General features: G+C 41.2%; 5 protein-coding genes across 9 annotated transcripts in view; 2 read left to right on the plus strand and 3 right to left on the minus strand.

Moving 5' to 3' along the window:
- The first annotated feature begins 7,244 nt into the window (after positions 1-7,244).
- Positions 7,245-20,561, plus strand: TP53INP2 (tumor protein p53 inducible nuclear protein 2). 3 transcript variants are annotated; one of them, XM_075177563.1, is made up of 4 exons: positions 7,245-7,400; positions 15,105-15,371; positions 17,691-18,000; positions 18,632-20,561. In XM_075177563.1, the coding sequence occupies exons 2-4, from the start codon at positions 15,254-15,256 to the stop codon at positions 18,879-18,881; spliced, it is 678 nt and encodes a 225-aa protein (XP_075033664.1). In that variant the 5' UTR covers positions 7,245-7,400; positions 15,105-15,253; the 3' UTR covers positions 18,882-20,561. The 3 variants fall into 3 exon arrangements, with proteins under 3 accessions (XP_075033664.1, XP_075033665.1, XP_075033666.1); XM_075177564.1 differs by having other exon boundaries at positions 7,245-7,395; XM_075177565.1 differs by lacking the exon at positions 7,245-7,400 and adding an exon at positions 7,719-7,874.
- Positions 20,562-39,645: 19,084 nt separating this feature from the next.
- NCOA6 (nuclear receptor coactivator 6) lies at positions 39,646-73,893 on the minus strand. Of its 2 annotated transcripts, XM_075177566.1 has the most exons (15): positions 73,743-73,893; positions 71,749-71,866; positions 71,403-71,657; positions 70,983-71,138; positions 59,018-59,140; positions 55,682-55,813; positions 54,109-54,900; positions 53,484-53,630; positions 51,264-52,323; positions 49,437-49,546; positions 45,805-48,570; positions 44,353-44,421; positions 44,189-44,216; positions 43,064-43,200; positions 39,646-41,408 (listed from the first exon to the last, which is right to left on the minus strand). In XM_075177566.1, the coding sequence occupies exons 3-15, from the start codon at positions 71,620-71,622 to the stop codon at positions 41,362-41,364; spliced, it is 5,787 nt and encodes a 1,928-aa protein (XP_075033667.1). In that variant the 5' UTR covers positions 71,623-71,657; positions 71,749-71,866; positions 73,743-73,893; the 3' UTR covers positions 39,646-41,361. The 2 variants fall into 2 exon arrangements, with proteins under 2 accessions (XP_075033667.1, XP_075033669.1); XM_075177568.1 differs by lacking the exon at positions 44,353-44,421.
- A 6,132-nt stretch (positions 73,894-80,025) lies between these two features.
- On the minus strand, positions 80,026-119,733 carry GGT7 (gamma-glutamyltransferase 7). Its single transcript, XM_075177569.1, has 15 exons — positions 119,423-119,733; positions 111,176-111,402; positions 108,719-108,870; positions 106,972-107,086; positions 103,486-103,553; positions 102,854-102,927; positions 98,147-98,340; positions 95,584-95,671; positions 90,731-90,858; positions 88,538-88,626; positions 86,778-86,930; positions 86,577-86,694; positions 85,383-85,520; positions 84,669-84,768; positions 80,026-82,740 (listed from the first exon to the last, which is right to left on the minus strand). Exons 1-15 carry the CDS (start codon positions 119,577-119,579, stop codon positions 82,577-82,579), a joined length of 1,965 nt encoding a protein of 654 aa, XP_075033670.1. The 5' UTR covers positions 119,580-119,733; the 3' UTR covers positions 80,026-82,576.
- A 5,505-nt stretch (positions 119,734-125,238) lies between these two features.
- Positions 125,239-137,428, plus strand: LOC142094931 (ubiquitin carboxyl-terminal hydrolase CYLD-like). 2 transcript variants are annotated; one of them, XM_075177571.1, is made up of 13 exons: positions 125,295-125,338; positions 127,962-128,063; positions 128,618-129,048; positions 129,801-129,927; positions 130,800-130,929; positions 131,197-131,304; positions 131,979-132,058; positions 132,169-132,235; positions 133,864-133,996; positions 134,435-134,543; positions 135,073-135,191; positions 135,527-135,719; positions 136,705-137,428. In XM_075177571.1, exons 3-13 carry the CDS (start codon positions 128,626-128,628, stop codon positions 136,890-136,892), a joined length of 1,677 nt encoding a protein of 558 aa, XP_075033672.1. In that variant the 5' UTR covers positions 125,295-125,338; positions 127,962-128,063; positions 128,618-128,625; the 3' UTR covers positions 136,893-137,428. The 2 variants fall into 2 exon arrangements, with proteins under 2 accessions (XP_075033671.1, XP_075033672.1); XM_075177570.1 differs by lacking the exon at positions 127,962-128,063 and having other exon boundaries at positions 125,239-125,338.
- A 2,393-nt stretch (positions 137,429-139,821) lies between these two features.
- The window catches only part of RAB5IF (RAB5 interacting factor), a 5,647-nt gene continuing 1,289 nt past the window's right edge, over positions 139,822-144,179 (minus strand). The window contains exons 3-4 of the mRNA XM_075177572.1: positions 141,854-141,983; positions 139,822-140,652 (exon numbers count right to left, since the gene is read on the minus strand). Coding sequence (XP_075033673.1) covers positions 140,611-140,652; positions 141,854-141,983 — 172 coding nt within the window. The 3' untranslated portion in view covers positions 139,822-140,610. The remainder of the gene's footprint in view (positions 140,653-141,853; positions 141,984-144,179) is intronic.

The raw sequence follows: 144,179 nt of genomic DNA on the forward strand, positions 1-144,179 counted from the left end.
TTTCTTTTGAGGCCACATCCAGGGAGGTTGGCTACTGTGCGGTGGGCTTCGTAATAACATTACGCACTTCCTAATAACATCATAGACAAGAACATCAAAATCTCTAGAGGTTGCTTTGTAAGCTTAATATTGTTCATTCTTGGCTTTCTTTTCTCCATGCTCATTGTAGTACAAACAGTGACACAAACCAGGAGAATGAGACTTTTCCTCTCATTTAATGAGTGATTTTTATATTGCAGGCACCTGTTACTCACCACCAATAAGTTGTTTTGCAAAGTGAAGGAGAATCACATGCTTGAAATATAATTATTTGTAACTCCTAAAAGGGGCCAATCATTTTGTCTGGCCCATAAAATGAATTCTGTGTGGAATAAACTACAACTTAGTCTTTTCTGCTTTTTGTGTTTTATTTCACAGCAAACCAAATAAATACACATGTAGATTCTAAAATACTTTAACATTTCTATAATTTTCTGGAAGAAATGGTGCAGTATTAGAAAAAACTTCAAGGGTGCCAATATTTTCAGTCACGACTGTACATGTTTACACAGGCAGTGATAGAAAGTGGAGAGAAGTTTAAACATGTTCTATATGCACAGAACATATGTGTTGCCATAGAGATATTATTTTCTTTATGTGTGTTTCAATCAGAATGCAACTGAGGGAAAATGTAAAAAAGCACATGAATAAAGCTTGAGCTTGAAGGACTACGCTATTTTGGTGATTTTTAGTCACACAATCTATAGAGATTAATTCCATAAGCGAGAGAGCGCTAAATTTGTAGCTTATAGTTTGTTTCCTATGTACTCTGCTACACAAGTGATTTTTTAATTGCTTTTTTTGATCTTATTGAAACGGGCAATGCTGCAATTTTATATCACATGACCTTTATGCTATTAATCTGCTCCATAGACTTTTATGGAAGGGATAGGGTACGTTTTTTTACTTCAGGAGATTTTAGGCACTTCTGAGCAGGAAATGGACATTGAAATACAAAGGTTTTTTTTCTCTAGGTGATTAATGGCATGAGATTAGCCATATGAAATTGTGTAAAGTCGTATTCTGTTTGATTAAAATTCACCCTGTGTGACTATAGTGAGAGGTGTTTAGGAAACTTACATCAGCATAACACAGACTCTTGTTCAGATGCATGTAGAAACCATTGTGCAGTACTGATTCTGTTGTCTAAGCATTGCCAAAAATGCCATTTGAAGTGATTAACCACTCACTGACCTGGCAATTACAAAAATGGATGTCTTAGACCTACTGGAAAATTAGTTAATTAAAATCTACCTTTTAATTAGCTCTTCAAAACATATCCTGTCACATGTTCAAATGCTAAATACCTGATGTATCCATGTGATAAAAAGTGGGTTTATGACCCCATGTAGAGACGTTTGGTGTTTTAAAGTCGCATATAGTAAATGAGTATATGTGTACCTTTGATTTCAGTTTTGAGTTAATTTGTGGAATTCCTTTGGTTGTTAATGCCCAATGGCAGTCAGTGTTATGACCTTGTAGGGTGGGCTTTAAATAGCCAATAGCCATATTAGGTAGAAGGACATTGTGGCTGGATCATTTCTAAATAACTTACTGTATAAATATATTTAAAATTATTAGAGCCCTGTGCCAATGTATATCATTGCAAATGTACTTATCTTTCTATATTGGTATGTGTTTAGTATGGAAATTGAATTCGGAGACAGATGTCATGTTTGGGTCTTGCAACTTTCTGGAGACAGGTAATCTCATGTTAATTAAGTCTTTTAATCAGTGAAGTGACCAACACCTTTGTCTAGCCTGAAAGAACAGGAGGGGATCATTAGACTTGCTGATAGACTATCTAGGTTTGTAAGACTCAGGATGGAAGGAATCACAAATGAATGTGAATTTTGCAAGTTAAATTGTGTTAAAAGCAAGATTTTAGAAATGCTATATCCTGGTGGTAAACATTCAATATTTCATTTGATTTATTTGGAACTGAAGTCTGACATAACCAGCATGGCAACCACAGGGTTCTGCAGCCACAGGCCACCCCATCTGGTTTGTGCTAATTAGGGCCCTCATTTTGATTCCAACAGGACAATGACCCACAACACAACTCCAGGCCATGTAAGAACTATTTGACAAAGAAGGAGAGTGGTGGAATTCTGCATCAGGTGAATTGGCCTCCACTTTTACCAGATCCAAGGGTGTAGGAACCAGGGGGGCAGTTGTCCCCCCCATGATTTCTGTTGGGTGGGCAAAGACTGTGTCCCCCCAGCCCCCTCCCCCCATGAACTTCTACACAAAAGCCTTCATGCTACTATCTGAAGTCATAGCATCTGTTCTAAACTTGTGAAACTTTTTTAAATGATAGATTGTCTTAGTATAACTAACAAATGTTCTTAAATATACATTGACTTAGTATATATGTAATACAGATTGATTGATTTGTTTATTTAAAAAACTCTTAAGTGTTGTGTTCATAAACATAAGTAATAGTAAACCTGTTTTGATGATGAACAACTATTCACTTTACGTTTACCCTGAATTTCGTGCGGTGCGTCCAGTAACAGCCATGAGATATAGCAATTTAAATTTATAGCACATACCATAACCAGTGAGGCAGGGACTATAGATTTAAAAATACTCCCAATCCATTGAGATTAGGCTCTCAACGAAATATGAATAAAAACTAGGTTAATGCCTATGAAAAATTGGAATTTTTAAGATGAACAATTTAATTTCTATATCTTTCTAACAGCTATTGTACTAATTGGAAATTAATATTGGTAATCATATTTATTTAATAACGTATAAATACATTTTTGGACAACCCCTGAAACACTGACAAAAATTGATTTAGGATTGGGAATCTCTGTATATCTACAGTCACTGTTACAACTGTCGTAAAACGAGATACCAAATGCAAATAAAGGAACTCCAAGCCCTATAGTAGTCCTTGGCCTTTTGCCCCCCCAATGAAAATTTTCTTCCCTACACCCCTGACCAGACCTAAACCCAATACAGATCATTTTGGATGAGTTGGACTACAGAGTGAAGGTAAAGCAGCCAAGAAGTGCTCAACATATACAGGAGCTCCTTCAAGCATCCCAGGTGGCTACCTTATGGAGTTAGTTAAGGGAATGCCAAGAGTGGTGCAAAGCTGTCATCAAGGCAAAGGGGGGCTACATTGAAGAATCTTAATATAAAATAACTTTGTTTTGTTTAACTTTTTTTGGTCATTGCATAATTCCATTTGTGTTGTCATAGTTTTGACTACTTTACTATTATTCTAAAATGTGGAAGAGTGTCCAAACTTTTGACATCTAGGGCCTCATTTAGAGTCGGACGCAAAGTCCATTTCAGGCGCATCCTGCACATTTCCACTGATGGGGCATGCGCAGTAAGCAACAGTTCCATCTGCTTTTCAGACGCAAGTGTACACTGCGACAGCTTGCGTCTCAGTGCGAGGGAAAGGTTGGAACACCGAGTTATGTAGGTGTGACCGTGAATAAATCAGATACTATGGGTGTCTACCCGCAAAAAAATGTACCCTAGTCGGATCAAGACGCAGGCGAAACACACGTCAAACAAGACTGAAAAAGTGTGGCAGGAATTAGGTGGCGCAAGTAGTTAGCTAGCTGCAGGAACTGGTTGCAACTTGGTAGGGTATTAAGAGTGCGACGCAACTGGGGTTGCATGCCACTCGTAATACCCTACCAAACTGCGGCACACTCCCACTCCTACTCTTTCATGTAAGTCTAAAGCTGGGTACACACTACAGAATTTTCCACCAACTTTTTATGCCGATCGATTGAACATGCGATCGATGGTCCGATCGCTCGGTCCATGGACTGCATACACACTAGCCTTGTTCAAGACGATAAAGGGAAGAGCGGACATCCCTTTAGCGACTTTTTACAGCTATGTTGTCGTGACCAATAATTTTAATTTCGTACACACTGAAACATCATTTGCGGAAAATGTACGATATACCAAAGACATTAGCATAAAGGGGGAGAGCTTTCACTATAGTTAACACCCAAACCCACATCAAAAGAGAAGGCAACACTGTCTCTTGTTTCTAAAGGTTAAATGTGAATAAATGGCCAACATAGATGCAAAGGGTAATAACACACGTGCTTTATACACGTGTAATGGTCTGCAGCCAGACAGGTGCAATATACATTTATACAAAACACAAGTCTGTGATGTGCGGATACCGCACCAGCTGGGACTGGTACAGACATCACAAATTTACATACATACGCCCCCCAGGTCGAGGAAGTATCGGAGGATTGTCATGGATCGGTCAGAAGTTTATACACACTACACAGCGGAAACGAGATTGGAACGGATATATTTAACAGTACGACCAACCAAATGAGGCGACAATCGTCCATTTGGGCAGACTTTCGTCCATCGTGTCACTACACACACTGACCCGACTTTTGAACTAGCGGTCATATGTCAGCTAGTTGAGCCAATTATTGCACAAAAACCCTACCTAGCTTTAGACGCACATTGCGTCCGACTCTAAATAAAGCCCCTAATGTCCAGTAATCTCCTGACTGGAAACTAACAGGACTGGATCAGACAGTGCTGAGCTTCTATCTAATGTCCAGTAATCTCCTGACTGGAAACTAACAGGACTGGATCAGACAGTGCTGGGCTTCTATCTAATGTCCAATGATCTCCTGACTGGAAGCTAACAGGACTGGATCAGACAGTGCTGGGCTTCTATCTAATGTCCAGTGATCTCCTGACTGGAAGCTAACAGGACTGGATCAGACAGTGCTGGGCTTCTATCTAATGTCCAGTGATCTCCTGACTGGAAGCTAACAGGACAGGATCAGACAGTGCTGGGCTTCTATCTAATGTCCAGTGATCTCCTGACTGCAGATTATCTGGGCCATCAACACTGCTGACATTTTTGTTTCTAGATTACCAGGTCTTCTTTTAATAGAGGTTAACTCTGTATTTCCAGCTGTAGTGTTTATGAAATATAATATGCTGATTCACAGATAATATGTCAGCTGTGATGAACAAATAGCTGGTCTGATATAATTTCAAGGAAGTGTTTCATCAGCCTCTGTGATATAACCAGACTCTGCCTCACCTTTTGTGGTAAGACAATACATACAACTTGTATTTGAAGTCAAGAGTAGCTATATCTGTGCCAATAAGTTCTGGAGTCAACATTCTGGAGAAAAGAAACAGCCCCTCCCATATAGCCTACGCAACATCCAGGCACAAGAGTGCAAGTCATAATTACAGCAATATCAAGCACACAACATACTTGTATAACTGCAAGAAAAACATCAAGCACACAGCCCACTTGGGATAATTACAAAACTTTATTTACAATAGATTTTAGGCATTAGTGAGTAGGACTCCTTCTGTTTCAATGTGTGTTCCTGTATTGTATGTTAAATCTCCCTCAGGCTAGGTACACAGGCATTTGACATGCATTTTCACAGGAGGTGACTTTAGGCTTCCACAATGTGTTTATTCATGAGAAGACGCATATGGATAGTAGACGAGTTCCAAAAATCAATGATTTCTATTGTGAAATCCTTTTACATGCATTGTACTAGCATTAAAAAGGCTTGTGAAACTTACATATCAGTGGGTAGGCCGGAGTCAACAGCTCTAAGGAACATTTTGTAGTAGTGTAAATTAAGTGTATAAATAATTAGCACTGCATATACATAGTTCTTAAATTGGTATTTTAATGACCGAAATGTAATTTAAAATCTATACTGTGTGTTGTGAAAAATCCTTGGTTAACAATTATCCTTCTCTTGTTTATAAGAGACCAACTTGCTACATAGCATTGTCTATTAATCCATTAGTGCATCATGTTATAGATTTACTACCTGTATAAAGTGCTGCCGGCGCAGGAATCAGGCTGTACCTAAAAGCTTTAGGGTCCAGTGCACTGTTTTGGGGAAGTAGTAAAACCGATTCCCAACACAGCAGTCCAGGGCCGTTACTAGGTCTGTGTGAGAGGGGCGATCGCCCAGGGCGCAATGAGGAAGGCGCTGTTTATGAATGCGGAGGCGCTGTTTATGAATATTTTAGGTTAATTTGATTAAAATTGAAGGCTAGGGGGTGGCAGTTTTCTTTCTAAACTTTTAGGTTACGGCTCTGCAGCAGTCTATGGGGCATATTCAATTGTCCGGTTTCCGCGGCGCATTAAAACTACTACCGTTATTACGGTAATAGTTAGCTGAAATCCAGTGCGAAAACTACCGTAATAACGTTTTTTTCGCGCACTATTACCGTAATAACGGTAATAATGCGCGGACCACGAGATTTTCAGTGTTTTCACCAACAATTGAATATGCCCCTATATAGAGCGCCATGTACTGTCACGGTCCTTTTTCTCTGGTAACCTTGGTGGCATCATTGCCAGATTTTCATAGAGGAGGGAGAGCCAGTAAGACCACAAGAGACCCCCTATTATTATTACTATTTATTATTTATATATTCAGCGGTCGAAGTGGGTCGGTATATGGGGATATGCCACTTCTCTTACTGTGAAGCTATCAAATCCCATTCACTTACATTTTCCGTACCGCCACTTCAAAACCTCCACTTCGACCACTGCATATAGCGCCAACATACAGGGGCGGACGCAGGAAACTTATAGAGAGCTGCTGTGCATGCAGCCACGCATGCGCAGCAGCTCCATTTCAGCGATACTGCGGACGCTTCTTTGACAGCGCCGCGGCTGCTGAATAGTACAGTGCCGCTATGTAGGGACACTGTTCTTCGCGTGCGCCCGACATACTCTGCAGCATTTTACATTTGGCAACAGGGACTCACTGGTGTTAGAATGTATGTTAACATGCTCAAATGTCACCTAAAAATTGACAAGCAATATTAGCACCAAGATATTTAGCAGTACTTAGAACATGTTTAAATTGTAATGCAGCTGATTTCTATAGGCATTTTTTTTATGTAATAAAGCCAATATTAATGGTGCTTAAACAATGCCGCTCATTGTGTGTGGTTACAGCCTGAGCAGCGATCAGGGGATCCGGCATTGGACGCCTGTATCAGTATGCCGGCCACATATAGGACCAGCTACCGTCAATGTATTTATTTCCCTCTGCAGCAATACACACACTCGCTGCCTATGACGTAACCATGGGTTACAACCCCGCCCCCCTTCTCCAGCTCCGTCCGCGCCCCCTCCGGCCGTTTAAATGGTACATTGTGACGTCACAGAGGGAGGCGGGGCTGGGGTTTTGTGACGTTCCCCATCAGCTGTTGAAACCGTTCTAATGATTGAGCAGTGAGATGAGCCGGCAGAGCCTGTCCTGTGTACAGCACTGTGCATCTACCTCATACCGGGCTTCTGTATAGCGACGGGGGACATCTGTATACACTGACTGCTGCACGGTAAGGTAAATACTCACCATCCGACTTCTATTACTCGGTCATTATCTGATGCATTTACCTACATGATTGTCTGTTGTGTGTCCGGGTGCGGTGATGAGGGATGTACAGTTGAGCTTTATCAAATGTAATGAGATCATTTTTCATCGGCACTGATGGGGGTTAATCTGTGGCCTACCTAGCAGTGTCCTAAGTTGTAGAGGTTGAATAGTGCTAAGGCAGAGGTCATGGGGATAATATTGTCCGTATGTCTGGATGGTTTTATTATAAGACAACTCACCTATTCCCCAAGAGACACTTGGTGCTGTTTACTATTTACAGCTGTACAGTAAAAGCTCTGCAAGTAACACGACCCCCCCTAAATATACCATTTCTTACACATTAAACACAACTGTGATGTCACTTGGTGAGGGATCAGATTTTGTCATAGGTGACAATAGGCAGAAAGGATGGGGGAGGATGAAGAGGACATCTTTGTACAGGTACTTTAAACCGTATTTAACGTGTGTATGTGTAAATGCACAGAAAAGAACAAAAACATAATTATAACCATGGTTTTTTTCTTTCTTATTTCCCCTTGTTAATATTTTCCAATGTATTATTTCCCATAATATGTGACCTCTCTTTTCCTTTATTTGCATTTTTTACTGGGCACTGCTTTGTGCCTCTGTCTGCTTATTTGTTTATGTGGTTTTCCTAAGCCTTTCCTTTTGTATGCTTATGTCCTGTCCTCTCTCCTATCTCTAGTACCTCCTCATCTGTACCTTTCCCTCCCCCTCTGTTTCTCTCCTGCCTCTCTCTCATTTTCTCTCCCCCCCACTCTCTCCTCCTCTTTCCCTTCTCCCTGAGTGGGCTCTGCCCCAGGGCAGTGTGGTCCTACTGTCTATCCTTATGCATCCTCCTCCCTGGAAGGCTGCCTTCCCCCCCTCTGGCTGGGAAAGGGTTAACAAGCTGTGATTGAGTAGTGTTTTAGAGGCTACTTATGAGACTAAGGTCCCTGTTTGTCACACTGCCTCCCCTCCCTTCTTCCTAAGCTTGGTCTGTCAATATGCAAATATATAATCCGGGTCTGTTTAAAGGCCAGGATGCTTTATGCAGGGGGTGGAGTGTCCTCTGCCAGAGAAATCTGCCTTAAATTTCAATCCTTCTATGGAAATGTAAATTACTGTCAGGTGCCTTGTCCATGGATCACAGCCCAAGCCTATGTCTTCACCAAGTGTATATCCACAATCCCTATGAACCCTTGTAGTTATGTGTTCAGCAATCTAATTTTGCCTGATTTTATTTATATCCTATCATTGCCCTCTACATTAGGGTTGTGCTAAACCACATTTTATCTGGCCTACCTTCATATTGTTCCTTTCATGTAAATGAGTGGAAAAAATGTGACATTAAATGAATATGTCCCATGATTAGTGTTTAGGTCTGTCTTACTGATACACATTAGTGTATGTCTAATCATTTCACTTCACAGAGATATGCCATTTAAGTTCTAAAGAGTGCAAAAGATAAAAATGTTATGGGAGGAGCTGAATATAGCAATAGGAGGAGTCACAGAAAACGGTAACAAGAGATAAAGAGACATTTTATTGAGTAAGGGGATATGGAGAAATAGAAGCTATTTAGAACACATTCACTAATATAAAGATCGGGTTATATACCATGTATATCTGTACCATGTTGCTGTATCAAGATTAGACTGGGGCTCACCTATCTTATTTTTCACATGGAATAATCCAGTGACGTGTGCCTTATTTGCATATGACATTGAACGTCACACCGTCTCTGTCCTCCGTTGAACTGCCTGTATGTACAGAGGATAACCCTACTCCTCTGAATAAAGCCATTTACATTTCAACTCCATCTTCAGTTGAGTAAGGGCTGATATTGTAGGGGTTAACACACAAACACATGAAACGCCATCATATAATGTAATACTATTATTCTATCAAGGGTAGGCATTGGCACTTGTTTTATGTTGAAATGTGATTCTCCGAACAGTATTTGTCTATTTTATACAGTATGTTCGGAATTGTAGTTCAATAATATCTGGGGAGCTACTGGTTACCTGTTTTTGTTGTACATGCTGCGTATTATAACTATAGATATAATATTTGCATGACTACTGATTGTTATCAAAAGGGTTAATCAACTCACCTGCCCCAGCTAGTGATGGCTTCTCTGTGTTAGTCACTGCTGCTTAGCATAGATTTAACAGATCATGGTTCAGTTGCTAAAACATTGGCCTAGGATTGACATCCTTGCAGGTTCAACTTGGTTGGATCACTTGTAAACAAACGGGCGGTATTCAGTGACTGCAAACATAGTGCTGATATACACTATATAGATGCTGCTTTTATTGTATACAATAACTGCAGTAGATGAGTATTCAGCTGCTTATATGTTTACATTTAGCCATAATGTATGTTATATATATATATATATATATATATATATATATATATATATATATATATATATATATATATATATATATATATATATATAAACAATCTGTACCTGGAGCAGATTCTGGGTTCTGCGATGCATCTACTAAGTGGTTAGCAATTCTGCCTCACAGCACTGGGGTCATGAGTTCAATTCCCAACTATGGCCTTATCTGTGAGGAGTTTGTGTGTTCTCCCCATGTTTGCGTGGGTTTCCTCCCACAGTCCAAAAACGTACTGGTAGGTTAATTGGCAGCTATCAAATTGATGTGTCTGTGTGTGTCTGTCATTAGACTGTAAGCTCCAATGGGGCAGGGACTGATGTGAATGAGTTCTCTGTACAGCGCTGCGGAATGTGGCGCTATATAAATAAATGGTGATGATCTACTTGCCCTATATCCAATAAATTATGTTTGCCCCCTTCATTGTGGGGATGGCCATGGTTGTTGCCCTTGGAAGCAGGGCCATGTTCTGTAAACTGGCTCAGGCAAGGTCCTAGAGCCGCAGAAACAACAAGCACATAATGGATGTCTATTCTCTTACAGATCCAGCAAAGGATTTGGGATTATAGTGGTGAAAGCCCCATGGCCATGATATCATTTAGGGGAGGATAACAAGAGAGTGTTTACTCTTTGAGACCTGTATCAGACTTCATAGTCAATGTTTACATTTTCCAGAGGGTGTTATGGAACTTTACCTGGGACCATTTAAAACTGAACACCAACTGTATTGATTGCATTGAAGACCCCCCCTCTTACCACCAGGTAGTAGAGATATCAGTTAGATGACATAACAGCCTGGAGACCTGTTGTTAAACAAAGCTGACTGGTGCAACCACCCCATTGGCTTATAATATGATGTCTGTAGAAAAGAACCCTCCCTTTTAGTGACCTAGGACTTCCTCTAATGTTTCTCCCAGGTATTGCCTGGTCTCTGGTTAGTCACAACATTGTCTATCTTCTCCTTGTCCAGAGGACCTGCTAAGTACTGTAGTTCCAGTTGTCAGGTTGGGGGTTAATAGTGTACCCTAGAGCCTATTAATAGCAGCCCTTAGTCCACCTTGCTGACAGTGTGCAGCAGGGTGTCTCCTCAGTACATTGTGTACTGCACCTAATCTTATTATTCCAGTGTCTGCCTACTTTTTAATGTGACCTCTGAGCAGTGTGCCTAGTAAGGGGGATCTGAGCCTCCGCTCTGCTTATTGGTAGGGTTTGAATTCTGACACCTTAAAATAGCTTCCTATAAATATTCCTTTCTGTTCACTCAATTGCAATTGTACATTAAACAGTTAACATTTGTCTCCATAATGGTGTAAAATCTCTTGGTTTGGATGTGTAGCAGCCTTTGCTGCTCCCAGATTGTAGGCTTTAAAATGTTATATTTTTGCTGTAGTGGTCACAACATATAGGGACTTAAGGAGTGCAGGGAATGTGTAAGTGTCCCCCAGCTGTATTCTGACACTGCTAGTCTTACTCATTCCTCTGTTGGTGCAATGTTGTTAGATTGTGTGCTCATGGATCTAAGAGTATACCTGTTACCTACATGCAATGAAAGCAGTCCTTATTATTCATGAGGATGCAGCCTTTCCATCCACTAGGGGGCAGTAACATCACTGAGGCAGACATTTTGTGCATCTAATCTTCATACAGCCAATTTACTGGGAGCTGGAGACAGTGGTGTAACTAGTATTATAACGGCTCAACACAGCCTCCTAGTCCAGTGTTGGCTAACCTGTGACACTCCAGGCGTAGTGAAACTACAAGTCTCAGCATACCCTTCCAGCAATAAGCTGCTATATATTGGCAAAGCATGCTGGGAATTGTAGTTTCACAAACAGCCGGAGTGTCACAGGTTAGCCTACACTGTCCTAGTCCAACAAAGATGGCTACTGTAGTGCATACTTGCCAACTCTCCCGGAATGTCCGGGAGACTCCCGCATGTTGGGGGAGTCTCCCGGACTCCCGGAGGAGTATGGCAAAATCCCGCATTTACAGAAATAGGGCCACAATACCGCGATTCTCCGGGAATCGCGGCATTTGGCCCCGCCCCTGACTGTAAAATGACGCGTTTGCGTCATTGCGTCACGGGGGGCGGGTCCAAAATGACGCGATTTTGGAGCCCCGCCCCCCGCACGCCCACCTCCTCCACTGAATCTCCCGGAAAGCAATGGGAGAAAGTCGGCAAGTATGCTGTAGTGATGGCAACAATCACTGGAACACCTGACCTGGGTGGCAGCAACAGTTTGCTCTGTGTGACAAATCATGTGTGCATGAAAACAGCAACATGTCGCATATCAAGTGCAAGGCCTATTGTATTGTGCAGATATTGTCACCAGTAGTGTAGTGGTATATAGACTTGTAACCCTATGGGCCGGTCACGCTGTGTCATTTCATGTAGTGCCTCAGTATCTAGGTTGCCATTTTAGTCGGAATATAGTTCTGAACACCTTATTTATTTCACATTCATGACCCTTCTCGTCTTCTGTCTAGATCAAAACTGTGGCCCTCTAGGTGTTGTGAAACTACAAGTCCCAGCATGCTTTGCCAGTAAATAGTCAACAGATAGCTATCTGGGCATGCTGGGACTTGTAGTTTCACAACACCTGGAGAGTCACAGGTTGGTCAGGCCTAGTCTAGGTGCTTCATAATATGTCCGTAAAACATGTAAAGCAGCCTGCTAGGTTTGTTTGTGGGTATGTGTGAGTGTATAAAAATAAACCGGCCTGACAAGTGTGTCCATGGCACATAGTGAGACAGCAATGCTAACCACAATGCTAGGGGCCATGGCAAGATCTGTGAGGCGTTTGGATGTTGGCTCCATGTTTGTATGGGTTTCTTGAAGGTGGTTTGGTTTCCTCTCTCAGACCAAAAAACATATTGGTAGGAGAATAGATTTCTGAAGAAACCCTGGTGTTTATCTCTGTGTGTGTCTTTGTGTGGTAGGGAATTTAAGATTCTAAGCTCCAAAGAGATATCGGCTGATGTGAATGATTACATGTTTTCTGGAAAGTGCCATGTAATATGATGGCTCTACACAAATAACCAATAGTAATAAAACCATAATAATATACTAACCAGGCCTGTAAGCATCCATAGCTTTAATCATTGGGCACATTTTATGTGCTAACGATGCTTAAAAGCTTGCTTAGACTCCTGCTAAGTTCCAGGCATATCAGCTCCGAGGCAGCAACATTAACAGGTCTGGATATTTGTGTCACTTCTGTAAGGTGAGCTCACCCTGTGGATAGTACAAACAGTCCCAGGCTCCTGGGTCAAGTTAACACTGTGCACTAAATATTATTAACTCTCTTTTGCCAGATAAACTGCAGGCCTCTCCCATCTGCAAAGCAGAACAGTGAGCATTTTATCAGAGGACCAAGTTATATCAACACATAATATAGGCCAATAATACCCTTTTATAGCCTTTGTGCGAGAACTGGAAACTGTATTATTGGAAGGTTTTTTTTTTATGCCAGTCACAACCCCAGTCAGTAAGGAGATTAGAGAGGCTTGCTCTTTGTCCTACATTAAACTACCACTGTCTGTATACATAGAAACAAAGGGAAATTAGGTGACCTATTGCAGTGTTTATATCGGTGTTGGCTAACCTGTGACACTCCAGGTATTGTGAAACTACTAGTCCCAGAATACCCTTCCAGCAATAAGATGCTATATATTGGCAAAGCCTGCTGGGACTTGTAGTTTCACAACACCTGGAGTGTCACAGGTTAGCCAACACTGGTTTATATGATCACACTTTGCATTTTTCTGTACACAGGAATATGTGCATGTGTACCCGGAGCTTCATATAGAGACCAATACTGTTTACGTAATTAAATAACAATTCTAATGTATATTGGTATCTATAATTTAGCAGAATTCCTAATAGAAATGAATACAAACATTTGGGTATTCCATGAAGCAGAGAAGTCGCTTACCCATGACGCCGTCCTCTGCTTTATTCCTCACATCCAGACTCTCTCCCAGTCCTGTCGATTCCACCTTAAAAACAATGCCAGAATACACCCTTTTCTTACGCAACATGCTACCAAAACTGTTATCCATGCTCTCATCATCTCCCAACTGGACTACTGCAACCTCCTGCTGTCTGGTATTCCCAACACACACATACTCACACTTCAATCTATCCTAAATGCTGCTGCAAGACTCATCTTCCTCTCTCACCGCTCCACATCTGCTGCACCACTTTGCAAATCCTTACACTGGCTCCCTGTGTCCTCCAGAATTAAATTCAAATTACTCACCCTTAACTACAAAGCCCTCAACAACATTACCCCTGCATACATCTCAAATCTCATATCAAAATACCCTCCCTCCCGCCCTCTTAGATCTTGTCTCTTGTAACCACCTCTCACTCTCGCCTATCAAAATGACCATCATGTACCATTTTCAATGGCTTAGAATGAATGCATATATTTTTTTTATTTACCCATATGCACTAAACCGAAGTGTGGGTACAATTGTATCCAATGCGCAGAGCTGAGCTTTGTAATATCCAAGGGTAATATAAATATATTTACCTAGATGAAAATTATGGCCTTGATGAAAATGCAGAAGGATTGTAGACAGATAAAGCAATGTGTAAAGTAAAAGTTGTAGCAGGGCATTTAGGAATAAAATAAAGCTGTCAAAAGGCAGAAAATTCCTTAAAGTGTATTATGTTTATTTTATATTTGTCTATATGGACATGAGCTCTTCTCCACAGAAAACTTAGGTGCTCTGCATTTTTGAATTTATTAAAATGTGTGGTATGCCGCACTGTCTGCTTAAGCTAAATATTAAGACAACAGTAAAACAGTGGCAACCAATAGCCAGATCATTATCATTATAAATAATCAGCGCCAACATATGCAGTAGTCCTGTACTATCAGAAAATTGCATTCAGATATATATTTCATCCCTGTCACACTGTAGTCACCAATGTAATTTCCCTACCACGGGCTAGTTTACTCAGTATGTCTTTGGATTATCAAGAAAGATGACAAAATGCCTGTTTGGTAAATAACATTTGAAGATGCAATTCTCAGACATGGTAGCAACGGTAAAATAAGTATTTTACACGATATTCAGAGATTAGTGCCACCTAGTGGTCAAGATAATAAACACAACTGTTTAAATAAATATATACAGATTATAAAGGAATGGATTACATAAAATATATCACTTTTAATTGTGAACGGGTCACACAGGGCTAGCACAGATGGTTATGTGTTCTGCTATTACAGTCTCTTGTCTCCTGTTGCAGGGCTATTTTAACCAAGCAATACAGAAGCCTGATGTTTACAAATCCTTCTGTGGGATTCTGCTGACCCCACCACATCATATCTCACCCACTTGTTTACACCCCTCCAACTTCCGCTCCCAGAATCTCCAGCAAACCCCAGGGCTCCAGCCATGTTCCAGCGTTTAACCAGACTGTTCTTCAGTGAGAGATCAGGCACAGATCCCAAAGAACCCAGAGCTTTTGTGACGGAGGAAGAAGATGACGGCTGGTTGATTATTGACATCCCAGGTAAGGAGTGAAACATAGCGACATTATAGCTAGTGCCTGATATCTGCAGTTAACATTCCAAGAGTCATTCTCCAGAGGTCTGCCTTAAATTTAGCTCTGTACTAAGCTTGTGTCTGCTCTCAGACACATGATACTGTGTTATGGAAGAAAGATTCAGGAAAAACTATTTATCCCTGTTTCCAAACAGGATTTATTTTAGGTACAGCTGTTTGTTTTTGCCCCATGCTTTATTTTGTCATAGGAATGCCAGAAGCTACAATACACACTTGTATTCACTACTTGTTGCCTATTGCATTTCATTGCTCCAATCTGATCCTCTGCACCATTCCAGTTTTATATTTTGTCTCTCGATTATAATGCGCACACAAGGCTAAGTGCTGCAAAGTGTGAAGCATTTACACAGACCAGCAGTAGAGAGATCCATGTTGTCCTAGTTGGGCTAAATGGTACTCTAGTCCAGAGATTCATTTACACTAGTATTTTTAATATATAATTTGTCAGTATATAGTTACTTTTTGACTTTTAAGATTTGTGATCCAAAGCGAATAATAAAAGTACTTACAAATGTATTTCAGTACAGTAGACATTTGAGAGGACTCATGAGCTCAGTGTCAGGTCCTCTTTTTTTGTTAAGTATGAGATATTTAAATTCTAGCAACAAGGGGGAAAATTCCCCTCCCTCCTGTTAGCCTGAGAGAGGTACAGATGGACAATGCACTTTGTATGCTTATTATCTGGGAACTCTGGAGACTGAAATATCCAGGATGGTTGTTGGCTTAGCCTTAATTAATGTCTTGCGCTAAATGTATGGAGTGTCCCCAGTGTCAGAACTACCTCCGCTGCAAGTGGTGCACGGGGCCTATAGGTGAGGGGGGAGAGCGATGGCCCCACTCATGCTCAGGAAAGCAGAGTGAGAACCTTGGGAGGGTTGCTATGGCGGATGGGCCCTTCCCCAAATTATGCTATAAGTAATGGCATGTATGTCCCTGTTTTCAGTTTAAAAAAAAAATACATAAGGGTAATAAAACTAAATACTGTACACAATTTATAGTTTACTCGTCTCCCACCCACACAATTGTTATAAGAATCCAGCCTATTAAGTCACTAGAGACAGGTGTGATGATATATTTAGTAGCAGGGTGACATGCAGATCATTTAGAAGCAGCATGTATTGAATATTTAAAGGATAAAGGATCAGCACTCAGATTCATCTGGAGAATGTTGTGAGCTGCCCAAATAAAGGGCATCCTACCCCAATAGTATACAATAAAACAATCTGGCCCATCAAACACAACTTGTGAAATGTACCTATGATGAATGTGGGATAGTATCAAAAGTATAATGGTATGAAGCATGGGTAGAATACAATAGTAATATTACAGTGAAGAGTCCATAAAGTCTTCTTTTGGTGTCTGAAAACCAACATAGCGATTCCTGATAATATGAAGACATTTCTTACAGTTGATGGTCACAGCTTGTACTCTTAGAATTATAGGTTGGTGTTGCCAGGATTAGTAAACGTTCCTCTAACCAATGACACCGTGTAATGTAATAACACTTACTTAGTAAGAGTAATGTGAACCTACATTACAGCAAAAGTAATCGTGCCTCTGGCTTTAACTGCTAACTCTCCACTCTTCCTCATACCAACACATAGACCAATGTAAGGGTTATAGTGTTTTATCATTAAAAGTAGTATTGACTTCATTACAATAAGGATAAAGCTGTTTGTCTGGCCGTGCATATCCCTGCTCTTCTAATGCAGTCCAGTGTTGTGCAGCATATGTCTCTATGCTGGAAAGTACGGTGGAGCACGAAACAGGACTGTGTTAGAAGATCAGGAATGTAAGTTACTGTAATGTAAGTCAGTACTACACGTATACTACCTTATGTTGGTTAGAGGAAGACTGAGAGGAGATGTTTGCAGCAAATCAACATGACTTCTACTGCAAAGTCCATATTATTCTTACTAAATAGGTGTCATCACATGACCTGACATGGACTTCACTGTAATATTACTACTGTACTGTACCTACACATGGTCATACCAATATAGTACTTTTGCCTATTATAACACCACACATACATAATGCGCACATTTCACGTTGGATACATCTGCATGGATTGAATATTGGTGCACAGTATTGGAGGTAGAGATCTTTAATGATAGAATGTAATTGAAAGGATAAAAGCCTAATGATTTGTATAACTTTATGAACTAATAACTTTCCCATGGTTTCTCCCATCCCTTACCCCTTCCTCCTCCATCTTTCTTTCTCCCATGGCACGTTCTCTGTCTACCTAACCCGACCATATCAGAAAGATACGTCTTAAAGTCAAGTAGGAAAGATGTGGTGGAAGACCAAGCGGACAGCGTTGCCTCCGGCCCGCTGCCACACTCCCTGGGTGAGCGGATTGGTTGGTCCATTCCCCCCCACCCGCCCCACTCGATGGATGAGAGTTGGTTCGTTACCCCTCCCCCCTGTTTCACTGCAGAGGGTCCTGGACACAGTGCAGTGGGAAGCAGTCCGCTGGAAGACCTCCTGATAGAGCACCCCAGTATGTCGGTGTACATTACCAGTGGCAGCATGGTGGTGGAGCGAGACACCAGTGATATAACCAGAGACCGGTACGTAATATAGTGATGGATGCATCTTACAACATGCCTGGAACAGTGTGTTAAGGTGTTTAGGTGGGAATTCTATACAATTGGAGGAAGGAGAAAGTACCAATTACCACCACTTTTTGGTTTTAAACTGGACAATTTATTTCTACTTTAAATAATATGGAGTAAATTTACCACCATTTTAAACACTCCAGCTTTACAGAACTTACACTAAATAGTAGAAACACCCGGATGACACGTAAATGTTATGTGTATGAAAATGCAGGGAAGACAAATCTAGGAGTGAAGAGTATAGAACGGATTTAGAAAATTCTACAATTATTTCACTCCAGGGGTACATTTATTAACTTCGGGCTTGAAAAAGTGGAGATATTGCCCATAGCAACCAATCAGATTCTAGTTATCATTTATTTAGTGCATTCTACAAAATGACAGCTAGAATCTGATTGGTTGTTATAGGCAGCATCTCCACTTTTTCAAACCCGCAGTTTAATAAATATACCTCCAGAAAACAGGACTCTGATTTGTGTGGATGACATAGAAATGGGATTTTACAGTGGCAGGTACATAAGATAGGTATGTGACGCTAGTTCATATTGAAAGGATTTATAATTTAGGTCTACCTTCTCCACAGATCACCCTCTGAATCCAGAGTGGATCGTCGCATGCCACATCATGCCACCTCCGTTTCTGCCAAAGCCGCTATCTTGGAAAAAGTGGGCCAGGTCTCAAGGATCCAGCGCGCCAGAGCTCTAGTGGAGAGGCGCAAACAAGGACGTAAAAATCTGCAAAGGCAGAATCTGGCACGGGAGATCCAGGGTCGTAACACAGTGCGGCACCGCAGCCATCTGTGCCAACCAAGGCAGCGCCAGAGCAACCACTGAACTTCTTTTAGCTGTTTACACGAACATGGGCATTATAACTACCCAGAAATCTCCCGCCCTGCCTCATGGTTTGGCAATACTGTCTCTTGCCTCTTTTATAACACACACCGAACGCAAGACCACCATCTCCCCTTCCCCCTTGTTTTTTTGGTAATAAACATGTCCCAATGCATGGGAATGCTGTAAGTATACAGATTGTATGGCAACTTTAGTGAGAGAGAATGAAACCTAACTAATTTATTGAGAAGGTACCCCCAACCCCTGAGATCCAATGCTATTAATATTCCTCAAGTTCTCATCTATTGTTTTATAACACAAATATGGCTCCCACCCAGCACCCTCATGCAATGCTACAAAAATAGCAGTAGGTTTTGTTCTTCCCTTGTGGATAACACTCCCTGAACAAAATGGTGGCAATCTAGGTAATTCTTTCCAAAAATGTAATCCCTGAATTCTAATGGCCAAAGGGTTGATATGTTTCAATAAGGAAAGCTACTTGTAAATCCATAAACTCTCCATTAGAATGAAGTGATAGTTTTTGTAAGATACCCCTTTAAATCCCGTTACAAGGGAATTTTACCAGAATGTCTTGTTTATTAGTCTTTTATTCAGCTGATGTGCAGTTGCAGCTTTGGGTTTAACTGTCATCAATATTACCAAGCTTTTTGAGCACTGAGGTGAGGTCTGTTGGGCTACTCCTCACAGTGTGCAAAATATATGCTACGTGCCGTGCACACAAGATGATGATGTGGAGAGAATACACATTTCATAAATGTAAATCCGACCACCTATGGTGTTCCCTTCACTTGCCAGAGGGACCTGCAATGCTTCGCACGAGTAGAAAAGAAACGTAGGTTGACGATGGCAAGTGGATGTAGGAGCATGTGTGGAGTGAGTGGAATTCTGGGATGGAAAAGAAAATTGGTAGTTGTGCTTATGGTGATAGGATGGCAATGAGAGAGAGTTAGTGGTGAAAAAGTAGGGTTGCTGTTGGGACAGAAACTTACAAACACTGTTGAATAAAATTACTTAAACATTTTATACTATGATATACATTTAGGTCATATTATTATTAGAGTTTATTTATACAGCAATCATATTACACAGTGCTATACAGAGGACATGTAATCATTCACATCAGTCCCTGCCCCATTGGAGCTTACATTCTAAATTCCATACCAAACAACCACCCATACATAGTAGGATCCGTTACGTCAGAAGCCAATTACCCTACCAGAATGTTTTTAGACTATACTTGCCAACTCTCCCAGAATGTCCGGGAGACTCCTGAATTTCGGGTAGGTCTCCCGGGAGAGTAGGGCAGTCTCTCCCGCATCTGCCCACTTCCAATAATTAGAGCCAAAATTATGCGATCAGGGAATCGCAACATGGTGGCCCCACTCACCGCTGCAAAATGACGGGTTTGCATTATTAAGTTATGCGGCTGGGACAACACAACTGATAGGGCCCTGGTCGGAATCTAACCCATGATCCCAGCACTGTGAGACAGCAATGCTAACCACTGTGCTACAGTATTGTAGAAACAACTGTTTATTCTAATTAGCAGTGTCCACACGCTGGGCTCAGTCTTTTTTTTGCCACTTTCTCTGTGCACCCAACACTCTCCCTCCTGCTTTGTCTTTCTATTGTTCCAAACCCCTACTGAACCCCCTCTGTGTATATATAAAACAAATACAAGTAAATGTAATGTGAATATATATATATATATATATATATATATATATATATATATATATATATATATATATATATATATATATATATATTTTAAAAAATGTTATTCATTAATGAAAACTTCTGGTAGGCAGGTAGTTTATATGTCTGATTTCACCTATATGTTCTCATACTTTACTTTATAAAAGGAAGAGGTATAACAATTTGACAGACAAAAAAATATAAGCTTAAGGGGTAGATTTACTACAACTTGTAAAAAGCAAAAGTAGAGGAGTTGCCCATAGCAACCAGAGTCTAGCTGTCATTTTCTAGAATGTAGTAGATAAATGATAGCTAGCATCTGATCGGTTGCTATGGGCAACACCTCCACTTTTCCTTTTTAGAACTTTTAGTAAATCTACGCCTAATGTCTCTTACAGCAGCCTTACTCAGAAATAAAAGGAGTTGGAGCATTGCAAGTCCCTCAAATACTGGGTGGTTGGGGGGGGGTTCAAATGTGCAGTAAACCCATAGCAAACAAGAATTTCCTTTTATTGGCTAACTTAAACTAAATGAATCTAATTGCATATTGGCTGACTGGGTTAATGCACATTTCCATTATGGTAATAAATAGTCCCCAGGGCTGGGTTTCTATCTAATGCCCTGTGGTCTCCTGACTGCAGATAATCAGGGCAGGATCTGACAGTGGGTTTTCTAGTGTCTAGTAATTTAACTTAGAGTTGCAAGTGAAGAATGTCAGGACTCATGTCTACTTCTGCTCTTTCATATCAAAATAGTCAAACGTGTACATTAGATTAACCTAACAACTGTTAACCTTTTACACATACAAGTTAGACTGGTCCAATAGACAAAGTTACAGATGAACAACCACTTCTATTGGTAGTAACCTACCCCTTATTTGTAACTCAACAAACGTGTATATATAAACACTTAAAAGGTGCTTACTATAGTAACTTTCTTTAATGGTGTGTAAATATTTTAGAACACGTAAAAGCATGTGTGAGTATTTGGCGACAGTGTTTTTCACAAATGGGACAGTGCACGGTTGGTGTCACCCATTTTGTCTAGATGCCTGATGGCTACAGATAAATGTTTTGCTTTATGATATTTTGTAATTAGTTTTAAATGAATGCTGTTTAAACTATTGTGAAAGGCATGTGTGAAGATATGTACATTTCTGTGTGGACTCAGGGACCTAACAGCTAGTGATTAAACTGTTCGGATGTGCATGTCTGGTGAAGTGTACTGGCCCCTCCCCTGTACTCGCAGGGGCGGCAGCCATTTTCGTGTGCTGAACCGGTCTATAGCCATCAAATATATGTCTATGGTTACTAGGGAAATGATGGTCTGTATGTTTGTTCAGCACACACAATAGCTGCCTCCTCAGTGTATAGGCCACAGGTCCACTTGAAATCAGATAACAATATTTGGTTAGCTGAGCTGTATGTCACCTACCTGTTTCAGTGACAGATGTACTGCTAACCCCTCTGTCACTGAAAAGGCAGCCATTTACTCAGTAACTTAGATCCTGTTACCTTACTCCCTCCATTTTGTTGTGTGAAAGAAAATCTGTATATTTACACCTACATTTTCTGTATGATTATTTATTTTAGCTATCTAATCCTAAAAAGTATCTATAAAAGCAAATACAAAATGGCTACCATTTAGGGGCAGATTCAATTCGAGGTGCTACAATGCGTCTCCAGAACATTCTGCAGCCACATCGCCTCTATGTTTTTACTCAAATCTCTGCTCATTTTCCCTCGCATCCCTTACAGTGTTGCGAGGAGAAAAGGATCTGAGATTTGTTCCCCTTTTGGCCAGCAAGGTGCTCAGCTGGACTTTGAAGCAATACCTCGTGACCAATTGAATCTGCCCCATAGAATGCTGGCAAATAATGATGGAGAAAAACAGTGAGGTAATCATGTGGTTATTGTACTTCTAAATGAAATGCAAAAAGCTTTTTAGTTTCATATGGCCGACTCATTCAAGATCATATGTAGTAGTCTGCCTTCACACTTACTAGTTACTTCTTTTTAAAATGTCTTTGAAAATATGCGGTGTATAATACACCCTACATTGTAACTTATAAAGTTATTACAGGCCTCCAAAAAATAGTATGAGGCTGGTTTTTATACTGACTGAAACGATTATCGCAACTGTCTGATTATAACGATGGCATTTAAGTATTATAACTTATACTCAAAGTCAAGATAAGCTCAGTTAACGCAACAATGCATTTTCAGAATGATTTGAAAGGACTATTACAATGTAAAAGGAGACCGTTCAATGGTTGTGTTCAGCTGGAGAACGTCATGTGAAGTGTGTGTGATTTTATAAAGTTCTTGTGCTACAATCTAGCTCCTTGTTCATTTGAGGTAACATTACTTTCTATCCACATCTGATATTGTGTTAGCGTGGATAATGTGCGCCTCAGCAAAAACTTGTTTTTATCATTGCCATCTGAATATCTCTTTGGGAATTCTCACAAAGCAAATGAATGCACAGAAAAAATACAACTAATATTAACAAATTTGTTTAGCATATATCGCCTTTAAATCTAATTAAATCGTGTATGGGAAAAAAATACTTTTGTTTAATTTATATTCTAAAAAAAAAAAAGTGACTTGTTCAGCACTAAAGAAAATTAAATAATGTTACACAGTTTTAAAATATTCATTTATAAATGTAAATATTTTCTATACAGCTATAATTAATTAATTATATGGAAAACTTAGACTGCAGATTTTTGCTATTAAAAACTATATGGAATTATGAGGGGAATGGGGGCTAAAATGGTTAATCAGGGTCGTAACTAGGGCTGTGCGTCCAGGGCACAACACTGAAGGAAGGGGTGCAGTTTATGAATATTTTAGATTAATTTGGTTAAAATTGGGAGCTAATGGGGCGGCATTTTTCTCTCTCGCCCCAGGCGCCAAAACTCTTAAGTTACGGTTCTGTGGATAATAAACTTGTATTCAATAGGAATACATGATCTTGCGGAAGATATGTATATAAACAAAAACCTATGGTGTACAGGTCTGGTTCCCAAACAACCACATGACAGTCTAAGTATAGGACCCTGTTTTCTTTTATTCCCAGTCAAATCAGGATGGACTGGACTGGATTTTGATTGGGTATGATGAATTCCCACATGGTACAATGACTGTGGGCAGTATACTCACTGGAAGCACAGCTATTGATTAGTTAGCTATGTAACGCTGTACTGATGGCTTTCAGAACTAGTTATAGTAAGCTGGTTCTCCGTCCTAAGTGGCTGCACTTTGGCCAGAAAATCCTAAAGTCCGTCACTATGTAAATGTGAGCGTGCCTTCTGCACACCTTCCTACACAGCATTACTGTAGGCTGCCATGTATTTGCTCTTGTAGTGTAGGCACATGGTGCACATTAGTTTGGTTTTATGAAATAACACTGCAATAAACCGCTACATAAATCACTAAGTAGAGTAATAAAACACATAGAATTATACAGAGTGGGTACTATAAGGGATTTAAGATCCTGCAACTTGTGGGGACCGGGGTAGTAAATCTGTACTCAGATGTATGTTTGGCTGTAACCAAAATATGGGAAATCTGTCATTGCTGAAAGCCACTGAATGTATTTTAGGTTGGATTATTGACAAAATGAATCTAAAATGCAAGAACATCTTTTGATGCAATGAGATAAGCAGGCAGTCATATGCTACTTTAATAAGTAGTTAATGATGAGAGAATAGAATTCCTTTTAACTAGGAAGGATGCTGGTTTAGTTGTTGATCGTCACAGTGGAAACATGAAAGTGGGCAAAGCATTAGTCCAAATGCCATGTTCTGCAAGGTTTTGACATATTCCTTAAGTGCACCAATCGCCTGCACACATTGAAGGCAGCCATTTTGTGAACTGAACCACTATTCGGTTGCAGTGCTGTCTCACTGCTTATGGTGGAGAATAAAATAAATAGGTTTTGGGGTTCTGTGAGAATAAAATACAAGGCACAATGAAAAATTAAGTACCGACTTAACATGGTTAACATTAAAAGATCTCCTTATTGCAGACAAGTATATGTATACATTATAGCAATATAGTAAATACAATGCATTGCAGGCCTATGGCTACCAGCCCTGCATGCTAGCCTAATGTCCATCATTGTAGTTCTGGCCACAGAATATATGAATGGTAGTATTTAACAATAACAACATTGACACACATAGGAGGGAAAACAGAAAGTGAACATTAAATCTCTATATAAAACGGTGATAGGTCTATTATATAAAATGCCTCCCAGCAATTGTGGTAGGGACCAGTAAAAGAACTTGCGTGAGCAATGGGACAAGCATATTTCTATTGTTAAGATAGAGAAGGAAAAGGGGGAAAGAAAAGACTAGATACTATGCTCAATCCAACCACTGCTACACACCATATGCAGCCAGGTGCCCAGCATAACAACCCCACCCATGCCCACCACAGTCCACTGCACACCATAGGCAGCCTGGTGCCCAGCATAACAACCCCACGCCCACCTCAGTCCACTGTACTCCATATGCAGCCTGGTGCCCAGCATAACAACCCCACGCCCACCTCAGTCCACTGCACTCCATATGCAGCCTGGTGCCCAGCATAACAACCCCACGCCCACCTCAGTCCACTGCACTCCATATGCAGCCTGGTGCCCAGCATAACAACCCCACGCCCACCTCAGTCCACTGCACTCCATATGCAGCCTGGTGCCCAGCATAACAACCCCACGCCCACCTCAGTCCACTGCACACCATATGCAGCCAGGTGCCCAGCATAACAGGCTGAAGCTCACTACATAAAGTCTTGTACCCAGATATACAGCCTCATGCCCACCTTAGCCCTGTGCTCAATAATAGAGCCTACTGCAGTATAATGTCCAGCACATGTTCTATGCCAAGATTAACAGGAAACACCCATTCCCACAATTACAGCCTTTAACCCACCATAAAATCCTTATGCCCACAATAACATCTGTGCCCAAGTTAACAGCTTCATACAATCCCATGCACAATATTACAGCCCTGTACAATCCCACCACACACAGAGCCCATGTTTGATACATCATTTCCCATGCCAACCATACAGTACCACAGTAGCAGAGGAAAGATCACCCTCCCAGTGTGGAGAACCTGGGGAGCGGATGCCCTGTAATTTTATCCAATGAAATTTCAGGCACGTGATTCAGGAAAAGCGTTTCTGAACATGATGGGGGCTTGCCGGGAATAAGTGGCACACTGGTTGGCCAGTACTGTGCTAGGAAATGCAGCTTTATCAATTCATTCAGTGACGTCACAGGCTCTAGTGAATTCATAGGCTGCATTCTTTTGAATACGTGTTCAGTCCACAAAATAACTAACTGCTTCTAATGTGTGCTTCCAAAAAATGTATTTAAAGAGAAAAAAAAAGTGCATCAATGTACGTACTAGATACCAGGATAAGGTTAGTACTAATGTTTGGTATTCCCATTTTCCTTCCTGTGGTCCTGCAGAAAATAGCGGGCTCCTTCCATTGTGGAATGCATAACCATTTTACATCTAATGTTATAGGAAATATGCTAGTAACTTATTTTTATATTGTTCTAACTGTTTATGTGACATTAGTCCAAACTCTACTGACTATCACAGCTTTTATGGTGCTGTTACATGTAAGAAATGTTATAAATCAAAGTTTTTTTAAAAAATGTGCACCAGATTCCACAAGGAATACAATTATTCTGACTGAATCTGGTGTTGTATTTTGGGTGCTAGTTTTGATAATACTTATGCTACCAGTGTCTGTGTGCTAAATAATAGATTAGAATTAAAAAAAAATTGACAAAAAACAGTTTGAGTTGAAATGACAGCAGTTTTGTGTGGTGAAACCAATTGCAGCAATATGAACACAAATACACTGTATATAGTAGTGGAAGTAATACTTACATATTTGCAGTATATAAGATGCATGTGCCTTTTGGTCATGTTTTTTTTTTTTGCATGGATTTTCAGTCACAGATTTTGAGGCCATCTTTAAATTAGACTGGTTGGACATTTGTTGTTCTTCAGAGTGTGGATTGTACGTGGAAACGTGAGCAGATATTTTTTTTTTTGTAAAATACATTGATATCCCTATTCAGGGCAAAAAACCAGCAACAGGCAGAGAGAGAGAGATGTTGACAGTACTAAAAAATGAAACCAAGCGATAAATTAACTCAGCAAAATATAAAACAATTTTTGATAAAAGGCAACTTATATTTATCAGAAATAAAGTGCAGTACTGTCTCTAAACTTATTTGATGCACAGCCAATTTCCACTATATAATAGGTCTGGTAGATGGGGTCTTGACCTCATGGACCAATAGCAAGCTGCTGTGAGTTCCTTGCAGCTTCCTATTGGTCAGTCCCCCACCCCATATGCCATGCATGCTCTATAAAAGTCTTGGGTAAAATTAATTCAGAATGCAGTTCCTGGTGCTTCACTGAGGGGTAGGAGCAGCCCAGTTATACTCTAAAGGAGCTATTTCATTTAAAGAATAAAACACACCCTAATAATGAATCATACATGTGAATGAGCCGTACGGGTTCTCTCACTAAGATAACATTTTACTTTTGTTACTTAGAGCTACATCTTTATTATCACAACAGACACAATGTACCCTTAAATCTGTCACACTATTAGATCTCTCTCTGCCCACAGTAGTATGTGTGGTGTGTGGTCCATGTTACGGTATTACGGTGCATAGTGCAATTAATAGAGAAATATGAAATTCACTCCTAAATGTCAGGTAGTGAAGCCTTTTATCCCATTGTATGCCTTACAACAGAACATCTTTTGGTTTATGGACAAAAAAATAAAGAGAGGGATTTGGCAGGCACTGTTATAATGAGAAATAAGCAGGTTCCTGCAGCATGTGGCATTTGCTGTATAGTAGTCCTGTCTTCATACCTGTGTAGTGACCACTTTATACTGAAGGGGGTCTTATACTGATGTTTAAGATGATGTAACCCTTTCGCTGTCAGGTAGTTTGAGCTCCCTGGAAGCTAAAGGGTTATAACTGATTTATTTTTCTTCTTTTTTTTTTTTCTCCTTTTAGAGTGAATAGATTAAAGATATAATGTGTAAGCTATTGGTGTGTGTAAGAATGCATAATCACTAGTGGGTGACTATAAATATATGTTGTATAGATCATTAGTCCTGGTATGGCTGTATGCGGTTTACTTTATTTGTACTTTGATTTTCTTTTGAGATGACTTTGTTAAATTGTAACATGTCATTCATTAAAAAAAACAAAAACATAAAAGGATAAAATGCAAAAAATTAAAATACTACTAATGCATTGCACTGACTGTTTTATTGCATCAAGTCACGTTTAGCTAGCACTGGTGATGTATTTAGATACAGAGTTTGGAGAGCAACACCTTGTTCTCCTCAAGCATCATGACCTGTCTATGTAGGAAAACAGAAGTGTTAATGTGGCTCCCTTTGATACCTGAAGGAAGTACTGAATCATACTGTGATGAAAACTAGTTTATTCTATTCCAGAGCTATTGCCAGATAAACTGGCTTCAGGTAACAGAGGACTCCAGACGTGAGGGTTATATTTAATTAAGAAAAAAAAAAAAGTAATAAAATTTACTTGTAAATCATTTTACCTACTTGGGGGTATGAATTAAGAACTAAAATCTGGAATTCTGTTGTAAATCAGATTGACAATGCGATCTAATGTGAGGCTGCAAGCACGGAGGGTTCCTATTGGTCCTCGCTGGCTTACACCCATTTTGAGTACTACAATCACTAGTTATTTGTGAATTAGAAGTGTACATTCTAATGAGTTCAGCCCATAAAATAGCTGCCTCCACTGTGAATAGATAACAACCAGACACAAGTGAAATACACATGCAGCACAGCTGCACTGCCGACCGTTTTAATGCACCTTCCAGAAAACATGATTAGCTTAACCCACATGTCAAACCTAGTCCACAGCAAACTATGTAGCCCCAGATGTTCATTAGGAATCTACAAACTATATTGTGTAAAACACAGAAGTAGACCAGGAAAATTCCCAAGCTGATCTACCCTGCTGTTGAATGTTCAGCTCAAACTCCCAGGATTAATGCAAGGAAATAGCTGCAACAATAGGGGATACAGAATAGAAATACGACACACACATTGCCAACGTCCATCCTTGGACATCACGTAACTGATACATTTAGACCTAAGCACTGCAAGAATTAAAGAGTCATAGAAGACATAGCCCTTTTAAAAAACGCAAGTATCCTTTTTGAAAATCCTTTGTTATCTAACAATATATAACATTCCACATTAAAATACTGTTTAGTCATTTATTTTTTATAACATATTAATTGTGGTTCCTAGGCTGGAAAAGCCAAATGACCTCCTAATAGTGAATGGGGTCTACAGAAGTCTACATAGGTGTGTGTGTGTATATAATTATATTGGTTAGTGGTGAGTGTACATCAAATCCTTCACCTGTTTTAAAACTTCCGGAACAAAGTAGGAATCCTGGATACAAAGGAAGAAAAAAAAAAAATGCCAACATACTGTCAATATGAAGGATGGACAGTAATGGCCAACTTACATTTTTGGCCCTAGTCAGATTAATTCAGCTTCTGAGGTGACGTAATATAGCAGATTAGAAAAAGTGCTAGCAGCCAAGTATGGTCACACAGGTTAATGAGCGTAGAAATGGGGTTATTAGACTGCAGACGCAGTGTGTAAATACTAATAAAGGCTAATAATAGAGAGTGGTTGTGAGAACTTTGGGGGTTATAAAAACAAAATTACATAAAAGGGGATTTTTGTACTTACGTTAAATCTGTTTCTCTGATTCCGTCTGGGGGACACTGCTTACCATGGGTTGTGGAGGGGAGTACAGGAGTTGGCACCTAGCTAGTTAATATTTAGCACTACTGACAGACCCCTCCCCTCTACAATCCCCCTGCCTCTTCTTCTTTCTGTCAGTTAATTAAAAAGCCCTAAGGAGAAAAGGCCAATCAACCAAGAGCACACAGAGGAAAAGCAGAAGGGAGGGATCGCAGTGTCCCCCAGACGGAATCAGAGAAACGGATTTAACGCAAGTACAAAAATCCTCTTTTCTCTTTCATCCAGTCTGGGGGACACTGCTTACCATGGGGACGTTCTAAAGCAGCCCCCTAAGGGTGGAACTGCTCTGAAAGCCCCGCTCGTAGAGCACTATGAGCAAAATTTACATCCGCAGACGCAAATACATTAAACTGGTAACATTTTGTAAATGTGTGGACAGAGGACCAGGTGGCTGCCCTGCAAAGCTGGTCAGCAGAAACCCCATTTCTCGCTGCCCACGACGCCCCTACCGACCTGGTGGAATGGGCCGTAAGTCTCTCTGGCACAGGACGGTTAGCCCTTATGTAAGCCTGCTTAATGGTTTCCGTAATCCATCTTGCAATGGACTGTTTTGAGGCTGGTCAGCCTCTTTTGTTAGAATCATAAAGAACAAACAGAGAATCTATACGTCTAACCTGAGAAGTTCTTTTGACATAAATACGGAGAGCCCTGACCACATCTAACTTTTCCATAGACTGCTGAGAATGAGAAGTCGATGAAAAAACCGGAACCACAATTTCTTGGTTCAAATGGAAAGCCGAAACTACTTTTGGGACAAAAGAAGGGATTGTTCTTAATACCGCTCTGTCCTCGTGGAAAAACAGATATGGTTCTCGGCAAGATAGAGCTCCCAATTCAGAAAACCAACGTGCAGATGCAATTGCCAAAAGAAAAACGACCTTCCAGGTCAGACACCTAAAATCTGCCGCCAGTAGTGGCTCAAAAGAAGGCCCTTTAAGCATATCCAGTGCCAGGTTAAGATCCCATGGTGCTGTAGGCGGAACGTAGGGAGGCTGAACATGTAAGACTTCCTAAAAAAAAAGTCTTGCCGTCTCGCAACTCTGCTAACTTCAGGTGAAAGAAAACTGAAAGCGCTGATACCTGAACTCTTAAGGACCCTAAACGGAGTCCTGCTACCAGCCCATCCTGAAGAAAACGCTAATAAGCGAGGGAGGCGAAAGAAGACGTGTGACAAGACTTATTTTCACACCATCTGATATAGGCTCGCCAAATCCGATGATAGATGCGAGCTGACACAGGTTTATGAGCTCGCATCATAGTGTTCACTACACTGGGGGAGAAACCCCTAGCCCTCCAGAGGCTGGCTTCAACAGCCATGCCGTTAAACTGAGCGGAGGTAAATTCTGATGACGAAAGGGACCTTGTAGAAGAAGGTCGTCTCGTGACGGAAGACGATATCCTTGTCCTACCGCCATGGAGATTATGTCCGCGTACCACACTCAACGCGGCCATGAGGGAGCTATTAAAATCACCAGCCGACTGCCTTGTCTCACTCGTCTGAGTACTCGAGGAAGCATGGGAATCGGGGGAAATAGATATCCCAACCTGAATTCCCATGACATGGTCATCACGTCCACCTCTACCGCTAAGGGGTCTCTTGCCCTTGCGCAAAACCTGTGAACTTTTTTGTTGTGTCTGGAGGCCATGAGATCTATATCCGGAAGACCCCACCTCTGAACTAGAGACTGAAATACTTCCGGATGGAGGGACCACTCCCCCGGCATCATCGCATTGCGACTGTGGTATTCGGCCTCCCAATTTTTTATTCCTGGAATGAACACAGCCGAGATTGCTGGAACATTCTGTTCTGCCCAAAGAAAAATCTGAGCTGCAACTCTCCCTGCAGCTGCACTCCTTGTTCCTCCCTGTCTGTTGACATATGCCACAGCCGTGGCATTGTCGTACTGAACTCTGACTGGGTGGCCCTGAAGGAGTGTCTGGGCCCCCCGAAGCGCTAAAAGAATTGCCTTCAACTCCAACGTGTTGATTGATAAGGCAGATTCCTGAACTGACCAGAGCCCCTGGAGCCTGAGGTGAAGGACTACTGCCCCCCCCAACCTCTCAGGCCGGCGTCTGTTGTGGCTATGATCCATGAGCATGGAGCAAAAGACCTGCCCATCGACATGTGATCCTGATTCAGCCACCACTGGAGCGATTATCTCGCCCCCGGAGACAGCGAGATCCTCTGGAGGTCAAAACACAGGTGGGAACCCGACCATTTTGTCAACAGATCCCACTGGAAGCATCGAGAATGAGCCCTACCGTAGGTGATCGCCTCGAAGGAGGCCACCATCTTTCCCAGCAGCCGCATGCACAAAAGAACTGACTGGGAGAGGACAAGATCTGAGATGTTATACTCTGAATAGAAGTGATCTTTTCCACCGGCAGGAACACCTTTTGCTGGCTGGTGTCCATGATGAGTCCTAGGAAGACCATGCGTTGGCATGGGACCACCTGGGATTTCTTTAAGTTTATCAGCCACCCATGGCTCTCGAGAACCGATATTGTGAGGGATAGGTGCTGACGTAAGCAAATCTCTGAGGAGGATTTGATGAGCAGATCGTCCAAATAAGGCACGACCTGAACCCCCTTTAAGTGAAGACACGCTGCCCTCACCGACATGATCTTCGTGAAGACCCTCAGAGCTGTGGAGAGGCCGAAGGGAAGAGGCCGAAACTGATAGTGGGAGGTCCCCACTGTGAATCTTAGGAGAGACTGATGATCTCTCCAAATGGGAACGTGGAGGTATGCGTCCTTTATGTCTATGGAGGCCATAAACTGATCTTTCTCTAAGCCGTTTATCACCGACCTCAGGGACTCCATCCGAAATTTGTCTACTCGTAAAGGCACATTGAGGTTTTTCAAGTTTAGAATGGGTCGAAAGGACCCGTCCGGTTTCTTGACCAGAAAAAGATTTGAATAAAATCCCTTCCCTTTCTGGTTGTCTGGGACCCTGCAAATTACTTTTTTGCAAATGAAGAGAGGGACACAGGCCTGTATTGCCTGTCTTCTTTGTGGATCTCGGGGAAGCAGTGTTGTAAAAAAAAACGATGTGGTACCGGACCCAGCAGGTCTCTGACAGAAAGGCCTCGAGCATTCAGTTGTCTACCTCTAAATGACTGCCCCCTTGGCAAGGAGGTCCCCCGAAAGGACTGACGAAAGGAGCTGAACCGTGGGGCCCGTCCCCTACTTGAGAATACCGGCAAAGAAGTGCTTTTGCCCCCTTTTGCCTGGGAAATCATAATATCCCATTCCGGGCCGAACAAACCTGCTGCTGAAAAAGGAATGGTTTCAACTGACTTTTTTGATTCCGAATCTCCCTCCCAGAATTTCAGCCATAACGTTATTCTTGCTGATATAGATGCAGCTTGAATAGAGGAGGACACAGATGCTGTTTTTAAAAAGGAACTTATCTTTCTGGCAGAGTTATGGAGACCCCTTAGAAGAGGTCTCCTGCAGCGATATATACCCCCTCCTATTTTCCTGATGGGGGATCTTGGTATGGCCCCCGCTCTCTCTCCTTCTTGCGCACCTCCGCGGACCGATGACGTCATCATGGCCGCCGATAAGGTATTCCGATAACCGTCGCTCTATGCCTGCAGTGGCAGCGCCGGTTATCGTTGGAGCCTCCAAGAGTGACAGCGGTCCGGGAGACCGCCTGTCACTCTGTAATCTGACCGCTAATGCTCTGCCACTGAGAACAGTCTGCTCCCTCTGACAGAGCCCGGTCAATACTGCATCTTTATGCTCTCTATAATAGAACACACTCCCAGCTCTGCCCTAAGCCTAACTATTCTAAAAAGTAAAGAAAATTAAAGTTATTAAAAAATAAATAAAAGAAAAAACTAGCTGTTTCTAAAACTTGCCCAACTCCTTTGGGCACTAGAAAAACTGACAGGAAGAGGAAGAGGCAGGGGGATTGTAGAGGAGAGGGGTCTGTCAGCAGTGCTAAAGATTAACTAGCTAGGTGCCAACTCCCGTGCTCCCCTCCACAACCCATGGTAAGCAGTGTCCCCCAGACTGGATGAAAGAGAAATCAAACTTCATTATAAATAAATATAACACACACACCTGGCTGTAGAATTTTAACTACACAGCTACTGGTGGCAGATTTTGAACAATTTTGCTGTCAATTATAGTAATTTATTGTCTGTTTTATGTCAACTATATAAACATCAACAAGTCTGAGAGTAAGGAGGGTCAATGTGAGTCGTCCCCACCCTCCAAAACTCACACAAATGTCTCTGGGTATATTAGGAGACAATGGACAACAGAATCAGCATAAAAGTGCATGTCCCACCCATCATATCTTGCGCCCTCAAAATCTCCACATGCAGAGCTCCCTCTATATATGAAACTAGGACATAAAGACAGAACATTCTGAGATCTGCTTATCCCTTCTACCATATCACTTAATTAAATCACAACAAAAGCAGTGCCTGCAACAGTGTGTGAGTACCAGAGGGTATATAGAGCATGCAACACTCAGGATTCATAGGGGAGATGCTCCCGGAGCTGCACCCAAAGCTCAATTCACCTTTTTCTCATTATTACAGAACATACAACTTTAAAGGATATATCTGCCATAACCCATTCTCTGTACAAGAACAGTAACTATGCAAAACCCATATAGGAACAAGGAAAGAAGGCACAATTCACAGTCCCATTCCTCCTCAAATTTTCGGTGTTACTTCCAGTAAATAAGGGACATGACCTCAGGAAAAAAGGAGGCTTTTTATACTAATGTTAGATCGTTTTCTCCGTTTCCATTGGGGGACACTTCTACCATAGGTTGTGCGAGGGGACTCAGAAGTTGGCACTTAAATAGTTCATTAAATTTCACAAGGAAGGAAAACAGAAATAACATGCAACAGAAGAGTGAAGGACAGGTACTTGGGGACACTGCTACCATGGGGACGTTCTAAAGTAGCCCCTTGATGGAGAAAATGATCTGTCAATCAGGCCAGCAAAACTTGTGTTGCGGGACGCAAAAAATATGAAAACGGTAAAACCGGGTAGAGATGTAGACAGAGAACATGGTGGCCACAAGGCGCAGCCCAAGAGGCCCCCACAGAATGAGTGGTGCATGTATAGGTTAATCAGAACTAATATAAGACTGCCAGATGTAGAAAGTTATCCACATAGCAACAGTTTGTTGTGTAGATGGCCAGGCCCTCTTGTGAGCATCATAAAAAACTAAAAGGGAATCCCTCCTGCGCATAGCGGACATACTGTCCAAATAAATTCTTAGGGCACGTACCACATCCAATGAAGTTAAGGATCCTTGAACCAAAAAGACAGCTGTGTCCTGGAAGACTGGGACCACAATTTCTTGATTAAAATGAAAACTAAACAACTTTTGGTTGGAAGGAAATTATAGTGCGCAATACAGCCATGTCAGTATGGAATACCAGATAAGGTGAACGACGAGAGCCCCAAGTTCCAAAACTCTCCTTGCAGAAGCAATGGAGAAAAACCACCTTCCTTAAGTTAGTTGAGTTCAGCCAACTCCAATGGTTCAAAAGGGGGGTAGTTTAAGGGCCTTAAGCACAAACTTCAAGCCCCAAGGTGCCTTAGGCGATACAAAGGAAGCTGGATGTGTAGAACCCCTTGGGGAAAGTCTGCTAGCCTTTTCTCAAAATATATCAAAAGGGCCGATATCTGCACCTTCAGGGAACTAGGGCGAAGGCCCACCGTATGACAAGTCCTGCTTTTGCACCAACTGATGTAGGTCTGTTACATTATGATAATTTAGGGCAGAGACCAGTTTCTAGTCATTCAGCATGGTATCAACAACCCTGGGGGTCACGGTGCTGAAATGGCACTTGAAGCAGTAGATTGTCTCGATGTGGAACCTGCCACCGTTTACCAACTGCCATGCACAGTACGACCACATGCCAGGCTTGATGTGGCCAACCGGGTCTAATCAGGATCACTGGAATTCCGCCCTGTCTGATATTATGATATCCACCGAGCACGCCAAGGATCTCTGTTCCTGGAGCAGAACCTAGGCACCTGTTGCGGCAACACATCATGAGATCCACATCCGGAAGCTCCCACTTCTGGACCAACCATCGAAACACCTCTTGGTGTGGAGACTACTCCCCTGGCAAGACGGTGTGTCTGCTTAGATGGACGGCCTCCCAGTTTTCTATACCTGGGATGAATATCGTAGAAATTATCGGAAACAAACATTTCCGCCCAGAACAATATCCGGGACATCTCCTTCATCCAGCACTCCTGGTGCCTCCTTGTCGTTTAATGTACGTCACAGCCGTGACATTTTCCAACTGGAAGCTGACTTGAGCACTCTGTAGTAATGACTGAGCTCCCCTCTAGTGTCAGCAGCATGGCTTGGAGCTCCAAAATGTTTACAAGAAGGGACACTTCCCGAGCTGCCCAGACACCCTGGAGGCAGCGTTGAAGAACTACCACTCCTTAACTTTGAAGGCTGGCATCTGTGATGACTATTGTCCAGGGCGCAACGGACCTGCCCGCCGCCAAGTGATCTGCCACCAACTGAGAGAGAAGCGCATCCTGGGAGAAAACCGGAGTGTCTGAGAGGCCAGCTGAAGGTAGGATCCCGACCGACAAAAGGTCCCATTGAACCATCCGAGAGTGGATCTGACCTTATTGGAGCCTTTTGAATGTGGAGACCATCTTACCCATTAGTTTCATACATAGTAGAATGGAAGGCCTTCTTGCTTTCAAAACCTTTTTCACCTTGACCTGAAGAAAGCTCACTTTGTTGCTTGGTAGAAACCCCTTCTGCAGTCTGGTGTCCAGTATAAGGCCGAGGAAAGTTATCCTAGGATTTTTGTAAATTTAGGTTACAACACTTGTTTGGTCAGCGAAAGATGGAAGCCCAGAGAGTCTGATCCAAGTCCACGTTTAATAACAAATCCAGGTATGGGACAATGCAGACTCCCAGGGTACTTTGCTGCCCTGACCTTTGTAAAGACTTGTGGTGCCGTGAAAAGGCTGAACAAAGTGGCCCTCAATTGAAAGTGGGGGTCCCTACTGCAAATCTGCAAAGTGACTGATGCCCCTTCCAGAAAGGCACATGAAGATAAGCATCTTGGATGTTGATGGAGGCCAGGAACTCGTTTGGTTCCAACCCGTTGATCACTGACCACCATGCTTCACTGTTGCCTGAAGACACTCATTATTGTACCGCTTTCCAGCCCAGTAGGATTGGAGCAAGCCTACATCCACAGAAGATCTGTGGTTAGTTCTTCAAGATGTTTGGAACAACCTCCCTGCAGAGTTCATTCAAAAACTGTGCAAGTGCACCTAGAGTAATTGATGCTGTATTGAAGGCAAAGGGTGGTCACACCAAATATTGATTTGATTTAGATTTCTGTTCACTCACTATGTATTTTGTTAATTGATAAAAATAACCTATTAACACTTCTATTTTTGAAAGCATTCTTACCTTGCGGTATTTTTCCATACCTGCCTAAAACTTTTGCACAGTTCTCTATATTTTTTTTAATTCTATAGATGTAAATGCATAAATATAACACACACACACATTATATATATATATATATATTATTAATCTATCTTAACTCTATAAGGATAAACCCAGAGTTGTACTACCCAACACAATTTTCTGTTAATATATATAACAGAATAATCCTCACAATAGGAAGAATCTCAACTGGAAGATTAACTATGTGAAAGAATTGGTAAACGTATGTGAATAGAATTCTACAAATATATATTTGTACAGATATGTGTAAGAAAAAAACTAATCCAAGGTACTTATCCCTCCAGAATGGTCGTCTAGGGCAGAGTACCCACAGATAGAGAGCAGCCTGTCAGTCACACACAGTATACTGGTGATCAGTAGCAGCAGATAGAGAGCAGCCTGTCAGTCACACACAGTATACTGGTGATCAGTAGCAGCAGATAGAGAGCAGCCTGGCAGTCACACACAGTATGTACTACTGATCAGTAGCAGCAGATAGTGGTGATCAGTAGCACCCACAGATAGAGAGCAGTCTGTCAGTCACACACAGTATACTGGTGATCAGTAGCACCCACAGATAGAGAGCAGCCTGTCAGTCACACACAGTATACTGGTGATCAGTAGCAGCAGATAGAGAGCAGCTGTCAGTCACACACAGTATACTGGTGATCAGTAGCAGCAGATAGAGAGCAGCCTGTCAGTCACACACAGTATACTGGTGATCAGTAGCAGCAGATAGAGAGCAGCCTGTCAGTCACACACAGTATACTGGTGATCAGTAGCAGCAGATAGAGAGCAGCCTGTCAGTCACACACAGTATCTACTGGTGATCAGTAGCAGCAGATAGAGAGCAGCCTGTCAGTCACACACAGTATACTGGTGATCAGTAGCAGCAGATAGAGAGCAGCCTGTCAGTCACACACAGTATCTACTGGTGATCAGTAGCAGCAGATAGAGAGCAGCCTGTCAGTCACACACAGTGTACTGGTGATCAGTAGCAGCAGATAGAGAGCAGCCTGTCAGTCACACACAGTATCTACTGGTGATCAGTAGCAGCAGACAGAGAGCAGCCTGTCAGTCACACACAGTATCTACTGGTGATCAGTAGCAGCAGACAGAGAGCAGCCTGTCAGTCACACACAGTATCTACTGGTGATCAGTAGCAGCAGATAGAGAGCAGCCTGTCAGTCACACACAGTATCTACTGGTGATCAGTAGCAGCAGACAGAGAGCAGCCTGTCAGTCACACACAGTATATACTGCTGATCAGTAGCAGCAGACAGAGAGCAGCCTGTCAGTCACACACAGTATATACTGCTGATCAGTAGCAGCAGACAGAGAGCAGCCTGTCAGTCACACACAGTATATACTGCTGATCAGTGTCTGAGAGGTGAAACTGCTCAGGAGGTTCATCAACTGTCTCTTCTCCTGAACTGGCTCCAGAGGAACATTCCAATTTGCGAGGGGGATGCAGCCCTATATGAAAATTACATGATCCTCCACAGTTTTTTGATTTTTTTTACCACTATATGTTTGTAATAGTACCGGTGTCAAGTTTGAATATATACAGGGCTATAAATATAATTTACACCAGTAGACAGTAATACAAAAACAACACTGTAGTTATCCTCTATGACAGTTGAAGTACAGACATGAGGAGAGAATCCTGTCAGCAAGGATAATAGCAGAATACACTCCTTAGTAATCCTCTCAGGAGTATACTGCCAGCACAGTAGCTTGTTTTCCCGCCTTATGAATATACCAAGTCCACTGATGAGTAGGGGTGTCCCCCCCTCTGGCTTCCAGGCATGGCCTCTGCGATAGCTTACTATTTTTAAGCCTACAATATGGTTCCTCCTTGTCTCCTTAGAGCCTGTTTTATCCTTCTGTGGCACTGGTTTTTCAGAGCGCCCCCTCTTCTATTTTGAGAGGCGGACTTGGTATGACAGCAGAGACGGCTGCTCCATCTTGACATTGCGGCGCTCTATGCCACCAATGCAGTGTCGGACAGTCCGCTTAACAATCATAGTTTACAGGAGTGATAGCCACTGTAACTATAGGAAACAGGCACAGCAAAATATACTTTCTGTGAGAGCTACTGGCTCTCATCTGTACATCTAACTAAGTCTGTCTATGGGGATTAATTTCCCTCAGCAGACTATGCCTGTCAGCACTATGTAGCTAAAACACAGCACAATTACAAATCACTAATAAATTAATAAAACAAAAGAAAATAAAACAGAACCTACAGAAATAGCTGCTGAGCAACTAAAATTAAGCCCAACTCCTATGGACACTGAGGAGCTACAGGGGTTGCAGAGTACAGGGACTTCTGTTAACAGTTTAACTATTTAAGTGGCAACTCCTGAGTCATACAACCCAAGGTAGCAGTGTCCCCCAGATTGGATGTAAGAGAAATGTTTTTTGTTCAGGAGTCCTACAGACCACAAGAGAATTGTACAGTTAGATAGTTTAAGCAATGTGAGACCGACACTGCTCTGCAGAGTGAAGATGTGGGATCTTTACACCAGAATGTCTAGATCTTCATATTTCCCTGAGCATCATGCCCAAACTATACTAAATTACACTTACGAGGTTCCTCTGTGTTCCCCCATACTGCCGCTAAAAGATCTGTATATGCAAGTTACTGACATTTAAACGTGCATGTAATAGCATCAAGAAATGCAAGTCACACTGCTTCAGTAAGAAAACAAACATTTAATCTTATAACATCCACATATTCGTTACAAACATTGTTTCCACTGGTCCAATTCTACAACAAATTAACCATATGATTGTTAAAATTATTTACAACTTTTCAGTCTCCCAGCTGATGCTTTATTAAACTCTTCTATATAAATACAGTACTTTGACAACACAAAATAGGTGGTGTTTGAGTTATTCAATAAATCTGATATAAAACCAAAGGGGAGAGGGTGAGTATACAACCATTTACTTCCTTTTATTTTGTGGTACAAAACGAAGTACATGACGGATAGTATTCATACTGATGTGTGCATTCTACAGTAGCTAAACTATACTATAATAAGTATACTTTTAAAAGTGTACCTGTCGCCTCCATGCGGAAAATGCAGCCATTGTGTCGGCTGAACCATAGGTAGGCAGACAATCTATTCAATAAACTAGTGACATCACTGAAGCATCACTCATGTCTCAATGATAGCACTTGTTCCCAGTGAGTTGAGAGGCTGAATTATCATGCAAACTGTTCAGGCCAGGAAATGCCTGCCTCCATTGTGTTTAGGCAATGGGTACACTTTAAAGAGCAATTAACAAATATATGTATTGAGACCTTATGATATTACATATCAGTTTTTACCTATCGATGTATGTACAAATTATTTATTTAATGACTGAGCCATGAAATCAGGACTTAGGTTTCGCGACTGGCTTTATGACTGCCCCACAAATAAGGTGCATAATGGATCCAGTTATCTAAACTATATATACAAAAAGGGAGATTTCATACTGTGCTTAGGTTTCGTTGACCATCTGACGTACAATCCATTTGCAGGTGCATGTAAATCAAATACAGGCGTTATTTGTCCCTGTCCATAGGTGAGCTTGCAGAGTCTAGTGGTGATCAATGATCTTTACTTTGTGTGCAATTTTAGATCAAAGAACAGGACTTCATTACCAACACTGTGCATGTAGAAGTGACGTGCTGTACCCCAAAGCGACCAATCAGATATTCGCTTTCATCAGCCTGATTACACTAGCCTGCTGAGAGCTTGTATCTGATTGCTAGCTATGGATTATCGCACCTCATTGCTATTTGCACCATGACATTTAAAAAAAAAAAAAAAAAAAGTCTTAAAATTTAGCAGAAGTAAAGAAGCAAACACACAATAGCTTATGTAGGAGACAACAGTACATAGCTGTGCTTATGCTCTTAGAATGACTTGTGTACTAAACATTACAAGCCCAATGTCTCGGTGTTACTGCCTACATGTGTAAAGGGAAGCCCTTTCCCACCATGTGAGAACACGCCTCACCTTTTATGTGCTACTTTTCATTAAAATGAATTTATACTATAGTGGAGAAATTTATACTAGGATGGAGTAGGACACACCTATCTGATAATAACAATAATGCTTTTGTAATATTATCACAGACCTACTCTGCCCTCCTTTGGAAGAGAGGCTTTAAGTAATAGGTCAGAGGGAGGGGGTAGGTAGTTTAACAACTAGATTAATTTAAAAAAAAAACAAAAAAAAAAAAACAAGTATCCCCAGAGAAGCAGGATAGTAACAATTAAAAACAACGAGAACTGTACAAGCATATTCACCTCCAGTTGATAAAAAAATAGAGATATATCACAGCTCACGAACATATACATATCTGTCAGCAGATGTGCATTTAAAAAAAACACAAAAAGAAAAACAAACAAAATCTACTTGGACTTCCTCCGTTTGGGTTGAGTGGGGCTGGCTCCAGATTCTGAAAGGAAAAAACAGTGGTTGGTTAACCTCTTCACTGCCAGCCGTGAGCATTGCCCTGGTGGCCCCTCTGGCAGTTAAGGGGTTAACATTGCAATCATTACGTTTATGGAGAATCTCACATTGTGGGGCTTGGACTCTAGCTGTGGCAGATGGTTTTAGACAGGGCAGACGCCAAACTAATATCTCGGCGGAACCTTAGTGTACATCTCCCTGGGCACCTGATTTAGACATAAAGTATTCAATCCATAGTGTTTGCTCTGCAGGGGAAATATTGTATAATCATCTACAGACTTCAAAAGAACAATGTGGCAGGGTGACCGTATTATAATGCATTAAAAGCCTACTTGGAAGTCTCTACCAAGCACAAACTTTGAAACAAAGGATTTTGCTTTACTAAGCAAGTGGAACAAACATGTGTTCCATTGACATACATAAAGACATCAGTGAGATGGTGCAAATAGTGCATGTGCTACAATCCATAGCAGCCAATCAGACATGCTTTTATTATTCTAACACACTGATGCACATGGAAAGCCCATGGCCCATGAAAAGCAGTATAGATACTACTATAGTATTTCTGTCCCGGATACCCCTGTCTTGCATCACACTGGACGGGCTGGTACTTGGCCATTTATCAGTGATGTCAGGGTGGGACTGACTCAGAATGAATGAAATACACAACCATACTGTTCCTGTACAACTGTGAAGCTTAATCTTACTACCCTTTAAACACATCACTACGGGGGTGGGTGGGGTGAGAGAGCACCATGTTGTTGGGGGGTCACGTGCTACTACAGAGGGGATGGGGGGAGGGGATGTGTTAATACAGGGGGAATGTGTTGCTACAGGGGGGGGGGGATGGCGGGGGAACCATATTATTACAGTGGGTGGGGAATTGGATCATGTTACTACAGGGGGCGTCGGGGACTTGGTACTACGTGGCAGACGTGATACTGCAAGGGGTGGGAGATGGAGGGAGGGAATGTGTTTCTACAATGTGAGCGGATAAATGTGTCACAACATCCGATACATGGAATGGCCATGCCCTCTTTGGTGATGTATTGGAAATTTTTAACAATGTTGAGAGGTATAGCATAAGTGAGGTGTGACATATCTGCAAAGAGGTTCTTCTTTTCCTATAGTACATTTGACATATTTAGGCATTTCAATTTTATTGTAGCCCTGTCAAATGACTACTATCTCCCAATGCTGCCCTCTGACCAAAATAGATGGTGCACCTCTGGTGTAATCTGTATTTGACTGATGAACCAATTGGTTGCTCTGGGTAACTTTCAGCATGTGTATACTGTGTGTGCAGTGATTCTGTAGGCTGACCCAATATGCATGAGAATGCAGCCTATCAACTCACTTGGAACAATGGACATCACACTAAGCCATGATGTCACAGAGTGAGTTTATAGACTTCATTCCAATAAATATTGGTTCAGGCCACAAAAGTCTACTATGTGTGTAGATAAGTCCACTATAAACTAATAATCCCACAGCACCCCTTTTAGACAGCCGGAATGTGAATAACACTTTGAAAATATCTGGAAAATATACATAGCCATTCACCTTAATATACATGCTGGACTTGCAACACCCCACTTAAATACGTTATCTATTGTAAATCACTTAGCCTGTTGCCTTCACCTTTAACTGAATTGGACGCATTGCTGGGACGGGCTGAACGTTTCCGTTGTCCACTCTCCAAAATATCCTGAGGTATGGGAAATTCCTCAGCTCTGGAATTTCTCCTACTGGGGGGCCTTGACCTCTCTGCTGGTTCACTTGACGAAAATGGATAACTACATTAGTAAAAGGCTACATGACACAAGTAGACAAAAGTAGCTGCAAGAAAAGTGAGCAGGTGACAAATACCACTGAGATGCGGGCCGCCATCGTGGGAGGGGGGGGGGGGGGGCTGTAATATTACATGCTTGTGACCTGTGCTTTATGGAGTCAAAATGCATAGTGTGTGTGGAGAGTGGCTGGGAACACAGTGATAGGGTATCACCTGCCCAGCTGCAGTGTGCCAATTCATAGGCTTCCTAATGAAAAGGTGGAGTGGGACCAGCCAAATCCAATAGCAGATGCAAAGCCTTGGAAACTGGGAGCCCGCAACACATATTCCTGGGGCATTAGGTAGCAGAGCACTGCTTGTAGTAATGTACTGTGTGTCAGTGTGGGCGGTCTTCTAATCTGTATAATTCAGTGCTCTTTTCATGACAACTGTTGAAATTTGTAACTGATCATTTAAACAACAACAAACAAAAGGGCCTGACCATAGATAACTATGTTCACAGCCATGTTGGTCCTGCCAAGCCTAATATGAAACACAATTAATGTCTATTTAATACAGCACTTTAACCTGTAAAGAATTAAATCACACTTTACACTCGCATCGATTCAAAGTAACGGAACGTTTGGGTAAGTAAAGAAACTGGCACAATCAAACAGTCACTCTCCCATCCTTGCACACGAACATTATAATATGCATACACAGAAACAGCTACAGGGATATACATACTCGCACATATGAATATACAGAAACAACAGATGTGTGCACATTAACAACAGGGTAAGCTCTAATATTGATTATATAACATTATACATTAGTTTTAGTTCTTTTCACACTGGGCAAAGGTCACTATCACAGTAATCTCTTAAACATATATTTCATTTCACACACCTTAAATTGGTTATCCAACAGCTGCAGCTAACAAACTCGTGACCAAATGTGGAAATAAATTAAAAATATAACAAAACTCTGCTCACCTTTCCATATGATCTTGTAACTCTGAATCTGATAACGAAAAAAATAAATAAATAAATTAAGACCGGTATGGTTTTGTCATGGGAACCAGCAAAATTTGTAAAAAACAGGAAGCTTGCCCAGTGGGGGAAAAAAAGGAAAGACACCTTCTCTGCAAACATCTTACCGATTTTATCTGAAGCACTTTGTTTATCGCCAACTGTAACTTCTTCCTGACCGGTGTTTTGAGAGGGAACTTTTTCAACAGAAGGTTAAAAAAGAAAAGAAAAAAAACAGCCATTGAAAGCAAAGCAACTGCCAAACCAAGCGTCAGAATTTTTTAAAAGAGATACTGTACCCATCACATTTTAATAGTACACCCTCCACCCCCGAGATATTTATCAGCAGGGGTACCATGCCCGTCGTCCCTCCATTAGAAAAGAACTGGGGGTCAGGAAAGAGATCCTCGACATTCTGCTACTTGCAGAGATTTACTATTAAAATGTGAATTTGGATGGTCATCTCCATTTCTATATAGATTGTTTTATTAAGAGAAAATGAAAACAAACTCAAAAGGCAGCAAGAACGGAAAGACAGAAAGGGACATGCACAGGAGTCACAGCACAGTAGATCAGTAAAGGACATAGATTTTCTCATACATTGTTCCAGCGTTATTTATGGAAGTACAAAGTCAGGGGGAAATCAGATTGTAAGGGAGAGCAGTATCCAGCCATTAAAAACAAATACTAGGACATCATCTTCTATGACTTAAGGAAGTGTTTAAAAAAGGTCCATCAGTAAAAATATAAATATAATGCTCTGCAACATACAATATAATTTAATAACTGCAATTTATCTAAATGGATGCATTTCTTTATCATAGTCTCCCTTAGCCTCCAATTTTTTGGGTATGAGTTTAGAGTTGGACGGGAGCTGCACCCTAACTCAAATGTAAATTGCAGTGTAAATATAAAGATGAGCAGTATTTGTGTGCTACATGCAAAAGCAGCCAGTATTTTCTCTGCATACATTTGCACCCCTTACACTGCAAATGACTGGTCCAGGTGCAAACTTGCACCCTTTTAGCTGGATTTGCTCCTAGCTGTAAATAATCAAGGATATGTCCTAAAGGCTACATACAAACAAGAGGTCTGATAAACTCTGCAATTACTTGACCCTTGCTCTCAATGACAGTCTGAGGGTCCAGTCATGGTGTGTATTTCTAATGTAGGGTGCACAGAATCTCCTAACACTGTATAGGGAAATTCTAACTTCACTAAGACATCTTCTTCATGACAGGAAGGCCAGGGAAAGGCAGAGGAGACCTGGATATTGCTAGTTACAATTAGATCTATAAGTGGTGACAAAAGGGGAGAAAAAGGGTTTCCTTCCTTTTTAACTTTGATTTCTCTGTATGTATAAGAGATAATAATTTCAATTGGGCTATCAGAACAAAGTCCTCAATGTCCAAAAAAATGTAAACACAAGAGTTGATTACAGTAGTTTAAAATATATATAAAAAGTTGGTCACTGGGGTACCCCAGGCCATTAATTAAATTGCAACATTCAGCCACATATAATTATACACAAAATTGTTTTTGGGTAGTTTTTGTGCATATTACAATAAAATAGGGTATACCTGTATCTAAGATCTGTTCGGGAACACTTTCTTCAAAGGTGGCGCCAATCTGCTCTGCCAATCTGCTCTCGCTTTTTTTTTCAGTCACCAATATAGGTGGGTTGGGGGAGGGGAAAGGTAGGAATTCGTCAGGAGTGGTGGCTACAGGACCCATAGGATCCATGGAGATGGCGGAAGTGCCACTGTTGTCTGTAGTGATCTGACTGGTTAGTGGCGGGGTTCTGCTAGGCCCACTAACATTGGTGCAGTTCGCATCAGAACTCTCAGGAATCTGGTCTGCAGGGTTATCAGTGCCATTCTTACATGCCTTGGTTAGTAAGAGCTGCCCGACCTTGTCCACTTTGGTATGTCCTATAGAAGGTGGAGTTAAGAACTTGCTGGTAGACGGTGCAAGATTATTGTCAAGTGTTGGTGACTTTGTGGGTTGTAAGGGTGGAGGAGAACACAAGTCAGGAGCTGTGCCTATCTGTGAGTTGCTGTCTTCTGAGCTGCACTGTATTTGGGTAGGTGGTGGAGGAAGTGGTGAAGAAGCCTGAGATGGTGTAAGTTGGGTAGTTGTCTGAACTGGGGTAATGAGGTTTGGTCGGGTTGTAGGCAGGCTGGAGTTATTACTGGTAGGAGCAGTGGATGATGGTGGACCAGGGAACTGAATATTTTGGGAAATATGTAAAGGTCCCACAACTGCAACAGACTGAGGCATCAAGTTAGTGTTGGAAGTAGGTAAATTACTTTGTTGTGATCCTTTCATGACTTGGATAATAGAAGAAGAATTAAAGAAAACTGGAGTGATAAACTGTGGCCGTGTATTGGACTGAACAGGAGGCTGCCCCTCAGAAACAATTACTTTATTCCCTACATTGGGCATAGTAACCACAGTGGGCACCAATGTCGGCTGTAGTTGGGAAGCCATGGGTGCAGACACACTGGCAGAAGTGGTCATAGGATTTGATGTTACAAAAACAGTTATCTGGCTTGGAGGCAGAGGACTAGAAACAGTTGTGGGGCCAGCAGGTCTCTTTACTGCGGTACCAGTGAGGTTCAAAGGCACATTAGTGTTAGTCTCTACTGTATCTGACCTTGACTGAACAGTGCTTGGCTCTGCACATTGGGATGTGCTAGTTATACAGGCAGCTTCTTTATTATGTGCATCTCCTTGCAAAGCAGCAAGTTCTATTGATTTTGTGTCTTCTGTGGTTGTCAGCTTGAGAGAGGTTTCGGGAAGTGGACCCGAAGGCTTAATATTAACATTGGGAACATTTGAATGATCCAGTAATTGACTCAGTGATGTTGGGGCATCTCTCATGGCTGGAGAAATGGCAGTCAGGTCTTCACCACTTGGAACTTTGGGGACATCTATGTACAGAGCATCTTTCTTGGTTATTTCTTCAGGGGATACCATTTTTATTTCTTGGTGAACCCCTGTTTTAACTTCCGATTGTTCCTTGGGAACTAACTGCATTGTGTGGGTCTCATTCTCTTGAATCATGTTTGGACTTTGTTTGATCTTATCGGTGGTGTTCGCTGTACTTGGTATAGAAATAGGATTGTACTGCCCGATTGTTGGTGCTGTTGCAGGAGTCTGCATTGAAGCTTGGCTAGACATTAGGCTCCTCTGCATCTCCACACTGTGCAAGACTCCAGAGGCTTGCTGTCCTCCCAGAACCATTTTAGAAGCCTTGGAATTTTGCCTGCCAGGGCTTGGTGTGGTTTTGCGACTTGATGCAGGGCTTGAACGTCTACTGTTGCTTGGGCTTGCTCGCTTATTAGCTCCAGCGTTTGGTGGTTTTCCCGCTCCATTGTCCATTTTATTCATGTGTGGGACAAACGGAGACTGATTGTTCATAGTCAGCCCAGGAGGAGCCTGTCCTATGGCTTTCAGAGTAGTTGGATTAAGTCCTTGCTGATCAAATCCTCGATTTAAAGTAGGTCTGGGAGGCAATGGAATATTGATCTGAGGAGGAAAGAGACCAGCAATTGAGGCATTGAGTCTTTCTGGAGAAAGGCTAATCTCTGAAGGCTCTGTGCTAGGAGGCCGGTTATTGGGAGTCTGAGGGTAATAAGGTCTGGGACTTGCTCTATTGGGAGTCTTGGGCCTCGAAGATTGTGATGGAGTTTGAACACTTTGGTAGTGGTGTCCATGAGATCCAGCCATGTTGTTGGAGTGCTGCTGTTGTGGACTTGTACCTTGTGACAGAGAAATAGATGAGGCTCCTGGCTTAGACCCAGCCATCATCATTGGATTCTGAGAGATAAGTAAATGTTGCGCCATGTTGCTTTGAGGTCCATGTGCTGTGGTTAGCTCAGGGATATCAGGAAGAGGGCCTGCCGAGGATCCCTCACCCAGAGGTGACCCAGATGGGTTTTGCCCACTTTCTGGGAATCCCATCTTCCTACCATTGCTTCCTAGGGATGTGTTGGACACCATAGACATCCTCTGCTTGTCAGGAGATGGTGGTATGGCACCAGAGCCCTGTAAGTTTACCATGACAGGCAGGTTGCCGCTTTGTTGCATGGGCATCCTCTGTGCATCAGGATTCATAGCTGCTCGAGGATTGAAGATATTCTGCTGTAGAGGAAGCCTCACTGGCTTCTGGTCCTGCTGCTGCTGCTGCTGTTGTTGTTGTTGCATCATCAACATCATCATCATTTGCTGAGGAGGAGTAGGCTGCCGAGTCTGCCCACTCTGACCCTGTTGTTGTCCCAGCTGCATTAATTGAGGAGGTATCTGTTGAAGTTGTCTCTGCTCATGTCCTTGTGCAGGATAGCCTGAAATAAGATTGTGAAAAGTAAAACTATGGAGTTGATGCAGAGCTGGGGGGCCACTGTTACAGCAGACCTATTTGAGACACCAGTCACTACGCCTACCAAAATAATCTGTTTGTTTAAGATACATTCATAATACAGAGTTTGTTATATTAGATAAACCTAAAACGCAAGTTAATACAATCATAGGTATTTTGTAAAACATACCAACCTTTACAATTTTACTTACATTTTCTTTTAAGGCTGGTATAAGAATAGCTATACCTTAGGTCATCAAACTAATATCCAATATTAGAATATATTAAGAACATGTAGTTTCAGGAGGAATGTGCGACAGTGGGAACAGAGATTAAACCTGTAAACTGTCATAGATTGAACAAACACATGCACAAGAAGTGTGACTTGCTCCGATGTGAACTGAGAACTTATAAAATCTTTGTTAAGTTTTATTACTCAGGGGTATGAAAAAAAATAATGCAATGAATGATATGCCTTGGTGAGCAAAAGCGGATTAATTCCCCTCCATAATTAACTGTTTTGCTCCCTGCAATAATCACAACTGATAAAGTACATTGCCAGGCGCCTGCAGTCATGTTTATCGTGGCATTGCCCAGCCGACCTCGCCTATGTAATCATATCTGATATCTGGGTTGGGTGCCAGAACACTGAAATAAGCTAGTACATCTGGACCTGCAATTGTCCCAGCGAGTGCTGCGTATGTAACACAGCTCAACACCTGAAACCTTCTCTCTTTGCAATATGCAACACACTCCCGCGCTAAGCTTACATCTCTAACCCCAATAGGTTAAATAACACAACCTTCTAAATAAAAAAATACGTAAGATCCATAATTGCTTGTACGTTCTCACCAGGTGGCCGGTTTGTGTATTCAGAAAGCTTCTGTCCAGCCTCTAGAGCTCCCAATTGCTCTCCTACTAACCCAGTCTGGTCAGTGTCCTCCATACGAGGCTCAGAGGCGCTAAAAGGAAAAAAGAGGTGGTTTATATTTGTGATCTGGTAGCAGACAAAAAGCTGCACTGTGTATCCTAATCTGTTTCTCACATAAAAGTCATAACTCGTCCATTTTCCATCTGAATTTTCTGATATCAGCATGTGTGATTTGTCATATCTCTGCAGTAACACTAGGATTAAATGGATTGAAAGTATAATTTAATATTACCTTAGTAATATAGTTGGATTCCTATTAAACAGATGGATTTATAGGCTGTTCAAAAATATTGGACAAAATGGCTGCCGCAGTATGTAGACAACAGGTAAATGTAAGCCCTGCTCCCCTGTTTCTTCCCAAAGTATATAACCACCTATGTCCCTCCCCTAAGTGTGAGGTGGAAAGAGAAATAAAAAGTCTTAATTGACATAACATGACACTTGTTATATCAGTATGTAAACACACAGTACCTTGTAGATGGGTACCACCAACTCCTGTATGTCTATAGTGAGACTTGCAGAAGTGCATATAATGTCTCTAGAGCAAAGAGCGATGCAAGGGTCCTCCACCACAAATAAAGGACGACTCACAACAAGCAGAACTGCCACATTCACTGGTTCTAGGCACCACCACAATGCTTATTTATTCAAACAACGCTAATCTCTCGGAGTGTGGTTGTGGCTTACTGTATTGGTTAAACCTCCGTGGAAGCTCCAGCAGAGACTAGTTAGGTTGCCAGTGGGCCTCCTGCCCTGAATGTTCACACTGTGACAGATTCTGCCAATCAGTCTGTATTTCATGGAATACTCCTGCTGTATTTCATAATTGCCAACTGATTTTGGTAGATATGGCGCTAATGTAATTTGAGGTGCTGTCCAAAAAAAAAACCATCTTCAAGACATTAGTATTTGACATGTTTTACCAAAATAACTACCGCCGGAAAAAAAAAAAGATGCTTCCAATTGCACAGATTAATACTTGGATTCCTGGCTAGTAGGTTGGCTGCTCCAGCCTGATTTTATGAATATAAGTAGGTCAGCTTCACAACCTGAACTGTGAGATATTAGGACATTCACTGTCCCTGAGTAAAGCATAAAAGCAAGACAAACAAACACTCTTGTGGAGGAGTTGGCTAAAAAGTAAAACAAACCTGCAAAAAGAATCTATATTTAAAGTCAACTGATTTTACTGAATATCTTTAATTGCCTCAAAAATATCTGGATTTCTCTAGCGTGCACTGTAATTCCTCCAGTAACAAGCAAACATTTAGTAGACCATGCAGAAGACTTTTATCCTCCACCTTTACAGGGGGATCTAACACTTGGTACCTTCTCCATCCAATGTATAGTTATCATTTGAGAGCCAAAATGGCAGAACTCAGCAGTGATGACTGAGAATTTAAGACGTACGTACTCAACACATGCTCCCCAAGACATCACACACATACACTACAGTCTATTTTAAGCTGACAGATTGTATGGAGCCATCACCTACATTATAAACATCAAACTAATAATGCCTACACGTGAGATCCCGTCACTGTAGCTTTGAATCTAGAGAGCTCAGTATGCAACAATGAGTAGCCAATATATTTTCCATCTATAAGAACTATAAATAATTAATAAGAAATTAAATATTTTCGCCTTTAAAATCATTTTTCAATAACAGCATTTTCAATGAAAGCAAAATCAAAATATTCCTAATAGATTCCATTGACCATATATTAACTTTCAATCCCAACAATTACCTCATATGTTCCTCTCCCTGTTGGGTTTTCTTCTTCCTCGGTGGCTTTTTCTTTTTAGGTTTGGCAGCACTACTGTTCTGTTTGCTGTTCACACCAAAGTGCCCAGCTGAGATGTCGCTCTGGAGCAGGTTCACCAGGAGAGGGCTGGTCAAAGTAACATCTTTGTTGACAGGGAAAGCAGAGTTTTGAACACACGAAAGCTGATTTCCATTGCCACCTTGAGCAAATGGAGAGCTGAATTGTAGACCATGTCCTGAAAAGTGTTGGCCAGGACCACCATTACCAGCCATGTTCTGCAAGTGTTGAGGGTGTTGTTGAGCCATGTTTGCTGCTTGCTGCATGGAAATATCAGACAACATAGAGCTCAAATCACTGCCACCTTGACCAGTAGCTTCTGCATGTTGCTGTTGTAGATGTTGACCAGGTCCAGTATGTCGGAGAACCTGGCTCTGTATGCTAACACCCTGTGAAGGATTACCACTCCCCTGCTGGGAAATAGTCTGCCCTGCGAATTGCAACATGTTGTTGGTCATACCAGGGGTTGGTCCCCTTATTATCTGACTAGGCCCTCCCATGGCCCCTGCAGGGTTTTGGTTACTAAATCCCTGCTTACCTCCCTGCATAATATGCTCCATTACAGGATTCTGTTGAATTACAGTTTGACCTTGTGGCACCATCATCTGATTATGAGAAGGAATCATTTGCTTAGGAGGCGTCATCCTCTGAGCTGTTTGAGCCATGTTCTGGGATGCTCCCAACATCTGTCCCGGTGATAATATCTGGCTTCGCGAAAGTACCAGCTGGCCCTGTGTATTCAGAGGGGTTTGTCCTTGAAGATTCAACATTTGGCCTTGGGAAGAAATTAGTTGCTGGTGCATACCCAGGATTTGAGACTGTGGACCTTGCTGAACCTGACCATGCAGGCCACCGATGTTGACTTGGCCCACTCCACTGCCACTAGTCTGTTGGTTATTATGAAGTCCTATCAGATTGGTCTGCATCAGATTAGGGCCCCCATGGGACCCCTGCATTTGACTGTGGGAAGATCCATTTGTCTGACCTAAAGAACAAAAAGATTCTTATTCAAATTAAAGGCAGAATACAGCACAAATGTTTGGGAATATGATGTATAGTGACAATAATACACAGATACAAGTTGGATGTATAAACTTTGCATATAAAATTATGTCTATCAAGTATATCTGTCCATTTAACATAAAAATCTTCCAAAAGTTTGGCAGTAGTCCCGTATAACTACGCTGTGCTGTTGGGAGACCCTGCTCCTTCCACTATCAAACTCTCAGTTTGTGGCCTCCCGTTTGCTGCCATTGCACTCCACATATCATGGCACCACCCTTGTCACAAGTAGTCCTTCCATTTTTTTTATGTATTATACAAGTGGACAGATCACTGCCATCCACTAAATCAGCACTAATTTCCTGAAATAATCTGTGCTACTGAGAACATTCGGAGTGTCTAATTGGTTGGTTCTTCTCCCACTCTCTTCAAAACACAGTATTCATGTATATACAGTTAATGTCAAATGTACATACAATAATATTAATTTTCTGTTCTCATAAGTGAATTAGGCTGTTCAACTTTCAATCGAAAATATGCTGTTTAGAAGTTTTAATTAGTAAGTAGTAAACCATACTGAGAGTGTGTTGAGATTTCTTTTACATAAGTTTTAGTATACTTTGCTTTATAGGTCCACTAAATCCAACATACACGTTTCTTTACATAAAATAAATACTAATAACATTCCAAAATGTATGCTTTAATTTTCTGGAACGTATGACAACTTCAAATATATTAGATACGGTTGTGATTGTAGGAAAACATGCAGCACAAATGTCTTGTGACTTTAGTAGTTCTCAAACCCACCTAACAAGCATTTAAAAAAAAAAAAAGATTTTCACACTATCATGTCTCAAAAGCTATCTAAGTTTCCGCCATTGGAATCAACTATTAGATACAAACAAGATTGCACAAAATAGAAAAGAGAGCATCATCAGCTGATTCCACACTACACAAAGCACAGGTGATCTACGTAGAAGTCAACGATTGTGTGGGCTCCTACACATTTATACTTATATATATATGCATGCTTTAATATGTTCCACATTCCCCTCAATTTCTACTATCTATTGAAAAATTAACCCAATCAACACCAAATATCTTGCATTTATAGGATGATTCCTATGCAGATGAGAGGCATACCTGTTCCCTGTCCGGAGGTGTTTCCTTGCTGCTGAGCCCCACCACCATTGGCTGGAGATCCTGCAGCACTGGGCGGAGTCTGTCCTTGCAGAAAGTTTGCATTCGTTTGTCCTGCTGGGAAACCAGGGGGGAGCCGTTTGAGAACTCCTGAGAATGTGAAGGATGAAAAGTTCAATTCCATGTTGTATAGAGCCAGCTGCTACCAGGGCCATGTTCTAGACATATGTCTTTACACAATAAAGATCAGATATACTATGTGCAGATGGAACAACAAACAGGTGGGATGCAGATGTTGCAAAGAAATAAAACAAAAACATTTCCAGTAGAAAACTAGATCTGACTGCTATAACAAACACATCTGATGATAAAGCAGGAAGGAGCTGGGAAGGCTCAGACCGCCACCTGTCACCCATCATTGCTTTAGATTAATAACAATTGATTCCTGGTGTTACCTCCTCCTTCCTCCAAAAACTCAATTACAACCCTTGACATATGGGATATTTTACATATCATCGCCCCAATCTCCCCTCTAAACTCAGAATGTTAACTTTTTGTCACCTGTATTAATAAATACTGACCTAACACTACACGTACCATGAATTAAGCTTAGTACAAAATCACATACCCGTATGAATATTTTGTGGACCCTGATTCTGCTGCATCATAAAGTTTCCGGCTGCGTTCCCCTGCTGCATCATGCCACTGCGGCCTGGAGAGCCAATGGGCTGTTGCTGGAACCCCTGAGGCATGGTGCTGCCGGCACGTGAAGTCATGGCCTGCTGCTGAGTTTGGATCACTGTGGGAGAGGAGACCGGTGAGCTCTGCTGGAAGGAGGAAGGAGAAGAGGCAGGAGACTTGGAGAGATGTGGTTGTTGCAGTGGAGTTAGCACTCTTGGGGGTCCTCCCTGCATTGCTTTCATTGGAGGTGAGCTGAACTGATTTGAATTGGCTATAGAAGGGAAGTTGGAGTGAAGTTGAGAAGTCTGCTGGCTGCCAAATGGATATGGAGGGGGAGGATGGGAGGGTGTTTGCACGGTAGACAGTGCGGATCTCTGAGGAAATTGCTGTTGTTGCTGTAATGGACCTCCACCCATTGCAGTCTTCTTCCATTGTTGGTTGGGTTGCATAGCCCCCATACTTGCTTGAGCTGGCGGAGGTTGCAGCGCTCCTGATGCAAGTTGATTCCAGCCTGGAGGCACTGGGACTTGTGCAGGAGCTGCAAAGGAGGGGCGAAGGCCCTGGGATATTTGCTGATGCTGGGGTAGACGAGCATGCTGCTGAAATTGTTGAAAGTTGGCTGGATTGACCGGTCTGTTGGCAACAACTGCCTGCATCGGATGTAGCTGGGGAGCCAGGGAACCAGAGGGGTGGCTCTGCTGCTGAACATTTAAACCAGAAACAAGGGAATCCATAGCATCTAATGGCAGAAACATAGTGTGAGAAATGTCTCTGCCCCTTTATCATTCTTTTCTTACCAAAAACATTGTCTATCATTGCAACTCTCTATGTGACTTGTGGTAAGTCAGAGACATGCAAGCTACATATTTGGACCACAAAAGATTCCAATTAATAAAAATAGAGAATTCCGATAATTCCAAACAATTCAGCTTGAGAACAAGATAAATATATCTCCCTCCTTTTGTGTGTGTATATATTAAAATAAATAAAATAAATATATATCTATATCTATCAAGAACCAGAAGCCCATGATATCCTATGATCTGTATTTTTCCACAGTAACTCTCTTATTTAAAGCTGTTGTGCTAACTGCGTAAAAGTAGTTATAAGGAGATTTAAGGAAATGTGTATATTTTAGTCTGTTTTCTTTATGTAATGTCCATAGGATAAGTACATATGTATTCAAACATCCTCCTAAAACAAAACCCTACATGTCCTAAACAATTTAGTCTTAGCAAAACTAGCACAGGGTGGAAAATAACTATTTATTTAGCCAAGAAATGAATGACCATCTTTGTGTTTTTAAGTCGAAGCCATGGCCTACAGAATATTAGGGGTCTGTTTCTTTATGCGCTCACAGAAGATTCAAACGTCATCTGGAACCCAGCTAAAGAAGGACTACACTGTTTTCCAGTGTTTTGCTGATAGCTTTAAAAAAAAAAAAAAAAAAAAAATCATCTTTCAATGGGACTTTTTTCCAAAAAGGTATTTCACCCTGAAGGGGACTAGCTGTACACTACCTTGTTGTTGAGATGGCCTGGGAGCCCTTTGTTGGATTTCGGTGCTCCCACTGGCAGCCATCATGGTAGCAGAAACATGAGGGCCCTGGGACATCATGGTTGCTGCTGCCGGGCTGTTCATTCTGATAAGGCCTGCAAAATAACAAACAAAGCTAGAAGAATCCATATCATATTACGTGGGCTGTTTGACTGAAGATTAACATATTTATTTTCTTTACCGCCCAACCACCGTCACCAGCTTTTGGGACTCATTTCATTTCAATTAACATTTATTGTAGAGATAATAGCACTACAGTGATATTTATAGCCCTGAAGAACAGCATCATTATAAGGGATACACTAATTGTGATTTATATTTTGATGCATTTTAGTAACAGTGATATTGCATTGCTATTAGCAGCTGAATAGTGATCACTATAACATCTGTGCTGTATTGATTGTTTTTTTATTATTATTTCTGTATTTTATTATATTAAAATTATTGTTTTTATTTATCCACAGATCTTTTTCCTTTTATATGGTGTCATAGTTATAGTCTGAGCGTGGTTGCACAATATATTTCTTCCTGTTTGTCATTTTGGGGGAGTGCAGATTCCAACTAGCAGCCTCGGATTAACATACCCAGCGCTCAGAAGTTTTGTATTGTACTATAAGGGATGAAACTGACGGTTAGAAGATCTCTTAAACTGGGTGCTCTTTTATATATGATTTTGGTTTCTTTGGCATAGTGGTCTTTAGGTCTTCATCAATGTGCCAATGCTTATTAATTATTTGGTTTTTTTTTTACTCTTCTGTTGGGTGACAAATTTAACTTCACAATCTGAAGTTGTTTTCCTTGGTTTATATCCTATTGGATCTTTTCTTTCCACCTTTTCCACTTTCCCTGGTGCTTCTTGCACCTTGCTGGGATTATATTTTTTTTACTTTTTCTTTTATGTTTTCACTTTATGTCCTAAAGGTGGGGGGCCAGTACAATTCCTTTTAAGACGTTTGAACTGTCCTGTCTTATAATGTTACATACCTAAACGGGATGGTGGTTAGTGATAGAAAAAAGGAAGTTATTACTGTTCATCTTTTTAAGATGTGTTCACGTTTTCAACATATGTTGTTCTACAAATACTTCCAAATAGAGCAAGACCACCATTTCATTGCTGGAATGGAAGGTGAATTCTAAGTTGTTATATTTAGAGTTGATGTATATCAGGAATTCTTCCAGAATTTCTTCTTGCCATCCCAAATAAAGAAAATGTCATTAATCATTAATTATTTGTATCATTATCCCCTCAATGTACAGAACTGCATAATATGTTGGCGCTTTATAAATAATCAATATAATATAATGACAAACAGAGAAACAATGTAGGGCGCTGCAATATACCCTTAATATGCTTGTACTGCAGCTCTTCAAAGACAGAGTCTGATTCTGTCCAAAGGTAATAGATACATACAAATAGGAAAAGCGCAAAGCCACAAGCATAAAATATGAATAAAAATAAACAATTTATTATGAGCATATATACTCGTTCAACATGTTAACAGGATAAGATATAAAGCTAATAAACTGATATAGGCAGTAATTAGCTAATATACAGCTGTAAGTAAGCTGACTTCAATTAGTCCAAAGGTATACCTGGATCCAAGGCCAGAAAAAAATATATATAGATATATGATACCATATGTGGAAAAAATATACTGCTGTTGCAGAAACCGTTCACGGAATGGCACTTATGCCGAAGATTATATCCTTTTGTGACTCAATCTGTGGCAAATGGTTATATTCCCTGTAACAGTGTCCAGATAACAAGCACCGATAGGTGCAATTTAGCACCAAAAAGTTCAAACAGGTACTTAGCTTTGCTCCATAAGCCCGTGGGCTTTATCCACCATGAGTAGTTACAGCCACATGTCTTCAATCCGATAAAAATGGCAATCTGTAGTGAGCTCTATCGGCAGTAGTATAAGTCAACCCCGGGGTTGTAAACTGGCCAGTACCCAGTAAGTGGTCTCAGATAACAGTCCTGACGCGTTTCCCGGCGTACCGCCGCTTTATCAGAGGCAAATATAATAGAGAGACTCAACAGCACTTCCTTATATATGTAAATCTCATCACATGGAACTTGGTCATATGATCGTTAGCTGATCATCCGGAAGTATCCGACAGTCTGACATTCAATGCGGAGATGTCCGAACTCCTCCTCCAGACTGTTCACTATCCATAACGGCTCCGTTTACAACCCCGGGGTTGACTTATACTACTGCCGATACAGCTCACTACGGATTGCCATTTTTATCGGATTGAAGACATGTGGCTGTAACTACTCATGGTGGATAAAGTCCACGGGCTTATGGAGCAAAGCTAAGTACCTGTTTGAACTTTTTGGTGCTAAATTGCACCTATCGGTGCTTGTTATCTGGACACTGTTACAGGGAATATAACCATTTGCCACAGATTGAGTCACAAAAGGATATAATCTTCGGCATAAGTGCCATTCCGTGAACGGTTTCTGCAACAGCAGTATATTTTTTTCCACATATGGTACCATATATCTATATTTTATTTTTTTCTGGCCTTGGATCCGGGTATACCTTTGGACTAATTGAAGTCAGCTTACTTACAGCTGTATATTAGCTAATTACTGCCTATATCAGTTTATTAGCTTTATATCTTATCCTGTTAACATGTTGAACGAGTATATATGCTCATAATAAATTGTTTATTTTTATTCATATTTTATGCTTGTGGCTTTGCGCTTTTCCTATTTGTATGTATCGAATATCATAATGAGCAAGATTCACCACACCGAAACAGTGCAAAAATAGCTAAACTTACAGACAAAATTAATTGTAGTGCAAAAAGCTCCCAATATTCAACAATAGCATACAAAATAAAGCATACATAAGTAAAACACTATCCAAGTCATTCTGGAAGCAGAACTCGTCAGTTCTACCTGCTAGTGACTGGGTTACATTAATTATTAACTCTCCCCCCACCCATTTTATGACCCTTCATAATTATCTATCATTTCTACTTTCCAGATTGCAATGGGTTCAAGCTACTTGCTCCAGCTGGTTAGATTCCACTATATAATAATATCACATACCCTGCACCTGGGAACCAGGAGAATTACATAAAAGTGGATCTACAGACCAGACACATTATTTCCCTGCAAATGGTGAGCTGTGTGCAAAGATTAGCTTGCTAGACTTTGATTGCGGTTGGGGTGCGTGTATATAGCAGGGTAATTAAATTTCAGTGGATATCCCCTCTAACATTGAAGCTTCATGTCATCCCAAAAGGAACATTATTTAGAATGAAACCAGGATTTTGTCACATACCTGCTCTGCCTTGTACTGCAAAGCTGGGGTCAATTCTCATAGCGTTATTTGCTGCAACTGGGCCGTTCATCCTCACCTCCTGTGCCGGATTTTGGGCTAATGCTAGGTTGATGGCCCCTTCTCCTGAAATACAACAGAGGAAGCAAAGTAAGCGCTGTGAATCATCACCAAAAACTGTAAACGGCAAATCTTAATCATATATATTATATATACAGTGATGACATTGATTGTATAGAGTTTTGTTTTCCTCACAATGATGATGATGACTGTTTTATGTTTGTAGGACCTGGTAGATGAAATACGTAGCAGTTCAACATAGTTGCTCTCCAAAAGTCTTTGGTCAGAAGGAATATAACAACTGAAATAGTGTAGAGTCCAGCAGGATAGGCTGCAGGGCCAGATACAGACAAGGCGGTACTGTCACAGAAACACCATGTTATCCACCCCAACCAGGCAATCCATGAACTGTGCAATATGAATCCAGATCAGCATCTGCCTTGTAGGCCAACAAGGGACTTGGACAAACCGTATCTCAAACCAGCCGGCTCGACCATACCCAGATCAGCAGCTGGACACAAAGGCCTGTAAAGCAGGGGCATGGAGGTCTGTATTCACTAACACAAGGCAGATCTGCCCAACAAACAGGAAGCTTGACCCAGCTTTCAGAATAAGCAAAATGTCACTACTGAAGAGGAAAATATACCCATTTGGTAGAACTCACCCCCGTGTTTAGACCATGGTGCAGACTACTAAAGAGATGCAACATAGGCAGCATGCAGAGAGATCTCCCTAAATATAAAGACAGTGAAACAAGAAGTTGCAGCACAAACAGGATAGGTGGAAATTTCTTGTCTATGTATTTTATATTTTACCTACTAACTAAAAATTGCTGTGTGTTGAACAGAGGTCTCTGTTCCCTACCCCCAGGACCCTGCACTTAAACTTGCCACTCAGCCTAGAAGAGAAATATCACAATGTACAGGTTGGCTGCCCAGAGGACATTGGGGTTACAGGGGAACAGAGTGTACCCAGCATGTTCACCAGGCCCCCCCAATCGACAGTGGGAGCCATTAGTCAGTGTAATTATCTGTGTGGTATGATATACCTCCACCTCTCCTACTGTCTTCATTGTAAAACTATCAAATTCCATTTTCCATACCGCCACTTCAATATTTCTAAACTTTGTGTACATAAATCCTGAGAGACAGGGGACTTTGGGTATTCCTGCGGTTTTAAATTATAAGGGAGGGATTCGATTGGCGGCATCACCGCCGAAAGTAACGCAACTTGCGCACTATTACCGATATTACGGTAATAGTGTGCATTATTACCGTTAATACGGTAATCTTTAACGCTGATTTTTGCTTGTAGCTCAGGGAGCCGCGAGCAGAAATCAGGGTTAAAATTACTGTATTAACGTTACTCGCGGCAGAACGGAATTCCCCGCTAAGTGCAGTGTGTCTTCCCTGCAATTTACTTGTGCCTAAATGATAGCTTCTGCCACCACTAATGTGGGATAAGTGTCTGGTCATTTTCATTTGACTTAAAGGTCTTGCTGTCCCACAAACTAAAAAAAAAAAATCAAGATCACCTGTATATCTGTAGTCTCCAGTCTGACAGCTCATTTTTACATCGTGTTCCATAAAATGAAAGTCTAATGTTTACAGATTTTGTGCAGAGTCGTGTCATTATGCCCAACCCAGAGCACACTATGTACCATCAAATGTCCTGTACAGAATTTATTCATTTTGCCACACACATCAGCTGCACAGTCCACAAATAGACTTTCAAAACATCGCAGTGCAATTTATGGGATAACTACACCTTTACCAAATTGGGCATTAACAATGCACAGCCCTCATTCTATGAATATGTTAACAACATAAAGACATTTGTATTATGATCAATGTGTAGTGTGACTGTTCTAGAGATCTGCATTCCTGGGACAATACTATACACACACTTGTGGCAGAAAAAAAAGGATAAAATAATATAAAATTCACAAGCCACACAGTGAAATGTAGGTGCCAATACAATCTCGTAGCATGCTAGATATAATGTGCATCCATTAACTCATAGTTAGGAGCCAGAAGTCATTTTTAGCAGCACAAGCTACTTGTGATTTTTCCTGCCTCGGTTTATAAGATACAGTGAGTGAGTGTGTCTTTATTAACCAGGCATTTGGCTAGTGTTACTTTTCGAGTCAGGTTTACATTGCCAAAACTGAAATAATGTGTGCAGTGCTCCAATAACTTTTAAACATACATACTACTGTAGTTTTGGGGGTCTGCGGCTCAGGGAATCCCACTTCATCAGGGACGTCCAAAGCCTTTTCAAGCTCTGGATATATATACTCAATTAGCATGGTTGTGGGAATCTGTGTGCACATGCTAGAGATACAAGGGAAGGGAATGTGGGAATCGGTGTGCACATGCTGGAGATACAAGGGAAGGAAATGTGGGAATCGGTGTGCACATGCTGGAGATACAAGGGAAGGAAATGTGGGAATCGGTGCGCACATGCTGGAGATACAAGGGAAGGAAATGTGGGAATCGGTGCGCACATGCTGGAGATACAAGGGAAGGAAATGTGGGAATCGGTGCGCACATGCTGGAGATACAAGGGAAGGAAATGTGGGAATCGGTGTGCACATGCTGGAGATACAAGGGAAGGGAATGTGGGAATCGGTGTGCACATGCTAGAGATACAAGGGAAGGGAATGTGGGAATCGGTGTGCACATGCTAGAGATACAAGGGAAGGGAATGTGGGAATCGGAGCGCACATGCTAGAGATACAAGGGAAGGGAATGTGGGAATCGGTGCGCACATGCTAGAGATACAAGGGAAGGGAATGTGGGAATCGGTGTGCACATGCTAGAGATACAAGGGAAGGGAATGTGGGAATCGGTGTGCACATGCTAGAGATACAAGGGAAGGGAATGTGGGAATCGGTGTGCACATGCTAGAGATACAAGGGAAGGGAATGTGGGAATCGGAGCGCACATGCTAGAGATACAAGGGAAGGGAATGTGGGAATCGGTGCGCACATGCTAGAGATACAAGGGAAGGGAATGTGGGAATCGGTGTGCACATGCTGGAGATACAAGGGAAGGGAATGTGGGAATCGGAGCGCACATGCTGGAGATACAAGGGAAGGGAATGTGGGAATCGGTGCGCACATGCTGGAGATACAAGGGAAGGGAATGTGGGAATCGGTGCGCACATGCTGGAGATACAAGGGAAGGGAATGTGGGAATCGGTGCGCACATGCTGGAGATACAAGGGAAGGGAATGTGGGAATCGGTGCGCACATGCTGGAGATACAAGGGAAGGGAATGTGGGAATCGGTGCGCACATGCTGGAGATACAAGGGAAGGGAATGTGGGAATCGGTGTGCACATGCTGTAGATACAAGGGAAGGGAATGTGGGAATCGGTGTGCACATGCTGTAGATACAAGGGAAGGGAATGTGGGAATCGGTGTGCACATGCTGTAGATACATGGGAAGAGAATGTGGGAATCAGGGAAGAGGCATATGAAAACCGCCCATAAACCCCTACTTGCATTGCAGTATTTATTCTCATCGATTGGTGAGGCATACCTGACTGAAAACGTTGTATAATGTTACTACGGGAAATAATAACGTGGCAGTCACATCCCATTCTGGAAAGTCCCCCAGCCAATTGCAATAAATATCTCAATGCGGCCGAGATTTCCATTCCTTTAATATACTGAGCAATTCATTAATAACCAGTTACGTTTATTTTTGGCTTGAATTAACATTTAGGGCACAGGAAAGCAGGAATGAGCGATGACATCTAAGAAATTAGTATTGATTGACATTTCATTATGCCATCATTAATTTTTATGTCCTAATTATTTTTTTTTAATCATCTGAGAAAAGTCATTGAGATATTACTGCTGGTACTCTATGTTAGGTAAATGCTGTATGAGGAAAGCAACAGGTGATCAAATACTATTTCATGATTAGAATTAATGACCACCAACAATATTTAAATAAATAAACAAAGCATACAACACAATAATCATCCACTACACACCTTATTTACATTATGGTGCATTACAAATACACCAGAAGCACATGTTTTTACATTTGTTATACAAGCAACTTGATGCAGCCAAGTTTAATGCATTAAGTGGCTGAAGAAAAAACAAAAACAAACTTTAAGCGCTGAAAAATTCAGTATACCACAATCTGGTATACACACTAAAGTATAAACACCACAATAGGAATCAATAAAGCTTAATTAACAAAATGGTGCAACATACAAATAGGCTCTAATTTTTAACAACCAATTTCTACATGCCTTTTTTCTTAATACCATTTAGAAAATAAAAGTAAATGGTTGTTATGGAATACAGTAAGGTTGTGAACATAACACTACGCATCTGAGCCATACGTTGTTTTGTTCAGACAACTGCAAAGATACTGGTAAAAGCAAGGTGTGACCCAGCAGTTACAAATAGACCTTTGAGCATACACTATAGGATGTCCACGTTCACTTAATATGCTAAACTTCCCTCTACTCAAACAGTACCCATGTACTGTTTGACCTGGTTCTGGAGAAAGGAGCACAAGCAGTGGCACCCGCAGACATGACAGCTGGAGTAATGGACTCTGCCAGGATGTCAGACAGAAGCTGACTGGCAGATGTGCCACCCAGATGCCTGGAATTAGAGATACAACACTTACAGGAGGCAGAGAGGGAGAGGGTGAGAGAGAGATTCTCTTAACTGGAGTTTTACTTTATTACTTTCTGTTCACTAGTGCACAAAAAAACAAAAAACAAAATGCCAAGTCACCCACTCATTCTAAAAATGACTTTCTAGTGCTCTCTCTTTATTGGTCTGCACTCTCATTTTCTGGCAGGCTGTATCTAATGCCCATGGTATTCTAGGCAAATTACAGTTAGGAGACATAATTAGCAGATGTTCCATGATTTAAGAAGAAAATTGGTCCTTACAATGACAGGTTTCATAAGAGGAATAAAAATATAATTATGAAAAGAAAAACTCATCTGCTTTCAACAACTAAGCAAACCAATACTCAAAATCTTAAAGATCCAAATGTATTTTTGTTTCCTTAAAAACTTATTTAGTGTTGAGTGTGGTTTAAGACACAGGAACGGTATAATAATAAAGATGTAAGTGAAGAGGATACCACTCGGGAGATCATTCGAGCACATATCCAGAAAAAACATAACACATCCATATTAAGCCTCAAAGAAGGTAGTTGTGAGAAGATTTTGGACAATCCAGACTCCTGGGAGAAGGAACATGATAGGAGGAGAGAGAGAGTAGCAGAAATTAAGAGAAAAAGGGGAGGGTGAGAATAAAACTAAGGAAAGAGGGGGATTCGGGAGAAGGAATCACCTAGTGCAGGTAAAAGCATCACTTGCGTGAGGATAAGTTTGAGCAGGAGAGAATGGAGGTCCCCATAATGAGTGGTCCAGACCAACTAGGTAGCTGTGAATTCATTCAGGGTGTTGGGAATTTCATTAGTAACATACTCCATCCAATAAACATGCCATATCAGACTTATAATAGAAGAAAGGAATAGAGGATCTGGGTTTTTCTAATACAATGCAATTTGGCATTTTGTTGGGCTGAGTATATATAACACGAGAGAACTAGGTCAGCAATGCATATAGAAGAAAATGACCTTTAGCAGGACTCATCCATGCACAGAACCTCCAAGGGGGAGGACTATCCTACAACGACTTACGGTGTCAGTAGCAAGTTAAAGAAATGTCTCAGTTGTAATAAGTGAAAGAATCATGTACTGGGGAGAAGCATTATTAACATTTTTTTTTTATATATAGCGTCAACATATTCTGTAGTGCTTTACAATTGAACATAAAACATAGTAATAAAACGAGACAGCGTATGAACAGACAAACAAAGCGGTAAGAGGACACAGCTTGCAAGCGTATAATCTACAGTGCAAGAGGAGTTTTATACACGAGGTTACTTATTGCATATTGATCCGGCCAGATTGCAAGGGTAAAAGTGCTTTCGAGGTAAGTAATCCAGTCACTCAGCAAAGTTAGTCCAAGGTTCAGCATGTTTGACCATATTATTATTACTGCCCTATATCTATAGAGTATCACAAAGTCTTAGAGCAGGCCTGTCCAACCTGCCGCCCTCCAGGCGTTGTGAAACTACAAGCCCCAGTATGCTTTGCCAGTAGACAACCTGTTGATAGCTGGAAGGGCATGCTGGGACTTGTAGTTTCACAACATCTGGAGGGCCACAGGTTGGACAGGCCTGTCTTAGAGCATCATACAGAAAGCATACAACAAAACAATACATAGCATGACAGAACAATACATGAAGCACATAGCAATATAAATCATGACACAGCTATGGGTAGCTGTACTGGGCAATGAGGTGCAAGCTGAAACCTGTGCCCATAATTGTGGGCATAGTCAACAAGATCAGAGCCACTGACTGAGGTGCATAGGGAGGTGTGAAGTCCAGGGGCAGAGAGCCCAGGGAGCAGGTCCAAAACATAACTAGCATGCACAAGGCACAGGTGTTGGAGAGGAGGACTAGATGGAAGAGGGCCCTGCTTAAGAGAATTTACAATCTGCCAAAATAGGGAAGATTTCCCACTTTTCCAAACTTCTGGACTTGCACAACTTCCCTACTTCCACTTTACACCAATACTTACAAATCAGATAATACTTTCACACCTTCTTGACCAGGATTTCTACAAGGTCTCTAAACCTCATTTGAATATCTCTAGAGTGATATCATCCCTTTATCCCTCTACTTTAACAAAAGACGTATCTATGAAATCTCTACACGAAAGGAATTGGGGAACAGGTTTTGATGAGGAGCTAAACGCAGAGGACTGTTCAGATAACTGGCTGGGTTTAGCCAAATCTTCGATCAACGTTCAAGTTAAAGAAAATACATGTAAACTGTTGTGCAATTTGGATGGGACGAGGTACCAATGGTACAAGACCTAGTCAAGCAACTCCCCTCTCTGCTGGAGATGCTGTCAAGAAGCAGGCTCATTTCTACACATATGGTGGACCTACCCTGCCCTTCAGAGATTCTGGTTGGATGTTCACACTCTGGTTAACTCATTGTCTGACACGGACATCCCTTTCCATTCCAAAAATTTCTTACTGCCGCTCCCACTCCCAGATGTGCAGAGGCATCTCAGTAAACTTGTCAAACATGTTATGAGTGCTGCTACCCATCTCATTGCTGCTTCTTGGAACAGCCAAACCTCACCGAGCCTGCTCGCCCTCAGGAAGAAGATCTGGCACATACAGGAAATGGAACTGATGAGTGTGACATGGGAGAGATCCTTTGAACCTGAGACTTGGACTCAAATTAGAGCAAACATTGCAACGTCTTCCTCTTGTATACGCTTCAGGAAAATCACCACTAAAGTGTTCCTTCGACAGCATTTGGTCCCAACATAGATTCATAAGGTTTTCTATAATTCACCACCTATGTTGGCAGCATTGTAGGCACTCTGCTCCACATATTCTGAGAGTGTCCAAAGATATCCCAGTTATGGCAGGCAGTTCACTGCCTTATCCTCATCGTCAGATGCCTCGGTCATACTCATACTCCCTCCTCCAGTGCTCACTCCCTGATACACCTAAACACACACAGCAACTAATACGGCATATTCCTAGCGCTGTCGGCTGACAAATCTGGAAAAAAGCCAACTCCCCCAATACAACTGCAAATCAGAGAGAATTTGGCTAATTGATAAAATCGAACATAAATCCTGCGTTATTTCCAACATGCCCATTAAATTCTCCTCTGTCTAGTCTCCATGGCTTCACTGTCAAAAATACCTCCTACCCTAACCCATTGTCTTTAACCCTCAACACCATTGGTGCCCAGAGTGCAGGCCATACGAAATACACTACTCAATATTTCTTGCCATCGATATATAGGTTTACTTTTAGCCTATGCATATCCTATACTTATGCAAAAAATTGTTACCGCTTTGCAACCAATTGTGTATTACTGATTGCACCGCTTCTCCTTTCTGTGCCCCCATTCCCAATTTCTTTGTAAAAAAAAAGAAAAACTAAGAAAACAATGGCGTGTTTGGGAGATGTTGGGAGGGAGTTGGATTTGTCACCAACCAATAGAAGCAGGAGAGAGATAAAAAGGGTGATTGCAAGATGTGTAAGCGTTTATTTTCTGGTGACAGGTTGAGGACATTACAGTTAAAAAAAAAAAAAGATAGGAAAAACTTAATGAGTGTTAATTAGAGGGGAGTGGATTAGTCATGGGGCAATATGGAGAAAAAGGTGCGGTACCAGGAGGTTGAAGGATGTTATAGTTCTAAACATAATGCCATGGAGGGATTGTAAGAAAAACACTTTGTTCCACATAGTAGGGAAACTGAGATGAATTTATAGGACACCAAGGCAAATTTGGTTTAAAGTTCAGCAAACAGGGGGAAGAGGAGATCTGCAGGAAATTTAACATCATGTTGAGTTCATTTAAAGAAGGTAGCAGGATGAAGACCCTTGTGCACAATTCAGGGTTATTCCAGAATGGGGTCATGTGTATGGGTTTGAATAAAAGTTCTTAAGTGCAAGTGCAAATATCCTAAGTAGATATTATAAAAGCCGTTTTTGCGGCAAGTTCGACACATGGCCCTATTTTGAGGTTTGAGCCAGATTAGGTTAGAGGTGGAGAAACAATTTGCGAGATCTGCTTCGGTCAACGCCCCAACTAAATTGTTAGTGACGTATGGCACAGTGTTCAATGTACAGCTCTATAATATTTGAGAAGATTGGGGGCACACAGTCTGTCCTCCCGAAGGAACTTATAACGGGTATTCATACGAATTCTTGATTTTTTGCCCCACCAAATAAATTTAAAGGTTAATTGATGGAGATATTCAAGGGTCTTATCTGGACTTGGATTGGAAGCATTTAAAAAAGATAGATCAATTACGGAAGTATGTTCATTTCAATAGCTGGTATAACGACAGATTCACAAAATGAATAAAAAGTATCCCATTTTTCTAAATCCAATGTAATAGTATTTATTTGGGGAGGCAAATTGGCAGGATAGTTTATCATATGTGATGGTTTAAATAGATCACTAAGTAAATTTTATTGCTTGATTTTTGGGGGATGCTAAGGTCCAGTTTAGATTGGATATGAAAAGTTGAGGATTTAAATCCATTGGCCAATACTTTTGCTATAGGGTTAAAATACAAAGCTTCTGTGCCCCTCAAGAAATTGCTTCCCATTCCCATGAGTTTGTTGCATATACGGCTATACTATCCTGATAAAGGCTTTTTCTGCATCTAGGGCCACCATCAGAACGGGCAATGCCATCTTATTAGTAGCAAAGATTAATCATAATTCAGGGGTGTTATTGAAAGCCTGTATTCAGGAATAAACCCCACCTGATCCATATAAGAGATGGGATAACTCCATCCTGAATTTGTCCACCCTCAAATATAAGATTAAAGACTTCAGATTTAGGATGGGCCGGAAAGACAAGTCCGGTTTCTGCACAAGAAACAGGTTTGAGTAGTAACCCAAACCTTTCTGCTACTCTGGGACTGGAACAATCACCAATGATGACAACAGGGACTGAATGGCCCCCTGCAGGGTCAGTCTTATGGCTATGTCTCTTGGAAAGAGAGTGAAAAAGAAATGCTTTGAAAGCGGCACTAAGAGGTTCAGGATGTAATCTTTTTCCACTATGCCCCTCAGGAGACAATCCCCCACCATAAAGCTTTTTTTGGATAGGGAGTGGGCCCAGTCATGCAGATTATTTTTCAGCAGGCTTGGAGCCAGGACGTCTGCCCGTCCAAGCCTGCTTACCCCTTTGGTGAGCCCTATGTGGGGAATTGGCTGGCCTCCTTTCCTTTTAGCAACATAGCGAAAGGACCAGAATCTCTGGCCTCTAGCCTTTTGGGTATTTACAGGAAGAAAGGAGCTCTTCCCTCCTGTGGCCCGAGAGATGATCTTGTCCAGTTCTGGGCTGAAAAGGACAGTATCCTCAAAAGGTAAAACCTCCTTTGTGGACTCTGCATCTGCTTCCTGTGATCAGAGCGAGAGAGTATGTCTACGGCTACTGCTAAGGTGGAGGTTCTGGATCCAGACCTGCATCAATCAAGTACTCAGACGCCTCCTTTACATGGACCACCAATGGAATCAACTCCGGTCTAGGCAATCCAAATTGTATGCCCTCACTCAGTTGCCCAGCCCATTTTTTCACCGCTTTGATCATGAAAGCAGCTGCAAGAATGGGTCTGAGCGAGGAACCTGTTGTGAGATAAATGGAATTTACAATCCTCTTGCATTTCTTACGCATGCTGTCTTTTAGGGAAGCAGTACTTGGAAAAGGAATGGTAGTGGGTTTAGCAAGATGAGCAACGGGGGCATCTACTCTTGGCGGAATCTCCCATTTCTCTGTGTCTGCTTCAGAAAAGGAGAAGTTGAACTGGAACCTTCACTGAACTTGAAACCTCCTATCTGGTTCCTATCAAGCCTCACTCAAGAGTTCAGATAACTGTGGGGAGGAAAGAAAAGAAACAGTTTGCTTATTTTTCCTGTTTGAAAAGGAAAACGTCAGGAACCACCCCTTCCACATCCTGATTATCAAGGGTTTGTCAGACTAAAATCAAATCCTCAACTTCCCGTCTACTGAAAGATTCGTCCTCCCATTCAGTCACGTCCTCACAGTCTTAGTCCCCTTGGTTCTCACCTTCTTTCTGAAAGGAACATTTAGATTCGGAATCTTCTAAAATATGGACCTGGGGGTAAACATGCCACTTACGAGGCTTGATGAATGACGAAGCCTTTAACGGCCTCTTCAGAGAGGGCGACACTTTAACCAGTCCTTGAAGTGACCTCTCCATGTTACAGAACCAGGGAGGTTCCTGCACTGCTGCTATGGGGTCTGGGGCTTTTTGAGACACCTCTTACTGAAGGGGAATGGCCAGAAGGAGCCCCTAAGGGAAGAATAGGATGGATAAATTCACCTAGCTCCACAGAATGTGCTGCATCCTTTTCAACTCTGCGATGGACTGAGCTAGGGCCTTGGCCCAGGCTGGCTCCGATCTTGGTTGTGCCCCACCCAGACATAAGCGGTCCTTGGTTCTCAGACTCACAAGTCACGTGTCGGGCATCTAGTTCCGAACAGCCACGGGGTAACTTTGCCTGACATTTGAAGCAGGTGAAACATAATACTGATCTTCACTTACAGAGGCACCATGTTGTCACTAGACAGGGGGAGACTGCAGATAGCCCCGGTTTCAGCCATGCTGGAAGAGACTGGGGCTTGTGCTTGTCAGTGACTTCCGGATGCGGTCTGATGCTGCTCTGGGGGTAATCCTGGGTCCCTGATCTATGCAGGTGACTTCTCCAGGAGCCAGTAATGTTGGAGAGTTGGGGCGTGACAAAGATGCGCTGAAGGCGGCTGCACCACTCTCATACAGTGGGGTACACCGCTATTGCGAACTATTCAGTAAAATAAATGAATAACAGAACCTAACTAAAAAGTGCCCTGCTCCTTTGGCACTAATCACAAACTGATGATTCTACGTACATGCGGCATAGAGAGGGAAGAGCAGGCCAGAAAAGTCTTTAGTGTAGAAGTGCCTTACTCCCTGCACAGCGCCTTCTATACCCCACGGTAAACAGTGTCCCACAAATGAATGATAGAGAAAAAGAGCAAAATGCAGTCTTACTTTTCTATGTTAGCCAGAAGAAGTCTGGTGCTCAAGAAGTCATTTACAGTTTCTCCTCTGAGACCATTTACTAACTCACTGACTGTGGCTTACTGCATACACTGTTCTAAATAGGATAGCTGTTTTACATTATCAAGTCAATTATCACTACCATTAGTAAACATTTTTTAAAAGCCAACAACAAATCACATTCAACAACAATTCAATAATACAGTGCAATAAAATTATCCCTCTAAGTATTCATACCTTCAATCTGGACTGACAGAATTCCTAGATCCCGCAGCTGCTGGTTGTTGCCCTGAGCAAGGAGGCGCAGACGCTCGGCAGCTTCTCTGGGGATGTTGAACGTGACCCGAACACTGTTCCATGGCTCCACCTTCTGAACTCTCATCTGGTTGGACTCTACAGTGGTGGAGAAGGTTAAATCTTAGGAGACAACTTCCTGATAGTTTAATTAATTTCTGACTTAATCAATTATCACCCTGTCATGTCAACACACCCACCAAGCAACAAGAGAGGAACACTTTGCTCATTCTTAGTTGATAAGTCAGTTGCATAGATAAAAAGAGCACACTCCAAACGATCATAAATAAAATTAATGCATGGTACAGAATAGGTTAAGAAGATGAAAAGGAGACTTGTTATTTTGTGTAATAAAAGGTTTACCCATGCTAATTAGATCAGGCACTCCATGCAATATCTTCTCCAGTTTGCTTTGCAAGTCTACGTCTCCAATGTTCCCTTTAAAGGCCACAAAGATAGTGGAGTCTTCTACTCTGAGCTCGTCTTCAATCCCAGAGTCGTCATCTCTCTCCAGGTCTAATTCAGAGGGGGACTGGGGTCTAACATTGGTTTCTCCAGGATCAGATAGTTTCTGTGAGTCCATAGCTGTGCGTCCTGCAGTTGTTTATCTCCGACACTCTAAAGAGGAGGAAAGGTTGGAAAAATTAAAACATAAGCCTCTGGGGTAATTACTGATGCACACTACACAGATTTGCCATGTTCCTATTACCAACACGGCTCCAAATTCTTCCCCCGTCTACGTTTCTACACAGCTTGCTCTTTTCAGCAAGAAGGCAGCTGCAGGCATCTTCACACTGATTTCCCAGCTGGGGCTCCAAGATTTCACCCTATAAGAACAGGATATAATTATAAGGATGCACATCTTGCTACCAAGCTTAAAGTACAACCCTCAACTATATACTCTGTAGACAGACATTTTGTGAGCTAAACCATCAGTGTACCCAATCACTTTCATAATAACCACTGAGGTTAAGTGCCTTGGCCATATCAATAGCTCCAAATAAAAAGCATCTGCTTTGTATAAGTAACGGTGCAATATAAACACAGAGGAAATTGTTAAGATTTACTAATAAGGACAAAGGATAGTTTTGCTGAGTCCTGGTTGTTGTTGAAGTGCTACAGCAGCAGTTTCATCATCTATACTAGATTGGACTTTAAATAACCCGCCACTAATTAAAGGCAATAAATGATAAGCAGCACTAACATTTTACAGAAATAATGTAACATGGACACAAATGAAAAATGGTCTGATGTCTTTATGCTATTAGGTTTTTTCCCATTCTTTTGGGAGCCAACTATTGCTACCACTGGTAAATTTAAAGGCCATTCTAAGAGCAATCTATAATTCCCTTTTCCACTTAGTACTGCCATTGATAGCAAGAAAGGCTGTACGATCAACTGCTATTTTAAGTGACTGTTCATGCTTTTGAAATGGGTCAATACAACATATTTTCAATGATAAAATGCATATACCACATAACAGTTCAAAAATACAAGTTTGCTGCAATGTTATTTCTCTGCATATCAGTATTAAGAAAAGTGAGAGCAGCCAGCTAGTTTGTACTAAGTAAAATAAAATAAGTCATAGTCACAGACTCCAAAGGTACATTGCCAATTTATCATAAAACAATTGAGAATATTTACTTCACATCAAAAACGTTTCAATCAAAACACCTCTGGAAGTATGAAGTACCACTATTTCATGAAAAGAGCAGAAATACTTAAAAAAAGTTGTGGTTTTTGTGTAGTGTAGTGTAGTTTTTGCTTGCAGCTCACTGAGCTGCGAGCAGAAAGCCGGGCTAAATTCACTGTAATAATGGTAATAGGTGTAACGGTGCGCTACTTCAGGGGGAATTGAATTCCCCCCCTTCATGTCAATGTGTCAACCATGTTACAATGCTAGGCCCTAATTGAGAAATGATAAATGTCTCCCCTAGTGCACAGTAATATTTACCTAGTCGAAGTGGAAATTTAGAAGTGGCGGTATGGAAAACATAAGTGAATGAAATTTGACAATTTTACAAAGACGACAGTAGAAGTGGCGGTATGTCATACCACCATATACACTCCCACTTTGACCACTGCCTGGTTTATTAACACTGCAGTCCTGTATTTTATTACAGCCGTAACCCATTGTTGTTAGAACAATGCATTACATGGTCAAAGAAACAGCTTTATCCTAGCACCTGTCACTTATTACCTCTGTTATTGTATTGCCTCCCCATGTCAAAATCAGTCCCCTGATGACTTGTGGGAGCGCCAACTGATCAAAACTATTTGAAGGGTAGTCACTTACAAAGTGCAATGTTGTCCACAACAGAACATTACAGTGACAGGGTGTCAGACAATGGAGATGGAAGAAATATTATATTTTAATTTTGCAAATAATACTCACACACTGTTGTCTGTCTTGTGCATATATAAACACCAGCAAGGAAACATATATGCAGAATATAAACAGTGTGTGTGTATATATATATATATACATATATATATATATATATACATACACATAACCCGTTATTATGCTATGCACTTACAAATATTACTACGTAGTGTCCTCTATGTACTCTGTAATGACCATATTGTGTACACTTATAATATAAATACCCTACTCGTAACAATTCCGTCCATATTATAAATCTATGTGGCTCATTCCCGTTTACATCCGGCTCCCTCATCCCCCATGACCGGTTCCCTCACCTATAACCGGACTCTCGGCTCCTTCCGCTCCCGGGAACAACGAACAGCAACGAGGCCCAGAATGTACCAATCGCTGCGTGATGGGGAGGGGGGGGGGCTGCCAAGCTCGGACTGTTTAAGAGAAAAGCAGAAATGGAAAGCAAAACATACAGGGATACCCCTGCAACAGTGGTACAGCCCGCCTGACCAATTGGGAGCGACCACGTGACGTCATGATATTTCAAGCACCGTGCTGGAGTGGGTGTGGCTTGTTGCAGGAATGGGCGGGGTTTGGAACAGTGACACTATAAGAGCTTCTCTCACCTCTTGGTTAGTGACGCCCAGTTACCTCTGTTGGGCTGGGGATCACTGCTGCTGTCAGAGTGGTTGTGGGCATATAGAGTCTATATTATAGACTGGACAATTTTGCATTTTTCTGAATAAGTGACTGGCGTGTTCCAAGGGATAAGTGTTTTTGTGTCTCTGGTTTTACAGAGAAAAAGACACAGGCTGGGGTTCTCCATTAATAACATTTAAATCCAGCTTGGTCTACAATTATACCAAAAGGCTATTTTTTTAATTATTATTATTTATTTATTTTTTATAAGTAGCTGATATTTCCAAAGGTGAAAGGGACACTCTCTTTTTCATTTCACTATAGACCAGAGTATTTTTATACATGCATCAGTTACAGTTTTATAGGGGCTAGCACTCACTGCATATTAAAAACATTAGGGGGTATATTTACTAAACTGAGTATGAAAGAGTGGAGATGTTGCCTATAGCAACTAATCAGATTCTAGCTGGAATTTATTTAGTATTCTATAAAATGACAGCTAGAATCTGATTGGTTGCTTTTAGGCATCATCTCCACTTTTCAAACCCGCAGTTTAGTAAATATATCTCTAGACCTCGCTTTGCTGGGCTGTTTTTATGAGTTCCTATTGATGAAGTGGAGCCATCTTTATTGAATAGTATGGGGAGGGCATATGTAGTGAGATGACTACATCATTGCCCACTTTTTCCGAATCATTAAATCATATTTAATTAGCAAAGAGCAGTGAATTTCTGGTCTTCACTACTGATATTGAGCTATTGCCCCCAAAAGGACCAAGATGCCTGATAATAATTCTATCAAAATTGATCATTTTATGTTTGTAAATTAGAGATTAGCGGGTCCGGAATTACTAAATCAGAACCCCCCGAACAGTGCCGATCCGAGCCTGGATCCGAGCACTGTTCGGGGGTTCCCGCCGATCACAAACCTCGGAATAAGGCAAAACCTCGCGAGATCCGACGGCGTGATGACGAGGTTTTATTTATCCCGAGTGTGAATGACAGGGGGGTGAAAACTAGGAGGGAGGAGACAAAAGCCAGCCCTTGCCCCAAGCTGACAGATCAGTGCACACCAGTACAGAAGCTGCCGCAGTGAAAGTGACAGTCTCCTATGGGCACAGGGGAAAGAAGGAGTCTGCTCTGAACGCCTGCACACTGGATACTGAAGAACAACTGGCTGCTCCTGACCACCGTAGTGGCAGTGGTTTTAGGTCAGTCCTCGTGTTATCCAATCTCTGCCTATGTAAAGCATCCATATTATGTGCAGAATTCTACCCTATCTATCTATGTAGCGTTGACACTACCATCCTTAGTGTGCTCATTTCTAACTGCAGAAATCTGGTATTTGTATTCCTGCCTAGTACCATTTCTGCAGCCTAAACTGAGCAGTAAGCAGTACATTATATGTAATGGGGGTGGGGGATTAGGGGTTATTAATTGCAATAATTGTTTTTTGTTTTAATTGCTGGGTGGATGTGACAATTTGCTAACAAATATGAGATAAATGAACATCATAAATATCCTATTCTTATACAGTGTCTTAGGAGACTTGTGTCTATCCACCTAGTTTATTTGTAAAACGTGTTGAAGGAGCTGTGAAATTTGCGTTACCTAGGAGACTGCAAGCAAGGCACTGATCCTGCCGTATAAGTCCAGTGGTACTGCTGTTTAAGTCCACTGATCCTGCCACGTGTTTGCGCCTCCCACTTGTGTCGCTTAGCTTAGTCATCCAGCTACCTCGGTGCAACCTTTTGACTTAAAAACAATATTGTGAGGTGTTCAGAATAGACTGGAAATGAGTGGAAATGAATGTTATTGAGGTTAATAATAGTGTAGGAGTGAAAAAAAAACAAAACAGTTTTTTAGGTCTTTTTATGCTTTTTTTTTTTTTAAAAAAAAAAAAAATCAGAACCAAAACCTTTCGTGGGGTGTTTTGGCAAAACAAATCAGACCCCAAAACCTCAAGCTAATCAGAACCCAAAACACAAAACACAAAAAGTGGCCGGTGCACACCCCTATTGTAAATGTAGTTGGAAGTTCAGTGCAGATGGCTCCTATTGGCATATTTATGTAATCCTTTCTCAGCTGCAATAACAGCCTTTACGTAGGGGACCAAAAGGCCATATCTCTTCCAATTTGGCCACCTACATACATGGCCAAGTTAAACATTAATCATGTTGCTCGGCACTGCAGGATTGGCTCGTCTTTGGTCAGCTTGATTGTTCTAAAGTGGCCATGGTGGGACCAAAACTTAAAATGTGGGCAGAGAGCTAGCCATAACAAGTTATCAAAAGGAAAAAGCTATACACTAAACTCACGGTCATATGAGCATGCATACATAATGATGCAAACATAGCTCTATTAAATTGTAAATGTGTTTTTTTTTTTTTTATAGAATATTGATGTCTTTTAATAACTATGGGTCACTGCTCTGGCACCGTACAATACACACGTAGAGTAGTGCTTACTCCAGCTTTGCCAAAGTGATTCTGGGCATGAAATCTGGCACAAAAATGGTCAAAATATCCACTTTGGTTTATTTGAATAAGTAATTATTTTGAAAGGGTTTAGGGCATTGATTTCCCAGTGCACTTACACTGGTGAGTCCTCTTTGTGTAGAATACAGTTGAATCCAACCTGGGGGAAAATGTATCAAGCTGAGAGTTTTTCAGCGGGTTTGAAAAACCAATCAGATTCTAGCTATCATTTATTTAGTACATTCTACAAAATGACAGCTAGAATCTGATTGGTTGCTATAGGCAACATCTCCACTTTTCAAACTCGCCGGAAAACTCTCAGCTTGATACATTTACCTCCTGGTCTAAAGTGGTCCTGGTCAGGAAAGCTGGCACTGTAGTGGGGTTCAGGCCGCAGTTAGTTTAGTAGTTTATATAACCAGACACAGCAGTGTAGCATCTTACCATACCACGGATTAGCGTTAGACATCCCTGTTTATCTGCCTAATTTCAATGGTTGACGCTGCCTTCAGCACTGACTCATCTATAGGTGTTTTTAATTAGAGCAGCAAATGGCCAAGTTACTATCAGCTATATATGTACTAGGTAGGCAAGTGCCACAGATAGTCCATGTTGCAGAAATATATTGTTAATGTAAGTACATATCGGAATAAAAATGTACAATTTGATCAAAATGTAAACTTATGTATTTTAGGCCAGACTGGATTAATTGGATTCTATATAGGACAATGCATTGAAAACATCACTTACTCAAATTCAAAATTGACCACAGTGCCCATCTCGGTGCCAGTTTTTGTACCCGGAACCACTTTCTAACAGACTACATTTAAATCTATTTTATGCAGGACAACCTTGTGTATCTGACTCACCAAAGAGGGTGATGCAATTAAAACAGAAGCCAGGAAACGAGAGAGAGAGAGAGGAAAGAAAGGCATTTGGAAATTATGTGAATAATATTTAATTTAAAACATAAATATAAATTCCATGTCCTTACTGAAAACATGCTGTATAATACGGAGCTGAATAATAGGCATGAAATAACTGGAGTGTTTATATACCATGCCTTCTCTCACTGAGTAGGTTACCATGTTGGTGCACAGGTGCCTCTCTAACCAAGTAAGCCGACAGAGAACCATGTTTACCAAGTTAATCAGAGGAGCACAGCAGACCGTCTTGGTTTTGCATCAGTGCACTTGGATGGTCCGTCCAGCGCACATCAAGGTTGTATGGTGTACTGTGCAAAGTATAAACTTCAAATCAAAGCCCTATCCCCTACCACTTACTGAGGCTTAAATAACAAGAGTGGAAAGATGTCAGGGCTGTCTTAATTACCTTTGGCAATTTTGCTTGTGAACCTTTTGATTACATTGCTCCGAGGGTATCAATAAATGTGATTCTCCATCAAATAGCAATATAGAGGCAGAGAATGCATTGAATGAACAGAAAGACTTACATGTCAGAGCCGGTGCAAAATACAAGTCCTTTAGTGGGGTGGAAATGGCTTCTGGACAGCAAGGAGTACCTCTAAGAATATACCACATTTTGATGAAAATACAGCTTTTATTTTCAGTTGGGGACACATTTTGATGTAGTGAGATAAAGTGTCAATACAAAAAATGTTATCCGTAAGTACGGTTTTATAAAATGGTAAAATATTTTCAAGCGTTGGCAATAATGCATAATGCAAGGAGACTAAAGTAATGAGTGGCTCTCTTCAACTTCTGATGTCACTTAGGGGTGTGCACCACTTCCATCTCCCCCATTTACAGGCCACCATTGAAGTAATAGGAATCACTATACTGACTCAATAATAAATACCATTTTTCAAAGTCTGAGGCCTTCTGCTCCATAACCTTTCTAATGTCCCAGCAGTGCAGCATCTCCCAGTAAGCCAACTTCCTGGGACCAGATCAGGTATTGATAGTACATCTGCTCAGTACATGAAAGTGGGGGTTTGAGAATGGATTCAGGACAATGTTGGTATGATGTATAATATATCCTAATGATAAACTCAGTTCCAGGCGTTATCGATCACAAATGTCAGCAATACAGTCACCAGTGTGCCACTGCGCCGAAACGTGCCAAAAAAAGGACCAAATATTATCCTACACAGATTTCATGTGATCTAACCACTGGTGGCTTTCAGAATATCACGTAATATCACTGTAGGAAAATACCCACTAGTTCGTGGACAAATTGCCTACTCACCAAACCGAAATGTTATTATAGAATGTTAACCCACACATATCTATGATCCTTCATTTGGGATGGTTCAGTGCAGATGCATGCTTTAGATATATTGCTGATATATGTGATCGCTAATACGTGGGACCTAGATTTCCATTAGAATATACACAGATTTCTCATTCTGCACTCTACTGTATACAAAAGCTCCACTGGCAATAGTTCTGGCTTGAACTTGGTTCTATAAGGAGAAAGTTTATTGTCTTCTTCATTGTTGTGGAAAGAGTGGTATGATATTGTTACCTGTCGGTGTGGAAGGGGCACCGTTGTTAGTTTAATATGGACATTTCTGTTGATATAATATGAGCTACTTTGTTGATAGACTATGAGCGCCACTGTTAATTCATCCTATAGGCACTGCTGCTATAATATGGACATTGTTAGTATTATATAGGTTCCTATGCAGCTATATTATAATATGTGTACTGCAGGTATCTGGCAATGTCTGATTGTATAAGGGAATTGTTGAATAATATTGGCCCTCTGCTGCAATATGGGAACATCAGCTGTATGGTGTGAGCACCCATATCTGCAGCTATTAAATCATATGGCTACTGATGTTATAACAAGGACTCATTTGCTGGTATTGAATCATATTGTGGGCAGCACGGTGGCGTATTGGTTAGCGCTTCTGCCTCACAGCACTGGGGTCATGAGTTCAATTCCCGACCATGGCCTTATCTGTGTGGAGTTTGTATGTTCTCCCTGTGTTTGCGTGGGTTTCCTCCGGGTGCTCCGGTTCCCCCCACACTTCAAAAACATACTAGTAGGTTAATTGGCTGCTATCAAAATTGACCCTAGTCTCTCTCTCTCTCTCTGTGTATGTTAGGGAATTTAGACTGTAAGCCCCAATGGGGTAGCGACTGATGTGAATGAGTTCTCTGTACAGTGCTACGGAATCAGTGGTGCTATATAAATGAATGGTGATGATGATGATGATATAAGTGTTAATATAACAAGGGCATATAGCATAACTAAGAGGATTCAACTGTCCTGTACTTGTCTCAATTAAATAGTGCTCCGAAACAACTAAAAATGTTGTACATTGGTTCTGGGCGGTTACCCGTGCACGACCCTACTGAGAATTACCCCTGTGGTTTTGAGGCAGGGGTGCCACACGGAAAAATAACTTGTCACTATATTCCTTCTTTGCTTGATGGCTACTACATACAAGACAATAGATTAGTCTTTAATCAGTGACACAATCCCTCTGCGTCTACGACACAGACACAACAAGCTGAGATCAGTGATTTTAATGTATTTTTTTTAATTTGGGAAACACAGGTTGGCAATAATTAGAAACCACATACAAAACCTTTTGAATAACCGTGGCCCTAGTTGCAGCTTAAAAGTAGAGAAAGCGCTTCATTATCACAGCAGATTTCAAACAATCAAATGGTGATCTAGTTCCTGGATTCATGCAAAACTATATTCTTACATTTGGCACGAGATATTCTACAGGCATATTCCTTCTCCAGCAAAGGAAATGTCACAGAGGGAGGGCAACCTGGTGTCTGTGCCATCCCCTCTGTTTTGTGGCACAGACAGAAACAAGCTACAGAACGTGCTGTCCGTTTCTCTCCGTGCAAGGTACCACAGACAGGAGGTAGCTACGGGGCATTGGGTCTTTCTCTCTATCAGGTGTCAGACATAGGAAAGGCAGATGAATCATGTTTGCCCCTCCCAGTTATATTACACATTTAATCAACTCATCCCAATGGTGTCAGACATATTTGTCCTTATAAAATGAGTAAGCCCACCTTCTCACTAATATAGGGCCTTACTTACAGTTTGACGCATTTTCCCTCTTAAGGCATACAAAACGCATACTTGTATGTGTACATTGAGTCCCATGTATCTCAAGCTGACTTCTAACAATAGCATAGACATAGGCGTGTGCACGACCGAATTAAGATGGGGCCACATGCGGTCCATTTACAACATGTGCCGTGGCTGCTTCTCTTAAGTGGCTGCAATATATACAACATGGACGGAGCTGCTGCACCTGCTCGGACCCAGCAGCTCCTCCCATGTTCTTTTGCTGACCTTATGAGCTCTGGACTGTGTGACTCAAGAGGGGAGTGGGGGCACTACTGTGAGGCATAATATGGACTGAGGGCACTACTGTGTGGCATAATATGGACTGTGGGTAATATTGTGTGGCATAATATGAACTGGAGGTACTACTGTGTGGCATTATATGGACTGAGGGCACTACTGTGTGGCATAATATGGACTGGGGGTACTACTGTGAGGCATAATATGGACTGTGGGTAATATTGTGTGGCATAATATGAACTGGGGGCACTACTGTGTGGCATTATATGAACTGGGGGCACTACTGTGTGGCATACACACCCTCTATCCTAAGCTAGACATACTCCTCTGGCGGCAAGCTACAGCACATCCTTCTCTAGGTTTACCTTAGTTCACACCCTAATAAAATGGTCTGTGCACGCCTATGAGTGTAGAGTTGCAGAATGACAATTTTAGTCATACTTGATTACTTTCCCGAAATGAGGGCCTCCATGACAGAATTCACAGAGAATCGCGTCATTGCGCTGTGGTGTCAAAATGATGCGTACTCACTTCACTAACCCTCCGGGATCTCCAGATGGGGGTAATAAAGAAAGTTGGCAAGTATGTTTTTAGTAGTAACGGTATAAGTCACATTACAGTATTTGTACACAATCTAATAATGAACCAAGGCGTCATATACACAAGAAACAGTAGATTTCTTGACAATGTTATTAATAGGTCACATTTTCCATATAAAATGTAATGAAATACAAACGCCCCCATACCTGTTTATTATCCCCTTTAAACCATTTGGAATCTTCTTTCCTTAGTAGTCCCAAGTGTACATGACAAATACATAATGTGAACGGGTGGCTGTGACTTGATATAATATAGAATAATCATAGGGCTGCAGGTGTCATCACCAGCTTTACACCAGACCTCCAGTATTGGCAACACACACTCCTCCATCTCTAATTAGGTCGCATCTATAGGGGGATGTCTTACACTTACTGTACTCAACAAATGTTTGACTGTCCCGGTTCCATCTCAACAGACGTAAGGGGTCTCAAATCTGAGTTACACACAAATCTAGATACAGACACATTTTGGTGCACATGCATATATACATGCGCATATATTTAGGTCGAACAAATTGACGTGCGCCCAACTCTTAATTTAGCCCATAGAATTTTTCAATGGTTTCCTCACCAATGTTGTGTACATATTAATAGTGATCACTGTGATAGATGTGTAACTGTAGACATGAATAAAATGATCCCACTAATTTTCCTGTGAGTTATCCGAATTTTCCCAGAATCCCTTGCATGCCTTTTATTGGGTCCCTATTTTATACGTTTGCAGTTAAAATAAAGTAAATTGATCCAAAAGTACAGGGTGGAGAAGGATTTAGAAAAAGACATTACCAACATTGTATTTCTCCGAGATGGTTTATCACTTTATAATGTTTGATGTTGGGAGCATCAGAAAAATTAAACTGCATCATTAAGTAGCTGCTTCACTTGTACCTCACACTATACGAATCTGAGAAACAGTAATCATTGCAAATAATTATGAAACTTGTCAAATGTTGGGAAATCTGATGAAGGCGACAAACTACAATTTGATTTCACCAGTATACTTTGGTCCAATAGACTGTTTCAACTTGTCATGGTTCATGTGCTAACGGGAGAGGTGATCATATCCCTTAAAAAAAAATTGGAAAAAATTAAGAGGATTGTGGTTTAAATGTCCCAATTACTTCTGCTCTAACCAGGTGTTTTACAAAATGGTGGCTGCCTCTGCATCAGTACTTCGAGGGTCCTTAATGCCAATGATTAGATCGTTGCTTCTGCGCGAGCCGTGGACCAAGGAGAGGATGTGCGTCCTGTCAAGCAGATGTCCTCGTGATTCTAGGCCTTCAGTGTCATTTTCTGGAAAGTCACCTGATTGAGGAAGAAATCTGTCTATATTTATTCATATCTATCAGGGTTCTAAAAAAAAGTAATCTGATTACACAGTGTACTGACTGCTTACACAGGATGCCAACAACTGAAGGGTAAAGGCCAGGGGGTATATTTACTAAACTACGGCTTTAAAAAAGTGGAGATGTTGCCAGATTCTAGTTATTTATTTAGTACGTTTTACAAAATGACAGCTAGAAGCTGATTGGTTGCTATAGGCAACATCTCCACTTTTTGAAACCCGTGGTTTAGTAAATATACCGCCAGGGGGTAAATGTATCAAGCTGAGAGTTTTTCGGCGGGTTTGAAAAACCAATCGGATTCTAGCTATCATTTATTTAGTACATTCTACAAAATGATAGCTAGAATCTGATTGGTTGCTATAGGCAATATCTCCACTTTTCAAACCCGCAGGAAAATTCTCAGCTTGATACATTTACCCCCTGGTCTGTATAACGACTAAAAACCAGGGTGTAGAGTATCCATACAATTGGACATATATGATTGCAAATCATAAACATCACTAACAAATGTAAATTAATTATATATGATAACAGATGGAAGATGAGCGATATAAAATTTGGGCATAAAGTACAATAAACATCTTTATTATTTAAAAAATATAACCTTTTTCAAAAAGTGCAGATAAGTAAAATATCAGTCAATAGGGACCTGTTCGCTGTATGTGATACATTTACAGAGATTTGTACAGGTGAATCTTCTGTCAGGTATTGTTACAGCAATCCAACCTTTTCTACACCAACCTGCTTTTGTCCATCACTGTTTATAACACTTATCCTTCATTTAGTAACTGATTGATAGGGTAGAAAGCAGAAATAGACACACATTTATCTTATATTATTTTACTGTTATAATATACACTTGCTCACCTGATGAACCTTTTCTCTATCAGCGGAGATATTCATGTAAATATCTTCCTGGAGACACCGGTTGCTATAACCATCGTTGGCTACATCTCAGCTTGTATGACCTCATCTGCCCACCTCCCGCACAAGAGCATGAATATGCTAATGCTTGTCCATATTGTTGCTTTCCTAATCACATTAATGTATGTTTGGACAGCTTAAATGTCCAATGACTATTTTCTTCAGATTTTCATTTATTTTTTTCACATTTAACAACCATTTAAATGATAATTCCATACGAAACAAATATTTTAAAGGTGTTTTATAAAAACATCAACAACAAAAAAAAACAACAACATATCTTGATATGATTCCCAGGATGTCACTCATCTTGTTTCAAACACTCTAACAAGAGGGCCACCATAAACTTTTTATTTGCATTTGCTTGAATGAAAAGCTTACAGGGGGGGGCATGGACTCCCTCTCATGGGGGGAGGGGTACCCACTCGCCCTGATGGGGGGCAGGGGCACCGACTTCCTCTGATGGGGGGCAGGGCCACCGACTCCCCCTGATAGAGGGGGGAGGGGCACCGACTCCCCCTGATGGGGGGGGGGGGCACCGACTCCCCCTGATTGGGGGGGGAGGGGCACAGACTCTGCCCCCTGATTGGGGGGGGGCACCGACTCCCCCTGATGGGGGGGGGGGAGGGGCACCGACTCCCCCTGATGGGGGGGGCGAGGGGCACCGACTCCCCCTGATGGGGGGGGCACCGACTTCCTTGGATGGGGAGGAGAAGCCCCAACTCCCTGTAAGCAATTTCTGACGCAGTTTGAGCAGTAAGCGGAGAGGATTGTGGAGAATGGAACATTACAGCCACCGGGGACTATGCATCTGGGGGGGGGGGGGGGGGAATGGATTTCTTCTCGTGTTCTCGTGTAAATGTTAATAGTATAGTGATGCATATAAACAATGTAACTCCATTGCTGATTCACAATATCTCTGATCTTAACAGAAGGGACACAGGAGAAATGGAAGATACTCACTATCAACTTGCAGGAAGTTGGTCTCCAGATCTGGATGCAGACGTCCCTGGGCTACACTTTCACTCAGATTCTTATTAAATGATAAGACATTTAGCAGCACCTGAGGATAAACAAATGGGAAAGTGGACAGTGACGTAATGACACAACTATATAGAGGAAAGCAAGGAAAAGACAGCGTTAATACCGAAAAGAAAATTTATTATAGAAAGCTAAAAGGAGAAAACCAGAAAGCTTCACATTGCTAGGAGTTTTATCACTTAAAATTATTTGTGAAATAGTATGTTCGAAATTGTATCATCCATCTGACAGTGTGGTACGCAGATGATTTCATAGAGGTCCACTAGTCACCACAGCAATGTAATAACTAGAAAATACAACTGAGCAGAGTTCTATTGGTTGTTTCTAGCAAGACTCAAGTTTGGCCAGCTGCTAAGGATTTGACCTACAAAACTCACATCCTGAATTCCTTGTAATTTGAAATGAGCATGACACAGAAGAACTGTCCTCCAAAGCTTAAAATGAATATACAATTAAATCATTTAGGGCCTTCCTGTTTCATTTTAATGTAAGGGTTCAGATTTACTTAGGTAGTCGCTAGAATTTAAGGTCCTACATCCAATCAATGGAGTTTTGCTATTTCTTCACCGACATGCTAACTGTGAGCTATGATGAATGACATACATCTCAACCAAGCAAATTACTTTTCTGCCGTACCTGAGTGATGCCAGACAATGCTCGTTCCCCGTTGGATCCACCGAGGGAGAGGTATGTACCACATAGGCCCTGCGCTGGTCTCACCACAGTGGGCAGCAGGAATGAGAGAGGTCTTTTCCCTGGTTCAACAATGTTTTGCTGCCGACAAAATAAGTGCAATTAAAGGAGCAGCAACAAACTAGCTTAAGTATGAAAATTATATAACATAGTTCCATGCAGAATGTTTAATCATATTTGCTGTTTTCTTCTATATTCAGGACAACTGTTTATAATTTCTTATATATTCCAACGCAAAAGGTTTGTGCCTTAAAAACTGTAATTGTTGGCGGTAATTATGGTTATCTATGATCTTGCAGTATGATGTTTTATTACTATGTCACGGGCCGCGGCGGTGCTCAGCCGCCACAACCCTCTTGCCTGCGTCTCGGCCGTCGCTATGACGACCGGGACATAACTTCCGGGGGGCGCTGTTATAGATAGCGCCGGGTCCCGGCATTAGTTCCAGCCGGGCGCGTGCGCAATGTGGCCAGCTGGTTTTCTAAATACAGCCACCTGTGGCTGATAGCGCTGCCCTGCTCCTATTGGCTAGTAGTTGTATTTAAGGCAGGGAGGGCTTAGCCTTCCTACCGGTTATAGTTCAGTGTTCCTGTGTCTAGCCTGCTCTTGTGATTTATTGGTGAAAACCTTGGATTTGCTTGCCTGTGTATGACCTATTGCCTGTCCCTGGATTCTGAGCCTTTGCCTGTGACCTTTTGCGTGTCTCTTGATTCTGAACCATTGCCTGTGACCTCGACATATTGCCTGTACCCGGACTGTGAACCATTGCCTGTGATCCTGATCCATTGCTTGTCCCCGGATTCTGAACCGCTGCCTGTGACCCCGACCCTGCCAGTACCTGACATCTCCTCTGGTGCTCCGTCCAGTCTGAAGATCGCTGGCCTGCCTCCATTCCGTGTGTTACCTCGTGAACCTGTGTGCAGCCGTGTGAGTATAAACTTATACTACTTAGAGTTTAAGACCTGGGGGCATCTGAGTACCTGTGAGCGTAACCAGTCTCTACGGGAAAGGCGGCTGCTAAAGGTGAAGACCTCGTCTACTTGTTCTATAAGTTTATGCCGCACTGGTTGTCGTAACATACTACTAGTATAAATCAGGATACTGCCATAAGAGAAAGGGTAAGAGCATGGGACTTACGGGATTGGGAGAGGAGATGTTGGTGCTTTTATTGCTCCAGGAAAAATCCAGTATCTGGCTGTTGAGAAGGATCCCTGATGGGGTCATAATCATACTGCCGAAGGGACGGTTTAGGGAGCTTAAAATGGGAAAAGAATATTAGATGAAATGAGACCAAAAAAAACAACTTATGTTCCACCTGGCACACAGCGTCACTGTTACCTGACCACCGCCACAATGAAGTCATCAGGACCAATAACCAAGGCCTGACTCGCGGCTGGGCCCACGTGTAGAGTGCGGAAGGACGCATAGTCACTAGGATAGGCAGCATGGAACTCATTAATCTTCTTCCGAAAAAAACTAGATTCCGCCTTACTGACAGAAGAGAATTCATGTCATGCTTTAAAAAGATATCAGTAAGATCCCATCTACGTAACATGCCTTGAACTCCTTTCATTGTCCCAAAGATCAAATTCTCACCCAGTACCATATACACCCAGAAAATCCTTTCACTGCACCTCTATTGTTCTTTCTATGACTTCACTGCCTTTCCTCATCAGTGTTTATCTATAAACTCGTATTGATCAGTGTAGTCCAAGATTTTCCGCTGAATATTTAATAAAACGTCAAGCGTTTGGAGGGGATTCAGTCAACAGAAAATTTCTAAAAAAACAAAGTTTGTGTTTTCTACATAGCTGGAGGCAATAAAATTAATGTTTAAAGACAATTTCTGTAAGTAGCTCTAGTTATCACTACATATATCCTTTATGTCTTGCACTGGTGTACGGACTGCACAAATGTTGTAACCAACATACACTGTTCCTAACTACTGATTATATCTGCATATTGCACAAGGCATCTTTCTGTAGCTATGCAGTTATAAAGATTGACCACTGGTTGGAGCTGTTGCATAGACATGTATCACAGTATTATAGATAGCCAAAATGATTTATGCAGATTAATTCATACACACTTAATCTACTTCCTACCAGCATGCTTACTAAGTATATATTATATATATACATACAGCTATAAAATTTTAATTTTCAGACTACTGTAAGCCATTAATTGGGAAGATCAATACAGTTACGGAGGAGGTGTACACTGGGACGTAGCTCCTGCGGTACCCCTTCCAGTTTAGCCTAGTAAGGGTCCTTCCACTGTTACTGATAAACTCATAAACAATGTCCACGTATAGCATGGACAATCTGCATATGGGACGGGACAATGCATGTACCATCATCCCTCTAACAAATGTCCCAGAGAGCCAAGTTCTGCGCAGAGTTTTCCAGCGTTTGTATAATAATTTGACAACTACAATATTAAGTAAGAGGAGGAAGACGCACACCATAGCGATACATAGTGTGACCTTGGGTTCACCTTGGATCTATCTCCAACACCTACATGGGTATAGTATCCCCAGAAAGTAATAGAATCACTGCCATCACAAATTCCGCTATATAATGGGCACCAGAAAGGATATTTTACAGACTTCATTGCCTCACCTACCATTTGGACCACCCCCTTCATTAATTAAAGCGCTTACTTTTTTTTGTAATTCAGCATACAATACAGCTTTTCATTGGTTTATGTGGTCTGATTACTGTCATTTTGCTATGAAAGATAACTCAAAGGGCATCCAATGAAAAGTGGCGACTGAGGTCGGATTAATGTCACATGGTGTAAAACTCTGCGCGTTTTACTTTTATTTATTACAATCTTGTCCCACAAAAACTAAACCTTACTTTGCATTTACGTGCAGGGACAGGCGTATTACTGAACGCCGTTAACACCCATGTTCAGCCAGCTCCACAAAACATAAGTAGGCACCTGATGTCACTAAATAAGTAAGTAAATGACGCCCCCCAATGATGATCAGAGACAGAACTGGAATAGAATGGTGGTTAGCTCTGCAGATTACTTCATAAAGTATTGTGCTATATTAGTGACATGAACAACGCAACAGGGCCGTCTGTAATCACCTCAGTATCTCTGCTACGTAGCCAGCCACTGTTTGGTCAAAAGAGGGATCCCCTAATTTGCTGGCACAACCAAGAGCTATTTTTAGAGTCTGTAGTAAAAAAACAAAAAAGACACAAGTAAGTACAAATAGTCATGGTGCAGCCAACAGACGTATCGTCTTACATTCATCTGTGTTTCTACATTGTCCCACAAGTCTCAGATCACGTGAAAACTGCACCACTCTGAATACATCCTATCTTATTCTAATGCAAGAGAACCAAATTACATTTCCTCAAAGGTGGTAGAAAGAAATTGTTGTTACAATATAGAATATTAAGAAATGTAAAATAATATTAGTACATAAAACTAGTAATGCAGTAATATGACCTCACAGAAGAAGTGATGGCATTTGTACTGTCCCAATGCATTTTTCCATATTCTCCAATGAACCTTGTGAAAGTTATGGGTACTCACTCGCCTCTTACCAAGGCTGACTTTACAACTTTGCAAAACTACCAGCAGCAATGCTTTCGTAGAACTCTTTATATAGCAAATGTACTCCCAATATTCTGAAGGTTTCTAGAATGACCATTAGGTCATGCTCGGCACTAAGGCAGTTAAATAAAGTAATGCTTTAACTGTTTGAGCACCAGACCTAGAGAACATGTTTTAGTTTACCGCTGAAGTGCTTTATTTAATTGTTTGAGCAACAAAACTAGGATAATATTATTTATTTAACTGCTGCTATACAAAACCTGTAGGGAAGGGCTGTTTTATTTAACTACTTAAATGGTAAGTTTGGAGAAACAAACATTGCTTTACTTAACATCTTGAGTATCAAAACTGAAAATTAATGGTTTACTTCACCGACTGAGATCCAAGCATGGAGAAATATGCTATATTAATTACATGAGACCCCCTCCATGAATAAAGTTGATTTGTGTAAAGGGATTGTATACAAAGGTTGCGTTAAATGCAGACTGCTGATTTTGACATAGGCTTTGTGTACCATTGGGTGCTCCACATGGATTTGTACTTTCTGTTCAAAAGTTGAATAAGTTACTAAAAACAACACAAAAATAGAGCACTAAGTAGAGATTTATATTACAAAGAGAACGAAAGCAGCAGAGCCTGACAGAGCATTCACAGACTGTCAAACATAAAGGGGCATATTCAATTGTCTGCGGGATTGGCGAAAATCCTGCGGTCCGTGCAGGATTACCGTTATTACGGTAATCCTGCGCTGAAAAAACGTTAATACGGTAATTTACTCGCTGGATTTCAGCTCGCAGCTCAGGGAGCTGCGAGCTGAAATCTAGCGAGAGATTACCGTATTAACGGTAATAGTTTTTCCGCGCTCGAACCCGCGGACAATTGAATACCCCCCAAAACGTCTATGTCTATAATGTATTGGAGGAAAATACCTATTGGTACATATAACATTATTATTTATATATAACGTGTATAGAATTCAATTTCTTCTTCATTTTGTGTGGCTAATTTGCCTACTGCCTACTCATTTAGCTTTATTACTTCAGTAGTACAATAGTTTATTCCTAGAATAAACCTGCAGTGAAACCAAATAAATACATTTAGATTCATTTTATATAGCTGGAAAATGCTTGGAAAGATCTTCTACTAAGTAATATACAGTAAGGTAATATCTAAGGGTTCTACCATACCTCTCAATACTTCAATCTGCCAGACAGAAGTTTGGTTTGCAAATGGCTAGTTAAGATGGTGAGAAGACAACGCTGGCCAATCCCAGAACATGCTGTATGACTGCATTGTGCACACTCTTTGTGAACCCCTAGAGGGTCAGCTTGGGACCTCCCACCCCACCTTTACCTGAAAGAGGGACAACCTTGAAGGAAAGGGAAAGTAAGAGCTTAGGCACCAAAGATGGGCAGTTCTATATTCTTCATCTATTAATTGTTTTAAGAATTTAGATATATATTCATTGTTGTTCTTTTCAGTGTCACCATACATTGCTCGAGTAGCCACCTGTACTCACAATTCTCTGTTGGTAGAGGTGCACACTACAAATAGACCGTTTTTTCCCTTTAACTCATAGAGACATCAGAATTTACATAATCTGCTTTAAGAACGTTTTTAGATTCCACATCAGAACACATCAATATTTCTTCTCAGGATCCCTCCAACAGACTGCTTTATAATCACATATCGCAAGAACTGGCAAGCCTCAAACTCACCTCTGCTATCCAATGCAGGGCACTAGAACGAGACGTGTGCTTGGTCAGATTTGCCCCTTCCAGAATATTGAGGGCTGTTATAAGGGCCGGGCCTGAATGTGGGGCAGGAGGGGCAAACACAAGATGACCTAAAAGAAAAAAAATAACACAATTATCTTCACAGAAAAATGTTCAGGGCTATATGTTGGCTTAGTACTAAACATTCATTCACTAGCCCTTGTACCTGGGAGGTGAGTGCCTTTGATTTTAATTGCAGTTTAATGGTGTTTAAAGCAAATAGGTCAGTGTAGGACCTGCACTTGAGGTGCCCTTGATGCTGGGATGCAGGCTTAAATATTTTGATCAAAATATGAACCATTATCTCATGTTTTCATTTTGCTAGACACACACATATATGCAGTGTTAAGCGCTGACAACAACTGTCTATTTGCTTAGTATACCTATATGGGAATTTATATTGCCATGCAGATGGTACCATATATAACATGGGATATACTGAGCGCCGGCTTATTTCTTCCCTGGTTTAGCCTCATATATGGCTTAAATTAATCTAGAGTCAGAGGGGGCTGCCTTTATTACGTGTGGCAGTTTCGTGTGGAGTTATTACATTGCTGGTGAATAATAAAGATCTTTTTGCGGAGTGGAAATTGCTGTGCGCTTTTTCTCACAGCAAGGGATGCCCCGAAAAGTGTGCCCTCTTCCCCCCAATGATCTCATTTCAATAATCTTCTTCTGAGCATGTGCAGGGCCCGACACGTGCAATGAAGCCTCATTTGATTGCACTGAAAGCTGAGATGGGGCTCCAATGCCTGTGCATTGGATTTGGGGTATGCTGAAAAGAGCCATGTGGGCGGTTACGAAGGTCTACAGAGGGGAAGGAGATGCAATATCTACATGGTTTTTTTTGTCTTTACTAATGACAATATATAAACATTTTTCTGGAATGAGTGGTTACATAATCAGATATAACCTGTTTATGGACTACATACAGATAAACTGAGCAAGCAGAGTAAGTGATTGTTACATTGGGCAAAATACACAATTAAGAAAAACATTACTATAGGTTCTGGTATGGCTATGCCCAAATGGTAATTATGTGACAATTATTAATTCTCTGCATTACAAAAGTCCTCACTACAAACCTTGGATAACCAATACTCCAAAATGTCAATTTAGAAGACTTAGGAATAAATTTACTAAGCAGAACATGTTTGATGCTTTGCAAGTCGCCACACATCACCAGCGTATTGCAGCCCCCAAACCGCAGGACTGATTGGTAAAACCGGATGAAAAACATCTGCTCTTACCACCTACACTACATTCAGGCCTAGCCTAATCGGCATCAATCTGATCCTTTAGGGGGAAGGGTCGAAAAAGCAAGTGCCAAATAACACTGGGCTCCTCCAGGTACCCCTGGCGGATGGATACCAGCAGCGTTGGACTGGCCCACCGGGAGAATCCCCGGTGGGCCCCGATGCCTTAGGACTTCACCCCATTTTCTGTGTGGGTGGAGCCCACCCTGAGTGTTTAATCGACGGGGCCCCTCTGAGCCCAATATGTGTAGCGTGCGAGTCTCACCACTTTTAAAGGTGACACTTGCACCTTTAATTAGACCCTCCCCTTTAAGATTCACAGCCATCAAGTAAATACATTGCGTCGTTGGCAGCATGCAGTAGCAGGGAGGAGTCTGCCCAGCGATCGGAGAGCAGAGGAACATATGTAAGTAACATCTGCTTTATTTTATTGTAATTGGCTTTTTGCTTGTTTTTTTCAAACTTGATGTTCCCTTTTTACCTGGGGGGAGGGAGCATGAAATGTTTGTGGCATAATGTGACTTGGGGACACTACTGTGTGGCCTAATGTGACTTGGGGACACTACTGTGTGGCCTAATGTGGCTTGGGGACATTACTGTGTGGCCTAATGTGGCTTGGGGACATTACTGTGTGGCATAATATATATTGGGGGCATTACTCTGTGGCTTAATATGAATTGTGTCATAAGCTCTACAATGTGGAATAAATTGCACTGTGGCTCTACTGTGTGGCATAATATGAACATTTATTTATTGGTTCCATTACTATTAAATATAAATAAATAAATATATATATAATTATTTTTTTTTAGTCTTTCTTAGAAACATTATTCTTTCATATTCTTTCTTGTCTGTTTCATTATAATATCTACACACCTTCCACTAGGTATGTAGTGCTTTTAGGGCACTGTCCCGCTGCCCTGAAACTCAGGACTTCTGAGTTATGGGAGACATGTCACTGCAAGTTTTTGCTATAGGAGGTGGCCTAGTGCTTTTCACACTAAGCACGCACTCAAGGAGGTACAGCCAGACTATCAATTGTTTGGCCACACCCCCTTTGACGGGGCACACACACGAGTCTCTATTATGGTCAACTAGGGAGGGCTCCACAAGAAACTTCTGTACCAGGGCTCACAATTCCTCTTGGCAGCCCTGCTTGCAAAAGCACATGTGTACTTGGAATTCTATCACCAGTGGTGGACACGGGAAGGTTTCAATTATTCGAGTAATATAAATTATATTACATTTATCTATCATTCTATGAATGTTAAATTTCATTAGATTGATATTTATTTGTGTGTCATGAACTGGAGGTAATACAAAATGTAAAATAAAATAAACAATGTCACTTCTACTTCTCAATGTATGTTCTATAATTAGATCAAGAGAACAGGGGAACAGGCTTCAATTAGAGAACCAGGGATAGGGGGTGGTATTATGAAAAAGGCCAGGGAGGTTGTTTTGGAGAGAACAAAAAATATGGAGAAAAGATGACCAGTAAAGAGCTACACAAAGCATCTATAAAGCCTATCATTACGCAAGTTAAAACTTAAACCATCTATTGTTCACACCATCAAAATTAGGAAATCTACCCTGATGTATATACAGCCATCCTTTTGCTTGTGGTCACAGATCATGATGATTGGTTCCTCCTCTGCGGACCTCATCACACATGGGGTATGTACCACATGATGTGAGCTGTCCCACATGTGCCGGCAGCATGAGGAGACAGAAGACGCTGCAGTGCTGAAATTAAAGCAGGGGCGTGGGCTACTTAATAGTGTGCATGCAAAATTAATTTATTGGTGGGGTGATGGTGGAGCCTATGGAATAATTTAATGCTGGGGTGGTTTTGGGTCTAATAATTTAATGCATTGCTGAATCTGGGGAGATGGGTGGCTTTTTGTTCAGTGAGAAAACTAATTATTGTTGGGTCTTTTTATGGAGGGTAATAGGTTTATTTATTATATGAAAATACAAATTATATAATGTCTCGGCTGCTTGTTGGGGGTATCTATATTTATTAAATGTAAATACTATTAATGTCTTTGGGGGAAATATGTTTATTTAGTAAATGTAAATACTATTAATTTAATGTCAAGGCTGTTTGCCTAATTATTAAACGTGGGCGCTATTGATTTAACATTGTGACTGGTAAGGGGGCTAGAGTGTGTCCTCATTGCTAGGCTTTTCATATTTAATGTACTTATCCCTTTTTCCAAAACAGGACCCCAACATTCCAGGATCCAGACCACAACTGAGCTTAAGACATCAGCAGCAGGTAGCGAACGCTGCAAGAACAGGTAGGAGAGAGCAGAAAAGTCTGCCAACTGTTCAGATTCTAGTGGGGCAAGACTTTGTCTCGATCTAAGAGGTGGGGCCTAGACTATGTACTCTTTCTATACACTGCATTCTCTATATACTTCACTATGCCGCTAGCCATGTCTTTCATAGGCTGACCACTCCCGCTCTGGTGTCTGGTCATGCGTCTATGGTGGCCGCCCCCCCCCCCCTCCCCCTCTAATGGGCCTCTACCTTTGCAGTCCCCCGTCGGGCCTTTCATGCCCCAGTCAAACACTGGATACCAGGGTTAAAATGTTAAACTATAGTGGCTTCTCGTGTGGTACTAGTGCATATTGGCACTAGTTGTGCCACAAGAGCAGCCACTACAAGTGTTGGCCCCTTTGTTAAATTAATATATTTGCCCCAAGTATATACGTAAACAATATATAATGCCCCCTTGTAGGTTAAAATAAATAATGGTACCTTGTAAAATAAAATAAATAGTACCCATTTAAATAATAAAATATTATATAGTGCCCCTTTGAATGATAAAATAATGTAGAGTGGCCCATCATCAAGAAAAATTATTATTGATGTCTTAAATTAAAAATTAGGGGCTCATATTTTTTTATTAAGGTTTCCATAATAAATACTTACCTAACAACTTTTTGTTTTTTTGGTCCAATGTAATCCATATGATGAATAATAAAAAATAAACATATAGACAAGATGGACAGCACACAAGCTATTTCCAGCGCAGAATGAGTAAATCTCCGATGAGCACACCTACTTACTAGCTGGCCAGCCAATCCTGTCACCAAGTGTTCAGGCCATGCAGCAGCTCAGCTCGTTTGTGTCCAGTTCTAAAGTGTCTCAAATTATCAAATAAACAAATGTAACCAAGAGTATAAAAAAAAAAAAAGTAATTACTAAACGTTGTTAGAACTTTATTTCTGTATTCATTGTCTTTCTCCTTAACCTATGGACGGTTTATACACTATAGGAGCCCAGTGCAATTCGGCATCTTGTATAATATTATTGATATTATACGTCTGCCTAAATGATCATATACAGTTCCTAGACCAAGATTTAATGATTTTGCAATCCTATGTCCCCATCTGGATAAAAGAAATAATATTTAACAGTTATTATATGTATTATAATTATATATATTATTTTTTATGATGGTAGGTAACCCTAGGAAAGAAAATCTGGTAATATAATAAAACAAAGCCTGGTTTTCAACATGGCAACTACCTTGATAAACAGTTTGCACAGGCTTCTCCACTGAAACAGTGTAGTTGCTGAAATCTTCTTCTGAAATCACTCCTCCTTGTGCATTAACCTGAGGGGGGGGGGGGGGGGAAAGCAGTCACTAGGAAATCCAAAAGTGTAATCTGTGCCAGTCATAATAAGTGCCTGTCCCATAATTTAACAGACAACTCATGGAAACATTTTTTTTGAACAGTAGCAATTGTTTATTTAATGGTAATAAAAGACAACAAAATATGTTATCCAATATAGCAAAACACAGTAAATGGATACCATACTTCAGAATTCTGACTCCACTCTAATGCTAATCTAATGTCAGCTCTCTCTTGGACAGGTTATGACTACATGCCAACATAATGTTACCTCTGTCTCAAGAGAAATCAAACAAAAACACTGCAAATTACACTTATAAATTTGGGGTTACCTATACAAAAAATACATAAGACTTTAGAAGAGTTCTACTAAATGGCGATTTTCCAATTTTTTTAAAAAAACAATTAAAATAGGAATGTAGCTCTGTTATCTATCAGTCAGTTTATTTCCTATTCCAGCAATTTTTACAGATTTTCATTTCATTGTCCATCAAAAAAAATACATGATTTCACCAGCGATTCATGAAGAAACCTCACTGGAATGAATGAGAATAGATCTGTCTGTGGAGTTCTCTGTTACTCGACAAACAGACGACTTGTGCAATATCTAAAAGGTGGACAGGCTGGAGGTGTCAGATATTGTACATTAACCTGCATGTCTGTCGTGTTTCCATGTCTCTGGAGCTTCCCAGAAGTGTCAATGATTTTTTTGTCACCTCGCATCAATAAGGATTTAATAATTTTTAGGTAAGTGGTTCATTCGTTTTTTCTAACCGTGATTATGCTCAATATTGACCGTTCTTACTATTAAAATGAATGAAATAGTAGAAAGGACTTTCAATGTTGAGCATAATCGTGTGATAAAAAATTAATTAACCATTTCATTAAAGACTTCCAAATCTCTACTGATGTGATCCAAAATCTATCCATGCAGTTGGGAATGTGAATGGAAACACGAAAAAGAAAAAAAACAAACCACTGTAATTCGGAATATACGTAACACCTCCTGCATAGTGTCCAAATGTCAGAGTTTTCCATAACTAGCTCATTTGGCAAGTAATGGAAAAGTCCATAGACACAGCACGTCCTGAGTGAGAAAGGGACGTATTCTGGCAATATTCCAAAAAAATCTCCCTCCACTCTGTATGTGGGTCTCTTACGTGCTTTCTGGCAAAGTCTAGGTAACATTTCATGTGTGTTTACTTCAAAAATGGGTTTTGCTTTTGCCACTCCCACTCATCCATAAAGCATATATTTGTGAAGTGCCCACTGTTGTCCCATGCAAATATATGTGTGGAGACGGTAGTATTCTCAAACAGCTCAGTGTCTTTTTGTCCATTTACTCGCAGTCCCAATCTTTTTCTGTTTGAGACTAGACACCACGAGACAGCAGCAAAATATTATATGATCTTCCAAGCTAGTTTATTTTACCCCCACAAGTGCACATCACAAAGGGCATTGTGTTTATCTAGGTGCAAGAATGATTAACACCATGGTGCCATGTCCATAGTTTTATATTCAACTTTAATTAAAAATCAGTTAACCATTAGTTGCAGCCATAATACATTAATTACCAAAATATGCACATCATGGCAATCAAAATTTTACACAAAAAAAAAACCCCAATGCTATAAACCGCTGATTCTATACAAATTCACAGCATTGCCTTAGTCTCTTCATTTTGTTTATGATGTACTAGAGAGTGGTCCAGGGGTTATTAAAATTGTGTGAAAGCTTGTTCTATCCTTCTCCTGACCGATGACTTTTAATAACCGCTTCTTGGATATGCTTTGACAGTTCTTTGATCCTCTTGATGAAGTCCTCGTTTGGAAATGCACTAACCAACTGTAGGGCCTCTCGCAGAAAGATGAATTTATTGTTAAAATGAATTGAAAGTCTTTAACTATGCACAGGTAGACTCCAATCAATTAATTTGCACCAGGTTTTATTTATGTGTATCCTAGCCAAAGGGTTGAATGGTTACATAATTAATTATTACCCATTCTTTTTTGCAATTCATTAGGAATTATCTTTAGTGCGGTACTGTTTTATAAAGTTTTCTACCCCACTGTATATAAAGGAACTCTCCAGTCTCTGATGACTCTTTATATTCCCTGGAATATTCACCCCACCTGACCATGGGCATGGATGAAGGCTGATTGAGCAAGCCTTGTGCAGTCTCACAGTGTCCAGGCAATCTGACACCCTAAGTCAGAGCACAGATGCCAAAAGAATACGGCAAACAGGGGCTACAGGATGGTGAGTATCTCTAAGGAGGTGGGAGACTCCGAAATGGAAAAGCACATGAATCGGGCGCGGCACAGAAATATTGTAGGAAATGAGAAAAGAAACTACATAGATATTAGAACTTGAGATGCCCAATCTAGCATGATGTGATAGGTGTCAGACAAGAATGGCATTTATAGATGTAACCTGTAATGTAAATGTTGTCTCACCTCAGCAACCATTTCCCGTGTTAAGTTGCTAGTGTAGAATGCTTCCACCCCTCTTCCTGCTACTTCATGCAAAATAGCTGCCAGGTCCATCCTCCTGACAAACGTCCCTGGTGTCAAAGGCAGTCCGCGTGGGAAGAAGATCTCTAGAAAACTGCTCGATAGTCCCTCTTCTTTCAACTCACTGATGGCCTTAGCTGGCATAATTGAGAAAATTAGCAATTGAATGCCCCCTCTACCCTTTAAATATGTAGTAGTACCTATTAAAATGATTCAATGAACACAGTGAGGTTTATTTTTTTTATCTTTAAAGAACAAGTTTAGGCATACATCAGAATTCTTAGCTGTCCTCCAACAAATCATAGTCTCCTTTTCAAAATCTTTCTGGAGGGCACAAAGAATGGCTGCTACACATACACCGGCTCACAACTCTCGACATGTCAAGTGAAGGCAAAGTGGGGGAAAGGATTGTACAGTACACAGAGCAGACAGAAGTCAGAGGGGCTTTCCAAAGCTTCTCTGCTCACTAGATCATGTGACTGTGGTAGTCATAGGACACTGTGCAAAATTATAAATCATTAACAGCAGCCTGAAGAAACAAACCAAGGAAAAATAGTAAATAGCAAGATTCTTCTAATAGCCTGCCACTGTGATTTATGTTAAAAAAAAAAAATCATGGGACTGTTGCTTTAATACATTCATGATAAGTGCATTAAAAATTAGTCAAATAAGAGTCAATGGTGCTCCTATCACCACCGCGTTGTCACATTTTAACACTGCATTTAAAATTTAAGAATACGCCACTACGCATTTCTCATGCATGAATGGTAGCTTTGTGCGTTATTTACCCATTTTCCCAGTGCATGTGTGAACGAACTCTTAGTGATTAAAGCTGTCCATGCAACAAAATAATAACTAGAAAGAACAAAAGGTCATAAAAGGGATACTTCTGTACTTCCAGATTACTGCCAAATGAATATTAACACAATCTTAAAATCTATATTAATAGTCTATATAATTTAAATCTTACTTATGAATGAAAATGTACAAAAGTCATAAAAATAGTGGTTTGAGCGAAGCTAGTTCAACCGGTATTACCTGGGCATTCAATACGGACAAAATGTTTGAATTTATTTTAATTAAGCATGCATTTAATAAAGAAAGGTAATATTCGTTTCTAGGCATTTATTTACATCACATATAAAGTACATGCTTGCTCATAGCTAAAAGTAATGGTTCTATCTAAAATTACATATTTGACTTGTATATATAATATTGTAGTAAACGGAAAAATTATTAAATTACATGTCATGGGTTAAAGCAGGATTATGTGTTCAACATATCCAAATATTGTTTAATTAGCTATGCATCCAAGAATAATTAGCAATACGAAATGATTATGAAGTGACAAGTGCTGGAATTAAATGGAACCACTTGATTTAGACCCATTTAAAATGGTCTTTTTGCAAAACCATAAAAAGTATTAATTTCACGTCATTACACATGACTATTTGGATTGACTTCATGTTCCCTAGTCGCTTCCACTTCAAATTTGCATACACAATAATTTGTGCAAACACAAAATGGTTTCAATATATGAATCAAGCTTTTTAACAGATATAAGAAGGAATTAACTCTTGGAATGGTTGGATAACCCAGATATATATCTTAGGCTTAGATTGATTCATTTGTTAATAGATAACTTAGAAAAGTTGTATATTTTTGGATATGATTCGGATACTATTAATGATCTCTTGTGTCAGTTAGGTTTGCTTTTATCATCTCATGCACTTTGTTTTCACTACCGTTTTTGACACTATTATATCATATTTATACACAATTTAAAGGTTTAGGGTTTAACTATTTAACGGCTATAACTGTGACTGGGGTTACAGATTAGTGATGAGGTAGGCTTAATACTGGACTACTTATTCATAACAGTTATTTATATAGCACCATGTACTTATACGGAGCTGTAGAATGTGACTCCATACAGAATCGAACCCATGGCCCTAGGCAGCAATGCTAATCACTGTGCCACATCATTTTTTTTGTGCACATGCCAATAGCAAACAGAGTCGCAATAAGTACAATAATACAACAGAGGATGTTTTAGTCGCTCAGTCAGTTATTATTCAAATATCTAATCATCCTTTAAAGGGTTATTCACAATTTTGCCAAAAACAGTATTAAGAAAGTGTTATTTTTTCTTAATATATGCCATCTATGCATCTCATCCAATGTCCTCCCATCTCCAGCACATTGACATTGATTTTCCTACTTCTGTTAATTTGATTACTGTTCCTATTATTGCACTTACTTGTCTTGTATGTACTGCTGTGTCTACTACTGTGTATAATACCATTGTGCTGCCCTTATTGTCATCACTTGTATACTTTTCAGCCTAGCTACCGCTGCCAAGTACAGCAACTATATAGCCTTCTCTTTCATTGTATGATCATTAGTGTTTATTACAGCAATTGTATAACCTTAACTCTCAATGTACCATCATTAGTGTTTACTTATTTGTATAACTTAACTTCTCCATTGTATACTTCCCATGCACTCCCTCGCCCCAGGGCTATCACTTCCCCACTCCCTTGCTCCTCCTCATTCTCACCGTCTCCCTTTCCCTCATCTGACCCTGCTGTTTCTCCTCTCTCTCTGGCCCTCAGCCTAATAAACCCCAACCCCTCCGTCTCTCATAGCCTTCCACCTCCCCCAGCTTGATACCTCCTCATCTCCCCTCTGATTCCCCACCTCACTCATGATGCATCACACTCCCTACCTCTCCCCTCTGACCCACCTCCATCCTACCTACCCCCCTCAACCCTGCTCCCATCTCAACATGCCACTTACACTCACCTCCCCCGCCCACATCCTCCTCAGTTCTCTCCTCATCCTGTCTACCGGTGTGCCCTAAATGTATCCCCGCCCTTTATCCTCAACCTCCAAACTTCATCAATCTCTTCGCTCATCCGATCTTAATCACCTGTCCCCGCTCCCATCCCTTTCTCCTGTGCACTCTGAAATGCTAGGTCTGTGTGGAACAAACCGGCCTCCATCCATAACATTTTCACCTAACACCCTTAACCTCCTTGCCCTCAGTATAACTTGATTGCCCCCTCCGATACCACTTTCCACTGTCCTCTCCTACGGGCGCCTCTCCTTTAGCCAACAACTTGCGGCCAGGCTCCCCCATTTCCAGTCCTTTAACCTTCCCTCTCTCATCCTGGGTGACAACCCCTTTGTTGCAGCAGCCTCATTCGCCATCTCTACCTCCACCTTCTCCTCCTCCCTTTACCACTTTCTGTTGGGGTCCTATAAGGCTTCCTCTTCGACCCTCTGTTGTTCTCACTCTACACCTCCTCTCTGAGAGAGCTAAACAATTCCTTCGGTCTACAGTACCATAATACACAGTTCTACCTGTCCTCCCCCGACTCTCCATCTCCCTCCTCTTGCAAATTTCCAACTGTCTCCACAGTTCTACCTGTCCTCCCCCGACTCTCCATCTCCCTCCTCTTGCAAATTTCCAACGGTCTCTCTGCCATCTCCTCCTGGATGTCACAATGTTTTCTCAAGCTAAATATGGCCAAACCAAGCTCATTGTCTTCTTCCCTCACTGTTGACAACACCAAAATCTCCTCAGTTCCTTAAGTTCGCTACCTGCCTTCTCTCTCATTCACGCCACACATCCAAACTCTCTGCCACTCCTACCATTTCTTTGAGGATACCAGAATAACGTCATCACCCTGCCAGGCGGCTGGTCTACCGATAGGTCAGCCATGGCCTCTGTACTTTAACATGGGCTAAATAAATCACCTAGTCAAATAATGGGTGAAAAAGACTCACCCCTGTATTATGTCTATAACACTGCACACAAAATTATAGCAAATATGCATCAATACCAGAGGGTTTAACACTCTGTAATCTACACATAGATATATATATATATATATATATATATATATATATATATATACACACACATACACATACACATATATATATATATATATATATATACACACATACACATATATATATATATATATATATATATATATATATATATATATATTTAGAAAGTTACAGAGGGAGGGGATTTGATCAGAAGAAAAAAAGCTTTACAAAAGCAATGAAATTATATAGCAAATTGTCCGTTTTCTGTCTGCTGCTGAGGAACTGTCCAAATCTTGTAGCCTTCCCCCAGCCCACAGATTATGCAAGAAATTAAGCTAATCAGTTTCTGAATTTGTTTTATAATTTATATCTCTATAGGTGTTTTATATATCTACTTTTTTTATCAAGATTAAATAACATTCAGTCTTTGTGTTCTTAAAAGACATAAGTGTCTAATAGACTTTATTTATATGATGCTACATGTAAGCAGGAAACTGTTTGGTTTACAGTAATTTTGGTTAAATTGAGTTGTGATTGGAATTTTGGAAGAGACAGGGAGTAACTGAATACTTCCGAAGAGTGTCAAATCTTGCAATAAATCACAGTGGTGGTAGAGTTTTGTTTTTAATAGCGAATGTGAAACATATTATAAGGAGGTTTAATTATTTTAGGCAGACCAGCTAATTTAGTCTTGATTAACTATTTCACATGCCCAGGTGGGTCTTATTGTGCCAACTGGATTATGTTAATCTAGGGAAGATGTAAACAACATTTCTCCTTCAAATTCATCAAAACAAAGTGCCTTACCTAAGTCGTGTGTTGTATTAAAACCACCACTGGCAATTTCTTCCACCTTCGAAACAATATCCAACCAAGGCAGTCTGAGAGAAGAAAAACCATGGGTGTAAATGGCAGAGTTTTACAGTCTGGTGTAGATGAGCTCATTCCTCCTAAGTCTCCATCAATATAGGCACAGTGATACCAACTAGGGTGATTAAGTTCACATAAGACAGCATGTTAATAGTACCAATATAATAGCTGGACTTTGGAAATTTTAGGCCCTCTGTGTGCTGTTTTAAGGAAATTATTAAGACAGGTTTTTTTGTAATGTATCACATGCATAAAACAATATTTCTCAGCGTTAGTAAATGAAAAACAATGACAGGGTACGGCTAATTGTCATAGCGATTCATAGATATCAAGTATCCTCTATGGATCAGTTCCTGTGCTACAAAAACCATCCTATCATCATCATCATCATCTATCAATGGTCATTACTGAATGAGAAGATGATCATAATCACCATTTCAAACAACAGAGTTTTGTTTTGTTCATTATATTACAGTCCAAGCAGAAATCTATGACATGTAGGTACCATTATTCTCAGTAACCAAAAACAATTCCAGTACCAAATTGAAAAGACCCTAGTATGTACTTACTTCCCGTACATTTCGTGAGCTTTGGCTAGCCCTTTCAACATTCCAGGGACACCAACCAGAATACCAGGCTGATAAAGAAAGAGAGAGGTATATAATATAAGTGCAGATATTTATGGAAACTGTTCTACAGGTAACTGTGTAGAAGAGGAGGCATTGTCCATAGCAATCATCATCAACAGCTATTTATATAGCGCCACTAATTCCGCAGGGCTGTACAGAGAACTCACATCAGTCCCAGGACCCATTTTAGCCTACAGTCTAAATTCCCTAACATACACACACACAGACCGAGAGAGACTAAGGTCAATATAATAGCAGCCAATTAACCTACCAGTATGTTTTTGGAGTGTGGGAGGAAACCCACGCAAACACGGGGAGAACATTCTAACTCCACACAGATAAGGCCATGGTCAGGAATCAAACGTATGACCCCAGTACCACTAAGCCACCGTGGTGCCCAGTTAGATTCTGTTGGTCAGTTTACAGTACAGTTTAACAAATTAAATCAACCATCTGACTGGTCACTATAGGCAACACCACCTATTCAACACAGTTACCTCCAGAACAGTTTTCATAAATATACCCATAATGTACTTATTTATATGTAAGTTATAAAGCTCTGTTTGTGTATGGATCTCTTCACAGAACAAATAAGAAACATAAATAAGAGTAAAAGGTGTGGTTCTGGTAAACACAGAGCAGAAGAGAGAGGGCAGGAGCGCAGGGTGAGCAGCAGAGAGAGAGGGCAGGAGCGCAGGGCGAGCAGCAGAGAGAGAGGGCAGGAGCGCAGGGCGAGCAGCAGAGAGAGAGGGCAGGAGCGCAGGGCGAGCAGCAGAGAGAGAGGGCAGGAGCGCAGGGCGAGCAGCAGAGAGTGGGGGCAGGAGTGCAGGGCGAGCAGCAGAGAGAGGGGGCAGGAGCGCAGGGCGAGCAGCAGAGAGAGGGGGCTGGAGCGCAGGGCGAGCAGCAGAGAGAGGGGGCTGGAGCGCAGGGCGAGCAGCAGAGAGAGGGGGCAGGAGCGCAAGCGAGCAGCAGAGAGTGCAGGAGCGCAGGCCGAGCAGCAGAGAGAGGGCAGGAGCGCAGGGTGAGCAGCAGGCATTTGGTAAGTGTGTAAGGTGAACGGCAGAGAGAGGTGAGGGATATAGGGTACGTAGCAGGAATTGGTTAAATGTGTAAGGTGAGCATCAGGAATTGGGTATGTAGGGTGAGCAGGCTGGAAGAGGGTAACTGCATAGGGTGAGCGGGCTGGAAAAGAGTAAGTGCGTAGGGTGAGTAGGCTGGAAGAGGGTAAGTGCATAGGGTGAGCAGACTGGAAGAGGGTAAGTGCGTAGGGTGAGCAGACTGGAAGAAGGTAAGTGCGTAGGGTGAGCAGACAGAGGATCTACTGAGAAACTTCCTGAATAAACATGTTAAAAATCAGTTTTAAAAATACTTCTCTAAAAAGTTTTTGCAGGACATTAGTAAACAAGGCTTTCATAGAAATGTGAGGTGACTGGTATGAGTGATACATTTCTCTGAGGTGAATATAAAGAGTGAAATGAAGTATATATTATATATATATATATATGAGGTATATATAAGAACAGACTGGAAGAGGTTAAGTGCGTAGAGTGAGCAGGCTGGAAGAGGGTAAGTGCGTACGGTGAGCAGACTGGAAGAGGGTAAGTGCGTACGGTGAGCAGACTGGAAGAGGGTAAGTGCGTAGGGTGAGCAGGCTGGAAGAGGGTAAGTGCGTACGGTGAGCAGACTGGAAGAGGGTAATTGCGTAGGGTGAGCAGGCTGGAAGAGGGTAAGTGCGTAGGGTGAGCTGGCTGGAAGAGGGTAAGTGCGTAGGGTGAGCAGACTGGAAGAGGGTAAGTGCGTAGGGTGAGCAGGCTGGAAGAGGGTAAGTGCGTAGGGTGAGCAGACTGGAAGAGGGTAAGTGCGTAGGGTGAGCAGACTGGAAGAGGGTAAGTGCGTAGGGTGAGCAGACTGGATGAGGGTAAGTGCGTAGGGTGAGCAGAATGGAAGAGGGTAAGTGCGTAGGGTGAGCAGAATGGAAGAGGGTAAGTGCGTAGGGTGAGCAGAATGGAAGAGGGTAAGTGCGTAGGGTGAGCAGACTGGAAGAGGGTAAGTGCGTAGGGTGAGCAGACTGGAAGAGGGTAAGTGCGTAGGGTGAGCAGGCTGGAAGAGGGTAAGTGCGTAGGGTGAGCAGACTGGAAGAGGGTAAGTGCGTAGGGTGAGCAGACTGGAAGAGGGTAAGTGCGTAGGGTGAGCAGACTGGATGAGGGTAAGTGCGTAGGGTGAGCAGAATGGAAGAGGGTAAGTGCGTAGGGTGAGCAGAATGGAAGAGGGTAAGTGCGTAGGGTGAGCAGAATGGAAGAGGGTAAGTGCGTAGGGTGAGCAGACTGGAAGAGGGTAAGTGCGTAGGGTGAGCAGACTGGAAGAGGGTAAGTGCGTAGGGTGAGCAGACTGGAAGAGGGTAAGTGCGTAGGGTGAGCAGACTGGAAGAGGGTAAGTGCGTAGGGTGAGCAGGCTGGAAGAGGGTAATTGCGTAGGGTGAGCAGACTTGAAGAGGGTAAGTGCGTAGGGTGAGCAGACTGGAAGAGGGTAAGTGCGTAGGGTGAGCAGACTGGAAGAGGGTAAGTGCGTAGGGTGAGCAGAATGGAAGAGGGTAAGTGCGTAGGGTGAGCAGAATGGAAGAGGGTAAGTGCGTAGGGTGAGCAGACTGGAAGAGGGTAACTGCATAAGGTGAGCAGACTGGAAGAGGGTAAGTGCGTAGGGTGAGCTGGCTGGAAGAGGGTAACTGCGTAGGGTGAGCAGACTGGAAGAGGGTAAGTGCGTAGGGTGAGCAGGCTGGAAGAGGGTAATTGCGTAGGGTGAGCAGGCTGGAAGAGGGTAAGTGCGTAGGGTGAGCTGGCTGGAAGAGGGTAAGTGCGTAGGGTGAGCAGACTGGAAGAGGGTAAGTGCGTAGGGTGAGCAGGCTGGAAGAGGGTAAGTGCGTAGGGTGAGCAGGCTGGAAAAGGGTAAGTGCGTAGGGTGAGCAGGCTGGAAGATGGTAAGTGCGTAGTGTGAGTAGGCTGGAAGAGGGTAAGTGCGTAGGGTGAGCAGGCTGGAAGAGGGTAAGTGCGTAGGGTGAGCAGACAGGGGATCTACTGAGAAACTTCCTGAATAAACATGTTAAAAATCTGTTTTAAAAATACATCTTTAAAAAGTTTTTGCAGGACATTAGTAAACAAGGCTTCCATAGAAATGTGAGGTGACTGGTATGAGTGATACATTTCTCTGAGGTGTATATAAAGAGTGAAATGAAGTATATATTATATATTATATATATATATTATATATATATATATATATATATATATATATATATATATATGGTATATATAAGAACAGGTGCCTCGTGGTGGGAGTTTTATAGGTTATGATTACACAAGCAGTTTTACTAAGCATAGACAGCAGTACGGAAAGAGCAATACGACCACAGAGTAGAAGGCCACAACTTACCTTATTTTTCCAATACTCCAAAAACTCAGTATGGATTCCAGATGGCGCCGTCTCTCGAAAATCAATGACATCTGTGAGGTTGTTTCTGATGTCATGTACGAGCATCACTCCCCCTCTGATGTAGACAAAGACAGCTTGGTATTAACATTACTGTTTTGTGGGAAGGACAGGCTCTAGGTAAAGTGACAAGCCTAGAAACAGGTGATATAATCTATTGGACTGGCTCAGTATTTGTCCCATCTGTTAATTAATTGTTAGGAGAACTTGAGGACCAGATTTGAGAAACTCTGTTTTACAACCATAAAGAATAGTAGCTCTCAGGGAAATTAAAAAAGGAACATTTTAATGACTTTTTGTGCTAGATTCATTTTCAAATACAATGTTTACTTCATACTTTTTACTGCTTCATGTTAAAGTGATATTCTACTGAGCGCTCCCATGTCTAAGAGATATTTTGCTTAGATAGTGAGTATTTGTTTATTGGAAATGCCAAATCAAAATACCGCTTCACTCCAGGACAATTTAGCCACTAGGTGGCACTGTTCTAATGCTTTAGTTCGGGCTCAAGTCATGTGAGTGTGATAGATTAGAGCCAGTGGCTACAGGAGAGCCAGTACAAGTAATGGCAATTGGGTGGGCACAGTGTCAGTGATCACAGGTGAGAACAAAGTGATTACATGCAAGATACAGGCAAGATCTAGCGAATGGGCCCTCTCTGTTTTATTGTGTTACAGTGTTGTTAATCGTGATATTTCTTATTGTTCTCCCTATTTGGATAGTGCAGTATTGTTACTCCCTAGTTGTACAAATCAATGATAATGAAAGTGATGGCATGTGGTGAATTGATGTGGCATGTGTGGGCACAGTAACGACAGTCTATCAATGTGATATGTATTAAGTTTGGCTGGGTCTCAAGCACTAGCGGGGATCATTTACAAAACTGCGGGTTTGAAAAAGTGGTGATGTTGCCTATAGCAACCAGACTCTAGCTGTCATTTTGTAGAATGCACTGAATAAATGATAACTAGAATCTGATTTGTTGCTACAGGCAACATCTCCACTTTTTCAAACCAGCAGTTTAGTAAATATAGCCCTAGGTCCCTTAGCAATGCCACTAACATGTGCGGTCTATCTAGGAGAGCTCACAGGACAGCTGCTTGTGTGCAGCCCTCTATAAGATCTGTTCATGAAAATACTGTCTGTCATGACACAGCGGGAGCATTTATCCATTGAAGATACCTACATATACTTGTGTGTGTATATATATATATATATATATATATATATATATATATATATATATATATATATACCGTACATGTAACACACACCTCTTCACATCAGTCTCTGGACTTTGGTCAGGAAATGGTTACTAATCTGTGATGAGAATCTTACGCGTTGGCATTTCAAGGGTGTTTATTCGGTCAAATATCTAAATCTCTCATAAATGTATCTTTTGTGTAACTGTAAAGTGATCCTGATGTAAGGTAATTACATATGCAGAAGAGAGATAGTTATTGGCAGAATTACAAGGAGAAGAGATTTAAGTGACTGTGTATCCAGCAATGGTAACTGTCATAGTAACACAATCTCTGGTGAGAGTCCGATTCTCTTTCCCAAGGCTTCCTTAGGTCTACTGAACTTTAAGGCAAAAGTACTAAGACTACTTATTGAATTTGGCTTCCCTACTCCATAAAATGCTGAATATCACAGGCAGTATTTGCGCTCACTACAAGTGATTACTTACCCCCCAATGCCTGACGTGTGTGGGTTAACAATCCCCAGACATAGAACAGTGGCAATGGCTGCGTCCACGGAGCTCCCTCTTTTCTCCAACACTTCAATACCCAAAGCTGTACAACGGGAAGCATCACTCACTACTGCCCCCTGGTGGAAGATCTAGAAGGGTAAATAACAATATATTCACAAAGCTATGTATACATGTATAGACAGAGGCTGTGAGTCTGTGTATTATATATATATATATATATATATATATATATATATATATATATATATATATATATATATATATATATATATACATATACATATATACACACATACACACACAGTCCTCAAAGTGGGGGTGTATACGGTGATATGCCATTCCGCCACTTTTACTGTCTTCATTGTAAAATGATCAAATTCCATTCACTTACAATCCTCTTAAATTTTTCATACCGCCACCTCTATACCGTCGCATCTAAATTTCTGCTTCAACCACTGTATGTATGTATATTTACACCAATCAGCCACAACATTAAAACCACAAGTGAAGTGAAAAACACGAATTATCTCGTTACAATGACACCTGTCAAGGGCTGGGATATATTAGTCAGCAAGTGAAGAGTAAGTTCCTGAAGTTGATCTGTTGAAAGCAGGAAAAATGGGTAAGCATAAGGATCTGAGCAACTTTGACAAGGGCCAAATTGTGATGGCTAGACAACTGGGTCAGAGCATCTCCAAATCGGCAGGTCTTGTTCCTGGTATGTTGTGGTACCTACCAAAAAGTGGTCCAAGGAAGGACAACCGGTAAAACGGCAACATGGTCATGTGCGCCTAAGGCTCATCAATGAACATGGGGAGCTAGCCCATCTGGTCCAATCCCACAGAAGAGCTACTGTAGCACAAATTACTGATAAAGTTAATGCTGGCTATGCTAGAAAGGTATCAGAACACACAGAACATCTCAGCTTGCTGCGCAGCCGCAGACCGGTCAGAGTGCCCATGCTGACCCCTGTCCATCGCTGAAAGCGCACCATGGAGCAATTAAAGAAGGTGGCCTGGTCTGATTAATCACGTTTTCTTTTACATCGCGTGCGTCGTTTACTTGGAGAACAGATGTCACCAGGATGCACTATGGGAAGAAGGCAAGATAGGAATGGCAGTGTGATGCTCTGGGCAATGTTCTGCTGGGAAAACTTGGGTCCTGGCATTCACGTGGATGTTATTTTGACATGTACCACCTACCTAAACAGTGTTGCAGACCAAGTACACCCCTTCACGACAACGGTATTCCCTGATGGCAGTGGCCTCTTTCAGCAGGATAATGCGCCCTGACAAACGGCAAAAATTGTTCAGGAATGCTTTGAGGATCTGGACAAAGATTTCAAGGTGTTGACTTGGCCTCTAAGTTCCCCATATCTCAATCCGATCGGGCATCTGTGGGATGTGCTGGAAAAACAAGTCTGAGCCATGGAGGCTCCACCTCGCAACTTCCAGGAGATAAAGGATCTACTCCTGAGGTCTTGGTGCCAGACACAACAGGACACTTTCAGAGGTCTTGTGGAGTCCATGCCTCGACGGGTCAGAGCTGTATTGGGGACTTACACAATATTAGGCAAGTTGTTGTAATGTTGTGGCCGATTGATGTGTGTGTTAGTGTGTGTGTGTGCGCATACAGATAGAAAGACAGAGTCAGTGGTAGAAGTGGGTGTGTGTGTGTGTGTGTGTGTGGTGGTACACCATACCATCACCTCTCCTACTGCCTTCATTGTAATACTATCAAATTCCATTCCATTTTTCATACCACCACTTCTAAATTTCCACTTCATCCACTGTATGTGCAAATTATATATATATATATATATATATATATATTATATTATATTATATAGACACACACACATGCACACTTTATTGGCTGATATCTGGATCACACACACAAATAATATGGGAGCTGGGAGGAAAGTAAACAAGTAGGGTGTATGCTGAAATGTGGTCTCACCAAATAAGTCTTCATCAACAGTGGGACACAGAAGTGTGCATAATAAGCAAATGTATAGCAAGAACTAGCATGTACAAAACCAGTGGCGGATCCAGGGGGTGGGGGGGGGGGCGATCAGGGCAATCGCCCCCCTAGCAGGGGCTTACTGCCGACAGCTGCACACTATGTGCAGGTCCACTCGGCAGTGACAGTGTGCTGCCCGGCTGCTCTGATTGTGTTTTAAACACAATCAGAGCAGCGGGGCAGCACATTGTCACTGCCAAGCGGACCTGCACATAGTGTGCAGCTGCCGGCAGCCTCAGAAGTCAGAAAGGGGACGGGGCCCAAATCACCCCCCTAAATCGCCCGGGGTACAACCATTTTCTATATCCGCCTCTGTACAACACAGGCATATAGATAGACAGTCTACACACATTAGGGAACTTGAGGTTGTTACACCTAAATATCTGACTTCAGAGATTACTTTATCCTCACCTGCGGATCCCCAAAATATATCTGCATTATGAGTGCTATTGTGACCCCCATAGCAAAAGTGACGCAGGCCGTTATAATGACTGTAAGACTATCATGGTGGCAGCTGCACTCAGAGCTAAAAGGGTCCTTGGCCGTCTCTCGGAGGGGGGAGGCATCCTGGCTGCCCATGTCTGAAGAGGAGGATGGCAACCGCTGCAGGCGTGCTGATTTCAGGAAGCCGTCTGGGTCTGTAAAAAGCAGAAAGTAATTATGTTACCCAAATGCTCGATCTCTACCATTTCCCCAATACGATCTTACCAATGTTTAGAAAGATTAGCTGCCAAAGAAATAATAGACGGTTAACAACACCAAAACATTCAGACCAGAAGGATGATGTGAGCTGTCAGTTCCTCCAGCTCTACTTATGATTGAGAACTGAGTAACATAAACTAGGAGCCCAGACAAATGTCCTGTAGATACCTGCAGAGAGATACAGCTAGGCTGTGTGAGCTCTTCTGTCCTTTCAGATCCTTATGGCCAAAGACTCCACTGCTTTACGATTAATATCTAAAGACTGAAGTCCTGAGATTAACAAAGTACTCAAGAGATATCAGATTTCTACAGTAAATCCCTAAATTTAACCCTTATATACCTGTAATATAGAGAACTGGATTTTAACTTATAATCTCTGCAGAGCAGCAAGTGTATTTGTATTGCACGCAGAGCAGTGCGCGTCTTTGCACTGCACACAGGTTATGTATCTGTATTGTACGCAGAGCAGTGTGTGTCTCTGCACTGCACACAGGGTATGTATCTGTATTGTACACAGAGCAGTGCGTGTCTCTGAATTGTACAGTGTATGTATCTGTACGCAGAGCAGTGCGTGTCTCTGCACTGCACACAGTGTATGTATCTGTACTGTACGCAGAGGAGTGCGTGTCTCTGCATTGCACACAGGGTATGTATCTGTACTGTACGCAGAGCAGTACGTGTCTCTGCATTGTACAGTGTATGTATCTGTACGCAGAGCAGTGCGTGTCTCTGCACTGCACACAGTGTATGTATCTGTACTGTACGCAGAGGAGTGCGTGTCTCTGCATTGCACACAGGGTATGTATCTGTACTGTACGCAGAGCAGTACGTGTCTCTGCCCTGCACACAGTGTATGTATCGGTATTGTACGCAGAGCAGTGCGTGTCTCTGCATTGCACAGTGTATGTATCTGTATTGTACGCAGAGCAGTGTGTGTCTCTGCAATGCATACAGTGTATGTATCTGTATTGTACGCAGAGCAGTGCGTGTCTCTGCCCTGCACACAGTGTATGTATCTGTATTGTACGCAGAGCAGTGCGTGTCTCTGCCCTGCACACAGTGTATGTATCTGTATTGTACGCAGAGCAGTGCGTGTCTCTGCATTGCACACAGTGTATGTATCTGTATTGTATGCAGAGCAGTGCGTGTCTCTGCATTGCACACAGTGTATGTATCTGTATTGTACGCAGAGTAGTGCATGTCTCTGCAATGCACACAGTGTATGTATCTGTATTGTACGCAGAGCAGTGCGTGTCTCTGTATTGTACACAGTGTATGTATCTGTACTGTATGCAGAGCAGTACGTGTCTCTGCCCTGCACACAGTGTATGTATCTGTGTTGTACACAGAGCAGTGCGTGTCTCTGCACTGCACACAGTGTATGTATCTGTATTGTACGCAGAGTAGTGTGTGTCTCTGCACTGCACACAGTGTATGTATCTGTACTGTACGCAGAGCAGTGCGTGTCTCTGCAGTGCACACAGGGTATGTATCTGTATTGTACGTAGAGCAGTGCGTGTCTCTGCACTGCACACAGTGTATGTATCTGTATTGTACTCAGAGCAGTGTGTGTCTCTGCATTGTACACAGTGTATGTATCTGTACTGTACGCAGAGCAGTGCGTGTCTCTGCATTGCACACAGGGTATGAATCTATACTGTACGCAGAGCAGTGTGTGTCTCTGCATTGCACACAGGGTATGTATCTGTATTGCACGCAGAGCAGTGTGCGTCTTTGCACTGCACACAGGTTATGTATCTGTATTGTACGCAGAGCAGTGCGTGTCTCTGCACTGCACACAGGGTATGCATCTGTATTGTACGCAGAGCAGTGTGTCTCTGAATTGCACACAGGGTATGTATCTGTATTGTACACAGAGCAGTGCGTGTCTCTGCACTGCACACAGTGTATGTATCTGTATTGCACGCAGAGCAGTGCGTGCCTCTGCACTGCACACAGGGTATGTATCTGTATTGTACGCAGAGCAGTGCGTGTCTCTGCACTGCACACAGGGTATGTATCTGTATTGTACACAGAGCAGTGCGTGTCTCTGCACTGCACACAGTGTATGCATTTGTATTGTATGCAGAGCAGTGTGTGTCTCTGCATTGGTCACAGTGTATGTATCTGTACTGTACTCAGAGCAGTGCGTGTCTCTGCATTGTACACAGTGTATGCATTTGTATTGTACGCAGAGCAGTGCGTGTCTCTGCATTGTACACAGTGTATGTATCTGTACTGTACTCAGAGCAGTGCGTGTCTCTGCATTGTACAGTGTATGTATCTGTACGCAGAGCAGTGTGTGTCTCTGCACTGCACACAGTGTATGTATCTGTACTGTACGCAGAGGAGTGCGTGTCTCTGCATTGCACACAGGGTATGTATCTGTACTGTACGCAGAGCAGTGCGTGTCTCTGCATTGCACACAGGGTATGTATCTGTACTGTACGCAGAGCAGTACGTGTCTCTGCCCTGCACACAGTGTATGTATCGGTATTTTACGCAGAGCAGTGCGTGTCTCTGCATTGCACAGTGTATGTATCTGTATTGCACGCAGAGCAGTGCGTGCCTCTGCACTGCACACAGGGTATGTATCTGTATTGTACGCAGAGCAGTGCGTGTCTCTGCACTGCACACAGGGTATGTATCTGTATTGTACACAGAGCAGTGCGTGTCTCTGCACTGCACACAGTGTATGCATTTGTATTGTATGCAGAGCAGTGTGTGTCTCTGCATTGGTCACAGTGTATGTATCTGTACTGTACTCAGAGCAGTGCGTGTCTCTGCATTGTACACAGTGTATGCATTTGTATTGTACGCAGAGCAGTGCGTGTCTCTGCATTGTACACAGTGTATGTATCTGTACTGTACTCAGAGCAGTGCGTGTCTCTGCATTGTACAGTGTATGTATCTGTACGCAGAGCAGTGTGTGTCTCTGCACTGCACACAGTGTATGTATCTGTACTGTACGCAGAGGAGTGCGTGTCTCTGCATTGCACACAGGGTATGTATCTGTACTGTACGCAGAGCAGTGCGTGTCTCTGCATTGCACACAGGGTATGTATCTGTACTGTACGCAGAGCAGTACGTGTCTCTGCCCTGCACACAGTGTATGTATCGGTATTTTACGCAGAGCAGTGCGTGTCTCTGCATTGCACAGTGTATGTATCTGTATTGTACGCAGAGCAGTGTGTGTCTCTGCAATGCATACAGTGTATGTATCTGTATTGTACGCAGAGCAGTGCGTGTCTCTGCCCTGCACACAGTGTATGTATCTGTATTGTACGCAGAGCAGTGCGTGTCTCTGCCCTGCACACAGTGTATGTATCTGTATTGTACGCAGAGCAGTGCGTGTCTCTGCAATGCACACAGTGTATGTATCTGTATTGTACGCAGAGCAGTGCGTGTCTCTGCATTGCACACAGTGTATGTATCTGTATTGTACGCAGAGTAGTGCGTGTCTCTGCAATGCACACAGTGTATGTATCTGTATTGTACGCAGATCAGTGCGTGTCTCTGTATTGTACACAGTGTATGTATCTGTACTGTATGCAGAGCAGTACGTGTCTCTGCCCTGCACACAGTGTATGTATCTGTGTTGTACGCAGAGCAGTGCGTGTCTCTGCACTGCACACAGTGTATGTCTCTGCACTGTACGTAGAGCAGTGCGTGTCTCTGCACTGCACACAGTGTATGTATCTGTACTGTACGCAGAGCAGTGCGTGTCTCTGCAGTGCACACAGGGTATGTATCTGTATTGTACGTAGAGCAGTGCGTGTCTCTGCACTGCACACAGTGTATGTATCTGTATTGTACGCAGAGCAGTGTGTGTCTCTGCATTGTACACAGTGTATGTATCTGTACTGTACGCAGAGCAGTGCGTGTCTCTGCATTGCACACAGGGTATGAATCTATACTGTACGCAGAGCAGTGTGTGTCTCTGCATTGCACACAGGGTATGTATCTGTACGGTACACAGAACAGTGTACATATGAAGATGTAATACCAGATGACTGGGGGTACATTCTGAACATTCCAGCTGCACATACTTTTTGCGCCCATAAAATGATCACACACTGCTTGCTGTTAAGATATGAAGATGTTGGCAGAGAATGTATGCTGAACCTGAAACATCACATCACAATGACGCAGAGACTGGATAGATGTACAGATAAACACAGGGGGTGGTGAAACGGGCAAACAAACAGCACAGCGGGTACAATGACATTGTCAGCACTGGCTCTTCTGTGCTCCGGCCTCAGGTAGGAACAGACACCAAATATCATTACTTTAGCATCATGTATGTTCACCCAGAACCTCACATGCCTGAGAGCATATATCAAATTGTTCCTTATATCTTTATCATATACCCCTAACGCCTTTAAGTTTATAGTGGATATAAATGTATAAAATGTATACTATGGTAGTGAACTGTTACATTGAATTACATTTATCAGGCTGAATTACCTCTTATGTAAGTTAAATTAGTATGTTAGTTATCCTCTGACTTTCTGGGTAGCAATATTTTGAGGTCAAATATGCTCAGATCCGTATGATGTCAACAGTTTGGGTATATTTAATAAACTATCCTTAGTGCAAATATGGAATAACTCTATTGCTTTGCTAACATGCTGATTTAAAAACAAAATTTAAAAAAACTATACATAAAAAACTATATTGTGGGGAATAAAAACAAAACAAAAACAAACTGAGTTTCCGAGAGATTTGAAAAGTGGAGATGTTGCCTATAGCAGCCAATCAGATTCTAGTTATAATTTATTTATTGCATTCTACAAAATGTTAGCTAGAATATGATTATTTGCTATAGGCAACATCTCTACTTTTTAAATCTCTCGGAAACTCGCAGCTTTATACATTTACCCCCTAGTATCACATAGACTATAATGTAACTAGAAAGAGTGAGTGATTAAAGAGTTAAAACTCATGTAGCGAGTAAAGAAATGTGTCTTTCCTATTATTGTTTTTTCTACCGTTTGTGTATAAGCGTGTGTGAAAATCAATAGGTTATGTTTAAGGGCAACTGTTAAAAAAAGGCATTTGCTAATTATGGTCCAAACATCTATAGGAACATCAGCAAGATTGAGGGCGTGAACGTTGTGTAATATGTAGCTGCTATATAAAAACAAACTATTAATAAATAAAAAATATTAATAATGTTATATTGAAAACAATTGTGGCATATTTATGTGGGGCAAAGTAATAATACTTCTAGTATAGTACTGGATAAAAAAATGTGAAGGTTTTAATAGAAGGCAATAATGTATTCATTATTTGGCTCAAAGGGCACTGCAAATTTGGTGAGTTTAGATTTTATTTAAATTTACCATGGCAGGAGAAGAAAATATGGAAGATTCCCGCCATAGTAATAAATATAAAATATAATATTTATTTGATCACAGAGAATAGTACAGAATTTTAAAGCCATATATTTACATATAAGATGTTAAAAAAAAATTGACACGCATGCACTTGATGTATGAACTAATTATCTTTTGATTTATTCTGGACCCAAATTTAAATAATGCCCGATAATGATCTGATCGGAACCAGGTGGATCATTTTTGGGTATGTCTATAAACCCAGTCAGCAGACTGTCCATGTGCTGACCAAACCACCATGGTGGCTGCTGGAGACTTTAGAGAAACACTGACCCCACTCGGGTGACCAATTCACAGAGGAAACCCGAATCTGGAGACTGCGCTCATCAGTCCCCACTGAGAAAAAGTGCTCCAACAAAAAGCTAGAGTGAGTATCTATACAAGGCTGAGACCGATTCCTGTACTCCAATTGGAAGTTTGGAGATAAGCATAGAACAGAAACAGAACTATATTAACCTTATAAAGCAGTGACTAACAGAATTCCCATATTCCAGCAAGAGCCTTTTTTCCTTCATTCCAGCTGATGCGCTGCAACAGTCATAGTGACCTGAGGTCACCATGTTATTTAAAGTCAATGTCCATGACAATTTTTTAGCAAATATATTGTCTATTGCCAGCTAAAAATATATTTACTAGTCATGTTTTAAAACCATTATGTTGTAAAAAGTCCACATTTTCCTTTAAATTGTTTATATACTTATCTTGTAGATAAAATTGAAAAGATAACATGTTTTAATTAATTTCAACCATGGTTGACAAAATTCTGAGACATCATTTTTGTGCTGGATAAAAATGGGATGAGTGGGATTTAATTTCATTTGCTGCCTCAGACAACAAGGTGGCTAGGCATGATGCACTGGTACACAGATATAGTTGATAGTAAGATAAATAAATAAATACACTGGTACACAGGATGAGTAGACAGATCCACACGTACACGGGATGGATAATCAAATTAACTGGTACAGGTAATGGAGGACTAGTACATGTGATGGATAAACAGACACATTGATATATGTTATGGAGAAAAATATGTACTGGTCCATGTGATAGACGACATACATCGGTACATAAAATGAAGGAACTAACACATCCACTGGTACATGGGAAGGAGAGGCTGATACACAGGTACATGGGATGGATAGAAAGATACCTGGTACGTAGGATGGATATACAGATATAATGGTGCATAGTATGGATAGATAGAAACATTGGTAAATTTAATAGAGAAACTAGTACATGTGATGGATAGACAGATACACTGGTACATACTAGCACATCCACTGATATGTGGAATGGATGGACAGACAGATATACAGATACATGTGATGTACAGATACACTGGTACATGGGATGAATAGATACTCTGGTACATATGATGTTATATGTGATGGATAGGCAGACACAATGATGCATACAATGGAGAAATTTGTACATTTGATGAACAAACAGATCCAATTATACATTTGACGAATCGACAGAAAACTACAATAATGCACACCTAATGACAGACACACTGGTGCATGGGAAGGATGCCCTGACAGACACACTGATGCACGGGAAGAATGCAGTGATAGACACTCTGGCGGTACATGTGATCGACAGACACACTGGTGGTACATGTGATCGTGGTACATATGATGGAGAGTCACACTGGTGGTACACATGTGATGGTCAGACACACTGGTGGTACATGTGATCGTGGTACATATGATGGAGAGTCACACTGGTGGTACACATGTGATGGACAGACACACTGGTGGTACACATTTGATGGACGGACACACTGGTGGTACACATTTGATGGACAGACACACTGGTGGTACACATGTGATGGACAGACACACTGGTGGTACACATGTGATGGACAGACACACTGGTGGTACACATGTGATGGACAGACACACTGGTGGTACATATGATGGAGAGTCACACTGGTGGTACACATGTGATGGTCAGACACACTGGTGGTACATGTGATCGTGGTACATATGATGGAGAGTCACACTGGTGGTACACATGTAATAGACAGACACACTGGTGGTACACATGTGATGGACAGACACACTGGTGGTACACATGTGATGGACAGACACACTGGTGGTACACATGTGATGGACAGACACACTGGTGGTACACATGTGATGGACAGACACACATGTGATGGACAGACACACTGGTGGTACACATGTGATGGACAAACACACTGGTGGTACACATGTGATGGACAGACACACTGGTGGTACACATGTGATGGTCAGACACACTGGTGGTACACATGTGATGGTCAGACACACTGGTGGTACACATGTGATGGACATACACACTGGGAAACATATGCACTTGTACAAGTGATGTATAAGTAATACACTGATTGATGCGACTGATACGCCACTACAAAGGATAGATACAGAGACGGTTATTTTGCTATTGCACATGTCAGATAAAGCATGTATGTGCACTGTATATGCACTGTATATTATATGCACTGTATATTATATGCACTGTATGTGCCCATCACTATAATACACCATCCACCAAGCCTACAGCAGGTTACCGGAGTCATGCTCCCCCAGGAAGGTATCGTCCTCCCCGGCCCTCGGTCCCGGCTCTCCCCCGGTTTCCTCTTCGGGCAGGCGGGGGAAGCTGGTGATGCTCATATAGTCTACAGGGGAGTAAGAGCCCAGAGATCGCCCGGGGCCCGGATCCGCCATCTCTACCTGCCTGTGACGTCACTAGCAGAGCTGAGGGAGGGAGAGGTGAGATCACGGCTACGGGGGAGGGCGGGGCCTGTGACGTCACGGGGTAAGATCGCTGCTTGGCATGAGTATGATGTCAGGGATGGGATAAGAAGTCAGCCGCTTACACTTTCACTTCCTATGACGTCATGGGTATTACGTCACGTGGGAAGGATTGTTTCTCAAACATTCTGTCCATTATTTATGGTGATAGAATGATGGTTATTATAGTAGGTTCACTAATGCCCATTATATAGGAGGAATAAACAGGTGAATATATTACAGCTGGCCACATACCAGACTCACATTTACCACGATGTTACAGGTACACGTTGCTGTTGGGCAGGACAAGCTGTAGGTGTTATGTGTATAAAGGTGTCACACACGTTGCAGTTGTCTAGATTGGCCCAATATTGCATCATGGGTGGCTCCAAAATGATGCCCATTAATGCACCGAGGGGCACCCAATTACTCTAAACCAGTGATGGGCAACCTGAAATACTTATTTGGCCGCATGGTGCAGCCTTCTAACCTTCGAAGTGGCCTGACATTAATCTCAGTAATAAGGTAAAATAATACATGTAATCAAAAGAAGAGGCACCTATCTCTAATAACAGCTCAGCAGACGTTTTAAGCAAGTGTTACAAGCTATAACATGCAAATCTGACAATACAGCAGGAAGCAGCTGAAAGCTCAGATGGCCACTTGTGGCCTTAGGGAAGCCTGTTGCCCATCACTGCTCTAAACCATTTTAATCTGCATTTTTTTTTACAATGGATGAAAGGGGGCTCAACCCAGTATCTTTCTTAGCCCCCATGGGGTCTTATTCAGCCTGTACTTATAATGATTTGATCAAAATCCATTTTTATAGAATATATCCATAAATATAGTTGAAGGATGACCTTTGTATGCTCTTATTAATCAACCATTCTAATTTGCCTTTTGGCCGGGTGCAAGGATAATTCTTATATATCCGGCCGAAAGGCTGGGGCCTTCTGGCACTTATTTATTTATTTATTTATTTATTCACTTGGTACTTAGCCCCAAGCACTTTATCACTTTTTGGATTGTGCGTCTTTGTTTTTTTCATGTTTGTTTGTGGGGTTGGGTATAGACCCTGATGGGCGAACCTCTCTCCCCAGGGCCGTCTTTCCCATTGGGCACAATGGGCAGGTGCCCGGGGGCCCTGCAGCCCAGGGGGGCCCGTCGGAGGCAGCAAAAAAAAACAAAACCTGAAAAAAAAGAAGAAAATACATACCTTGCGGTCAGCTGGCGATCCGGCTCCCTCCCTGGTCTCCTCCTCCGTCGCGCTCGCAGTGCATGTCGGGCATGACGTCATCACGCCCGCCCGACATCCATTGCGGAGCACGACGGAGGAGGAGACCATGGAGGGAGCCGGATCGCCAGCTGACCGCAAAGTAAGTATTTTCTTATTTTTTTTCAGGTTGGTTTTTTTTTTTTGCTGGCTCCGACGGGCCCCCCTGGGCTGCAGGGCCCATATATATATAATCATTATTTTTTTTTTTTATACATAGGGGCCCGGGGCACTGCTGTGCCCGGGAGCCCAAGATGTTCTTAAGAGGGCCCTGTCTCTCCCCAAGTCTTCTGAGGCTCTCACCTTTTGGGAGGAGCTGAAGAGCCAGTCCCCTGGGGGAAGCTTTGGCCACCCTCGTGTTAAAGGGGACCGCCCGAGCCCTGGGGCGGAGGTGGTCCTGAAGACTCCTGTCTCCTAAAGGGCCTTTTGACTCCGGAGGTCAGGGATGTAAAGAGGCCCTCCTTAGCTTTGGCGTAGGAGGACCTGAAGATCTCCTTTTTCCCCTCTCACCTCTCCTCTCTCTTCGCTCTCTCTACTCTCTCTCCACACTCTCTCTTGTCTATCTCTCTCACCTCTTCTCTCTCTTCGCTCTTTCTACTCTCTCTCCACACTCTCTCTTGTCTATCTCTCTCACCTCTCATCTCTCTACTCTCTCTCCACACTCTCTCTTGTCTATCTCTCTCACCTCTTCTCTCTCTACTCTCTCTCCACACTCTCTCTTGTCTATCTCTCTCACCTCTCCTCTCTCTACTCTCTCTCCACACTCTCTCTTGTCTATCTCTCTCACCTCTTCTCTCTCTTCGCTCTCTCTACTCTCTCTCCACACTCTCTCTTGTCTATCTCTCTCACCTCTCCTCTCTCTTCGCTCTCTCTACTCTCTCTCCACACTCTCTCTTGTCTATCTCTCTCACCTCTTCTCTCTCTCTCCACACTCTCTTTTCTCCCTTCCTGGTCCCCATTTTCTCTTCCTTATTTCGCTATATCTCCTCTCTCTCTCTAGATCTCTTTCTCTTATCCCCGTCTCTTACACTCTCTCATCCCCTCCCTCACTCTCTTCTATCTCTCTCATGTTTGCTTACACATATGTGTGTATATACATCAGAGAACGGATTGTAACAGACCTGTGTTACATACTGCTTTTGTGATCTCCAATTAAACCATTAATAACCACTTTGCGCTAATTACAATGTGATTTTCTGGCATAGCTAAGAGTAATTATTGGCACATGAAGCAAGTGGTAGATTCCTCTGGAACATGACGTCCATAAAAGTCAATAAATATATATCACTTGTATACAACTATCTGTTATCAAGTCAAGTGAGCACCAATAAGACAAACAGATGAATTCACATGTACACACTAGAGTAGGGATTCTCCTCCAATGACTCAGTTTGTGGCTACAGATTCACTAACATCTAGTATTGGGCACACTGTTATTAATAAATAAAATCATAATAACAAAAATAAACTGATTATGAAATTAGTAAATTTTACAAAATATAAGGAGTTTGACAATTCCCTGGTTTTAACAAACAATATGTACAATGGATTGTTTAGAAGACCCATAAAGCAACAGGTATCACCAAGTTTAAGGGGTATATTTACTAAACTGCGGGTTTGAAAAAGTGTAGTTGTTGCCTATAGCAACCAATCAGATTTTAGTTATCATTTACTTAGTACATTCTACAAAATGACAGCTAGGATCTGATTGGTTGCTATAGGCAACATCTTCACTTTTTCAAACTCGCAGTTTAGTACATATACCCCTAAGTGTCTTCCTCTTGATGGTTGTCAAATACAAATAAAACAAAACAACATAGAGACAAAACCAATGGATCTGTAGCCAACATAAACCCTGAAGCAAATGTAATAACATCTTTATGGAAACTAGGAATATTCCTACAACATGAATATTATTAGAAATTAATCTGTAAATATTTACATTACCCAAAAATACAATAGAAGATAGAAAACATTTAGAGCCTGAGTCATTAAGAAAAATAAGGTAAAAAAAAAGAGGGTAAATGTTCTCCGGGACAAACCATGTTACAATGCAGGGGGTGCAAATAAGTTTATAATTTTGCACATATGGAAAATACTGGTTGTTTATTCATGTAGCATACAAAAACTTGATAGCTTTATTTTTACTCTGAAATTTAAAATTGATCTATGACACGCCCTATCCCAACCTTAAATCTGTCCCCGCATTTTAAATTTAACCCCCCCCCCAATGCAACATTGTTTTGCCCAGGTGCAAAGTTACTTTTTTCTATGCTTTGCTCTCCTTAATGACTCAGGCCCAGAGAGTATTGTGCCTTGCAACATTAATTTATGGTTTGGAAACAATTGTTTTCCTAAAGCACAAAACAAAATTATAAAAGGAGGAGATGTCAAAGTAAAGAAACCAAGTCAAAACAGAATGCATATCTCTTTATAGTCACCATTTTGGCAGGATAGTCCCGATGTAGCCACTCTTACCTACAAACATTGTAAATGTGCAAAGAGAGATACAAAACATGTTTTTTTTTTAAGAAAAAGGCCATATAATGCCCAGGTGTAGACAATATGGAGCTTGGGCAAAAATTATCAGGCCCAGTAAACGGTGCATGACTACAACTCAGTGCAATTTTAAATGCCTTAATGATAACCATATTGCGTGGCTCAATTTCTATACCTGATGCTAATCTAATATATAGAGTCATTTTCCAGTACAATATCTAATATACAGAGCCACAACTGACACATAGGGCTGTATTCAAATGTCGATGGAAACGCCAAAAATCTTGCGGTCCACGCACTATTACCACTATTACGGTAATAGTGCCCAGAAAAAACGTTACTACGGTAATTTTCTCGCTGGATATCAGCTCGCAGCTCCCTGAGCCGCGAGCTGAAATCCAGCTAATTACGGTAGTAGTTTTTACGCGCCGCGGGAGCACAACAATTGAATACCCCCCCATAGACTACTATGGAGAGTCATATCTGGTGTCCTTTTTATCATGCAGAACCATATCTGGTGCCCGGTCAATTATGCACATCCATATCTAGCACCAAGGCTATGCCTTATCTGGTGACAATATGCAAAGCGATATCTGGTGCAGACTGCTTGCTTGGTATTACTAGGGGATACCTTAGACCAGTGTTGTCTAACCAGTGACACTCCAGGTTTTGTGAAACTACAAGTCCCAGAATACCCTTCCAGTAATAAGCTGCTATATATTGGCAAAGCATGCTGGGACTTGTATTTTCACAACCCCTGGAGTGTCACAGGTTAGCCAACACTGCCTTAGACCTTACTGAGCACAATTATCTCCTAAACTATAAACTGACTTAAGAGGAATTAATCTACGACATAATGTATAATGTCTCTTTAACAAGATGAGGCTTATGGTCATCCACAATGACTACCCACAGTGTCCTATAATACATATGCTAATGATTTACAGCTAAGTCTGGTAGATAATCCAATAACAAGAATAAAGAGAATTACTTGCTGAGTGACATTCACTTTCACAAGCCTGACATCAATAACAGAATGACACATATATTATTTTGTAGTATTTCATCAGAGTTTCGTGCTCACCAGTTACATAACAAGGTGTACACAAACCGACTCACATCAGGAGCGCTGCCTAATATCATGGTCACGGGTGGAAAATTATTATTTTAGGACGTGCTGTGGGATTCTCATCCTTAGAATTTTCCTCACCTTTTCTTAACCTGGACAGGGAGGAGAACAGGGTAGGAGAGGTTGACATACAGTATCATCACATGCAGAAATGTATATATAGCTATAAAGGAAATGTACGTTTTAACTAAAATATAATGGAATGCAACAAAGGCCATGTTTAGACATAAATAGAAGTTATACAGAGTTGTGGGTAGATAACTCCATTGCTAATTAGGGAATAAAGCTTCCATTTAGCTTTTCATTTGCAGAAACAGTTGACTTTTGTTGTTGTTGTTTAAAACGTGTCTCCAGAGGTCTCTGATCCAATTACACAATGTATGATTCAGGGGTTGGTTGGGAAATTTTAGCCCAGGAGGCAACACTCGGCTCAGCAGCCTATTAGGAACATTTTAACGGAAACAAATGCAGGTGGCCCAGTGACCCAGCCCTAGGTAGCCCACTAGGAAACCGGCCCAGGTGGGCAGATGCCACCCCTGCCCCCCAGCCCAGCCTGCCCCTGGCCTCATTTCTCTGTCTTTCTCAGACAACATAAATGCAGTATGAATGCTTTTTGTATCTTACAATTAGGTGAATAGGTTGTCCCAGTGGATAGTACAGCCTCCTGGTAGTGGCCACACTGCTTTTCAGAAGGGTGGATCTCACAGGTTACTGCCTGTCAGTTCTACAGCATAAATACAGCTGAGGTGCAGGAGTGGTGACACAGTGACAACAGAGGACCAGACTCATCAGGTGAGCTACAGAGATGACACCATCATAAGAACCATGTCTATGCACGGCCATATGGGGGGGAGGGGGGTAACATGAGTACCCCCAATCATTTTAAAATGTTGGGGTAAATGTATCAAGCTGTGATTTTGCGGTGGTTTTGAAAAGTGGAGATGTTGCCTATAGCAACCAATCAGATTCTAGTTATCATTTACTTAGTGCATTCTACAAAATGACAGCTAGAATCTGATTGGTTGCTATAGGCAACATCTCCACTTTTCAAACCCGCTGGAAACTCGCAGCTTGATACATTTACCCCATTGTCTCGTATGTACACAGTAATGAGGTGTTTGGCACTTGTTGATGTGGTGTAAGGTGACTTCAGTATGATACAATAGGGATGAAGAAATATAGAGAGATTGGGGGGTGGAGGAGTGTGACTGTACATTAGTGCAAGTACAGTGCTATTTTAATAACATTTAATTAATTTGTTTGGTCATTAAATTAGCAATTGCTAATGGTAAATTAATAATAATTATTATGATGATAACATTAGCATTTTACATGTGTTATATTAATGATTGATGATTATTAATAATTGAAATGACTAGTTTATATAGAGCATACCATTTATGCACCGTTATATCCACAGTATTTTTCATGTGCATATTCTCTGTCCAAATGAGCTAACGGAGAGTTATTATTAACATTTCTGATAGATGCAAATCTGTAATAAAACCATAGAAATTAATAAACTTATCTGTTTATTGCAAGTTAGACGTTGAAAGCAGACTCCAAAAACATACTGGTAGGTTAATTGGCTGCTATCAAATTGACCTCACTCTCTCAGTCTGTGTGTGTGTATATTAAGGATTTTAGACTGTAAGCTCCAATGGGGCAGGGACTGATGTGAGTGAGTTCTCTGTACAGCGCTGTGGAATTAGTGGCGCTATATAAATAAATGGTGATGATGATAGGGAGCAAAAGTTCTCTAATTTCTGTCATAATTTGTAGTTTGTAGGAAAAAAATCACAGTAGAGCTGCTGCCGTCTGTTGTCCAGTTCTTACAATTTGTCTTAAAGTGATTGTTAATTTGGCAGTACCGCACACATACCTACCTACAAATGGACCTCCCACAACACTACAGTGGACTCCTTTTTATTATATTTATTAATGACCTTGGTGATGGTTTAGAGAGTAAAGTTTCCATTTTTGCAGATGACACTCAACTCTGTAAGGTAATAAAATCAGAGCAAAATGTAGCTTCTCTACAGAGGGACTTAAATAAGGTGGAGGATTTGGCGGCCAAATGGAATATGAGGTTTAACACAGATAAATGTAAGGTTATGCATTTAGGGAGATAAACAAGCTCACCATCTATAAACTAAATGGGATTAATTTATAGGAATCTATAATGGAAAAGGATTTGGGAGTGCTTGTAAAGAGTAGATGTAGCAATAGTGCTCAATGTCAAGCAACAGCTGCAAGGGAAAATAAAGTATTGGCATTCATAAAAAGGGGCATAGATGCAAGGGAAGACAGAGTAATTTTGCCACTGTATAAATCCTTGGTAAGACGTCATCTTGAATATGGAGTTCAGTTCTAGGCACCACTCAATAAAAAAAAGATATTTTGGAACTAGAAAGGGTTCAGAGAAGGGCAACAAAATTGATAAAGTCATTAAGTTATGAGGAAAGGTTATCCAGGTTAGGGATGTTTACTTTAGAAAAGAGGCATCTAAGAGTAGATATGATTACTATGTACAAATACATTAAGGGTCAATACAGAGAACTTTCATGGGAACTTTTTACCCCAAGGACTATACACAGAACACGCGGTCACCCCCTAAGGTTAGAGGAGAGGAAATTTCACAACCAGCAGAGGAAGTGGTTTCTTACAGTAAGGGCAGTCAAGATATGGAATTCACTGCCAGGGAAGGTTGTGATGGCAGATTCAATAGATATGTTTAAGAAAGGATTAGACACATTTTTTGCGGAAAATTGTATCCATGGATATGACCGTTAATTAAAATGAAGGATAGTAGTGGATATAGGGAAAAAATAAACCTACAATATTTGGTCAGAAGGGATATTTCCTGATGGAAACAGATTGGCGGTTGTTTAATCTGGATCAATTTCAAATATAAGTGCGGGATCGCAGGAGATCCAAAATAGGTTGAACTTGATGGACTGGTGTCTTTTTTCAACCTCATCAACTATGGTACTATGTTACTATGTATATAAGTCACAGCTAAAGCTCAACAGCTGCAAATCCCTACAAAATAAAAAACAGCAAAAATAATTTAGATTCAATTTATTAATGAAAAAAAAGTTATTTATATTAGAGTTCTTTCTGTACAAGTTTTTACTACAGAAACCAGAAAAAGAGGAACAGGGCAATTTTGTTCTAAAAGAGTATGTCCTCCTGAAAGAGTGATAGGTGGGAAGTATGCACAAAGGCAGAACATACAGTTTATTTTATGCAGACTAGCAAGTTCTCTTACAATGCAGATATAGCGCAGAGGAGGCAGTTCTCCAGCATCCTGCCTGCTTCCTAGCGAATGGTGCCTCAATGACGCGATTCGTGGTCAATCGTGTCATTTTTATTTTGGCCCCACCCCCACTGCAAAATGTCGATTTCTATGCAGGGGACTGGGCGGAGATGATGTGATTGACTGCGCCCCACCCCCTCCAGTTCTCCCACCAGGCCCCCTATCCGGCATCTCCTGGAGGGTCCCAACTAAAAGTAGGCAAGTATGATGTACATTAACCTCACAGGGGCAAGAACACATGAGAAAGTGAGCCAGGATAAATTAACTAGTTAATATTTATGCGAATCACAAATCTAATGAGACGTATACACTTTGTGATGCATTAAGCAGAACTCCCTTAAGTTGAATGTATGGCTATACCTATGTTAAAGAATTAGCAATGCAGCATTCTTCAATAGGACATGGTAGGTCTATCAAGTCTCCTGTCATTTTTCAGGAGTCTTCTGAATTTTACTCCCATTGCATCTTAAGTAAGTAATGTCCATAGAGAGGAAGTACAAAGTGGTTTAGCAGAGGCTGAAGTACTATAATGCTCTTATTACATGATACTGGTTAGATGGGACTGAGTTGTATTCGATTATAGCTCTGATAGATAAATATATTTTATAATATATTATGATATATTATAATATATTTTCTCTAAAAAGGTGACATTGATAAATTAGGTATGTTTTTCCACACATTTATACTGGTTTTTGTGGGTTTTTTTGTTTGTCAAGTTATAACATCTAAAATATGAACTATACTTCCAGGTGCCACAATGACCAGCATGAATTCTACACCTAAATCCCGGAAGCCATTTATTGTTCTAAGAGAGTTTATGACTGGCCGACACAAAGTGGCCTCTGGATCCATAGGTGTTTTCCTAGACAGTGACCAGACCCGTGGTCGTATTCTGGATCTCCCATCCCGCCCAGAAGTATCAGTGAGGAGGAATGCAGTGCGGGTGCTGGGAAGGAGAGACTCAGCCTTTCTGTACGGGATCGGATCAACTCAAAGACGGCTTCAACTTCTGGCCAATGAAAAGTTGTTCCTTGCAGTGTGCGGGTTGCAGATTAGTGATGTGGTCAGAGTGCGGTACCAGGGCTATGCCGCAGTGGGTGTGGTCAGTGCTATCTGGGAGCTGTCTGAGAAATCAGGACTCTGCGAGCTTACAAAGTTACTGATTCAGGTGGAACTCTTGGTAAGTGAACTTATATTTGAAAGTATGAAAGCAAATGTTACAGAACTTCTTATAGAAATGTGTTTTCCAGTAAAAGTGCAAGTGTAAGGTGCAAATTGTGTCCGACTGTAAGTATTGGACAAGCAGGGCCACCAAAAGGAACCTTGGGCCCCTGTGCTGCAGCTTCTTGGGGCCCTTCCTCTAGGCTGTGTGCCAGACTTAGCAAAAGCCAGTGCTGCAAGTGCAAGAACATACTGGCTGCTCAGCCATTTCCCCCTATAATCAAGCTTGCCCCATCCATGCCCACCATAATCTTCTGACCTCCCATCCCCCGAAGACAAGGCCTCCACCACCTCCAATATCCTTTACAGGAAGAAAAATTATGGCCATTCTCTTGGAAAACAGGAACTCTCCTCTAAATGCACCTTATCCATCCTATTATTTAATTTAAATAATCTCCTGCAAAACATAATCTTCCAAAACCAAAAACCAAACATAACAGTGTGGGGGTATTCAATTGTACGCAAGTTGTAGTTTCACAGCACCTGGAGGGCCGCAGGTAGGACAGGCCTGATCTAGATGCTATGAGGATATAGCCTATGAGTTGTTGGAAGTGTTTCAGGGTATCTGGGATTGGTCGCAGTAGGAGATAATAGGAAAGGTTGGCTGGAGGCAGTTAGAATTAGGTTATGCACTTCTTGACTGCAGAATAGTCTATTAAGCATTAAGTATTTTTGCATGAGTCAGGTACAGAATTTGTTAACATTTTGCAGGATGGCGAATGCTGCAATAATGTCACTCCATGGTTAAAGGTAGATGTTGGTGAAGTTTTGGCTGTAAGCTCTAGTGTACAGCATCATCCTCATTACAAGGAATTTGGACCCAGGTTGGATGAAGAAGGTAAGTGTCCAAAACCATTGAATAAGCCAATAAGTGTTTGTGGGTGTGTGTAGACAAGTATTTTTAAAGAAGGCCTAGGGATTTGGAGATGTTGTAAACATATATAGTGGTATTATTTTGTAAACAGGTGCAAAATTCTTTGACGTAATATGAATGTTTGCCAGCTTCTCTATGCAGCAATTACTGTGATGCAAGAATGTGCAGAATGCACGTCAGTGTAAGCAATCCCAGAATCCCATCTGATTGTGTCATGCCTATCTATAGTCATACCATGAAACCTGTATTTCTTTCTGTAACAGACCTATACACGTGTTTAAGGGATAATTAGCATCTAATTGCCTATTTACAACATGTAGTTGTAGCCTATCGTTCACTAATGTTTGTAAAATAATTTCTTAGTCCATAGTCCAATAGTCCATACTAAGGCTTTATGAGTTATTTTACCCCAGTAAGCTGGTAAATTTGGCCTTTATAGTTATATGCATATCTAAAAATTATTTAAGGACGTGAGCACAGCTTATTTTTTTACATACAATGCATATATGAAAAATGTAATTATTTTTTTAGGGCGCATTCAAAGGAGTTTACTATGAATGAATATGTTTCTATAAATGTTTCAGATAACAGTCTATTTTAATTGAAACTGTCTTTACATTCCAGCCATCTCAGACGCTGCGCCAATTTTTCCTCCTTCTCGATTGCGCATAGCCGATGTCGGCTGTTTTTAGTTGCACACTCTTATTATATAGACACTTTCATTAAAGTGCTTCCTGCATTATTTACCGCGCAAGGAAGCCTATTATTTAATGTGGTTTCAATACATACATTCATTCACTTCAGTGACATAATCTTACCTTTGTGTGCCTCTATAGATATTCTGGAGGATATCTTAAAGGACCACCCTCCTGTGCATGAATGTGATGTTCTAGAGAAGATGGTTGGATTGAGAAAAGGTATTCAAGGGCACTACAACTCCTGCTATCTGGATACCACTATTTTCAGGTGAAGCCTCCAAAATCCCCATAGACATATAGGGCTAGATTTACTAAACTGTGGGTTTGAAAAAGTGGAGATGTTGCCTTTAGCAACCAATCAGATTCTAGCTGTCATTTCTTTAGTGCACTCTACAAAATGACAGCTAGAATCTGATTGGTTGCTATAGGCAACATCCCCACTTTTTCAAACCCGCAGTTTAGTAAATATACTCCATATAGAATCCAACCAAGCCTGTGCCTTTGTATTCAAAGAAATCTCTTATCTCTTTGGTAGCCTGTTTGCCTTCTCCTCTGTTCTGGATCACATCTTGCGCTCTCCAGACGTCTGTGATGCCAAAGTACAACGTGTCCTGAGGCAAGACATTGTGAACCCATTAAGAAGGTGAGCTTGTGATTGGCCATTGTTATGGTTATCTTGGGTACAGTTGAAGCTTTACGGAGACAATGAGGGTTATTTATGACATTGTTCCAATGTGCAAATCTGCATAAAAAAAACTATAGCAACAAATTAGCACTGTTTCTGTCTAGTGCAGGTTAGATATTGAAATAAATGTCTTATTGGGTTACTATGTGTTTTTCTAGTAATGTTACTAAACTACTTTCAGTAGTGTAGTCTCATAAGTGGTGGAACATTAACATCAGCACTAACAGATGCAGTGTGGCCTGCATCTAACAGTGGCTTACCTGTCAGATCTAGGTTACACTTAATCTATCAGTGCTGACAATAGGTGACACCTGAGAAAGGTTCCAAAGCCATAGCTGCCCTGAAGCAAGCAGTGTACACTAGGGTACACAAAGCAGTTTATAAAGCTTAACTATCACATAGCAAAACTGTGATAGAGTCATGAAGGGGTTACTCTGTTTATAATATATTTTACCTCAGTAACACCCTTAACGCTACTTTTGAGAATATTCTCCCTTCTTTCGGTATCATTTGAGTGAGACTGTCTTAGTAAGCGACACTTATCACAAGCCAATATTCAGCTTCTATATAAACACCCCTCACTCTGAGGCAGTGTTCTGAAGTGGTGACTCTTACTCTGTGTCACATTGCAGGAGTGGATTTGTACATGCTGCCAATGTCATGAAGCTCAGAAAGCTGCTTCCATGTGATACGTTTGTTACGGAAGAGAAAGGTTTGTGTCCAATGATCTTATGGACATTTCATGCTGTATACTTTTACAGTCTGTGGGAGTTGTGCCAGCTTGACGCACCTCATCCTGCCATTAATCTCACTTTCTTTCAGACCCTGAAGAATTCCTAAGTGCCCTACTGCATGAAGTGCTAGCAGTGGAACCCCTTCTGAAAATCAGGTAAAGTCTCCTGAGTTTCATAGTTATCTTCATACATTAAGTACTCGGTTATCTTGCTTGTTTCCGTATCTGGCTTGATATACAGATATATAAGTGGTGGTTCACAGATGCACAAAACAGAATCCTTTCTGCACTCCTAAATCAGTCAGGGGCAAAACTACAGCCTTCCTGGCATCTTACTTTTTAGTGCTGCTCTATGTCAGCCATGCTCCAGTGCAGCTAGTTTGTCAAAGACAAAAACTACGCCCAAGGCACTCTACTATAGCATATGAGAGAATCAGAGGAGTCAATGTGTGTTCTCTGAATGTATAGCTCTCCTCTGATTGGTCCACGTGGTGCAGTGGGCTAACCTGGTGGTATTTTACTATGGATCCAAAGAGGTGCTGTGGAGAAGGAAGATCCTGCTACCAGCTGAGCAGCAGTCAGTGAAGGATACATTATTGTGGAGGAGTGAGGGGAGTGAAAGAGTCAGGTATAGGGGCAATCAGAGGTAGGAGAAAAAAATAAGAACTCGGGGGAAAGTGGGTGACATAGAGAGTGCCAGGTTATGAAAAGAGATCTTTCCTGATGAGAGGCAGAGAACTGAGAATGAGAAAAATACACCTGTAAAAGCAAATAGAGAGAGTTATGAATTAAAGAATGTTTACAGGAGAAAAAATGACATGGGGCTAAAAAAAAAAGAAAGAGCACTGGAAAGAGAAAAGAAAGAACTGAAGGGAGGGATAAGAGAGCTCTGGAAGGACAAGACCGATGAGCTGAGGGTAGAAAAGGAGGACCTGTGGGACAAGTGAACTTGGAGGAGAAAAGAGGGAGCTAGGAGAGAAAAAGAGAGAGCTTGGAGGAGAATAGAGAGATTGGAGATATAAGAAAGAACTAGACAAGAAAAAGAGAGAGCTTGGTGGAGAATAGAGAGAGCTTGAAGGAGAAAAGAGAGAGCTAGGAGGAGAAAAAGAGAGAACTTGGAGGAGAAAACAGAGAGATTGGAGATATAAGAAAGAACTAGACAAGAAAAAGAGAGAGCTTGATGGAGAATAGAGAGAGCTTGAAGGAGAAAAGAGAGAGCTAGGAGGAGAAAAAGAGAGAGCTTGGAGGAGAAAAAGAGAGAACTTGGAGGAGAAAACAGAGAGATTGGAGATATAAGAAAGAACTAGACAAGAGAAAGAGAGAGCTTGGTGGAGAAGAGAAAGCTAGGAGAGAAAATAGAGTGTTTGGAGGAGAAAAGAGGGTTTGGAGAAAAAAGAGAGCTTGTATGAGAAAAGAGAGAGCTTGGATGAGAAAAGAGAGATCTTGTAGAAGAAAAGAGAGATCTTGTAGAAGAAAAGAGAGAGCTTGTAGAAGAAAATGATTTTTAAGCAGCATTTCAAAATCATTGGATAATGGATTCCAGATTGATTTAATTGATAGGTTCAGTGCTTCAAATTGGAAGTTAATAAAAAAATCTAATAATGCATCTAATAATGCTGTATAGATTGAATTCTTGTACACACAATGTGGTGTAAATCATTAATGCATATAACATAGGACTGCATAGAAAATGTACACCTTTATTGATTGTAAAAATATGACAAACAAAACATTACTGTTCTTTTGAATGGAATGAAAAGTCATCTTCTTTCTCCATTCTGCAGGTGTAATAACAAGACTCAGGAGAGCAACAGCTATCAAATCATTGTGGAGCGAGACGGAATGCTAAACATTCCCAGTGTCCAGACCCTGATGGAAAGATCATTCCGATCATATGAGGACCTGAAGTTTGACCAGGTGATGTCACCTCTCAAAATATTAAGTGCACCTCTTCCCCCAATGTTACTGTACTGAGCTTCAAGTTCCTGGTATTTTATAGTTTGATTGCATTTGCATATGGTAAATAAGCTAGTAAATAAGCAGAGGAGGTTTCCAGCCTTGGGAGTCTGTTCCTGAGGTGCACAAAGGTTGAATTATCCGACCATCACTGCCTGGAGAATTCTAAAGTAAACAGGATCTACCAATAGGTGGTTACCATGGAAACCCTGTCACGGTGGATATTTTAAACTGTGTTATTGTGGTACTTAAAACATGGTTCTACACATTGAGCTTTCCATCCCCTATATGTCTGTTTCTTTAGCAACAGGCCATTATGTACCGTCTGTCCATCCCGATACCATCCTGTGTAGCTTATACCCGTCTGTGCAACCATTCTCACATTCCGTTTCTTTCTAGGTTCCCTGCTGCCTTATCCTTCAGATGCCGAGATTTGGGAAGAAGTTTAAGATGTTTCCTTTTATCTTCCCTTCCCTAGAGCTGGACATCACTAATATGCTATACACAAGTAATTATTATATGGCAAATGATCCAAACAGTAATGGTGAAATCTTAATGCAGGAAATCAAGCAATCTGTCAGTCTCAATCCATTACATACTCTGGATGGTAGAGCATGTTTGGAGTTCAACAACAGCCGGATAGGCACTGTGTGTTTATCCTTACAATATAGGATAGATAAATGGGATAGCTAGATGGAAAATTGGAGCAAAATCCAGAAAAAAACATATATCATCTTTGTGGAGTTTGTATGTTCGCCCCGTGTTTGCATGGGCTTCCTCCGGGTGCTCTGGTTTCCTCCCACACTCCAAAAACATACTGGTAGGTTAATTGGCTGCTACCAAAATTGACCCTAGTCTCTATATCTCTCTTGGTCTATGTGTGTGTGTATCTTAGGGAATTTAGACTGTAAGCTCCAATGGGGCAGGGACTGACGGAATTAGTGGTGCTATATAAATAAATGATGATGATGATATTTTTGGGCTGCATAGGACATGGTGTCACCATGGAAATGTAATCTCTATATATTTGCCTGTAGGGAGCAGGGTTTGCTGCCTCTGTCTGAGTCCGGCCGAGTATGAATGTACTCAGTGCCTTGCAGACCCACTGACCACAGATGGGCACATTCGCCAGTTCTGCCAACTTTGCGAGAAACAGGTGAGTGGTGGCCAGCACCAGTTGACGCTGTAATACAATATCAACCGACTGCTTATAGTTCAGAAAAGGGATATAAGGACATATCCAGCCAATCAAAATCACTAAACTTGGGTATAAATAAAACTAAACCATAAGCATTGGAAACTACTTCATACAGTGGGTATCTCTGATTTCTCACATTCATATTCATCACATTTTATGCAGTGCAAACATGAAGCATGTCGGGGAGAGTAGCAATAGAATCTTTGGTATTTAGTATTGTAATATAAAACAGACACACTTCCTCTGTCTGTAAGATAAGACCCCACACTTTGTGTCTTTTTTCGCACCCACAGGTTCATTCACACAAAAAAATGAATGATCACAAACCTACTAAACTGGAAACACAAACCAGTGCTTCAGTCCCAAGACAAAGACTTGAGTTGCTGGCAGTTCTCTGCATAAAGACCAGTCACTTTGTATCGTTTGTTAAATACGGACCAGGCAAAAACTCCTGGGTGTTCTTCGACAGCATGGCAGGAAAAATAGGTATGTAACATGTAACCTCCAAACAGATAAGGTCAAACGCATGACCCCAGCACTATGGGGCAGAAATGCTAACCACTGAGCCACTGTGTTGCCCAAATGAAGTATGTGAATGTGGCACAGAACTGCTTCAATGCTCAGAACTGAGGCGAGAGTAGGATTGAACTGTGTACTACCCAAAAGCATAAAAAAATAAACAACTGCTTAAATTATATAAAGAGCTTTGTGGAAAAACACAGAAGGATGCACAAAAGATAATGCATATAGTATAAGTTGCAGGATGGTATATACTAACGGATAAATTCAAGTTGATAGCTGAAAACCCCTTCTTGGATCACCCTGGTAGAAACTAAAACAGTACATGCCATGCTCAAAACTATCTTGGAAAATGGTAAAACAAGTAAACAAGTGCACTGATTTTAGCATAAGTAGATTTTTCATTATAGTCTCTTGATAATTCAACTTATATCAGACTTTGTGAAAAGAACATCTGGGGGTAAATGTATCAAGCTGAGAGTTCTCCGGCAGGTTTGAAAAGTGGACATGTTGCCTACGGCAACCAATCAGATTCTAGCTGTCATCTTGTAGAATGTACTAAATAAATGATAGCTAGAATCTGATTGGATTTTTCAAACCCGCCGGAAAACTCTCAGCTTGATACATTTACCCCCCTGAAGTGTTTTAGAGGAACCCAATAGATGGTGAAGTAATATCACTAATTCAAAACTTTTCCATGGCACTTTTATGGTAACCCTTTTGCTAAACATATCAAAATGATTTTATGTATGATGCAGACTTACTTCTTTCTTAACTAAAGATAAGGCAGAGTATGATAAAGCTTTCTGTAGACACCAGGGATATGGTTTGTTGGACTATGAGGAAAGTAATGATAGCAATTGACTACAGAGATTGCATAGATGTATGCTTGATAAGGTAGAAGAGCATAAGCTCCAATTGTGAAATTTCAATGTTGTGTGTTTTAACTTAGGTAACGAAATCGGTTCAAATGTCCCTGTGGTCCGAACCTGCCCACAACTGGGAGACTATTTGTTAATGTCTGAGGAAGAATTCAGTGCTGTGGACTTCACAAAGATGGATGCCCTATCCAAGAGATTCTTCTCAGACATCTACATGTGCATCTACCAGTGTCCAGATCTCAGCATCCGAAGTGGCTGACACTTTGCCTCTGGTAACAGAGGACATGGCTTGGCAAATCGTGTTACACAGTTGATTTTGGTGAAGATCAGATGATGGAAAAACACAAAAACATTTGTGACAAGAAAGGTCATATCTAGTAGTTGAATAGATGCATGAACAGAACGGACGCTGGATCTACTGTAGCGCATCTTGGGAGTCACATAGATTTTTATATGTAAAGAATGACATTTCTAATGTTTTTTTGAATATTGATTTGAACAAAAGGACTTTTGAACATAATGTGTTTTTATATGCATCTTCCCTTTACACAAGATTAGTGTTTATTTTATTTACACTACCAACAGAGGGCAACATAACGATATGATCATTCAGTGGTGCTGTAACAAGGTCCACTGGGTCCAACAGAGTTGCACTCAACTGGACAGTTAATATCAATAGACTGTCAAAAAAATCCTATTCTGTCAATGGGTGGAAACTTTTACATGTATATATTAGTTATTAGGGGCCTGATTCATTAAGGATCTTAACTTAAGAAACCTCTTATTTCAGTCTCCTGGACAAAACCATGTTACAATGCAAGGGGTGCAAATTAGTATTCTGTTTTGCACATAAGTTAAATACTGACTGTTTTTTCATGTAGCACACGAATATCAACTTTAAATTTTAGTGTACAAATAAGCTATCAAGTATCTGTGTGCTACATGAATAAACAGTCAGTATTTATCTTATGTGCAAAACAGAATACTAATTTGCACCCCTTGCATTGTAACATGGTTTTGTCCAGGAGACTGAAATAAGATGTTTCTTAAGTTAAGATCCTTAATGAATCAGGCCCTAGAAGCTGTTTTCTGTTAACTTGTATCTTAGAAGTGTGGTCCTGTATATGAACAGTTTTTAATGAATTTACACACAAAATAAAGAATATATGGAATAAAGTTACTAGCACTGCTTGAGGTTGGTATGCTTATATTTCATTTTCGCACAGGTAAGCCGGTATAACAACCCCGTAAAATCATATGGAAATGAACACAATCAAATGGCCATACTCTTTTTACTGACCACATAAGGGAATACCTGCCACTGTACACATGTAGATTATCAATGTGCCAGGAGGGAGATGAGAGTGGCACAGCAAGAACTCCAAACGGATTATTAGTAAGGCACAAATATATGTATTACACACACTCATGGGTGACCACTCCTATCATTACCCAGTAATCATCTGAAAGAACATCCAGTCATATAGAACGATTCTCCACAGTTAGGTAAGAGTAAACAAGGTGGTAATCTGTTCTTCAGTAAAAATCCGAGCAGGACAGTTTCCCAATCATTTTACCACGCCCTGACCTAATTAGAGGGCTCACCCGTCACTGCATTTTTCCCCCGCTGATGACCTTGGCACCAATGAGGTAATATAGGAAGCACAAACCTGATTTAGAATATTTAACCCATATTTAGTTCATGCAGCTGGGTATAATCAGCTACAGATCAGGTTGCCAGACAAGGTTTAACTAAGCAGCTCATAGTTGCTATGTTACTGAAACAAATATGTACATAATGGAGTTCCAGCAATGGCCAGTGGTCTTATTGCATGAAACATATAGACATACATACACAGTTTTCAGTGTATGTTTGAGACATTCCTAGTTGAATACAAACAGGTAGGTTCCGCATTGTAAAGAAAGATTACCAAGCTGGTGTGTTAGTGCTTCCTGTGTCATAGTTGATCTGTTCATTCACTGTAAAGTCCATGGACAATTTCTGTTGCTATTTATTTTTGTTATCCGGAGTTTATCACTCTTGCATGAGTTTATCATTTAAATATCCTTAAAATTTTTAACTCAAACAGTTTGTGCTCTAGTAAAAGCAACCTTAGTCCCACATCAGGTTACTCTAGTTGTACCAGTAAACTATACTACATCCGCTGGGTGGTGACTCCACATATTCAAAGATTGGAGTAGTTTCTAGGCAAGACTTTTTTTTTCTAAACCTTCCCTTTCAAAGAGGTTGCCCATGTCTGGGCGGCAACCCCACTCAATTTCATGCTCTCCCCATGTAGAAAGTCACCTCACTCCAGGCCGTTTGTCCAAGGAAGGTAAATTAATTATTATTATTTGCCTAAGGAACAAAGCTGCTGTTAAAGACAAAATAACTGCACATTCGGCCTGTAAGGACCATTGGGGGGTTTGAAGCAACACTATATCTATAAGTAATGGTGCCTTCTGCAATCGTGTACATAAGACACCTCACAGAGACAGTGACCATTTTTAGACTAACACTACACAGACTACACTACATTCAAAAACACATTGGTTGACTATAATAAATCTTAGTGAGCTACTCTGCGCCCTATACCTATAAAGCAGGGTGCACAAAAAACGTTCAACACTTTACACACACACACACACACACACTATGGAGAATTACATTTTTGAAACTGAAGTGCCTCTAGATTCTACAAAGACACTTTTCCCCCTACAAGCATCCTAAGTGCAGGATGCTTGTTGGGGGACATTTATGAAAACCGAGATTCCATTTTTATGTGCTGGACTATTTGCGTTCTTTGATAAAATTACACAAAGCAAAACAAGGTCCTGTGACCCACGGCAACCAAACACACATCAGCTTTCAGCAGTCCAGTGACACCAGACTAATGAAAGCCAATATGTTTGCTATGGCTTACAGCATTCACTGCTCTTTGCACCATAATATTAAACAATTGGATGACTATCCCCAGGAAGTAACACACTAGTGTTCTGAATACATACTAAAAACTAAACGGGTCATCTTTTCTTTCCTCTGCCTTATGCTAGAGCTCCAGTGACCATCTCTTGTAAACTTAAAGCAGAACAATAACTATATAGCACTGGAAAATGTTAATGGATCAAGACAAGTGCTCCTTCCGTAGCCCCGAACTGGCTATGGTAATTGCACCGAGAAGCCAGAGTTCAATAAATCAGTTTTAATTGTAAAACACATTCATACCAAGTTAAATACCAAGTTTTGTTCAAATACTGTGTAGCTTTATGTCAGGGGTGGACCCTTACCCATCCACGGACTCTGGAGCAGCTGCAACGCATTGCGCCATCAATGAGCAATGTAATAGGAAACCATTTAATAGAATTAAAAAAAAAAAATCATACGAACAAGCCCTTAAATCACATCAAAGCTGAAGAAATTATTTTCTGCCGTTTAGTATCAAACAAAGGGTTTAGGCCTTCCCTTTCCCACATGAATGGAAAGTGGGAGCTGTTGTAACTGAAAGCGCTTCTAGTCCATGATTAAAATATTCATCGTGATCCAATCTGGATGTTTCAGCTTGAATAGATGACATGGAGTGGATCCCACCATCTGTCTCTCAGGTTGCAGTTCAAGGGACAAGATGAAGATGTTGTTAAATTGGAAACGTAAATCAGATGAATAAAAAAAAAAAAAAAACAAACAGTCTCCAGACCTGGCAGGCAGTGGAAGAAGATTTATTCATGTAACCGCATACAAAGTAAGCCAAAGTCTCCACAGTCATGGGGACACGCTGTTCCTCAAGCCTTAAGTTCACGAGGCCAGGTCAAAATTCAATGGTTCTTATTTTAAAAAAAAAAGTTTCCATTCTCTCTCCCCCTGAAATGTTCTTTGTAGTTAGTTATTCATTGAGTTTTATTTTATTATTTGTTTATAAGATGATGAATTTTCTTGACAAAAAGTAGGGATTTGGCAAAACAGGAGATAAAAACTATTGTCAATCAAAATGAATTGCAGTGTAAAAAATTACCCAGACCACCTATGAGGGGAAGAAACATGCAGCGTTAAAAAAATAATAATTTATTCAACATACTTTTATGTAAAATTTATATTACAGATAACTCATCTCTGAAGGTATATATGCTTAAACGACTATATATAATATAGAAAGTTAGAATCAGTACCTCAATCTTACATCAAATATAAAAATTCTGTGGCTTAGCAGAACAGTTTTTGTATATATCATGCAAAGAACAGTCTTAGAATAGCACCACCTAGTGGAAAGTGTTCAATATAACAGTAAGAATTGAGTATGAAACTGTATTTTTCCCTTTTCTACAGGTTTTGGCAATATGTGGCATTTCAACTCTTCCTGAACTATAATTGTTGTTATTGCAAAGGGAACCACCCAGCTTTTGGCAAGATCAGGGTAGATGGTCAGACAATGAAACCATTAAATATCTTATGCCGCCTTGTTTTTTGGCCAGTATGTGTGGAAGGATTAGTGTGTGTATCTCTTGCTCTTTTTCAATAATTTTTCCCAGAAGGATCCCTTACACTCCTGCCAGGCAGCATAGGGGTGCGACTAGACAGGTAGGTGACAGGCGAGAGACAAAGTAAATCAGATTTGTGCATTGTATACAGACTGTATATACACAGATATGTCATATGTAACAACTATGAAATAAAGATTTCTGCCTTGACAGTAGTATTTAATGAAGGAGTTACTCATTAAGAAGGTTAATCAATGTCAATTAAAAAGATTATTAATAGCAAAAGGGAAAGATTCTGAGTCTTAATACTATTCTAACTTTGAATATAACCTCACCAAAATGCTCGGTTTCACTTTGAGATTTTTCTTAAAATGATTGTAAACTTTAACTACTCCTTAATATAAGCTGTGCTTGTCCAAAAGTGGACAATCCTGTTCAGCTTTGCCAATTATTTGACATATTCCCACGACTTGTCATCTTACGGTTAGCCATCTAAACCTTATTTACACTGCTCCTGGTCAATCCATAGTTTCTTGTTTGTTTGGCATTTTCTCTCTTGCATATAAATGCTCCCGAGGCTTTTAGCTATTTCTTGCCCCAATCAATACCTATTTTAAGAAATTTCAGCCTCCCCCCCCCCCTTTTTTTTTTGTAAATTACACACAGAAAAAGAAATTTGTCAACAGCACTGTCTAAAATAGTTTAACAATCCTGTAAACAAGTTTATTTCAAAGTAGGAATACACACCAAAAAGAGAGCAAATGATGTCATAAATCCTTCCTTTGTTAGTTCCCAAGTTCCTCCATATTCCTCCTCATCTATCTGCTGGAAGCTGCTAAAATACAGGTACAGTACCCCGGCGTTTATTACACAAAAACTGGCCGAAGAAAGGGAAGAAAAAAAAATAAAAAATTATCACACATTCATTTCTGTGAACTATTTTATGGTTATACGATTCTTTTACTGCAACAGACAAGTCAGTCCATTGTCAACACTAACAACAATTCAGGTACTTCTTTGGAGAATAGTGAAAATCTTTACAAAAAATGGTGGAGTTTTAAAGAAATATATTTACATTAACGTAAGGAAAGGCTTTCAGTACATGCTGGAACTGTGCCTGCTACAAACAAGCAGCCAAGTCTCTTTTTAGAAACTAGCATGCCAAAATCTACACCTCTCCCTTTTCCAAATGCAGGTAGAAGTCCTTTATTTCCTTATCAGACATTTGTTTAGAGAGATATGGGAAGGGACCACTAAAAATCACTCCATCATTTATATAGCGCCACTAATTCCGCAGCACTGTACAGAGAACACACTCACATCAGTCCCTGCCCCAATGGAGCTTACAGTCTAAATTCCCTAACATACAGACAGAAACACAGACTAGGGTCACTTTTTAATACCAGTCAATTAACCTACCAGTATGTTTTTTGCCGTGTGGGAGGAAACCCACGCGAACACGGGGAGAACCATACAAACTCCACACAGATAAGGCCATGGTCGGGAATCGAACTCATGACCCCAGTGCTGAGAGGCAGAAGTGCTAACCACTAAGCCACTGTGCTCCATGGATGTCTGTTGTGTATAAACAAACTCAGCATTTCCACAGAAATGTCCTCCCTTAAAGATAAGACATAACAGTATTTCCACATTTACTTTCATACACAAATTAAGAAAATATGACAGCAGAGTAAAGGATATAATGGTAAATTGCCATGGAAGTTTTTGTAGTAATAGTATGTTGTTTTTGTTTGTGTTTAGCAAGGAAAGTGTGCAGTCCATACTCACTGTCACACTGGCAACAAAATGAGCAGTTCAGTATCAATTTGCACTTGAGACTCCTTATGACTGGAGAGGCGAAAGAGGGGAGGAAAGTAGTGGGTGAGCGTATGCGGAGTACAGTAAAGGTGTGCTCATATAATTGTGACTGAGGTAGTATGGAGATACACCTGCAGAAATACATGGCTGTTGTGGTAGTTGGAGGGTTGGTACGAGACGCTGATGATTGGCAGCACTAACTAGACGTTTCTGATTGGATTCACCTCTCCAGCTGATAATATTTAATTAGTTAGTGCGGCAGCTTTATTATATGCGGTCTATATACATTACTTAATTGATATTTCCATTTGGACTTCAGCAGTAAAAATAACAGATGTTTGTATTTTATTCAAATTTTACTTCAATTAACTTATATTTAAATACTATATGATAGGAACACAATTTGATCTTTAATTGGCCAATATCACCTTTGTGAAAAAAATGTTGGCTATAGGCAACAAACAGACCCAATGGATTAGCCCAACCAAGGATTAGATACACTAATCCATGGTTAGGGAGGATGGAAAGGAGAGGGAAAGCCGGGCACATAGTCTTCTGCATATGTTCAGCCCCATTCACATATCGACATAACAAATGCAAGTCAGCTCAAACCCAGTGATGTGTTTATTTTGTGATTGCAGTTTCTGATTACACTTCTCCACTGCACAATCACAGAGTTCTGTTTTTTTTTGGACTAGGCTGCGAGACGAGCTTTGGGGCCCCACGGAGCAGCCCCCAGGATGATACATCTTTAAGTCACAGACATACATTTGTTATTAACAATTATTTATATGGCATCTACAGAGAATAATCATTCACATCAGTACCTACCCCCAGTGGAGCTTACAATCTTCATTACCCAACACACACACACACACACACACATACACTAGGTTCCATTATCAGAAGCCAAATAACCTACCATTATGACTTTGGAGTGTGGGAGGAAACCAATGCAAACATGGGGCAGACACACATACTCCACACAGATAAAGCCCTGGGGGTAAATGTATCAAGCTGAGAGTTTTCCGGAGGGTTTGAAAAGTGGAGATGTTGCCTATAGCAACCAATCATATTCTAGCTATCATTTTGTAGGTTGTACTAAATAAATGATAGCTAGAATCTGATTGGTTTTTCAAACCCACCGGAAAACTCTCAGCTTGATACAGGAATTGATCTTATGACCCCAGTTCTGTGAGGCAGCAATGCTAACCACTATGACCATACATTCTATACAAAGAATTTCCATGAATGA

Source organism: Mixophyes fleayi, chromosome 6 (assembly GCF_038048845.1).
Source record: "Mixophyes fleayi isolate aMixFle1 chromosome 6, aMixFle1.hap1, whole genome shotgun sequence".
NCBI lineage: Eukaryota > Metazoa > Chordata > Amphibia > Anura > Limnodynastidae > Mixophyes > Mixophyes fleayi.

Excerpts from the sequence above, each read along its gene's own strand:
- TP53INP2 (XM_075177563.1), top strand. The coding sequence starts at position 15,254 with ATGTTCCAGCGTTTAACCAGACTGTTCTTCAGTGAGAGATCAGGCACA. Across the intron at positions 15,372-17,690 it reads GTTGATTATTGACATCCCAG|AAAGATACGTCTTAAAGTCA; the intron begins GTAAGGAGTGAA and ends CGACCATATCAG. Across the intron at positions 18,001-18,631 it reads AGTGATATAACCAGAGACCG|ATCACCCTCTGAATCCAGAG; the intron begins GTACGTAATATA and ends CCTTCTCCACAG.
- NCOA6 (XM_075177566.1), bottom strand. The coding sequence starts at position 71,622 with ATGGACTCACAGAAACTATCTGATCCTGGAGAAACCAATGTTAGACCC. Across the intron at positions 55,814-59,017 it reads TGCAGTACAAGGCAGAGCAG|GCCTTATCAGAATGAACAGC; the intron begins GTATGTGACAAA and ends GTTATTTTGCAG. Across the intron at positions 43,201-44,188 it reads TTACAAGATCATATGGAAAG|TGAACCAGCAGAGAGGTCAA; the intron begins GTGAGCAGAGTT and ends ATTTTCGTCAAG.
- GGT7 (XM_075177569.1), bottom strand. The coding sequence starts at position 119,579 with ATGGCGGATCCGGGCCCCGGGCGATCTCTGGGCTCTTACTCCCCTGTA. Across the intron at positions 111,403-119,422 it reads CCTGGGGGAGCATGACTCCG|ACCCAGACGGCTTCCTGAAA; the intron begins GTAACCTGCTGT and ends TGCTTTTTACAG. Across the intron at positions 98,341-102,853 it reads TAATACAACACACGACTTAG|CTAAGGCCATCAGTGAGTTG; the intron begins GTAAGGCACTTT and ends CAATTATGCCAG.
- LOC142094931 (XM_075177570.1), top strand. The coding sequence starts at position 128,626 with ATGACCAGCATGAATTCTACACCTAAATCCCGGAAGCCATTTATTGTT. Across the intron at positions 129,049-129,800 it reads TGATTCAGGTGGAACTCTTG|GATGGCGAATGCTGCAATAA; the intron begins GTAAGTGAACTT and ends AACATTTTGCAG. Across the intron at positions 134,544-135,072 it reads CACTAATATGCTATACACAA|GGAGCAGGGTTTGCTGCCTC; the intron begins GTAATTATTATA and ends ATTTGCCTGTAG.